The following is a 144179-nucleotide window of genomic DNA, read 5'->3' as shown; positions in this document are numbered from 1 at the left end:
TGTAGTAAGGACTTGGTCAATCCTACGCATGTGCTGATAAGGCTTTTCATGGTCTAACCCATGAAAAATGGGTAACAAATTAAATATATTTGGGGGGATTTGGAAATTCCCTACTGGGTCTGATAGAACGATGCAAGATCTAGGGCTATCGTTCAAGACTTTGTAAAAGTCAGAGAGAGGAGACTCTCTTTCTTCAGCCATTACTTTAGGTGGTGTGTGTATTATATTAGTTAGAGGTGTAATGAGTGGTATACTAGAAAGGCGTGTTTGTTGACGTTGCCAGTTGATTACGTTAGGCATTTTTCTTCGGCCTAACCTTAATCTCATGCAAGGCTAAGCCAATCTTAATGAACACAACAACACTCCAAACAATCCTGATATGCTAGTATGAACCTCTAACAGGAGATGCGAGGTGTGGAAGAAAAGAGTACCTGAATGCCTCCTTGTTTCGCTTATAAATAGCATTTTGTTTACGCGTTCTCAGTGTGTATAACAACTTAAAACACTGAAAACTATGAAGAAATGGAAATTTGAAACAAACCTGTGGAAATCGGGGAGTTTCAGCAGAAGGCGTAGGTTGCGCTCAGAATAGGCCTAAGTAGGGCGCAGGTAGCGCTTAGGTTCGAGCTAGAGTTTTAGGCTCTTGGGCGCAGGTCGCGCTCCAATTTAGCCTTGGTGGGCCGCAGGTAGCGCTCAAGGAAAACCTCGAGGTCCATGCACTTCAGCGCGGGGGGCGCTCGTGTTTTGCCTTGGCAAGGCGCGGGTCGCACTCAGCCAAAAAGTGGAGTTCCAGGCGCGCTCCAATTATGCCTACCCAGGGTGTGGGTCGCACTCCGTGTATTTTTTTGAGGAAAATTTTCAGTGCTGAAACGGACAACCACAGTGAGAATCAAACAAGGGTGGGTGGGTTTTGGCACTTTGGAAAATTAACAATTCTAAAGAAAACAATGCTAAAGGCAACTAAGATGGCAGCGGCGCCATTTGATAAATGTAAAATTGATAGTTTTACTAATGAATAAAGCGATGAAACTCTGAACGCAAGTAAAACTAAAAGCTGAACTTGTACTAGATTTATCAAAGATTTCTACTCTCGATACTATTGAAGTAGAGTTGGAATAGAAGATTCGTTCCACTCCTAGTTCTTTATCACTCAAGCTCCCTATGACTATCAATCCTACCAAAGTCAATGAGAGAATTATGAATTATACTACGAAATGCTACGGAATACTAAGGTTTGAATCTAGAATAAGAATTAGGGGGGAGTTGAATCCACCTTGAATCCAACTTAATAAACTAGCATAGATTGTTGTAATCCAATTCTTACGTTCTTACGGTAAGAATTGGTCGTTCTAATCCCTAATTATACATGGCATCTCTACCAATTCATAACTAGCTTGTGAGGAAGTCCACCCATTCTCATGGCTAATCAACAACATTCTAGAGTTGAATAGACTCTTACAACGATTCTACACTACACAATCAAGTTTTCATCAAGGTTTCATCAAACCCCTCTAATGGAGGTTTAGCCTTTATTCATCAAACTATCATTTCCAATTGAATTAAAACTAGACATCATATAAAGATTCTAACTTTACTAAATTCAACTAAACAATAATTGAAATCTAAATTAACAACTAAGAATTCATTGAATAACAAGAATTGAAATTAGATCTAAACAATTTTAAATAACAAAATCGAATTTAACAAGAACTAACTATTTTATTTTTCTAATCAATGATAAACAATGATTCAAATACTTAATCTAAAATAAGGAATGAAACTAATTAATGGAATGGAAACTAATTAATTAACTAATTCAAAACTCAAAAACTAGATCTAGAACTAAGCTTTAATGGCTACTCTAATGGCTACCTTCTAACCTAAGCTAATTTATTAAGAGCTAAGTCTTGTATGTGGAAATGGAGGAGACCAGATCCACATTTTCGTGCATGGGCTGAGGGTCCATGTTTTGGGCTGGAAAATCGAACCCAAAGCCTAATTTCTTCAGTCGACAGGCCCCTTTCCAGTTAGCTTTGAGTTCAACAGGCTTTTTGTATACTTATACTACTCTGATTGGATCAAGGTTTAGACCATTGGAAAGCTCTTTCCGAGACGGTCATTTTGACATAAGGTACGCCCAATTTTGAGGCCTGAGTCCAAAGATACGATCTTTGGAAGTTCTGCTGACTTTTGTGTGTTGTTTCTGCCCGTCTTGTCCTTTAAACCCAAAACTTCTAGCAACCAACCCTTTGCTCCTTTATATCGCCAAAGTGGCACATTTATACACATAATTAATTTCAATGCTTGAAATACTTAAAAGTACGTAATTAGCATTAACTCTTATTTATTACTCGCATAATTGGTATAAAAGTATTATTGTTAAGGGGTTAAAACTACAGTTTTGGGCTATTATCAGTGCTCCAATTCAACGAGCAAATGACAAGGTTCCCCAAATACAAGTCTAAAGGGAGACATACCTATAAGAGTTTTGAAAGCAATCCTATATGCCCATAAGGTATCAGATAGACGCTTTGATCAGTCTTTCCTATCAGGATTTACAGTTATTTCTAATATCTTTTTGATTTCCCTATTAGAAACTTCTACTTGTCCGCTATTTTGTGGATGATATGGAGTTGATATACAATTGTTTCTAATACCTTTTTCAATAGTTATATAATTCCTTTGAGCATCATTTAGAGTTTTACTAGCATAATAAATAACAGTGGATTTATAATCAAGTTTATGTCCCAAGACAGCACCAACTGCATAATCACTAGCATCATACATGAGTTCGAAAGTTTTAGACCAATCGGGAGGCTGTATAATGGGTGCAGAAGTTAAGGTGGCTTTTAAAGTTTCAAAAGCCTATTTACAGTTAAAATTAAAATCAAAGATGGCATCCTTTAAAAGCAGATTAGTTAACGGCCTAGCTATTTTCTAAAAATCTTTGATAAAGCGCCTATAAAAACCTGCATGGCCTAGAAAGGCTCTAATATCACAGATAATCCATAGTATAGGTAGAGTCGCTATCTTATCTAGTATGGCCTTATCTACTTCGATGCCATCACTAGATACTATGAGACCTAGTATTATGCCTTTTTTCACCATGAAATGACATTTTTCCCAATTTAAAACCAGACTCTTCTCTTCACACCGTGTCAAAACCTTAGACAGGCAGTCAGTGAAAAAGTCTCCATAGATAGAAAAATCATCCATGAATGATTCCATGAAACACTCTACCATGTCACTAAATATATGAAGCATACACCGCTTGAAGGTATCAGGAGTATTATAAAGGCCAAAAGGCATTCGTTTATAGGCGTATGTTCCAAAAGGACATGTGAAGGTAGTCTTTTCTTGGTCATCTATATCAATAATAATTTGGAAATAGCCAGAGTAGCCATCCAAAAAGCAATAAAAGCATGACCAGCTAGACGTCCAAGCATCTGATCTATAAAGGGTAAAGGAAAATGATCCTTTCGTGTCATAGCATTTAAACGTCTGTAATCAATACAGATCCTCCATTTCATAGGACCATGCGTGGCAACATATTCACCCTTGGCATTACGTACCATGGTAATCCCTAATTTCTTAGGAACTACATGAATGGGACTTATCCATTCGCTATCAAAGATTGGGTATATGATACCTGCATCGAGTAACCGTAAGACCTCTTCCCTGACCACCTCTTTCATGGTAGAGTTCAAGCGACGTTGAGGTTCGCGAGAAGTCTTTGCATTATCCTCCAAATGGACACGATGAGTGCATACATTAGAGTCAATTCCCTTAATGTCGGCTAGGGACCAACCAATCGCAGAACGATGTTCCCTAATCACCCGGGTCAACCGTGTCTCTTTCTCCTTAGATAATAGAGAAGATATAATTACCGGGTGACTATCGTTCGGATCAAGTTGAATATACTTTAATTCAGGAGGAAGAGGTTTAAGCACCGGGGTGGAAGATATATCGATAAATGCTTCTAGAGGGTCCTTATCTTGAGTAATGAATACTTGCTTAGGCAGCAGGTCTTCAAACTCTGTATATGGAGCAACCAAAGGGTCTACGAATTGTGTAGACTCAAAGATGGTGTTGACTTCCTCTACGTAGGAGTCATTGACAAAATCTGAACTTCAAAAAGAAAAGAATTTATGCATATGGTTTTCTGGAAATGTGTTATTAAAGTAATCTTGAGCTAAGCTCTCGATCATGCTAACCTCTCCATCTATAGACGAATCTGGTAATTGTTTCATTATTTTGAAAACATTTACCTCAACCGAAATATGGCCAAAAGACAAGGACATCGAACCATCGCGGCAGTTTATAAGCGCGTTGGCAGTCGCCAAGAAGGGACGCCCTAAGATGATCGGAACAGAGTCGTTAGCGACTTTTGTATCGAGGATAACAAAATCAGCAGGAAAGTAGAAATCCTGGACCTTAACAACCACATTTTCAACCACACCCTTAGGGTACTTAATATATCGATCCGCTAATTGCAACGTCATTTTAGTAGGTTGCATCTCTTGTAGACCTATTTGTTTGTATAGATAATACGGGAGTAAGTTAACACTCGCCCCCAGGTCTAGTAAAGCCGTCATTGTGTGGGAATCTCCTAAGGTACATTGTACAGTGGGACGACCATGGTCCTTGTACTTAACGATTCCATTGTGTTCCGTTAAAGTTGGAAACTGTTCAGTTAAAAAAGTTTCTTTAGGAATATTTGTCTTACGCCTTTTAGTGCACAACGCTTTGAGAAACTTAGCATGGTCAAGTAATTTTTTAATTGCATCCAGAAAAGGTAACTTTATCGTTAGATTTTTAAAAACTTCCCTAATCTCGTCAAAGTTTGTATCCCTGTTTAACATAGCTAATTTCTAGGGAAACGGTGGTTTCTCTCTATATTTTGCGTATGGATCAACTGGATGTCTAACCTTTGCTTTCTGTTTCTTAGGTTGTGGTTTAACTGGTACCTCTACAGGGGTAGGCTCTTCAGTTTCTATTACGGTATCTAGTTCAATCTCCGGTGTAGGGACAACTGGTGGGGTAACTATAAGCATAGTTACTTTGTTATCAACCACTCTCCCAGAATGGAGAGTGGTGATGGCATTTAGCTTACCTACGTTTGTATTTTCCATACTAGTATTACCATTCACCTCAAAGGTTGTGTCTGTTGTTTTAGGATTAGCTATCGCTTGACCTGAAAACACACCTTTGGGTTGTACTTTCTCTTGAGCTAACTGTTGTAAGGAAAGTTGGATGGCTTGTAAAATCTGTTGTTGAGATTGCATAAAGGTATCAAAATGATCCGGTTGTGGAGTAGTATTTGCTACTGGTTGTGTCACAGGAACTATGTCACGTTGATTATTAATTGGTGGATTTTGATAGTTATTATTATTAACCTGAATGATACCTCTATTAGCAATATAATTATTATTGTTATAATTATTATAATTACCCTGACCTTGTCCTTGTCGTGGTTGAGCTTGGTTGTTATAATTATAATTACCCTGACCTTGTCGTGGTGGGCCTTGGTTATAATTGTTTGTTGGCCTAACATTTTGATTATTAAACCCTGGAGGTGTTACTTGTTGATTATTTCTCCAACTGAAGTTGGGAAGTTATCTCCAAGGGGCGTTAGGAATAGGATAGCTATTAATCGAGTAAACATTATCTTGTTCTGATTGTTGTTGTTCATAGGCGAGAGGACAATAAGAGTCGGGATACTCTGGACTCAAATAGAAATTACATGGATTGGAGTTGACATTCATGATGGGGATAGGCGTTTGTTGAACAGAAATAGCCTCTACCTTTTTAGTTAGAGATTCGATTAAATTTTTAAGTTCTGGATCAGGTTTCATCTCTGACATACCGACGACTTTAAATGTTGTAAAAGAACTAGCGGAACGGGAGAAATTGTCACTACCCCCCCCCCCCCCAGTTATTATTACGCTTAGTTTGATCTTCTAAAAATATATAAGCCTGTGAGGCTCCCTTAGTTAGAAAACTACCCCCATTCATTATGTCAAGGACTTCTTTATGGTGGTGTAGAAGTCCTTAGAAAAAGGCACGAACTAGCGTGTCTTTCGCGAGGTTATGGTGTGGACACTCTATAAGAAGATCGGTGAAACGATTCCAAGCCTCTGAGAATGATTCATGAGGATTCTGTCGAAAGAAATGAATCTTGGAAAGCATTTCATCGGTCTTCAGTGGTGGGTAAAAATGTTCCATAAATAGTTGAACAAGTTTAGCCCACGAGTCCACAAAATTAGGCGTTTGGGCAGTTAACCAAGACGCCGCCTTATCGGCTAAAGTGAAAGGAAATACCCTTAGTTTAATTTGTTCAGCACCAACCGTAGGATGGTGGAATGTAGTAAGGACTTGGTCAATCCTACACATGTGCTGATAAGGCTTTTCATGGTCTAACTCATGGAAAATGGGTAACAAATTAAATATATTTGGGGGGATTCGAAAATCCCCCACTGGGTCTGATAGAACGATGCAAGATTTAGGGCTATCGTTCAAGGTTTTGTAAAAGTTAGAGAGAGGAGACTCTCTTTCTTCAGCCATTATTTCAGGTGGTGTGTGTGGTATATTAGCTAGAGGTGTAGTGAGTGGAATACTAGAAAGGCGTGTTTGTTGACATTGCCGGTTGATTACGTTAGGCATTTTTCTTTGGCCTGACCTTAATCTCATGCAAGGCTAAGACAATCTTAATGAAACACAACAACACTCCAAATAATCCTGATATGCTAGTATGAACCTCTAACAGTAGATGCAAGGTGTGGAAGAAAAGAGTACCTGAATGCCTCCTTGCTTCGCTTATGAATAGCATCTTGTTTACGTGTACTCAGTGTATATAACAAGTTAGAACACTGAAAACTATGAAGAAATGGAAATTTGAAACAAACCTGTGGAAATCGGGCAGCTTCAGCAGAGGGCGTAGGTCGCACTCAGAATAGGCCTTAGAAGGGCGCAGGTCGCGCTTAGGTCAAGTTGGAGTTCCAGGAGTTTGGACGCGGGTCGCGCTCAGGAAAAAACTCAAGGTTCAGGCGCTTCAGCGCATGGGGCGCTCGTGTTTTGCTTTGGCATGGTGCAGGTCGCGCTCAGCCAAAAAGTGGAGTTCCAGGCGTTTGGGCGCAGGTGGCACTCCAATTTAGCTTGCCCTGGTGCGTGGTCGCGGTTGTAATTCTCTGCGAAAAATTTTTCAGTCTTTGAAATGGACAACCACAGTGAGAATCAAACAAGGGTGGTGGGTTATGGGACTTTGGGAAACTAACAATTCTAAAGAAAACAATATTAAAGGGAACTAAGACGACAGCGACGCCATTTGATAAACGATAAAATTTGAATAGTTCTACTCACGAATAAATGTTGAAATTCAAACGCAAATAAAACTAAAACTTTTACGAATACTATATTTATCAAAGATTTCTACTCTCGAATCTATCAAAATAATGTTGGAATAGAAGATTCGTTCCACTCCTAGTTCTTTAGCATTCAAAGTTTTCTACGACTATCAATCCTACCAAAGTCAATGAGAGTTTTACGAAAGGATTATACTACGATGTGAATTCTAAGAACAAGATACTAACTATGATGATTCAACTACGAAATGCTACAGAATACTAAGGTTTGAATCTAGAATAAGAATTAGGGGGGAATTGAATCCACCTTGAATCCAACTTAATAAACTAGCATAGATTGTTGTAATCCAATTCTTACGTTCTTATGGTAAGAATTGGTCGTTCTAATCCCTAATTATACATGGCATCTCTACCAATTCATAACTAGCATGCGAGAAAGTACAACCCATTCTCATGGCGAATCAACGACCTTCTAGAGTGGAATAGACTCTTACAACGATTCTACACTACACAATCAAATTTTCATCAAGGTTTCATCAAACCCCTCTAATGAAGGTTTAGCCTTGATTCATCAAACTATCATTTCCAATTGAATTAAAACTAGACATCATACAAAGATTCTAACTTTACTAATTTAACTAATCAATAGATTCAAATCTAAATTAACAACTAAGAAATGAAATTGATAACTAAATAATTAAAACTAGAGTATGATTAACTAATTAGCAATTGAAGACAACTAATTTATGAATTTAACAATACTAAAACTAAACAAGAATTGAATCAATAAACTAAATCAGAATTAAAGATGAATACTTTATTATAAAACTAAATGTGATTCTAAATTAATCATTTACTTGTTCTAACTAATCTATTGCAAAGCAAAAAGTAGATCTAAAACAATAATTGAAAACTAATTATTTGAATAAAACTTAAAACTAGATCTAGATTATTCTCTAATGGCTATCTTCTATCCTAAGCTAATTGAGGTTTTTTGTCCAGCTCTACCCCTCTGATTGGGTCAAGGGTTAGACCATTATAAAGCCCTTTCCGAAACGGTCGTTTTGACATAAGGTACGCCCAATTCTGAGATATGAGTCCAAAGATACGGTTTTCGGAAATTCTACTGACTTTTGTGTGTTGTTTCTACCTGCATTAACTCTAACTTTTCAGCTTCTAACCTGGCTTTACAAAGGCTTTTTCTCCTTGAATCTTGGCCTTTAATCACAGAACTTCTTAGCAACCAACCCTTGCTCCTTTATATCGCCAAAGTGGCACATTTCTGCACATAATTGACTTCAATGCCTGAAATACATAAAAGCACGTAATTAGCATTAACTCTTATTTATTACTTGCATAATTGGTCTAAAAGTATTATTGTTAAGGGGTTAAAACTACAGTTTTGGGCTCTTATCACATATTATCATGTTTTTTACAAGGCACACACTTCTCAGACAGACGTTTAACATCATGTTGCATTGCATGTATGGCCACCAATACCATTGGGTCATTACTCTGTGAGCTCTCTTACGTCCGGGAGTGGTGCTCACATAGTCCTGAATGAATTTCTTCGAGGCCTAGTAAATCGTTCGTTCTGCTCAAACAATGAAAGAGATGATTGAGACTTGTGCCTTTGTGATAGAGCAGTGAAAAACCATCCTTAGTAGATAAGATAATATTTCCAAGCATCACGTTTGACAAAATCACAAACTTTTTGGTCATCTGGAATTCTGGAGCATTGTCAGTTTCATGATCGTCATTGGTAGCTATGGTAGATACCGAGACATTATCAGTGCCAAGCTCGTTAGGATCATCTGACATCATAAGTTGTTGATCCAGTGTTGTCTTGGTAGTGACGACTTGATTTCCTCGGATAAGTATGCGATAGAATCAGGATGCCTTACATTATAATGTGGATACTGCACAATACTGATAGATGCAAAAATTTTATGCAATTTGTTGAATTAAGTCAAGATAAACAACCACTCTATCATCGAGAGCCGCATATTATCATTCAAAGTGGCTAGCAACTAACTTAGAATAATTAATCGTAACTTAGTCGCCCCCAGCTAAAGAGTTGTGCACATACCGCAAATGATAGTTTCGTACTCGGCCATATTATTTGAAGCATCAAAACCCAAACATAGAGAACTCTCAATTATGTCTTCATTCAACTTCAAGATGACAAAACCAAGACCGGAGCTAGACTTATTATGCAAACCATCGAAGTAAATCTAGCAATCAGTTGATATATCCAATAAGTATTTCAAGTCATCGCCCCCGAGAGGTAATGACAATTAGGGATCGATGTTGTCCTCAGCGAGTAATGCGTTCGACATAGGAATATCATCAATAAGAAAATCACCAATGCACCAGGATCTAGTAATACCAGCCAGGGTGAGGTGAATGCCATCACCACCCTTCGTTCTGGTCGAACTGTCGACAATCACATACGTATGCCAGACATTCAACCGACAGAAGCCACAGCTAACGTCATTCCAACTCCTACCTTGCAACCTATTTCGGATGAAGTTGTTCCTTCCAAATTTACAACCATGCACCTAGGGAAAGACGCCACTGATCCATATGCGTGATTCTGCACAAAAGCTCTGTAACCTACCCGTTTGGTAAAGAACAAACCTGAAGAGCATTTTGATGAGATCCGAGAAACCTTCTAAAATTTAACCATAAACCTACCTTTTCTCGATGCACTTAAGCATTTGCCCAAGCATGCCAAGTTTTTGAAGGACATGTGCACCACCAAACGACCAACGAATGTTCCTCAACAAGCATTCCTCACTGAGCAGTTTCCCTCAATTACTGCTACCAATGGTGTTGTTAAATACAAAGACCCAGGTCAACCAACTGTGCCATGCACGTTGGGCGACAAGTATACCGCTACTGCTCTTTTAAACCTAGGAGCGAGTGTTAACTTACTTTCCTACTACTTATTCGAGCAGTTAGGTTTTCATGAATTAAAACCTATTAGCATGACCCTGCAACTCCCGGATCACTCCATCATGTACCCAAAGGGCATAAAAGAAAACGTCCTAGTCAAGGTCCAAGATTTTTACTACCCGGTTGATTTTATTATTCTAGATATCGAAGTTGCCTGTTACTCCATTCCTATCATTTTAGGCCGTCCATTTCTTGCAACTACTAACACTCTCATCAATTGTCAAGATGGTTCAATGACAATGTTTTTCGAGAACCGTTCTGTAGAAGTCAATGTGTTCAACTTAATGAAACAACTTCCTGATCCTGACATTGAGGGTGAGATTAGCATGGTTGATAGTCTGGCACAAGAATATTTTACAAACTCTTTCCCCGCAGACGAGGTGCACCAATTTCTTGCTTTTGATAATCCTGAGTTTGACTTTGATTCGTACATTAAAGATGTCCACGCATTATTAGAGTCAGCACCACTATTCGACCCTTCTACTGCATTACCAATCGATTCAAAAGAACCTAACGCGTTCTTTTTCGTAAATGAGGCAGTTCTTCATGAATCCTTGATCCCCACTCCTCTAACTCTGGATTCAAAGCCTCTACTCTCTTATTTGAAGTATGTGCATCTCGATCCCGATGGTAGTCACCCTATAATAATTTCTTCCCACTTGACTACCGATAAAGAAGCGCATTTGATTCATGTCATTCGTGCATACTGCTCCGCTATCGGGTGGTCCTTAGATGATATCAAAGGAATAGACTCTAGTGTATGCACGCATCACGTACATCTAGATGATGACACAAAGACATCATGGGAACTGCAACGTTGCCTTAACCCCACCATGAAAGAGGTGGTGAGGGAGGAAGTTTTACTCTTACTTGATGCAGGTATCATATACCATATCTCTAATAATGTTTGGGTTAGTCATGCCCACATTGTTCTAAAGAAGTCCGGCATTACAGTTGTGTGAAATGAAAATGATGAATGCATCTCCACTCGCATTCCAATGAAATGGAGAATTTACGTTGAGTATCGCAAACTTAATATCGTACACGTAAAGATCACTACCCTCTTCCATTCGTTGACCAGATGCTGGAACATTTTGCCGGTCATTCTTACTACTATTTTCTTGATGGCTATTCCAGTTACTTCCAAATTGTCATCGATCGAGCTGATCAAGAAATGACAACTTTCACATGTCCCTTTGGCACCTTTGCATACAAACGAATGTCTTTCGGTCTTTGCAATGCCCCAGGTACTTTCCAACGCTGCATGCTTTACATTTTAGTGATATGGTGGAACGCTATATGAAGTCTTCTTGGATGACTTTTCCATTTATGGAAACTCCTTTGACAACTGCCTATCCAACCTTTCTAAAGTGTTAACGCGTTGTGAAGAGAAAAATATGGTACTTAATTATGAGAAGTGTCATTCCAAGGTTACCAAAGGAATTGGTCTAGGTCATGTTGTTTTGAAAGACGGGATAGAGGTTGATAAAGCTAAAATTTAAAATTGCTTCCCTACCTATCCCCCAAACAGTTCGTGATATCTGTGCCTTTTTAGGCCACGCCAGGTTTTTCAGGCTATTCATTCAGGATTTTTTGATGTGGTCTTCGACTTCAATTTCACTTGAAAACAACCTTTTGAAACTATAAAAATCACCCTGACTACTGCTCCTATCATTCAACCCCCTGATTGGTCTCAACCATTCGAACTGATGTGTGACGCTAGCGACTTTGCTATTGGCGCCGTACTAGGCCAACGACATGATGACAAACCCGTTGTCCTTTACTATGCTAGTAAAACTCTTAATGATGCTCAACGTAATTACACGACAACTAAGAAAGAGTTCCTAGCTGTTGTCTATGCTTTGGATAAGTTTTGCCCTTACCTAGTCGAATCTTCAACGATCATATATACTGACCATGCCGCACTTCGGTACTTACTCGCGAAAAAGGATGCGAAACAGAGATTGTTCGGCTAGATCCTTCTCTTGCAAGAATTAACCCTGAAAATTAAAGACAAGAAAGGAACCGAAAATGTCATGGCTGACTATTTATCAAGACTGGTTGGTGACATTGATAGTGATCCTAATGCCATCTGTGATTCCTTTCTAAATAATCATTTATACTCCATTTTCTCCTCTCCATGGTACGCGGATATCGTTAGCTACCTAGTTACTGAGGAAGTCCCTTCCTCTTGGTCATGCCCTGATCGTAAAATGTTCTTATCCACTATAAACTATTATTTCTGGGATGACCCTTACCTCTTTTAGTATTGTTCCAACGAACTCATTCATCGCTGCATTCCCGACTGGGAACACAACCACGTTTTATCTTTTTGCCATGAACAATCTTGTGGTGGTCATTTCAGTGGGAAGAAAACTGCGGCCAAGGTTTTACAATGTGGTTTTTACTGGCCAACCCTTTTTCGCGATGCGCACGAACATTGCAAAGCTTGCATTCGTTGTCAGCACCTGGGTCGTATTACCCAACACAATATGATTCCCCTAAATCCCATTTTAATTGTGGAAATTTTTTATGTTTGGGGCATTGATTTTATGGGACCCTTCCCTATTTCTCAAGGTTTTTTCTACATTCTAGTCGCTGTGGACTATGTGTCCAAATGGATTGAGGCACTCGCATGTCGCTCAAATGACCATAAGACTGTCGTGAAATTTGTAAAAGAAAACATTTTCACTCGTTTTGGTGTCCCCAAAGCTATCATCAGTGATTTTTAGTAATAAATATTTTGGGTTTTTAATGAAGAAATATGGAGTTACTCACAAAGTTGCTACTCCATATCACCTACAGACGAGTGGCCAAGTGGAAGTCTCCAACAAAGAGATAAAGTCCATTCTGGAGAAAATTGTCAATCCCTCAAAACTGAAGATATAGTGGACGAAAAGTCTACTAAAGTCAAAGCTAGCTGAAATGGGCTCTGTGGACTGAAGATATTAGGCTTTGGGCTTGATTTTTCGGCCCAAAACATGGCTCCTCAGCCCATGCATGAAATTGTGGATCTGGTCTCCTCCTTTACATAAAACAAGACTTAGCTCTTAAGTTAGATATAGTTAGATAATCTAGAATAGAAATTAGCCATTAAAATAGCTTATAAATCTAGATTTGAATTTCAATTAGTTAAATTAATTAGTTTCATACATTGTTTTAGATTAATTCTTTGAATCATAGTTCTTCATTGATTAGATAAATAAAATAATTATTTCTTGTTCATTTCAATTTTGTCATTTAAATTTGTTAGATCTAATTTCAATTATTGTTATTCAATTCTTAGTTATTAATTTAGATTTCAATTATTGTTTAGTTAAATTGAATAAAGTTATAATCTTTATATTACGTCTAGTTTTAATTTACATCGTAGTATAATTCCCAGCATTGCTCTCATTAGACTTTGGATTTACTAACCAATTGTAGAAAACTTGAATGCTAAAGAACTAGGAGTGGAACGAACTTTTTACTCCACTCTATTTTGATAGAATTGAGAGTATAAAAATCTTTCATAGCAACGCATAATTAAGTTTAGTTTCACTTGCGTTTTGAGTTTCATCGTTCATTTCGTAGATAAATTATTCAATTTTACGTTTATCAAATGGCGTCGCTGCCATCTTAGTACTCTTTAGTATTATTTTCTGTAGACTTGATAGTTTTTCAAAATCCCATAACCCACCCACCCTTGTTTGGATTCTCACTGTGGTTGTCTGTTTCAGCTTTGCAAGTTTCCACGAAAAATTACTCGGAGCGCACCTACGCCCTAGGCAAGCCAAAGTGGAGCGCACCCTGCGCCCACACTCTTGGAATCCCACCCTTTTGCATGAGCGCCACCTGCGCCCTACCAAGGCCAACTTGGAGCACCACCTGTGCCCACACGCCTGGAATCCTACCTTTTGCCTGAGCGCTACCTATGCCCTGCCTAGGCATATTCCGAGCGCACCTGCGCCCTCTGCTGAAACTGCCAGATTTCCACAGGTTTGTTTCGAACTTCCATTTCGTGTTCTAACTTGTTATATACGTTGAGAACACATAAACAAGACACTATTCATAAGCGAAGCAAAGAGGCTTTCAGGTACTCTTTTCTTCCACACCTCACATCTTCTGTTAGAAGTTCACACTAGCATATCAGGATTGTTTGAAGTGTTGTTGTGTTTCATTAATATTGGTCTTAGCCTTGCATGAGATTAAGGTCGGGCTGAAGAAAAAGACCTAACGTAATTAACCGATAACGGCAACAAACAAGTCTTTCTAGTATACCACTCACTACACCTCTAGCTAGCATACCACACACACCACCTGAAGTAATGGCTGAAGAAAGAGAGTCTCCTCTCTCTGACTTTTACAAAGCCTTGAACGATAGCCCTAAATCTTGCATCGTTCTATCAGACCCAGTGGGGGATTTTCGAATCCCCCCAAATATATTTAATTTGTTACCCGTTTTTCATGGGTTAGACCATGAAAATCCCTATCAGCACATGCGTAGGATTGACCAAGTCCTTACTACATTCCATCATCCTACGGTAGGTGCTGAACAAATTAAACTAAGGGTATTTCCCTTCACCTTAGCCGATAAGGTGGCGTCTTTGTTAATTGCCCAAGCGCCTAATTCTGTGGACTCGTAGACTAAACTTGTTCAACTATTCATGGAACATTTTTACCCACCATTGAAGACCGATGAAATGCTTTCCAAGATTCATTTCTTTCGACAGAATCCTCATGAATCATTTTCAGAGGCTTGGAATCGTTTCACCGATCTACTTATAGAGTGTCCACACCATAACTTCGCGAAAGACATGTTAGTTCGTGCCTTTTTCAAAGGACTTCTACACCACCATAAAGAATTCCTTGACATAATGAATAGGGGTAGTTTCTTAAGTAAAGGAGCCTCGGAGGCTTATAAATTTTTAGAAGATCAGACTAAGCAGAATAATAATTAGGGGGGGGGGGGGGTAGTGATGATATCTCCCGTTCCGCTAGTTCTTCTACAACAACTAAAGCCACCGGTATGTTTGAGATGAAACCCGATCCAGAACTTAAAAATTTAATTGAATCTCTAACTAAAAAGGTAGAGTCTATTTCTGTCCAACAAAAACTTATCCCCGTCATGAATGTGAACTCCTATCCATGTAATTTTCTGTTTGAGTCCAAAGCACCCCGACTCCTATTGTCATTTCGTTTACGAACAACAAACATTACAACAAGATAATGTTTGCTCAATTAATAGTTATCCTATTCCTAACGCCCCTTGGAGATAACACCCCAACTTCAGTTGGAGGAATAATCAACAAGTAACAACTCCAGGATTTAATAATCAAAATGTTAGGCAAGCAAAAAATTATAAACAGCCTTCACCACGAGAAGGACAAGGTCAGGGTAATCATAATAATTATAACAATAATAATTATAATGCAAATCGAGGTATCGTTCTAGTTAATAATAATAACTATCACAACCCACCCATAAATAATCAACGTGACATAGTTCCTATCACACAACCTATAGCTAACACTCTTCCACAACCGGATCGTTTCGATACCTTTATGCAATCTCAACAACAGATTTTACAAGCCATCCAACTTTCCTTACAGCAGCTAGCTCAAGAGAAAGTACAACCCAAAGGTGTATTTCCAGGACAAGCGATACCTAATCCTAAAACACCAAACACAGCCTTTGAGGTGAATGGTAATACTAGTACAGAAAATGTAAACGTAGGTGAGCTAAATGCCATCACCACTCTCCATACTGGTAGAATCGTTGACAACAATGTAACTATGCCTATAGTTACCCCACAAGTAGTCCCTACACAGGAGATTGAACTAGATACAGAAATGGAAACTAAAGAGCCTACCCCTGTAGAGGTACCAGTTAAACCACAACCTAAGAAACAAAAAACAAAGATTAGACATCCAGTTGAACCATACGCTAAGCATAAAGAGACACCACCGTTTCCCCAGAAATTAGCTATGTTAAATAGAGATACAAATTTTGACGAGACTAGGGAAGTATTCAAGAATCTAACGATTAACCTACCCTTTCTCGAAGCAATTAAAAAATTACCTCACCACACTAAGTTTCTTAAGGAGTTGTGCACTACTAGGCGTAGGACAAATATTCCTAAAGACGCCTTTCTAATTGAACAATTTCCAACTTTAACAGAACATAATGGATTTGTGAAGTACAAGGACCTTGGTCGTCCTACTGTACAATGACCTTAGGAGATTCTCACACGACCACTACTTTATTAGACCTGGGGGCAAGTGTCAACTTACTCTCGTATTATTTATACAAACAAATAGGTCTACAAGAGATGCAACCTACTCAAATGACGTTGCAATTAGCGGATAGGTCTATTAAGTATCCTAAGGGTGTGGTTGAAAATGTGCTAGTTAAGGTCCAGGATTTCTACTATCCTGCTGATTTTGTTATCCTCGATACAGAAGTCATTAATGACTCTGTTCCGATCATCTTAGGGCGTCCATTTTTGGCAACTGCCAACGCGCTTATAAACTGCCGAAATGGTTCGATGTCCTTGTCTTTTGGCCATCTTTCGGTTGAGGTAAATGTTTTTAAAATGATGAAACAATTACTAGATTCATCTATAGATGGAGAGATTAGCATGATCGAGAGCTTAGCGCAAGATTACTTTAGTAACACATTTCCAAAAAACCATATGCATAAATTCCTTTCTTTTGGAAGTTCAGATTTTGTCAATGACTCCTACGTACAAGAAGTCAACACCATCTTCGAGTCTACACAAATCGTAGAACCTGCTGTCTAAGCAAGTATTCATATACAGAGTTTGAAGACCTGCTGTCTAAGCAAGTTGAGGACACCTCAGAAGCTTTTAACGACATACCAACCACCCCGGTATTTAAACCTCTTCCTCCTGAGTTAAAATATATTCAACTCGATCCGGATGGTAGCCATCCAGTAATTATATCTTCTCTATTATCTAAGGAGGAAGAGACATGTTTAATCAAGGTGATTAAGGAACATTGTTCTGTGATTGTTTATTCCCTAGCCGATATTAAGGGAATTGACCCTAATGTGTGCACTCACCATATCCATTTGGAGGATAACGCAAAGACTTCTCGCGAACCTCAGCGTCGTTTGAACCCGGCCATGAAAGAAGTGGTCAGGGAAGAAGTCTTACGGTTACTTGATGCGGGTATCATATATCCAATCTTTGATAGCGAATGGGTCAGTCCCATTCATGTAGTTCCAAAAAAATCAGGGATTAGAATGGTACATAATGCCAAGGGTGAATATGTTGAAACACATGGTCCTATGAAATAGAGGATTTGTATTGATTACAGATGTTTAAATGCCATGACACGAAAGGATCATTTTCCATTACCCTTTATAGATCAGATGCTAGGACGTCTAGCTGGTCATGTTTTTTACTATTTTTTGGATGGCTACTCTGGCTATTTCCAAATTATTATTGATATTGATGACCAAGAAAAGACTACCTTTACATGTCCTTTTGGAACATACGCCTATAAATAAATGCCTTTTGGCCTTTGTAATGCTCCTGGTACCTTCTAGCAGTGTATGCTTCATATATTTAGTGACATGGTAGAGAGTTTCATGGAAGTATTCATGGATGATTTTTCTATCTATGGAGACTCTTTCACTGACTGCCTGTCTAACCTATCTAAGGTTTTGACATGGTGTGAAGAGAAGAGTCTAGTTTTAAATTGGGAAAAATGTCATTTCATGGTAAAAAAAGGGCATAGTACTAGGTCACATTGTATCTATTGATGGCATAGAAGTTGATAAGGCCAAACTAGATAAGATAGCAACTCTACCTATACCACGGACTGTCCGTGATATTAGAGCCTTTCTAGGCCATGCAGGTTTTTATAGGCGCTTTATCAAAGATTTTTTGAAAATAGCTAAGCCGCTAACTAATCTGCTTTTAAAGGATGCCATCTTTGATTTTAATTGTAACTATAAACAGGCTTTTGAAACTTTAAAAGCCTCCTTAACTTCTGCACCCATTATACAGCCTCCCGATTGGTCTAAACCTTTCGAACTCATGTATGATGCTAGTGATTATGCAGTTGGTGCTGTCTTGGGAAAGAAACTTGATAATAAATCCACTGTTATTTATTATGCTAGTAAAACTCTAAACAATGCTCAAAGGAATTATACAATTACTGAAAAAGAATTGTTAGCTGTCGTTTATGCTTTAGATAAGTTTCGTCCTTATTTGGTTGGTTCTAGGACCTTAGTTTACACTGACCATGCGGCCCTTAGGTACCTTCTCGCAAAGAAGGATGCTAAGCAGAGATTAATCTGATGGATTCTCCTCCTGCAAGAGTTCACCTTAGAAGTAAAGGACAAAAGAGGGGTCAAAAACGTAGTTGTCGACCACTTATCTAGACTGACAAACGACGATGATAGTGATTCGGAGTCCATACCCGACTCTTTTCCTGATGAGTATTTGTATGCTATTTTTTCTACACCATGGTATCCTGACATCGGGAATTATTTACTGGCTGATGATATTCCTTATGATTGGTCAAGAAATGAACATAAGAAGTTCTTGGCCTGAGTTAAGTGATAAACGAAAAAATAATAGTTTTACCTACGAAATAAAGCGATTAAACTTACAAACGCAAGTAAAACTAAAACTTATTTACGTGTCTATATTTATCAAAGTTTCTACTCTCAATTCTATCGAAATAGAGTGGAGTAACAAATTCGTTCCACTCCTAGTTCTCTAGCATGGAATGTTTTCTAGTCTAATTAATCGGTCTTAAGTCTAATGAGAGGTTTACGAGGGGGAATTATACTACGATGCAACTACCCACAAGATACAAACTATAATTGATTCAACTACGGAAATACTACGTTGATTCTATAATAAGGAATTAGGGGGGATTGATTCCACCTTAACTCAACTTAACTCACAAACGGCCATTTAATCGTCAAATCCCGAATTGAATCTCTACCACGAGAACAATTGGTTCTTCCTAATTCCTAATTACACATGATATTTCTACCAATTCATAACTAGCATGTGAACGATTAAACCCATTCTCATGGCGAATTAATCATTTCTAGAGTGGAATAGAAATTACGACGACTCTACGATAATTGGAATCAAGCTTTCATCAAGGCTTCTCAACCCCCTCTAATGGAGGTTTAGCCGAGAATCATTCCGGAATCATTTCCATATGAATCTAAACTAAACATAATATCAAGATTCGAAATTTGCTAATCTAAATTAAACAATAATTAAATTCTGATTAACAACTAAGAAATGGTAATCAACAATAATTAAAACTAGATCTAATAGATTGAAATAACAAAAATCGAAATGACAAGAATAATAACTATTTTATTTATCTAATGAATGATATTCAATGATTCAAGAAATTAATCTAAAACAAGAATTGAAATTCTGAAATTAAGTTCTAAAACTCATTAATGGAGGCTAACTAATCTAAATCTAATCTAGGTCTAACTATCTACCATTAACAAAGAGCTAAGCTTTTGTTTTTATACTTTCAGATCCAAAAATCGTGCATGGGCTTGGAGCCATGTTTTGGGCCAGAGAATCAGGCCCAAAACCCAATACTTTCAGTCCAAAAAGGCCTCTTCAGCTGCAGTTGACTTCGACAGACTTTTCGTCCACTTTTACTCCTCTGATTGGGTCAAGGCTTGGACCATTGAAAAGATCTTTCCGAGCCGGTCGTTTTGACATAAGGTAGGCCCAATTCCGAGGTCTGAGTCCAAAGATATGGTCTTCGGAAGTTCTGTTGACTTTGTACACTGTTTCTGCCCGGGTGGACTTTGACTTTCCATCTTTTTACCGGGCTTTACAGAGGCTTTGTCTTCTTAAAAATTGGTCTTTAATCACAGAACTCCTTAGCAACCGACCTTTGCTCCTTTATCTCGCTAAAGTGGCACATTTCTGCACATAATGGACTTTGAAGCCTGAAATGCATAAAAACACGTAATCAGTATTAACTCTTACTTATTATTCACATAATTGGTCTAAAAGTACGATTGTTAAGGGGTTAAAACTACAGTTTTGGGCTCTTATCAAACCACCCCCAAACAGCATTTTGCTTGTCCTCAAGCAAATATGAGAAATTAGAATAAGTGACCAAAAAATGGAGTTCTAACTACTCTCTTTTCGTTGAGTGCGATTGCATTGACCATATGCAACAAGGCCTTAAACCACTAGGAATTCCCTAGTGGACGAGTTATAGCCTCGTGAGAGTTTTCCAGTGAAGGTACTCACAAACTTCATCTATACTACAACGACTAAGAAAGAAAACTATTGTTTCCTTATTCATGCTCCAAATTATCTATACATCTCACTAGCTATGAACAAGAATAACCAAGTCAAAAACCTAAACTAATATATGCATAATAATCAATCATTTACAATAAACATATATACAATGAGTAATACTATGAAATGTAATAGCAGGTCCGTTTCTGAAACTCGGAATAGCGTCCTTAAGTAGGTTCTCACAATAATAGTCAAGACACAACACTCTGATTTTTCCACTCAAGTTTTGCTACTCTAGTGCGCAGTGGGCACACTTTACCTTACAATCTCAATGACACACAAGGAAGCCAGAGTCGATCAAACACATCTGCCACTTACTATCACACTAACTTATTCCTAATTGAGCTAGAGGTCTTTATTAGGTGTTGCGGGGATTAGGAGATGGTTTAAGAAGGAAGAAAATGGATATTCAAAAAGACAAGTCTGAGATAATAGAGTCTTCATATTATGTAACTTAGAGAAAACCTTGTTATTTTCTTTTGCTTCTATACTTTGTTTCCATCCTTAGCCATATTTTTTTTTCCTTTTTCTTTGGCTTTTGACTCCTTTTATTCTATTTTTTTGGAGTTTTTATTTTATTTCTATTTTTATTTTTCTTTTCTTTGGATGGAAACTTCTATTCTTTATTTTCTGAAGCAACTAACTAATTTTTGTTTACACGTGTTTTTCTCTCTTCTTCTTCCCTCATTCTATTCTCGACTTATTCTAAATTGGATAGGTTGATTTTTTTTATTTTGTTTTGTTTTTGTAACAGGGTAAAGGATTTGTGATTTATGAAAGGCTAAAGAAAGGCTCAGAGGGGCGACTAGCGGAAAATAATTCATAGGTTTGAATTTCTGGCTATATCGATCCAAAGAGAGCCTAAATTCTCGCTTAGGATATGGCATAGTGATCAAGCAAGTAGACGTGTGATTTCTCTATCCGGATTTTACTTCTCCCTTGTGTCATTTCTCAATTGTTTCGGCTCATATTAGGCTTTAGGCTATATTCTCACAGATTTGTAGAATAAGTACTCTAGCCTAGATTTCAGAAACTTACTGCTAACAATCATAGATACTCATGTAATATATTTATAGATAGATGCAAAGATTATTACCTACATATTAACCTAAGTTTCTAACAAGTATTCTGATGCAAAAGCTACGTGAGACTTCTAGATTGTTAAGAGCATAGAGAAAGAAAACAATACCAGTATTTCTAAGTGCATAGCATAAACTTATTTATTTATATTTTTGAAATTTTTAACTTGAAAACAAATGTATATTATACATATCTATATCCTAACAGATGCCTTAATTACACGTGTTTCTATGCCCCCCCCCCCCCCCCAAACAAAAAAGCATGCTTTGTCCTCAAAGCATTTAAATAAATAGGGTAGAAAAATACCATGGAAATGCGTGAAATTCTGGAACATCTGCAAAACAAGGTTAGAACATACTAATATTGGAAATAAAAAAAAATGACGCAACTCTATAAGAGTTCCATCTATTATGGGGTTAACAGAATTAAATTGCTTTGGATAGAAGCCTCATGCAAAAAGTCATAAGTGTAGACATGCATATTATCTACCCAATAGCATCATGGGTCTTGTATTTCAGGGGGCATGGCAAATCCAAGAACAAATGCTAGCAAGAACCATAAGCGGTTCCCAAAACTTCACGTGTGATCACCTCAAAACCAAGCACCATAAGTAGTGCTTTGAAACAAATCTTCGAAAGACTGTTCTGGTATTATTGTAGGAGATGTCATCTTAAAACTACGCTCTGGAACAACTGCAAATCACCCGGGAACAACCCGCAGAAAACTGGAATTTTTCGTGTTCACAGAAGGCAGGGCGCGGGTGCGCTCCACTTGGGCGCGGGTTGATAAAAGTGGAATGAATAGTCTACCTACGAAATGAACTATGGTTCCACAACGTAAGTAAACTATACTTTTCCTTTTACGTGGTTGATTATCAAAGAATTCTACTCTCAATCCTATGAGATATAGTGGAGTAGATAAGTTCGTTCCACTCCTAGTGCTCTAGCATGGATGTTTTCTAATCTAACTAGTCGTTTTTAAGTCTATGAGAGTTTTACGAAGGGAATTATACTACGATGCAACTACCCACAAGATGCAACTAGTCGGTTATCGGAATACTAAGGGAATGCTACGTTGATTCTATGATAAGGAGTTAGAGGGGGATTGATTCCACCTTAACTCAACTTAATCCACTAACGACGAATCGTCAGTAATCCGAATTGAATCGCCCATGCAGAACAATTGGTTATTCCTAATCTCTAATTATACATGGCATTTCTACCAATCATAACTAGCATGTGAACAATTAAACCCATTCTCATGGTGAACTAATCATTTCTAGAGTGGAATAGAAAATACTGATTTAACTTCTACGATAATCGAATCAAGCTTTCATCAAGGCTTCACAACCCCCTCTAATGGAGGTTTAGCCTTGAATCATTCCGCAATCATTTCCATTTATATTAAAACTAAACATAATATAAAGCATTGAAATTTATTTAATTGAACAATAATGAAATCTAATTTAATGACTAAATTGAACTAAGGACATGAATTGAAATTAGATCTAGAATTGGAATTGACAAAATCGAAATGGATAAAGAATACTACTTTATTTATCTAATCAATCAAGAACAATGATTCAGAGATTTAATCTAAAACAAGAATTTAAATGGAACTAAAACTTAATTTAATTAATAAAACTAGATCTATAATTCTATATCTTAATTTAGGTCTAACTAGCTACCATTAATGAAGAGCTAAGCTTTTGTTTTTATACATCCAGATCCAAAATTCGTGCATGGGCTTGGAGCCATGGGTTGGGCCAGAGAATCAGGCCCAAAACCCAATTCTTTCAGTCCAAAAAGGCCTCTTCAGCTGCAGTTGACTTCCACAGACTTTTCGTCCACTTCTGCTCCTCTGATTGGGTCAAGGCTTGGACCATTACAAAGCTCTTTCCGAGCCGGTCGTTTTGACATAAGGTATGCCCAATTCCGAGGTCTGAGTCCAAAGATACGGCTTTCGAAGTTCTCACTGACTTTTGCTCCTCAGATCTCGCTAAAGTGGTACATTTCTCGCACATAATGGACTTTGAAGCCCGAAATGCATAAAAACGCCGTGTCGTGTTAACTCTTACTTATTATTCACATAATTGGTCTAACAAGATGATTATTAAGGGGTTAAAACTACAGTTTTGGGCTCTTATCAAACCACCCCCCAAACAAAAGATTTTGCTTGTCCTCAAGCAAATATGAGAAATTAGAATAAGTGACCAAAAATGGAGTTCTAACTACTCGTTTATTTGAGTCGCGATTGCATTGACCATATGCAACAAGGCCTTAAACCACTAGGAATTCCCTAGTGGACGAAGTTATAGCCTCGTGAGAGTTTTCCAAAGAAGGTACTCACAAACTTCATCTATACTACAAATCCACTAAGAAAATAAAACTATTGTTTCCTTATTCATGCTCAACTATCTATACATCTCTCTAGCAATTACATCAGAATAACCACCAAAACCCTAAGTTAATATATGCATAATAATCAATCATCTACAATACACATATATACAATGAGTAGTACTATCAAATGTTTAGCGGGTTGTTTCGAGAACTTCGAATATCGCCCTTAAGTAGGTTCTCACAATAATAGTCAAGAAACAACACTCGATTTTTCACTCAAGTTTCGTTACTCCGATTAATGCAGTGGGCACACTTTACCTTACAATCTCCATGACAACAAGGAAGCCGGGTCAATCAAACACATCCGCCACTTACTATCACACTAACCTATTCCTAATTGAGCTAGAGGTCTTTATTAGGTGTTACGGGATTAGGAGATGGTTTAAGAAGGAAGGAAATGGATATTCAAAAGGACAAGTCCGAGATAATAGAGTCTTCAGATTATGTAACTTAGAGAAAACCTTGTTATTTTCTTTTGCTTCTATACTTTGTTTCCATCCTTAGCCATATTTTTTTCTTTTTCTTTTCTTTGGCTTTTGACTCCCTTTTTATTCTATTTTTTTTTTGGAGTTTTTATTTTATTTCTATTTTTCTTTTCTTTGGATGGAAACTTCTTTTCTTTATTTTCTTTAAAGCCACTAACAATTTTTTGTTTTTACACGTGTTTTTCTCTTCTTCTTTCTTCACTCATTCTATTCTCGGACTTATTCTAAATTGGGTAGGTTTTATTCTTTATTCTTTTTTTTTTTTTGTTTTTGTTTTTGTAACAGGTAAAGGAATTGTGGTTTTATGGAAGGGCTAATGAAAGGCTCAGAGTGGCGACTAGCGGAAAATAATTCATAGGTTTGAATTTCTGGCTATATCGATCCAAAGAGCGCCTAAATTCTCACTTAGGATATGGTTTAGTGATCAAGCAAGTGGACGTGTGATTTCTCTATCCGATTTTACTTCTCCCTTGTGTCATTTCTCAAATGTTTCGCTCATATAAGGCTTTAGGCTATATTCTCACAGGATTTGTAGAATAAGTACTCTAGCCTAGATTTCAGAAACTTACTGCTAACAATCATAGATACTCATGTAATATATTTATAGATAGATGCAAAGATTATTACCTACGTATTAACCTAAGTTTCTAACAATTATTCTGATGCAACAGCTATGTGAGACTTCTAGATTGTTAAAAGCATGGAGAAAGAAACAATACCAATATTCCTAAGTGTATAGCATGACTTATTTATTTATAATTTTAAATTTTTGAAATTTTAACTAGAAAACAAATGCATATTATGTCTATCTATATCTTAACAGATGTCTTAATTACACGTGTTTCTATGCCCCCCAAACAAAAAGCATGCTTTGTCCTCAAAGCATTTAAATAAAGAGGGTAGGAAAAATACCATTGAAACGCGTGAATTTCAGGAACATCTGCAAAACAAAGTTAGAACGTACTAATATAGGAAATAAAACCTACACAACTCTATAAGAGTTCTACCCATTATGGGGTTAACCTAATTAAATTGCTTGGGACATAAGCGCACACTCAACGTAAACTAAAACTTACCTCCACTCCCGTTGTTGTTATTCGTCATCTTCGCCATCCTCTACTTCTATAAAGAAGTGAGGTTCCTTCGGCCCTGCCATGCTATGATAATTTGCCGGGCTTCACGCCATTTATCATCTATGGTTGCTAACCTATTAAAAGCCACTTGGTCCGATGGGGTGTAGGGTGCAACCTGGTGAGGTTGTATCCGCCACCCATGCCAAGTCATTGCACGGAAAGATCGAATAATACTATTGGTAGGTCGCGACCGTGTCTACCTTAATCCAATCCGTGAAAACGTGTACAAAAAACAGGAAAGAAACATAGCATAATACGTGAATTAAAACAGGCATAAGAAGGTACTTATGCCTCATGGTATAGGCTCGTGCTAAACTAGACATCAAAGTTCGAATGTCATAGAATCGGGCCCATTGGCTAAAGCAAGGAAAAACGCTGCAAGTGGCGCCATTCACAGAAGAAAAACGCCATTCCCCTAAATGTTTAGCATAATCCAAAACATAACAGTTCCTATGTTCATGGACAGGCTACCAAGGGCAACGTTATAGTCCCCTTGGTCCTCAATACGGAAAATGCCTGCCCCATAAGCCTCGTGCAAAGACTCATAAGTGTAGACATGCATATTATCGACCCAATAGCACCATGGGTCTTGTATCTCAGCGGGCATAGCAAGTCCAAGAACAAATGCTAGCAAGAACCTGGTAATCTCCATTGGTTCATCGTCAATGTTGATGGAGAACACTTGTTCTCCGTCCGGTCTCTCAAAGAAAATGCAGTTATTATAAAAATAAGATGCAAGTGCTGGAGAATAAAGTTCAGCCGGTCTTACCATAAGAGGTTCCCAGCCAACATATGTGATCACCTCGCGAAACCAAGCACCGTAAGTAGTGCTTTGGAACAAATCTTCGAAAGACTGTTCCGGTATCAATATTGGAGATGTCATCTCAAAATTACGCTTTGGAATAGCTGCGAATGATCCGGATACTACGCGCAAAACTGGAAAATTTCTGGTCCAGAGAAGTCGTATGCATGCCATTAACTTAGTATGCTGGCGCCGCTTTGTATTTTTGATTTCCAAGAACTTAGCTGGTCGCTTTGACTTGAGCGCTGGCGCCTCGACCAAATTTTTCTCGACAGAATTGTAGGGCTGAAGCAACTACAACTAGCTAGGGGCCCGAAGTTGAAGTTGCAGTTTTGTGAAAATGGAGACGAAACGTGGGAATCGCGGGTGTGAAGGGTGAGTGATGGAGTTTAGGTGTAGTGTGAGTTGTGAGGATAGATTGTATCAAGTTTATATAGGTTTAAAGTTGCTAGAATGGATCGGAAAGTTGCCAAAACTAATTACGGCAGTTTCCGGAAATCCTAAAATTTCCAAACTCGAAAACGGAAACAACTCATCTCCTGGATTCTAATTCAAACCCAGTATCTCTTATTTGGATTTTATGACTGAATGTACCTATTTAATCTAGATTTCATCCTACAATGATTCTCAATCACAGATATGCCTAAACTACCATATTTTCACCTTACTCCGCAGTAAATTCTAACAGTAGGGTTTTTTATTAAGAATACAGCTTGAAATAATCAAACCACCCCCAAACAAGTTGGGAAGGTGGGGTCAATATGAAACAAGCACACAAAATGAAAATAAACCCTTATATTATAATTTCATTCGGAGTATCACTACAAGATTCGCATTACTGAAATAAAAGTTACATTACAATAAAGATAACAAAAGTAAATAAAACAACAACTTATAAAACACAAATAACTACCACTATCACTCCTCATCCTCTCTAAACACCTCGCCACTGGTGGCGGAGGGCACAGACTCGAGTGGTGGCTCCCCTGGCTCCGTAAGGTCCAAAGCCAGCAGTCGTCCTTCGTCGACGACGCTCATGCCTAGTAGCTGTGTCCTCAGAGGCAGAGTCTGTCTGAGGTGGGAAGCGTGCTAGCATATCCACTCTAAACTGGCGCTGGGCTTCCATCTCAGCCCTCGCCGCCCCATCTCTCATCCTCCCCTCGGGTGCGGATCTCGGTTGTGGTGAATGGTCGCCTGTCGAGTCCGGAGGTCTGCACGAGAGAGGTTGAGTGAACGCATGCCCCTATGTAGCATAGTCATGCGCCAAAGATCGTAACCAACACCTCCTCGAAGGCATCCGTGATCAAAGCAAGTGCCATCCTCCTCATCCTCCTCCGAATCATCCTGGCTGTCCCCCAAATCTCCTCTTCATTCCCAGCTCCACCATCCTCTTCATCTCTATCCTCAGCCCTCAACCGGACTTGTTGGACACACTCCCCTATAGATACGCTGGTTCTTGTGCGGTAATGTAAATCCTCTCGGTTTCCGAGTTGCCTTCATCTTCGAAGATGATCTTAGTAATAAGCACAGGGAGAGGTGCCAAAGACCTTCCGACCCCCCGATCATGCTCAGCAAAAACTCCGTGATACAAAAATCGTGATTTCCTCGCTCCCCGAGTACCCATAACACGCGGGAGGCAGGTCGGACCGATGTCACCGACCTTGACCTTCCCTAGGACATTCCGACCAATCCACTGGGTCAGAGCCACCGGTTGGTCCTCGTGGATGCTCGGCGCACAATGGGAGTTTGGATTGTAACTCCCATTGATGACAAGAAACGCCCATCAACGGCTCTACCCGTCAAACCGGGCTCCCCGTAGAGTGGCCTCGGATGGATTCTAGGCGGAATCCTAGAATCTCAGCCAACAAGTCCGTAGTCAACTCCCTTCTCTTCTTCCTTACCATCACAAAAATCCTACTCTCCTCCAACTCCCTGGTGTTGTAGAACCGTCGGACCAAGTCTTCGTGGTAGAAGTCTTCGGTCGAGTACCACAGACTACTCCAGTCTCTACTAGCCATTTCGTCACCGTAAAACGGCGAAAATGGTCCGGAGGAAAACCCGCCTCCTGTATGATTCGCTGAGCCATTTAGAGTTTGATTACGGTTTGGGGTTTGTAGAGGGTGGTAGTTGTGGTTTAACTTGACCGACCTAAAGAAAAGTGGTGGTGGTGGAGTGGTGGCGCAGCAAACAAATTTTGAAATTTTGGTCGCTTTTGTTGGGTTAAATTGGTGGAGTTTGTTTTGATTGGTGTTTGAAGTCGATTTGGGGTTGGGATTTGATTTTTGGCGGGTTTATTATGGTATTTCTTTTTAATTTTGATTTTTCTAGGTTTGGAGGTTGTTAATGGCGGTGGAAGATGGAAAAGATGAACTGTTGCGTGAGAATGTAAGAGCGCGAGCGCGCTCTCCATGGGCGCGGGTGGGCGCGAGTTGGGCCCAAGCCCAAAATCGAAATTTTCGATTTTTTTCGCGAATTTCAAATCAAAATTCCCGCTTCGTTACATGTCCGATTTTTGCGAATGAGATATGGAAATGATCAGGAGAGAATTTCCTATCCAATGATCCATAAAACACTCTATTCCGACTTCGGATGACATACGAGATAGTGGAAAACGCCTCGAAGTGCGTGCATGACGTAAGTTATGCGAACGAATGAAATCTAAATGAATAGATCATGTCAATCCGAATCGTAATACAATAAAACGGCCTAAGCAACTCTAATGGGACATAAAACATTTTAGTACAGAAACACAAACACCCCACCCCCAAACAAATTTTTTACAACGAAGCTTAGAAAATTTGTTTTTAGCAGTGGGTCTTTTAAAGTCAGATTCCCGAGACTTCATAGATTACTATGTTTATTTTATTTTTTTATTTTTTTATTTTAGTTTTAGAAGGAAAAACAATAAGCAATAAAGACATAATTCACACCATAGAGAAACATGACTCAAAAATCCGAGAAAAACATGCAAGAGTGGAAAACTTGAACTATGTGAACCGTGGACTTAGGATCCAGTACTTACAGCCACACACTCCATAGGGAGGGCCCGGTTACCTTAATGGTGCACTCACCAATATATTAAAGTGAAAGGAATTGCACCAAACACAGAAGTTGAGTCGTTTATAGTCAGATACTCGAGACTTTATCTAAAACATATGTATGAACATGCAGTTGATCATATATCAACAACCGAAATAGTTGTGGATCATTCCATAAATAAATATCAGAGGAAACATATCCAAACACAATGAAACACCAAGATTTCCTACGACACAGCCTAGTGGAATCCAAACGAAGTTGGATAACCCTATTGTGTAACCTATCATGCACCTTATTTTTCATTTTTGAATGAGTGGGTGTTCTAGTAAATAAGTGTGGAAAAGTGAATGGTTGTGGAGAATATGGTAGATATGGATAAGTTTTAGAAAGACAGCTTGTACACAATGAGGATGTGGTTTTAGCATCGAACTCATTCATTGTGTGTGTAGGGACTGTCTCAATTCTGAAAATGAAGGTGTCAAATAGGTTGTCCTTCTGAAGTATCCGTTTGCTAGGAGGATTTAAAAAATTATGAAGCACAGGAGAAACAAGAGGCTCGAGTGCAAACTCGAGGTTCCTTTGAAAGGGTGGAAGGAGGGGAATCGATGTGGATGTTGTGCAAGTTAGTTCTTGATAGGGTGAATTGTCACCTACTCGAAGAAACTCATCAAATTCCTCATCAAGATTGGTCATATCCACATTACTATGGTAGTCCTCTACATCTTTGAGAAAGTTATCTATCCCGGCCCTCATCAATAATATGTGTATCGACTAGTGTAGGAATGAAAATGTTGAGTCCGACTTTCCAAAGGAAAGAATTTTCGCATATGACTATTAGGGAACGTGTTGTTGAAATAATCTCGAGCAAAGCTCTCGATCATGCTAACCTCTCCATCCATGAGACGAATCGGGTAACGTGTCCTTGTTTTAAAAACATTGACTTCAACAAAGAAGATGGCCAAAAGACATGGACATTGAACCATCACGGCAATTAATGAGCGATTGGCGGTTGCCAAGAAAGGACGCCCTAAAATGATCGACAGAGTCGTTAGCGAATTTCAGATCGAGGACTACAAAATCAGCCGGATAGTAGAAATCATGCACTTTTACAAGCACATTTTCGACTACACCCTTAGGGTACTTAATAGACCGATCGACTAATTGCAACGCCATTTTAGTGGGTTGCATTTTGTCTAGACCTATTTGTCTATACAAATAAAATGGGAGTACGTTAACACTAGCCCCCGTGTCTAATAACGCGGTGGTCGATAGGAATCTCCTAAGGTGCATTGTCTGCAAGAGGGCTACCGAGTCCTTGTACTTAACAATTCCATTATGTTCAGATAAGGTTGGGAATTGTTCGCTAAAAGGCGCTTTTTTGGTATATTTGTCTTACGCCTAGTAGTACACAATTCCTTAAGAAACTTAGCATGGTGTGGTAGCTTTTTATAGCTTCGAGGAAAGGAAGGTTTATAGTTAGATTCTTGAAAACGCCCCTAATCTCCTTGTAAGTTGTATCTCTAGTTAACATGGCTAATTTTTGTGGAAACGGTGGTTTCGTCTATATTTAGCAATGGTATCACCGGATGTTTAACCGTGGCTTTATGTTTCTTAGGTTGTGTTTGTAACCGGTACCTCTACGCTGGTAGGCTCTTCAGTTTCCATTTCGGTATCTTGTAAAAGAGCAGTGTAGGGTTATCGCGGGGTAACTATAGGCATAGTTACCTTGTTATCAACCACTCTGCCGTAACGGAGAGTGGTGATGGCATTTATCTCACCTACATTTTCATATTCATTACTAGTATTATCGGTGACCTCAAAGGCCGTGTTTGTTGTTTTAGGATTAGGTATTGCGTTACACTGAAAACACACCTTTGGGTTGGGCTTTATCTTGAGCCAACCGTTGGGTTAAATTATTAACGGATTGTAGAAGCTTTGGTTTAGATTGAGCCATGGTTTGGAAAAGTTTTGGCTCACTTGTATGAAGGTGTCAAGACGATCCGGTTGGGTAGGTGTAGTGTTCACGGGTGTTATTCGAACTATTTCCGTGAATTATTTATTGGTGGATTTTGATAGTTATTATTTACCTAACGATACCTCTATTAGCATTATAATTATTATAATTACCTTGACCTTGTGCTTGACCTTGTCGAGGTTGCACTTGGTTGTTATAATTATTAAAATTACCCCGACCACGCCCCTTGTCTTGGTGGGGCTTGGTTAAAGCTTTGTAGGCCTAACATATTGATTATTGTACCCTCGAGGTGTGACTTGTTGGTTATTTCTCCAACCGGTTGGGATTTTGTCTCCAAGGGCGCTTAGGTTCACTATTAATGGAACAAGCCCGTTCATAGGCTATAGGACGATGGGAATCGGGATGCTCGGACTCCAAATGAAACTACATGGATTTGAATTTACATTCATAACGGGATTGGCTTTTGTTGTACGAAATGGCATCTACCTTTTTAGTGAGGGATTCAATTAGAGTTTTAAGCTCGGGATCTGATTTAACCTCAAACATATCGGGTAGCCTTAATCGTAGAAGAAGAACTAGCTGAGCGGGGATATCATCACTACCCCCAGTTGTTATTTCGCTTTAGTTTGATCCTCTAAAAAATTTATAAGCCTCCGAGGCTCCTTTACTTAAGAAACTACCCCCATTCATTATGTCAAGGACTTCTTTATGGTGATGTTGAAGTCCTTTGAAAAAGGCACGAACTAACGGTGTCTTTTGCTAAGTTATGGTGTGGACACTCTATAAGCAGATCGGTGAAACGATTCCAAGCCTCAAAATGATTCATGAGGATTTTGTCGAAAGAAATGAATCTTGGAAAGCATCTCATCCGTCTTTAGGGGTGGGTAAAATGTTCCATAAACAAATGAACAAGTTTAGCCCACGAAGTCCACGAATTAGGCTTTGGGCGCTTAACCAAGACGCCGCCTTTATCGGCTAAGGTGAAAAGGGAATACCTTTAATTTAATTTGTTCCGAACCAACCGTAGGATGGTGGAATGTTGTTAGGACTTGTTCAATCCTACGATGTCTTTGGTAAGGTTTTTCATGGTCTAAAACCATGAAACACGGGTAACAAATTAAAAATATTTGGAGGGATTCTCAAATCCCGGTGGTCTCCGCTAGAACGATGCAAGATTTGGGGCTATCGCCAAGGCTTTGTAGAAGTCCGAGAGAGGAGTCTCTTTTTTCTTCCCCATTATATCGGTGGTGTGTGTGATATAGTAGCTAGAGGTGTAGTTTGTGGTATACTAGATAGACTTGTTTGTTGATGTTGTTGTGTATTTACGTTAGGGTTTTTGTTCGGCCGACCTTAATCTCATGCAAGGCTAAGTCGAGCTTAACTAAACATGCAACACTCCAAAAAATTCTGATGTACTAGTATAAACCTCTAACGTGAGATCACGAGGTGTGGAAGAAAGGAATACCGACAAGGCCCTTGCTTCGCTTTATGAATAGCGTCTTGTGTACGCGCGTGTTCGGTGTATATAAGAGAATAAAACACTGAAAACTTGACAACTCGAAGTTCAAGCAAACCGTGGAAATCCGAAATTTAAGCTAAAGAGGCTGCTGCGCTCTATCTTGGCGCTGGCCGTGAGTAAATTCGAAAGTCCAAAACTTAGCGGGTCGCGCTCTCTTTGCGCTGGCGCTTCGGTGTATTGATCAAATTCCAAGAACATAGCGGTGGTCGCTCTTTTTAAGCGTGGCGGCCTTCGGTATTTTCTCGCGGAATTTTTCCAAAACTGAAACGGTAACCACAGTATGAATCAAACAAGGGTGGGTGGGTGAAATGGGACTTAAAAATTACTAATTCTATTATGAAAACAATGCTAAAGTGCAACTAAGATGGCAGCGGCGCCATTTGGTAAGAGTGAAATGAATAGTCTACCTACTTAAAATGAACTATGGTTCCACAACGTAAGTAAACTATACTTTTCCTTTTACGTGGTTGATTATCAAAGAATTCTACTCTCAATCCTATGAGATATAGTGGAGTAGATAAGTTCGTTCCACTCCTAGTGCTCTAGCATGGATGTTTTCTAATCTAACTAGTCGCTTTTAAGTCTATGAGAGTTTTTTACGAAGGGAATTATACTACGATGCAACTACCCACAAGATGCAACTAGTCGGTTATCGAATACTAAGGGGAATGCTACGTTGATTCTATGATAAGGAGTTAGAGGGGATTGATTCCACCTTAACTCAACTTAATCCACTAACGACGAATCGTCAGAATCCGAATTGAATCGCCGCGAGAACAATTGGTTATTCCTAATCTCTAATTATACATGGCATTTCTACCAATCATAACTAGCATGTGAACAATTAAACCCATTCTCATGGTGAACTAATCATTTCTAGAGTGGAATAGAAAATACGACTCTTTCACGATAATCGAATCAAGCTTTCATCAAGGCTTCACAACCCCTCTAATGGAGGTTTAGCCTTGACTCATTCAAATCATTTCCATTTATATTAAAACTAAACATAATATAAAGCATTGAAATTTATTTAATTGAACAATAATGAAATCTAATTTAATGACTAAATTGAACTAAGGACATGAATTGAAATTAGATCTAGAATTGGAATTGACAAAATCGAAATGGATAAAGAATACTACTTTATTTATCTAATCAATCAAGAACAATGATTCAGAGATTTAATCTAAAACAAGAATTTAAATGGAACTAAAACTTAATTTAATTAATAAAACTAGATCTATAATTCTATATCTTAATTTAGGTCTAACTAGCTACCATTAATGAAGAGCTAAGCTTTTGTTTTATACATCCAGATCCAAAATTCGTGCATGGGCTTGGAGCCATGGGTTGGGCGGAGAATCGGCCCAAAACCCAATTCTTTCAAATCCAAAAGGCCTCTTCAGCTGCAGTTGACTTCCACAGACTTTTCGTCCACTTCTGCTCCTCTGATTGGGTCAAGGCTTGGACCATTACAAAAGCTCTTTCCGAGCCGGTCGTTTTGACATAAGGTATGCCCAATTCGAGGTCCGAGTCCAAAGATACGGCTTTCGAAGTTCTCACGACTTTGCTCCTCAGATCTCGCTAAAGTGGTACATTTCTGCACATAATGGACTTTGAAGCCCGAAATGCATAAAAACGCGTAATCGGTGTTAACTCTTACTTATTATTCACATAATTGGTCTAACAAAGATGATTATTAAGGGGTTAAAACTACAGTTTTGGGCTCTTATCACGGTCGCTCTCTCGTGGTTTTGAATTCCAGAGTTTGGCCCGAAGTCGCCTCACCTTGCCTTGAAAAGCGCCTGCATAAAAAATTCGACAAATGTGTAGGAGAGCGTTAAGCCCTATGAATGAGGTGCGCTCCGAGGTGCTGCAGATCGAAAAATGAGACGAACAACGGGAAACGTGGGAGTGAAAGGTGAGTGATGGAAGTTAGGTGTAGTGTGGGTTGTGAGTGTAGAATGAATGAAGTTTATATAGGTTTTAAGTTGCTAAAACGAATCGGGAAGTTGCCAAAATGCTTTTCCGACAATTTCCGGAAATACTAAAATTTCCGAACCCGAAAATGAAAACAACTCATATTCTTGATTCTAAAACAACCCTAATATCTTTTAGGTTGAATTTAGGATAGAACCTACCTATTTTATCGAGATTTCATCCTACCATGATATTTATTCATAGATATGCCTATTCGGCAATATTCTCACCCTGGCTCCGTAATAACTTCTAAAGCGAAGGTCATATAAAATCATGCTGGAATAGATAACACCACCCCCAAACAATTTGGGAAGGTGGGATCAACATTAAACAACCACGAACAATGAAAATAGCGACATTATATTAATATTGTCATTCAAACCACATTTCACTACAAAAGTCAAAATTAACTACGGAATTTAACAACGTAACATCCTATCTACTAAATATAATAAAAAAAAAACAACATCAAAACAGAAAACAAGAAGAAATCTAGCTACTCTTCAAGAGAGCGAGGTGGGGGTAAGAATAGGAATTTGAGTGATCAAGAATGGAAAAACCAACACCCCACCCCCAAACAAATTTTTGAAAACAGGTTTGTAAAAATTTGTTTTAAAACGTCAGGTCTTTTAAAAGTCGATTCCCCGACTTGCTAGATTACTATTTTTATAGCTTTAAACTTTTTACTTTTTATGAATTAGGTTTTAATATAAAGGAAAACAATAAGCAAGAAAGACATAATTCACACCATAGAAAACATGACTCAAAACCAAGAAAACATGCAAGAGTGGAAAACGTGAATTATGTGAAACGTGGACTTAGGATCCGTACTTACAGCCACACACTCCATAGGGAGGGCCCGGTTACCTGAATGGTGCATTCACCAATATATGGAAATGAAAGGAAATGCACCAAACACAAAAATTGAGTCGTTTATAGTCAGATACTCGAGACTTATCTAAACATATGTATGAATATGTAGTTTATCATATATCAACAACCGAAATAGTTGTGGATCGTTCCATAAATAAATATCACAGAAAACATATCCAAACACAATCAAGCACCAAGATTTCCTACGACGCAGCCTAGTGGAATGAAAGCGAAGTCGGATAAACCTATAACATAACCGAGCATGCACTTTATGTTTCATCTTTGAACGAGAGGGTGTTCTAGTGAATAAGTGTGGAAAAGTGAATGGTTGTGGAAGACATGGTGGATTGGGATAAGTTTTAGAAGGAAAGCATAGAAAAAATGAGGATGTGGGTTTAGCACAAAACTCATTCATGGTGTAGTTAGGGACTGTCTCAAGTCTGAAAATGAAGGTGTCAAGTGGTTTATCCTTGGGAAGTATTTGTTTACTAGGTGGATTTAAAAAATCATGAAGCACAGGAGAAACTAAAGGATTGAGTGCAAACTCGAGGTTCCTTTGAAAAGGTGGAGGGTGGGGAATATTGGTGATGGAAGGTGAATGATTCTCAGCTAGAGCTCTCAAGTCCATATCATTAGAAATCTTGATATATGCAAGACATTCCTCAATAGGTGGGTCAAAAGGATCACTGGGATAGAGATTGAAAAATTCATCTTCCGTCATTGCATCAAGGGATGAATGGTTGTTGGCAAGGGGGGACTCGTGAAGTGGTAAAGAAGTAGTGCAAAAGAGTTGCAGGAATTCTTCTTCAATTTCATCTACTACCAGGGAGTCATTGTTAAAGTCGGAATTTCCGAAGGAAAGGAATTTGTTAATCTGTTTCTCCGGAAACATGTTTTTGAAGTAATCTTGAGCTAAGATCTCGATCATGCTAACCTCTCCATTTGTAGATGAATCGGGATACTGTGTCCTCATTTTGAAAACATTTACCTCAACAGAAAGATGGCCAAAGGACAAGGACATCGAACCATCGCGGCAGTTTATAAGCGCGTTGGCAGTAGCCAAGAAAGGACGCCCTAAAATGATAGGTACAGAGTCGTTAGTGACTTACGTATTCGAGGATAACGGTCGGCCGGTAGTAAAAATTTTGGACTTTAACCAAAGACGCTTTTCACCACACCCTTAGGATACTTAATAGACCGATCAGCTAATTACAATGTCATTTTAGTAGGTTGCATCTCCTCTAGACCTATTTGTTTATACAAATAAAAATGGGAGTAAGTTAACACTAGCCCCCAGGTATAGTAGCGCGGTCGTCGTGTGAGAATCTCCTAAGGTGCATTGTACAGTAGGACGACCAGGGTCCTTGTACTTAACAATTCCATTATTTTCGGATATAGTTGGGAATTGTTCAGTTAGAAAGGCGTCTTTAGGTATGTTGGTCTTACGCCTAGTAGTGCACAACTCCTTAAGAAACTTAGCGTGGTTAGGTAACTTTTTTATAGCTTCGAGAAAAGGAAGGTTTATCGTTAGATTTTTGAAAACGTTCCTAATCTCCTCAAAGTTAGTATACCTGGTTAGCATGGCTAATTTCTGGGGGAACAGTGGTTTCGCTCTATATTTAGCGTATGGCTCGACTTGATGTGTAACCTTGGCTTTCTGTTTCTTAGGTTGTGGTTTAACCGGTACCTCTACGCAGTAGGTTCTTCGTGTCTATTTCGCATCTAGTTTGATATCCGGTGTAGGGAGTACTGATGGGGTAACTATAGGCATAGTTACTTTGTTATCAACCACTCTTCCAGAATGGAGAGTGGTGATTGCATTTAGATCACCTATGATTGTAGTTTCCGTACTAGTATTACCGTTTACCTCAAAGGCTGTGTTTGATGTTCTAGGGTTGGGTATCGCTTGGCCTGGAAACACGCCTTTTGGTTGGGCTTTCTCTTGGGCTAACTGTTGGTTTAAATTATTAACGGATTGTAGAATGTGTTGGTTAGATTGAGCCATGGTTTGGAAAAGTTGTTGGCTCACTTTTATGAAGGTGTCAAGATGATCCGGTTGTGTGGGTGTAGTAGTCACGGGTGGTGTGACTGGAACTATCTCGCGTTGATTATTTATGGGCGGATTGTGATAGTTATTATTTACCAGAACGATACCTCTATTAGCATTATAATTATTATAACTACATTGACCTTGTGCTTGACCTTGTCGAGGTTGCGCTTGGTTGTTATAATTATTATAATTACCCTGATCCTGTCCTTGTTGTGGTGGAGCTTGGTTATAACTGTGTGTTGGCCTAACATATTGATTATTGTACCCTGAAGGTGTGACTTGTTGGTTATTTCTCCAACCGAAGTTGGGATTTTGTCTCCAAGGGGTGTTAGGTTCACTATTAATGGAACAAGAATGTTCATAGGCTATAGGACAGTGGGAGTCGGGATGCTCAGGACTCCAACAGAAACTACATGGATTTGAATTTACATTCATGACGGGGATAGGCTTTTGTTGTACAGAAATGGCCTCTACCTTTTTTGTGAGGGATTCAATTAGAGTTTTAAGCTCAGGATCTGATTTAACCTCAAACATACTGGTAGCCTTTACTGTTAAAGAAGAACTAGCGGCGCGGGGGATATCATCACTACCCCCCCCCTCCCCAATTGTTATTACGTTTAGTTTGATCTTCTAAAAATTTGTAAGCCTCCGAGGCTCCTTTACTTAGGAAACTACCCCCAGTCATTATGTCAAGGACTTCTTTATGGTGATGTTGAAGTCCTTTGAAAAAGGCACGAACTAACGTGTCTTTTGCTAGGTTATGGTGTGGACACTCAATAAGCAGATCGGTGAAATGATTCCAAGCCTCAGAAAATGATTCATGAGGATTTTGTCGGAAAAAATGAATCTTGGAAAGCATCTCATCCGTCTTTAGGGGTGGGTAAAAATGTTCCATAAACAAACAACAAGTTTAGCCCACGAGTCCACAGAGTTAGGCGCCAGGCGCTTAACCAAGACGCTGCCTTATCGGCTAAGGTGAAGGGAAATACCCTCAGTTTAATCTGTTTCGTACCAACCGTAGGATGATGGAATGTTGTAAGGACTTGTTCAATCCTACGCATGTGTTGGTAAGGTTTTTCATGGTCTAAACCATGGAAAACGGGTAACAGATTAAATATGTTTGGAGGAATTTGAAAATCCTCCACTGGGTCTGCTAGAACGATGCAAGATTTAGGGCTATCGCTCAATGCTTTATAAAAGTCAGAGAGAGGAGTCTCTCTTTCTTCAGCTATAATATCAGGTGGTGTGTGTGAAATAGTAGCTAGAAGTGTAGTGGGTGGGAAACTAGATAGACTTGTTTGTTGACGTTGCCGTGCAATTACGTTAGTTGTTTTTCTTCGACCAGACCTTAATCTCATGCAAGACTAAGTCGAACTTAACTAAACATGCAACATTCCAAACAATTCTGATATACTAGTAGAAACCTCTAACTGGAGATGCGAGGTGTGGAAGAAAGGAATACCTGATTGCATCCTTGCTTCGCTTATGAATAGCGTCTTGTTTACGCGTGTTCAGTGTATATAACAAGTTAAAACACTGAAAAACTTGAAAAATCAAAATTTGAAACAAACCTGTTGAAATCCGGGATTTTTGCTTAGCATGCCAGGCCGCGATAGAAGCCTTGATCAGCTCCTTGTTCGATGACTTAGCTGGTCGCTACGGGTCCAAGAAAAAATCAGGGTGGGTCGTGCTCGTGTTCCGGACTATAGGCTTGTGTGCTCGCCTTATAAGCGTCGATCCTTCGGTGTAATTTTGTCGCGGAATTTTTTCGACGCTGAAACGGATAACCACAGTATGAATCAAACAAGGGTGGGTGGGTTTAATGGGACTTAAAAATGACTAATTCTACTATGAAAACAATGCTAAAGTGCAACTAAGATGGCAGCGGCGCCATTTGATAAACGAAAAAATAATAGTTTTACCTACGAAATAAAGCGATTAAACTTACAAACGCAAGTAAAACTAAAACTTATTTACGTGTCTATATTTATCAAAGTTTCTACTCTCAATTCTATCGAAATAGAGTGGAGTAACAAATTCGTTCCACTCCTAGTTCTCTAGCATGGAATGTTTTCTAGTCTAATTAATCGGTCTTAAGTCTAATGAGAGCTTTACGAGGGGGAATTATACTACGATGCAACTACCCACAAGATACAAACTATAATTGATTCAACTACGGAAATACTACGTTGATTCTATAATAAGGAATTAGGGGAGATTGATTCAACCTTAACTCAACTTAACTCACAAACGACGAATCGTCGTAATCCGAATTGAACTGCTACACAGAACAATTGGTTCTTCCTAATCCCTAATTATACATGATATGTCTACCAATTCATAACTAGCATGTGAACGATTAAACCTATTCTCATGGCGAATTAATCGTTTCTAGAGTGGAATAGAAATTACGACGACTCTACGATAATTGGAACCAAGCTTTCATCAAGGCTTCTCAACCCCCTCTAATGGAGGTTTAGCCGAGAATCATTCCGGAATCATTTCCATATGAATCTAAACTAAACATAATATCAAGATTCGAAATTTACTAATCTAAATTAAACAATAATTAAATTCTGATTAACAACTAAGAAATGGTAACCAACAATAATTAAAACTAGATCTAATAGATTGAAATAACAAAAATCGAAATGACAAGAATAATAACTATTTTATTTATCTAATGAATGATATTCAATGATTCAAGAAATTAATCTAAAACAAGAATTGAAATTCTAAAACTAAGTTCTAAAACTCATTAATGGAGGCTAACTAATCTAAATCTAATCTAGGTCTAACTATCTACCATTAACAAAGAGCTAATCTTTTGTTTTTATACTTTCAGATTCAAAAATCGTGCATGGGCTTGGAGCCATGTTTTGGGCCAGAGAATCAGGCCCAAAACCCAATACTTTCAGTCCAAAAAGGCCTTTTCAGCTGCAGTTGACTTAGATAGACTTTTCGTTCACTTTTGCTCCTCTGATTGGGTTAAGGCTTTAACCATTGGAAAGCTCTTTCCGAGCCGGTCGTTTTGACATAAGGTAGGCCCAATTCCGAGGTCTGAGTCCAAAGATATGGTCTTCGGAAGTCCTGTTGACTTTGTACACTATTTCTGCCCGCGTGGACTTTGACTTTCCATCTTTTGACTGGGCTTTACAGAGGCTTTGTCTTCTTGAAAATTGGTCTTTAATCACAGAACTCCTTAGCAACCGACCTTTGCTCCTTTATCTCGCTAAAGTGGCACATTTCTGCACATAATGGACTTTGAAGCCTGAAATGCATAAAAACATGTAATCAGTATTAACTCTTACTTATTATTCACATAATTGGTCTAAAAGTACGATTGTTAAGGGGTTAAAACTACAGTTTTGGGCTCTTATCATTAAGCTATACTACTGGGATGAGCCCTACCTTTTTAAGTATTATACGGATCAGATTATTCGTCGTTGTATTCCCCATTGGGAATATAATGAGGTTCTCTCATTCTGCCATGAAAAAGAGTGTGGTGGTCATTTCAGTGGTATGAAAACAGCTGCTAAAATTCTACAATGTGGGTTTTATTGGCCTACTCTCTTTAAAGATGCCCAAGTGTATTGCAAGCAGCGTGCATTAGCTTACCAACAACAACTTGGGGCGAATCACGAAGTATAATATGATGCCATTGAATCCAATCATGGTGGTAGAAATTTTTGACGTATGGGGCATTGATTTCATGGGTCCCTTTCCAGTTTCCCATGGCTTCATCTGTATTCTAGTTGCCGTGGACTACGTGTCTAAATGGATAGAGGCCATGGCTTGCCGTAGCAATGACCATAAGACAGTTGTGTTTTTTGTTAAAGAGCAGATTTTCTGTCGATTTGGCATTCCCAAGGCCATCATTAGTTATGGTGGAACACATTTTTGCAATAGAGTTGTTGCATCTCTTATGAAGAAATATGGAGTTACACATAAGGTAGCAACTCCGTATCATCCACAAACTAGCGGACAAGTAGAAGTTTCTAATAGGGAAATCAAAAAGATCTTAGAAATAACTGTAAATCCTGATAGGAAAGACTGGTCAAAGCGTCTATCTGATGCCTTATGGGAATATATGACTGCTTTCAAAACTCCTATAGGTATGTCTCCCTTTAGACTTGTATTTGGGAAACTGATAACTGTAAAATGATTAGTTTACCTATGAAATGAACGATGAATTCAATCCGTAAGTAAACTAAAACTGATCTTACGAGTCTCAATTATCAAATCTTCTACTCTCGATGCGAATTGCACTAAGTGGAGTAGGAAGTTCGTTCCACTCCTAGTTCCCTAGCATGGATTGTTTTCTAAGTCTAAGAAATCAGTCTTAAGTCTAATGAAAGCTTTACGAAATGTTATGCTAACAAGACGCGTTAATTTAAATAACGAGATATACTAAATAACAAGATAAAATATAAACTAAAGTTAATCTACGAAAGCTACGGAAATACGATTGTTTGAATCTAGATAAAGAAATTAGAGGGGAATTGAATCCACCTCGAATCCAACTTAACGACCTAGCGTAGAATGTTGTATCTCAATTCTCACGTTTTTACTGCTAACAATCATAGATACTCATGTAATAAATTTATAGATAGATGCAAAGATTATTACCTACATATTAACCTAAGTTTCTAACATTTATTCTGATGCAAAAGCTATGTGAGACTTCTAAATTGTTAAGAGCATAGAGAAAGAAAACAATACCAATATTCCTAAGTGTATAGCATACTTTTTTATTTATATTTTTGAAATTTTAACTAGAAAACAAGTGCATATTATACATATCTATATCCTAACAGATGTCTTAATTACACGTGTTTCTATGCCCCCCCCCCCCAAACAAGAAGCATGCTTTGTCCTCAAAGCATTTAAATAAAGATGGTAGGAAAAATACCATTGAGCCATTGAAATTCAGGAACATCTGCAAAAAACAAGGTTAAAACATACAAATATAGTAATATAAAAAAAAGCGCGAACTCTATAAAGAGTTCCACCCATTATGGGGTTAACGAATGAAATTGCTTGGGACATAAGCGGACACTAACTTAACTAAAAACTTACCCGCACCCCAAAGATTTACTCGTCATCCTCCTCTTCTATATGAGGTTCTTTTCGCGATCCCCGCCATGCCATAACAACTTGCCACTTTCGCCATGTATCATCAACTAGTGCTAACCTCTCTAGTGTTACTTGGTCCGATGGGGTGTAAGGGCAACCAAATGTGGTTGCACCTGCCATCCCGCCAAGTCATGGCTCGAATGATCTTACCACCACGATTGGTGGGTCTCATGGTTTCGACCCTTTCCCAATCTGTATAATCGTATACGCAATATGGGTAGGCAAGCGCATAATCGCGCAAACCAAGACAGGGCATAAGAAGGTACTTATGCCTCAAGGTATGGCCTCGCCGAGTAGCAACTAAAACTTCGGGAATGTCATACCGACGACGTCCCTCGGCTAAAGCAAGGAAAACGCCACCAGCGGTATTATTGGCGAAAACTGCCGTTCCCTAGAATGTTCATCATGATGAACAACATGGTTGGCCTACATTCAGCGATAGGCTACTTTCGTATGCGATGTTATATTGGTCTTGGTCCATGATATTTAAACACCCTCCCCCATAATACTCATGGAAATAGGCATATTCATATAGGTATGAGTTATCCGTCATATATCCCCACGGTGCATAGGGTCGTAATGGCAACCCGAAACCAAAGCTATCAATTGCTTACCAATTCCATAGTCGTGCCATCAATAGCAAGGGAAAATTTTTGTTCTCCTTCTTGGGTACAAAAAAAGTAATATTATTATAGAAGAATTCAGTTAGCTTAGGTGAAAAAGAATCGTCATCACTCACCGAAGATGCCGCCATCCTAATCGCACGATCCGGCCATGAAGGATGCTCCATAGGTATCGGTTCCCATCAAGTCTTCAAATGACCGCTCAGAATCACTATAGGAGGTGTCATCTCAAAACTACTCAGAGAACAGCTGCTGAAAACCTGGAAGAAACCTCGGAAAAAATCGAATTTCCCATTGGCTTACGGGAGGAGAGCGCTGGCGCTTCGCCAGATAGGCGCGAAGTCGCTCGTAGGTTTTGGAATTACGGTGTTTGGCGCTGGTCGCTCGCTGCTTGCTTGTATGGCTTTCGGAGATTTTTCGATTTACAGTGTTGTAGGGCTTAGTCGCTGCTTGCTTGAAGCGCTCGACAAAAAAATTTATGGCAGTATAGGGCGCAGCGCTTTCACCGAAGCGCTGGCGCCAGCGTGCGTAAAAAAAAGTTTACTTTACTAGAAAAACAAGCAGAAAAAAAGCTTGGAGTGAAAGGTGAGAGATGATTGTGGGGTGTAGTATGGGTTGTGAGTGTAGATTGATGGAAGTTTAAATAGGTTCTGGGGTTTCCAAAATGAATCGGCAAGTTGCCAAATTGTTTTAAGGCAATTTCGGAAATAGAAAAACTGCCAAACCCCGAAACGAAACTAACCATAGTTTTGATTTCCTAACAACCCTGGTATCTTTTAAACTTGGTTTAGAATAGTAACTTCTAAACTCTACTACATATCATGCTACCACTACAAAAAAATCATAGATATGCCGATATCGGCCTAATTTTCAACTTTGACTCCAAGACAACCTTACGAAAGATGATCAAAATAAATTATATTAAAATAATATGAAATCCAAGCAATCGAAAACAAACAACTTAATATTCAAATCTAACTACTGAAATAAAATTCCACTAACAAAACAATAAAAAAAAACAATGAAATAACAGGACACAACTGATGGTGAACACCTAGGTGTGTGAAGAAGATGGTCCCTGAGATGGAAACTAGTTCTGTGGTGAAGAATGGCTTGAGCCATCTGGCCAGCGGCGACGACGCTCATGCCTCTCAGACTCAGCTGAGACAGACTCATCCACGAGTGGCATGCGTCGTAGCATCTCTATCCTGAACAAGCAAAGCTCCATCTCGGTCTTGAGTCTTCGCGATAATCGGGCTTGGTGATTCCGGTGGATAATATCCAAGTTAGACAAGATATCTTCGACCCCTTTCGAAAGCATTTCAACTCTCGTCACGAAGGTTCGCTTTGCTTATTTCGGTACAATTTGTCTATGTCGGATATCTTCACAGATACGATAACCGCGATCGCAAAACCAGGTTTTGCGATTATCATTCGCTCTAAATTAGAAGTATGACTATCGAAATTATCCTCAACCAACCATGTCATATCTTCCCCTTCATTATCCGACTCAACTTCATTCTCTGCAGACAACGGTCAAGTCTCTTGGATGCATTCCTTATAAATACTTGCATTAGAATGCAATTTGATCTTAATAGGAGCAGATTTAGCGACAGCTCTAAATGAGAGCATAATCTTAGTGATCAATACGGGAAGAGGCGCCATGCTCTTTCCCACTCCTCTAATCACATTCAAAATTAAATCGAGGATGCAGAAATTACACTCATTCGCTTGCAAAATCCATAGAACGTCAGGAATACATCGAAGTCCGATGTCGCCGACTTTGTCTTTCCCGAGGGCGTTCCTACCAATCCACCGAAGCTACGCCAGTTGATTGGTTCTCGTGGTCGTCCGCTTAACGAAATGAGATATCGATTGTATTCACCCTCTATGACCGTATCTTTCATCAAAGCAGAACTCCAAAGATACCGATTCCTGAATGGTCGATCTAGGTTGGTTACAAAAGTGATTCCTAATAGTTCACCAACAACCGCCTCCTCGTTACCTCCTCGCTCCTCGCTATCCTATCCTGAAAAATCCTATTTTCCTCCAATTCTCGTTTCTTATAAAACTGTTTCTACCAAATCATAGTGATAGAACTCATCCGTCGAATACCACAGTCTGTTCCAATCCCTCTTAATCATATTGGCGTCGTAAAATAGTGCGAAATGGTCGGCCTCAAACACGTGCTCCGGCAACATTCTTCGTCGTAGTACCATTGAAGTTTGAACTGATTTGGGGTTTGTAGATGGTGGTGGATGCAAGTTTGATGAAAACCAACTAAACACAACGGTGGTGGTTATGGTAGGTATGGTGGCAGGTTTGAAGACTTGAATTGGTGGGTGTTTTCTTGGTGGAAACGGTTGGAGATTGTGTTGGTGTTTCACAAAGGGCGTGGGTGGTCTTTCTATTTTGATGTATTCTATTTTTATTTTTATTTTTATTTTTTTTTATTTTTGGTTGCTAGGGTTTAATTTAAATTAGTGAAGGGCGGTTTGAGAAGATGAAGTCGTGATACTGTTTTGGAGGATGGGCGCGGGCGCGTTGTAGGTGAGCGCGAGTTGGGCCCAAGCCCAATTCGATTTTTCGACTTTCGTCGATTTTTAGCGCAACTTCAACCTAAATTTCCCGCTTCGTTATCGGTCCGATTTTTGTGAATGAGATATGGAAATGATCAGGAGAGAATTTCCAATCCAATGATCCATAAACTACTGTATTCCGACTGTGGGTGACATATAAGATAGTGGAAAACGCCTCGAAGTGCGTGCATGACGTAAGTTATGCGAACGAATGAACACTAAATTAGATGACGTCAACCCCAATGAACTATACTAATGGACCTAAGCAACACAAATAGAAAGTTCGAGCAATCCGGATGGAAAGACTGATTTCCCACCCCCAAACAAATTTTTAAACACAAAATTTGTTTTAACCTGGGTCGTTTAAAGTCAGATTCCCAAGACTTGTTGGATTGCTAGTTCTCTGGGTTTAGATATATATCTATACCTAAAAATGAAAACAATTATTATTATTATTATTATTATTTTTTTATTTTTTTTTTGACAAAACAATAAGCAAATAAAGACATAATTCACACCATAGAGAAACATGACTCAAAAATCCGAGAAAACATGCAAGAGTGGAAAACGTGAACTATGTGAACTGTGGACTTAGGATCCGGTACTTACAGCCACACACTCCATAGGGAGGGCCCGGTTACCTTAATGGTGCACTTACCATTAAATGGAAGTGAAAGGAAGTACACCAATGACAAGGGTCATTCCTCATATATAGGGTCCTGTAAAAGGACTTCCTCTATATCGGGACGTAAGTTCGTGAAAATGTTTTAATCGTTGACCGTTAACTTGAAAGGTACTTGTTGTCCTTGGGATTTACCAAGGTAATTGCCCATGAAGGGGTGACTTCAAGAACTTAAAAGGACCGCACCAACGGGTTTTTAGTTTCCACAGGAAAATATGTAGACGGGAGTTGTAAAGCAAAACCTTTGTCCGACCACAAACTCTTTGCGCAAGATATGCTTATCATGAATACGTTTCATGTTTGCTTTATAATCCTTCGCGAGATCGTAAGAATCGCTACGGATTTCTTCAAGCTCATTTAATTGTAACTTGCGTTTCACACCTGCCTCATCAATATTGTAGTTAAGGCTTTTTATAGCCCACAGAGCACGGTGCTCTACTTCAACGGGCAAATGACATGGTTTCCCAAATACAAGTCTAAAGGGAGACATACCTATAGGAGTTTTGAAAGCAGTTCTATATGCCCATAAGGCATCCGATAGACGCTTCGACCAGTCTTTCCTATCAGGGTTTACTGTTGTTTCTTAAATCTTTTTGATTTCCCTATTAGAAACTTCTACTTGTCCGCTAGTTTGTGGATGATTAGGAGTTGCTACTTTGTGTCTAACTCCATACTTTTTCACTAGGGATGCAACAACTCTGTTGCAAAATGTGTTCCACCATCACTAATGATGGCTTTAGGAATGCCAAACCGACAGAAAATATATTCTTTAATAAAAATACAACGGTCTTATGGTCATTGCTACGCAAGCTAGGGCCTCTATCCATTTAGACACGTAGTCCACAAACTAGAATATAAATATAACCATGGGAAACAGGAAAAGGGCCCATGAAATCAATACCCCAAACATCAAAAATTTCTACTATCAAGATTGGATTTAATGGCATCATATTACGCCATGGATTCGCCCCAAGTTGTTGGCAACGAATACACGCCTTGCAATGCACTTGGGCATCCTTAAAAGGGTAGGCCAATAAAATCCACATTGAAGAACTTTAGCGGCTGTTTTCATTCCACTAAAGTGGCCACCACACTCTTTGTCATGGCAGAACGATAGAACTTCATTATATTCCCACCGGGAATGCAACAATTTAATAATCTGATCCGCACAATACTTAAAAAGGTAGGGCTCATCCCAAAGAGTATAACTTGACTCGCCAAGAACTTCTTACGCTCATTTCTTGACCAATTATAAGGCATAACATCAGCCGCTAAATAATTTCACGATGTCCGCATACCATGGTGATGAAAAAATAGCATACGATGCTGCTCATCGGGGAAAAGAGTCCGGTATGGACTCGAGAATCACTACTATCGCCATTTGTAAGTCTAGATAAGTGGTCGGCAACTACGCTGACCCTTCTTTTTGTCCTTTATTTCTAATGTGAACTCTTGCGGAGAAGAATCCATCGGATTAATCTCGCTTAGCATCCTTCTTTGCAAGAAGGTACCTAAGGCTGCATGGTCCGTGTAAACTAAAGTTTTAGAATCAACCAAATAAGGACGAAAACTTATCTAAAGCATAAATGACAGCTAAGAATTCTTTTTTCAGTAGTTTGTATAATTCCGTTGAGCGTCGTTTAATGTTTTACTAGCATAATAAATAACAAATGGACTTATTATCTAGTTTCTGTCCCCAAAGACAAAGACCAACCGTGCATAGTCACTAGCATCACACATGAGTTCGAAAGGTTTAGACCAATCGAGGTCAGTATAATAGGTGCGAGTGGTTAGGGCGCTTTTAAGGTTTCAAAAGCCCTGTTTACGCTTAAAATTAAAATCAAAGATTGCATCCTTCAAAAGCAGGTTAGTTAAAGGCCTAGCTATTTTCAAAAATCTTTAATGAAACGCCTATAAAACCCCTGCATGGCCTAGAAAGGCTCTAATCTCACCGGACGATCCGTGGGTTTAGGTAGGTCGCTATCTTATCTAGTTTGGCTTTATCTACTTCGATGCCATCACTAAATACAATATGACCTAGTACTATGCCCTTTTTGACCATGAAATGACACTTCTCCCAATTTAAAAACGAGGCTCTTTTCTTCACACCGTCAAGACCTTAGATAGGTTAGACAAGCATTCTCGTAAAGGAGTCTCCATAGATAGAAAAATCATCCATGAACACTTCCATAAAGCTCTACCATGTCACTAAATATATGAAGCATACATCATTTGAAGGTACCGGGGCATTACAAAGGCCAAAAGGCATTCGATTATAGGCATATGTTCCGGGGACATGTGAAGGTTGTCTTTTCTTGGTTATCAATATCAATAATAATCTGAAAATAGCCGGAGTAGCCATCCGTAAAACAATAAAAGGCATGACCAGCTAGGCGTTCTAGCATCCGATCTATAAATGGAAAGGGAAAGTGATCCTTTAGTGTGTCATAGCATTTAAACGTCAGTAATCAATACTGATTCTCCATTTCATAGGACCTTGAGTGACAACATAGTCACCCTTCCCGCTACGCACCATGGTAACTCCCCGATTTCTTAGGAACTACATGAATGGGACTTACCCATTCGCTATCGGAGATTGGGTATATAATACCCGCATCGAGTAATCGCAAGACTTCTTCCCTAACCACCTCTTTCATGGCAGGGTTCAAGCGATGCTAAGGTTCGCGAGAAGTCTTCGCGTTATCCTCCAAATGGATACGATGAGTGCAAACATTAGGGTCAATTCCCTTAATGTCGGCTAGGGACCAACCAATCGCAGACCGATGTTCCCTAATCACCCTTATTAGACATGTCTCTTCATCCTTAGTTAACAGAGAAGATATAATTATCGGGTGACTACCATCCGGATCAAGTTGAATATATTTTAACTCCGGGGGAAGAGGTTTAAGCACTGGTGTGGACGGAATGTCCGTTGATGTTTCATAAGTGTCCTTATCTTGCGTAATGAAGACTTGCTTAGGTAGCAAGTCTTCATTACGCAAAATTGGACGGTAGCAAGTCTTCGTACTCAGTATATGGAGCAACCGACGGGTCTACAATTGGTGTGGACTCCAGGATGGTGTTGACTTCCTCAAAGTAGGAGTCATTTACAAAATCTGAAGTTCCAAAAGAAAGGAATTTGTACATATCGTTTTCAGGAAACGTGTTGTTAAAATAATCTTGAGCTAAACTCTCGATCATGCTAACCTCCCCATCTACGTAGATCTAATCACGTAATCTGTTTCATCATTTTAAAACATTTACCTCAACAGAAAAGATGGCCAAAAGATAAGGACATCTTTCCATCGCGACAATTTATAAGCACATTGGCGGTTGCCAAGAAGGGGCGCCCTAAGATGATCGGTCTGAGTCATTAGCGACCAGATCGAGGATAACAAAATCAGCGGGATAGTAGAAATCCCGAACCTTAACAAGCACGCTTTTCCACTACACCTTTAGGATACTTAATTGACTTTGTCCGCTAATTGCAACGCGTTATTTTTGTAGGTTGCATTTCACTGTAGACCTATTTGTTTATACAAGTAATACGGGGAGTAAGTTAACACTTTCGCCCCGGGTCTAATAAAGGCGATGCCGTCGTGTGGGAATCTCCTAAGGTGCATTTTACAAGATGGGGCGACCGGGTCCTTGTACTTAACAATTCCATTATTTTCGGATAAAGTTGGGACTGCTCAGTTAAAAGCGTCTTTAGGTATGTTGGTCTTCGCCTAGTAGTGCACAACTCTTTAAGAAACTTAGCGTGGTTAGGCAGCTTTTTTAATAGCTTCGAGAAAAAGGAAGGTTTATCGTTAGATTCTTGAAAACGCGTTCCTAATTTCCTCAAAGTTTGTATCCCCGGTTAGCATGGCTAATTTTTGAGGGAACGGTGGTTTAATTTCTATATTTATATATGGCTCTACTTTGTCGTGTAACCTTGGCTTTCGGTTTCTTTGGTTGTGATTTAACCGGTACTCTACCGTGGTAGGCTCCTCGATTTCTATTTCGGTATCTAGTTCGATATGTGGTGTAGGAGTAATGATGGGGTAACTATAGGCGTAGTTACTTTGTTATCAACCACTCTTCCGCAACGCAGAGTGGTGATGGCATTTAGGTCACCTACGATTGTAGTTTCCGTACTAGAATTACCGTTTACCTCAAAGGTCGTGTTTTGCTGTTTTAGGGTTTGGTATCGCTTTGTCCCGGAAACACGCCTTTTGGTTGGGCTTTAAGCTTGGGCTAACCGTTGTATGCCCCGATTTATGGATTGTAAACTCTGTTGGTTTGATTGAGTCATTGTGCCGAAAAGTTGTTGGGTAACTTGTATAAAGGCGTCGATACGATCCGGTTGTGTAGGTGTAGTTAGTCACGGGTGGTGCGACGGAACTATCTCTCATTGATTATTTATGGGTGGGTTGTGATAGTTATTATTATTAACCGGAACGATACCTCTATTGGTATTCTAATTATTATAATTATTCTGACCTTGTGCTTGACCTTGTCGTGGTTGCGCTTGGTTGTTATAATTATTATAATTCCCTTGACCTTGTCCTTGTCCTTGTCCTTGCCTAGGTGGAGCTTGGTTATAATTGTTTGCTTGCCTAACGTTTTGATTATTGTACCACGGAGGTGTTACTTGTTGATTATTTCTCCAACCTGAAGTTGGGATGTTGTCTCAAGGGGGCGTTAGGAATAGGATAGTTATTAATAGAGTAAACATTATCTTGTTACGGTGGTTGTTGTTCATAAGCTAGAGGACAATAATCGTCGTGGTGCTCTGGACTCAAACAGAAATTACATGGGTTGGAGTTTACATTCATGACGGGGATAGGCTTTTGTTGAAAGCGAGAAATAGCCTCTACTTTTTAGTTAGAGATTCGAGTAAATTTTTAAGTTCTCGGATCGGTTTTCTTCTCAAACATACCGCTGGCGACCTTATTTGAAAGAGAAGAACTAGGCTGAAGCCGGGGATATCATCACTACCCCCAATTATTATTCCGTTTAGTTTGGTCTTCTAAAAATTTGTAAGCCTCCTCGAGGCTCCTTTACTTAGAAACTACCCCATTCATTATGTCAAGGACTTCTTTATGGTGGTGTAGAAGACCTTTGAAAAGGCACGAACTAACGTGTCTTTTGCTAAGTTATGATGTGGACACTCTATAAGGAGATCGGTGAAACGATTCCAACCCTTAGAAAATGATTCATGAGGATTACGTAGGAAAAATGAATCTTGGAAAGCATCTCATCCGTCTTTAGGGGTGGGTAAAATGTTCCATAAACAAATTGAACAAGTTTAGCCCACGAGTCCACGAAATTAGGCCAGGCGTTAACCAAGACGCCTTATCGGCTAATGTGAAAGGGAATACCCTCCGGTTTAATTTGTTACGCACCTACCGTAGGATGATGGAATGTTGTTAGGACTTGTTCAATCCTACGCGTAATGGCGATAAGGTTTTTCATGGTCTAACCCATGAAAAGCGGGTAACAAATTAAATATGTTTGGGGATTCAAAATCCCCACTGGTCCGCTAGAGCGATGCACGATTTAGGGCTATCGCTCAAGGCTTTGTAAAAGTCGGAGAGAGGAGTCTCTCTTTCTTCCCCCATTATGTCAGGTGGTGTGTGTGAAATAGTAGCTAGAGGTGTAGTGTGTGGTATACTAGATAGACTTGTTTGTTGCCGTGTAATTACGTTTGTTGTTTTTGTTCGACCAGACCTTAATCTCATGCAAGACTAAGTTGAGCTTAACTAAACATGCAACACTCCAAACAATTCTGATATACTAGTAGAAAACCTCTAACTGGAAATGCGAGGTATGGAAGAAAGGAATACCTGATAGCGTCCTTGCTTCGCTTATGAATAGCGTCTTGTGTACGCGTGTTCAGTGTATATAAGAGATTAGAACACTGAAAAACTTGACAACTCGAAGTTCGAATCAAACCTGTGGAAATCCGGAAATTTCAGCTAAGGGCGCGGGTCGCGCTCAGTGTAAAGTCGAGTTCCAGTGTTTTAGCACGGTCGCTGTTGGTATTGGTATGGTATGCGCGATTAGATGTAGATGAAATTCCAGTAACTTTAGCTGGTTAGCTCTCCTTCCTGGGCACGGGCGCTATTGTATTTTCTCGCGGAATTTGTCAAAGCTGAAATGGGCAACCACAGTATGAAACAAACAAGGGTGGGTGGGTTTAATGGGACTTAAAAATGACTACTTCTACTATGAAAACAATGCTAAAGTGCAACTAAGACGGCAGCGGCGCCATTTGATAACTGTAAAATGATTAGTTTACCTATGAAATGAACGATGAATTCAATCCGTAAGTAAACTAAAACTGATCTTACGAGTCTCAATTATCAAATCTTCTACTCTCGATGCGAATTGCACTAAGTGGAGTAGGAAGTTCGTTCCACTCCTAGTTCCCTAGCATGGATTGTTTTCTAAGTCTAAGAAATCAGTCTTAAGTCTAATGAGAGCTTTACGAAAATGTTATGCTAACAAGGCCAGCGTTAATTTAAATAACGAGATATACTAAATAACAAGATAAAATATAAACTAAAGTTAATCTACGAAAAGCTACGAAATCTGATTGTTTGAATCTAGATAAAGAAATTAGAGGGGAATTGAATCCACCTCGAATCCAACTTAACGACCTAGCGTAGAATGTTGTATCTCAATTCTCCGTTCTTTCTGGCGAGAATTTCGAGTTCTAATCCCTAGTGTTCATGGCATTCCTACGGATACTAACTAGCATGTGAGGTCGTCCACCCATTCTCATGGCGAAACACCGACCTTCTAGAGTGGAATAGATTCTACAACCAATTCTATACTAACCACTAAGTTTTCATCAAGGCTTCATCAACCCCTCTAATGGAGGTTTTAGCCTTGATTCATCAAAACATCATTTCCATATTATTATAACTAAACATAATATCAAGATTCAAATTTACTTAATCTAACAATAATGAATCTAATTTAATGGCTGGAATGAAATAAGAACAAGAATTGAAATTAGATCTAGAATGGAAATAACCAAATTCGAAATTGACAAACTAACTATTTTATTTATCTAATCAATCAAGAACAATGATTCAAGAATTTAATCTAGAACAGGAATTGAAATGGAACTAACACTTAATTAATCAATAAAACTAGATCTAGAATTCTATATATTAATTTAGGTCTAACTAGCTACCATTAACAAAGAGCTAAGCTTTTGTTTTATACATCCAGATCCAAAATCGTGCATGGGCTTGGAGCCATGTTTTGGGCCCGAGAATCGTGCCCAAAACCCAATTCTTCGATCCAAAAGGCCTCTTGTTTGTAGTTCGCTTCAACAGACTTTTCGTCCACTTCTGCTCCTCTGATTGGGTCAAAGCTTAGACCATTGGAAAGCTCTTTCCGAGCCGGTCGTTTTGACATAAGGTAGGCCCAATTCCAAGGTCTGAGTCCAAAGATATGGTCTTCGGAAGTTCTGCTGTCTTTGTGCACTGTTTCTGCCTGCGTGGACTTTGACTTTTCATCTTTTGACTAGGCTTTATGATAAGAGCCCAAAACTGTAGTTTTAACCCCTTAATAATCATACTGTTAGACCAATTATGTGAATAATAAGTAAGAGTTAATACTGATTACGTGTTTTTATGCATTTCAGGCTTCAAAGTCCATTATGTGCAGAAATGTGCCACTTTAGCGAGATAAAGGAGCAAAAGTCAGCAGAACTTCCGAATGCCATATCTTTGGACTCAGACCTCGGAATTGGGCCTACCTTATGTCAAAACGACCGGCCCGAAATGAGCTTTGCAATGGTCCAAGCCTTGACCCAATCAGAGGAGCAAAAGTGGACGAAAAGTCTGTTGAAGCTGAATCTAGCTGAAGAGGCCTTTTTGGACTGAAAGAATTGGGTTTTGGGCCTGATTCTCTGGCCCAAAACATGGCTCCAAGCCCATGCACGATTTTTGGATCTGGATGTATAAAAACAAAAGCTTGACTCTTTGTTAATGGCAGTTAGGTTAGGAAGCTCATTGTTAATGGTAGATTATTTAGTAGAGAATTAGGGTAGATAGCTTATATAGAAAGTAGCCATTAGAATAGCTTCTAGATCTAGATTTAATTGTTTTAATTAAGTTTAGTTCCATTTAAATTATTGTATTAGATTAAACCTTTGAATCTTGCTCTTCAATTTGATTAGATCAATAAAGTAGTATTCTTAATCAATTTCGATTTTGTCATTTCCAATTCTAGATCTAATTTCAATTCCTGTCCTTATTTCATTTTAGTCATTAAATTAGATTTCATTATTGTTTAAATTAAGTAAATTTCTTTAATCTTGATAGTATGTTTAGTTATAATAATATGGGAAATGATGTTTTGATGACTCAAGGCTAAAACCTCCATTAGAGGGGTTGATAAAGCCTTGATGAAGACTTAGTTGTTTAGTATAGAATTGGTTGTAGAATCTATTCCACTCTAGAAGGTCGTGTTTCGCCATGAGAATGGGTGGACGACCTCACATGCTAGTTAGTATCCGGTAGGAATGCCATGAACACTAGGGATTAGAACTCGAAATTCTCGCCGTAAGAACGTGAGAATTGAGATACAATATTCTACGCTAGGTTGTTAAGTTGGATTCGAGGTGGATTCAATTCCCTCTAATCCTTTATCTAGATTCAAAACAATCGTATTTCCATAGCATTAAATAGTTTAAATTCAAATAATCAATTTCATATTGCATCGTGGCATAACATTTAAGAAAGCTCTCATTGACTTAAGACTGATTTCTTAGACTTAGAAAACAATCCATGCTAGGGAACTAGGAGTGGAACGAACTTCCTACTCCACTTAGTGCAATTCGCATCGAGAGTAGAAGCTTTGATAATTGAGACTCGTAAAAGTCCAGTTTTAGTTTACTTACGGATTGAATTCTTCGTTCATTTCGTAGGTAAACTATTCATTTTACTTTTTATCAAATGGCGCCGCTGCCATCTTAGTTACACTTTAGCATTGTTTTCCTTGTAGAAGTAGTCATTTTTAAGTCCCATTAAACCCACCCACCCTTGTTTGTTTCATACTGTGGTTGCCCATTTCAGCGTGACAAATTCCGCGAGAAAATACACGGAGCGCGCCCGCGCCCAAGGAGAGCGCGACCCGCGCTAAGTTACTGGAATTTCGTCTACCACTGAGCGCGCCCGCGCCCATACCAAGCGCGACCCACGCTAAGTTACTGGAATTTGACTTTACACTGAGCGCGACCAGCCCCCATGTGGAGCGCGACCCGCGCTAAAAACACTGTAATTTGAAAATTACTTTCGAGCGCGACGCTTCTATGCGAGCACGAACGCCACCGTTTAAATTTTTCGGATTTCGACAGTTTTGATTCGAACTTTGATCTTTCATATTTTTCAGTGTTCTAACCTGCTCTATACACTGAACAAGTGTAAACAAGACGCTATTCATAAGGCGAAGCAAGGGACGAATCGGTATTCCTTTCTTCCACACCTCGCATCTCCAGTTAGAGGTTTCTACTAGTATATCAGAATTGTTTGGAGTGTTGCATGTTTAGTTAAGTTCGACTTAGTCTTGCATGAGATTAAGGTCCGGCCGAACAAAAACACCGAACGTAAATACACAACAACATCAACAATCAAATCTATCTAGTATACCACCCACTACACCTCTAACTACTATTTCACACACACCACCTAATATAATGGGGGAAGAAAGAGAGACTCCTCTCTCGGACTTCTACAAAGCCTTGAGCGATAGCCCCAAATCTTGCATCGTTCTAGCGGACCCAGTGGGGATTTGAAATCCCCCTCCAAATATTTTTAATTTGTTACCCGTTTTCATGGTTTAGACCATGAAAAACCTTATCAGCACATGCGTAGGATTGAACAAGTCCTAACAACATTCCACCATCCTACGGTTGGTACGGAACAAATTAAATTAAGGGTATTCCCTTTCACCTTAGTTTATAAGGGCGTCTTGGTTAACCGCCCAAGCGCTAATTACGTGGACTTCGTGGGCTAAACTTGTTCACCTGTTTATGGAACATTTTTACCCACCCCTAAAGACGGATGAGATGCTTTCCAAGATTCATTTCTTTTCGACAAAATTCTCATGAATCATTTTCAGAGGCTTGGAATCGTTTCACCGATCTCCTTATATAGAGTGTCCACATCATAACTTAGCGAAAGACACGTTAGTTCGTGCCTTTTCAAAGGACTTCTACACCACCATAAAGAAGTCCTTGACATAATGAATGGGGGTAGTTTCTTAAGTAAAGGAGCCTCGAGGCTTATAAACTTTTAGAGGACCAAACTAAAGCGAAATAATAATTGGGGGTAGTGACGATTACTCCCGCTCCGCTAGTTCTTCTTCAACGATTAAGGCCGCGGTATGTTTGAAATTAAACACGATTCGAGCTTAAAACTCTAATCGAATCACTCACTAAAAAGGTAGAGGCCATTTCGTACAACAAAAGCCTATCCCCGTCATGAATGTAAATTCAAACCCATGTAGTTTCTGTTGAGTCCCGAGCATCCCGACTCCCATCGTCCTATAGCCTATGAACAGGCTTGTTCCATTAATAGTGAACCTAACGCCCTTGGAGACAAAATCCCAACTCGGTTGGAGAAATAACCAACAAGTCACACCTCAAGGGTACAATAATCAATATGTTAGGCCCACGCCGGCTTTAACCAAGCTCCACCACGACAAGGGCGGATCGGGGGTAATTTTAATAATTATAACAACCAAGTGCAACCTCGACAAGGTCAAGCACAAGGTCAAGGTAATTATAATAATTATAATGCTAATAGAGGTATCGTTCGGTCAATAATAATTATCAAAATCCACCTATAAATAATTCACGTGAAATAGTTCCAAATACACCACCCGTGACTACTACACCCACACAACCGGATCGCCTTGACACCTTCATACAAGTGAGCCAAAAACTTTTCCAAACCATGGCTCAATCTAACCAACAGCTTCTACACTCAGTTAATAATTTAACCCAACAGTTGGCTCAAGATAAAGCCCAAACCAAAGGTGTGTTGCCAGTCACGCAATACCTAATCCTAAAACAACAAACACAAACCTTTGAGGTAACCGATAATACTAGTAATGAATATGAAAATGTAGGTGAGATAAATGCCATCACCACTCTCCGTTCTGGCAGAGTGGTTGATAATAAGGTAACTATGCCTATAGTTACCCCACCAGTAGCCCCTACACCTACTATTTTACTAGATACCAAAATAGAAACCTGAAAAGCCTACCACCGTAGAGGTACCGATTTAACACAACCTAACCTAAAACGTAAAGCCACGGTTAAACATCTAGGTGATACCATTGCTAAATATAGACGAAACCACCGTTTCCACAAAAATTAGCCATGTTAACTAGGGATACAAATTACAAGGAGATTAGGGGCGTTTTCAAGAATCTAACTATAAACCTTCCCTTCCTCGAAGCTATTAAAAAGCTACCACATCATGCTAAGTTTCTTAAGGAATTGTGTACTACTAGGCGTAAGACAAATATACCAAAAGCGCCTTTTTAACGTAACAATTCCCAACCTTATCTGAACATAATGGAATTGTTAAGTACAAGGACCCCGGTCGCCCCTATCAGCATACAATGCACCTTAGGAGATTCCTATATACGACCCATCGTTATTAGACACGGGGGCTAGTGTTAACTTACTCCCATTTTATTTGTATAGACAAATAGGTCTAGACAAGATGCAACCCACTAAAATGACGTTGCAATTAGGCGATCGTCTATTAAGTATCCTAAGGGTGTAGTCGAAAATGTGTTTGGTAAAAGTTCAAGATTTCTACTATCCGGCTGATTTTGTAGTCCTCGATCTACGAAGTCGCTAACAACTCTGTCCGATCATTTTAGGGCGCCCTTTCCCGGCAACCGCCAATCCGGCTCATTAATTGCCGTGATGGTTCAATGTCCATGTCTTTTGGCCATCTTGCTGTTGAAGTCAATGTCTTTAAAACAAGGACACAGTTACCCGATTCGTTTATGGATGGAGAGGTTAGCATGATCGAGAGCTTCGCTCGAGATTATTTCAACAACACGTTCCCTGATAATCATATTCCCAAAATTCTTTCCTTTGGAAAGTCAGACTCCAACATTTTCATCCCTACACTAGTCGATACACATATTATTGATGAGGACGGGATAGATGACTTTCTCAAAGATATAGAGGACTACCATAGTAATGTGGATATGACCAATCTAGATGAGGAATTCGATGAGTTTCTTCGAGTAGGTGACAATTCACCCTATCAAGAACTAACTTGCACAACATCCACCTCGACTCCCTCCTTCCACCCTTTCAAAGGAATCTCGAGTTTGCACTCGATCCTTTTGTTTCTCCCAGGCTTCATAATTTTTAAATCCTCCTAGCAAAACGGATACTTCGAAGGACAAACTATTTGACACCTTCATTTTCAGAATTGAGGCGATCCCTACACACACAATGAATGAGTTCGGTGCTAAAACCACATCCTCATTGTACAGGTGCAGCTTTCTACAACTTATCCATATCCACCATATTCTCCACAACCATTCACTTTTCCACACTTATTTACTAAAACACCCACACATTCAAAAATTAAAAAGAAGGTGCATGATAGGTTACACAATAGGGTTATCCGACTTCGTTTGGATTCCACTAGGTCAAGGTAGGGAAATCTTGGTGCTTGATTGTGTTTGGATATGTTTTCTGTGATATTTATTTATGGAATGATCCACAACTATTTCGGTTGTTGATATATGATCAACTGCATGTTCATACATATATTTTAGATAAAGTCTCGAAAGTATCCGACTATAAATCGACTCAATTTACGTGTTTGGTGCACTTCCTTTCACTTTAATATATTGGTGAGTGCACCATTAAGGTAACCGGGCCCTCCCTATGGAGTGTGTGGCTGTAAGTACCGGATCCTAAGTCCACGGTTCACATAGTTCACGTTTTCCACTCTTGCATGTTTTTCTCGGATTTTTGAGTCATGTTTCTCTATGGTGTGAATTATGTCTTTATTGCTTATTGTTTTTCCTTCTAAAAAAAAAAAAAAATATATATATATATATATATATATATATATATATATATATATAAAGAAATAAATAAATAAATAAAAATAAACATAGTAATCTAGGAAGTCTCGGGAATCTGACTTTAAAAGACCAACCATCGCTAAAACAAATTTTCTAAGCTTCGTTGTAAAAATTTGTTTGGGGGTGGGGTGTTCGTGTTTCCGTACTAAAAGGTTTTATGTCCCATTAGAGTTGCTTAGGCCGTTTTATTGTATTACGATTCGGATTGACATAATCTATTAATTTAGAGTTCATTCGTTAAGATAACTTACGCCATGCACGCGCCGAGGCATTTTCCACTATCTCGTATGTCATCTGAAGTCGGAATAGAGTGTTTTATGGATCATTGGATAGGAAATTCTCTCCTGATCATTTCCATATCTCATTCGCAAAAATCGGACCGGTAACGAAGCGGCAATTTTGATTTGAAGTTCGCGAAAAAAATCGAAAAAATAATCAAAATTTCGATTTTGGGCTTCATACCAACCCGCCAACCGACCGCGACGACCGCCCTTTACCTCCACGAACAGTTCATCGTTCTTCCTCCATTCCGCCATTAACGCCAAGCTTTAACCAAAACCTAAAACAAAATAAAAATTAAAAAGAAAATACAATAAACCCACGCCCAAAAATCAAATCCTAACCCCAAATCTTCTCCAAACTCCACCCACCACAAACACCACCAATTCAAACCACCAAAACCACCGAAAAAATCAAAATTTGGTCTTTACCGCCACTACATCGCCACCACCATCGTTTTTATCAAGTAAGGTCTTTCCTCATTACTCCTACACCTTCTACAAACCCCAAACCGTATTCAAACTTCAAATGGCTCAACAATGCCGAATTTTACCGAGCAAGTTTTCATCGCCGACCACTTCGCTACCGCTTTTACGGTGACGAAATGGCTAGTAGGGACTGGAGTAGTTTATGGTACTCGACCGAAGCCTTCTACCACGAAGACTTGGTCCGACGGTTCTACAACACCAGGGAGTTGGAGGGGAGTAGGATTTTTGTGTTGGTAAGGAAGAAGAGGAAGGAGTTGACTACGGGACTGTTGGCTGAGATTCTAGGCATTCCGCCTAGAATCCATCTGGATGCCACTTTACAGGAGCCCCAGTTTGACGGGGTAGAGCCTTTGATGGGCGTGACTGTCATCAATGGGAGCTACAATACAAACTCCCATTGTGTACGCCAGGGCATCCTCAGGGACCAACCAGTGGCTGGCTCGATGGATTGGTCGAATGTCCTAGGGAAGGACAAGGTCGGTGACATCGGTGCCCCCTCCTCCACATCTTATGGGTACTCCAGGGAGCGAAGTATGATTTCTGTATCTTGGAGTTTTTGCTGAGCATGATTAGGGCGGAAAGTCTTTGGCACCTCTTCCTGTGTTAATTACCAAGATCATGCTGAAGATGAAAGCAGTTCCGGCGTCTGATAGGATTTACATTACCCTGCACCGTAACCCGCGTATCTATAGGGAGTGTGTCCAACAACGCTGGATATTGCCCGCGGATAGGGAACAGAATGAGACAGAGGAGGAGGATGAGGATGATTTGGAGGAGGATGAGGAGGACGTGACTTGCTTTGATACGGATGCCTTCCAGAGGTGTTGGTCTGATGCAGAACGCATGGCTATGCTTCATAGGGGCATGCGTTCACTAAACACTATCTGTGCAGACCTCCGGACTCGACAGGCGACTATTCATCACAACTTCGAGATCCGCACCCAGAGAGAGGATGAGAGATGGGAACAGGCGAGGGCTAAGATGGAAGCCCAGCGCCAGTTTAGAGTGGATATGCTTGCACGCCTCCCACCTCATCTGATCTCGCTTCGAGGACACAACCATTTAGGGCATGAGCGTCGTCGACGAAGGACGACTGCTGCTGGACCTTCGGGAGCCCAGGAGCCACCACTAGAGAGTGTGCCCTCCGCCACCAGTGGCGAGGTGTTTAGAGAGTCTGAGGATTGATAGTGGTTGTTGTTTTAGTTATTTTTGTTGTTTTTATTGTAATGTAACTTTTATTTTCGTAATTTGAATTTTGTAGTGAAAGGTACTCCAAATGAAAATTTTAATATAAGGGGTTATTTTCAGTATGTGTGGTTCTTTCATATTGATCCCACCTTCCCAACTTGTTTGGGGGTGGTTTTATCAATTCAAGCTTTATTTTTATATAACCCTAGTGTTAGAATTTATTGCGGAGTAAGGTGAAAATATGGCCGTTTAGGCATATCTATGAGTGAGAATCATTGTAGGATGAAATCTAGATTAAATAGGTACATTCAATCATAAAATCAACCTAAAAGATACTGGGTTTGAATTAGAATCAAGAAAATGAGTTGTTTCCGTTTTCGGGTTTGGAAATTTTAGGATTTCCGGAAACTGCCGTAAATACTTTTTGGCAACTTCCCGATCCGTTTTAGCAACTTAAAACCTATATAAACTTCATACATTCTACACTCACAACTCACACTACATCTAACTTCCATCACGCACCCTTCACACCCGCGATTCCCACGTTTCGTCTCCATTTTCGCAAATCTGCAACTCGGAGCGCGCCCGCGCCCCAGAGGAGCGCGCTCGCGCCCTACACTTCTGACAGAAAATTTTGCTCGAGCGCGCCCATGCGCTCAAACACTGGAATTCCAAAATACAAAGAGCGCGACTCGCGCCCTGACTTCCTTGGACCAGAAAAATTCCAGTTTTCCGCGAGTTGTGCCCGGTTGTTTTGCAGCTGTTCCAGAGCGTAGTTTTGAGATGACATCTCCTATAATAATACCGGAAGAGTCTTTCGAAGATTTGTTCCAAAGCACTATTTACGGTGCTTGGTTTCGCGAGGTGATCACATACGTTGGCTGGGAACCTCTTATGGTAAGACCGGCTGAACTTTATTCTCCAGCACTTGCATCTTATTTTTATAATAACTGCATTTTCTTTGAGAGACCGGACGGAGAACAAGTGTTCTCCATCAACATTGACGATGAACCAATGGAAATTACCAGGTTCTTGCTAGCATTTGTTCTTGGACTTGCTATGCCCGCTGAGATACAAGACCCATGGTGCTATTGGGTCGATAATATGCATGTCTACACTTATGAGTCTTTGCACGAGGCTTATGAGGCAGGCATTTTCCGTATTGAGGACCAAGGGGACTATAACGCTGCCCTTTGGTAGCCTGTCCATGGAACATAGGAACTGTTATGTTTTGGATTATGCTAAACATTTTAGGGGAATGGCGTTTTTCTTCTGTGAATGACGCCACTTGCAGCGTTTTCCTTGCTTTAGCCACGGGACGCCGGTTCTATGACCTTCCCAGAACTTTGATGTCTAGTTTAGCACGAGCCCATACCATGAGGCATAAGTACCTTCTTATGCCTATTCTAATTTCAATGTATTATGCTATGTTTCTTTCCTGTTTTTGTACACGTTTCCACGGATTGGATTAGGGTAGACACGGTCGCGACCCACCAATAGTATTATTCGATCTTTCCGTGCGGCATGACTTGGCAAGGGTGGCGGATACAACCTCACCAAGGTTGCACCCTACACCCCATCGACCAAGTGGCACTTAATAGGTTAGCAACCATAGATGATAAATGGCGTGAAGCCCGGCAAATTATCATAGCATGGTAGGACGCGAAGGAGCCTCACTTCTTTATAGAAGTAAAGGATGACGGTGGCGAATTTAATAACAAATGGAGTGGAGGTAAGTTATAGTTTACAAGAGTGTCCTTATGTCCCAAAGCAATTTAATTGTTAACCCCATAATGAGTGGAACTCTTATAGAGTTCGTCGGTTTTATTTCCTATATTAGTACGCGTTCTAACCTTGTTTTGCAGATGTTTCTGAATTTCACGCGCGTTTCAATGGTATTTTTCCTACCCTCTTTATTTAAATGCTTTGAGGACAAAGCATGCTTCTTGTTTTGGGGGGCATAGAAACAGGTGTAATTAAGACATCCGCTAGGATATAAATATGTATAATATGCATTTGTTTTCTAGTTAAAATTTCAAAAAAATTCAAAAATATAAATAAATAAGTTATGCTATACACTTAGGAATATTGGTATTGTTTCTTTCTCCATGCTCTTAACAATCTAGAAGTCTCACGTAGGCATTTTTGCATCGGAATAATTGTTAGAAACTTAGGTTAATATATAGGTAATAATCTTTACATCTATCTATAAATATATTACATGAGTATCTATGATTGTTAGCGATAAAGTTTCTCAAATCTAGGCTAGAGTACGATTCTACAAATCCTGTGAGAATATAGCCTAAAGCCTTATATGAGCGAAACATTTGAGAAATGACACAAGGGAGAAGTAAAATCCGGATAGAGATATCATACGTCCACTTGCTTGATCACTAAACCATATCCTAAGCGAGAATCTAGGCCCTTTTTGGATCGATATAGCTAGAAATTCTGACCTAAGTATATTTTTTAAGCTAGTAGTCCCATCGAGCCTTTCATTAGCCCTTCCATAAACCACAATTCCTTTACCCTGTTACAAAAACAAAACAAAATAAAAAAATAAATCAACCTACCCAATTTAGAATAAGTCTGAGAATAGAATGATGAAGAAAGAAGAAGAGAAAAAACACGTGGTAAACAAAAATTAGTTAGTTGCTTAAAAATAAAGAAAAGAAGTTTCCATCCAAAGAAAAGAAAAATAAAAATAGAAATAAAATAAAAACTCCAAAAATAGAATAAAAGGGAGTCAAAAGCCAAACAAAAGAAAAAGAAAAATATGGCTAAGGATGGAAACAAAGTGTAGAAGCAAAAGTAAATAACAAGGTTTTCTCTTACGTAATAATGAAGACTCTATTATCTCAGACTTGTCCTTTTGAATATCTATTTCCTTCCTTCTTAAACCATCTCCTAATCCCGTAACACCTAATAAAGACCTCTAGCTCAATTTAGGAATAGGTTAGTGTGATAGTAAGTGGCGATGTGTTTGATCGACTCCGGCTTCCTGTGTGTCGTTGAGATTGTAAGGTAAAGTGTGCCCACTATACACTGGAGTAGCGAAACTTGAGTGGAAAAATCAGAGTGTTGTTTCTTGACTATTATTGTGAGAACCTACTTAAGGACACTATTCCGAGTTCTTAGAAACAAACCTGCTAAACATTTTATAGTACTACTCATTGTGTATATGTTTATGGTAGATGATAGATTATTATGCATATATTAACTTAGGTTTCTGACTTGGTTATTCTTATTCAATTGCTAGAGAGATGTATAGATAGTTGAGCATGAATAAGGAAACAATAGTTTTATTTTCTTAGTCGTTGTAGTATAGATGAAGTTTGTGAGTACCTTCATCGAAAAACTCTCACGAGGCTATAACTCGTCCCACTAGGGAATTCCTAGTGGTTTAAGGCCTTGTTGCATATGGTCAATGCAATCGCACTCAAATAAAACGAGAGTAGTTAGAATTCCATTTTTTGGTCACTTATTCTAATTTCTCATCTTTGCTTGAGGACAAGCAAAAAATCTTTGTTTGGGGTGGTTTTGATAAGAGCCCAAAACTGTAGTTTTAACCCCTTAATAATCATACTGTTAGACCAATTATGTGAATAATAAGTAAGACTTAATACTGATTACGTGTTTTTATGCATTTCAGGCTTCAAAGTCCATTATGTGCAGAAATGTGCCACTTTAGCGAGATAAAGGAGCAAAAGTCAGCAGAACTTCCGAATACCATATCTTTGGACTCAGACCTCGGAATTGGGCCTACCTTATGTCAAAACGACCGGCTCGAAAAGAGCTTTGCAATGGTCCAAGCCTTGACCCAATCAGAGGAGCAGAAGTGGACGAAAAGTCTGTTGAAGCCGAATCTAGCTGAAGAGGCCTTTTTGGACTGAAAGAATTGGGTTTTGGGCCTGATTCTCTGGCCCAAAACATGGCTCCAAGCCCATGCACGATTTTTGGATCTGGATGTATAAAAATAAAAGCTTGACTCTTTGTTAATGGCAGTTAGGTTAGGAAGCTCATTGTTAATGGTAGATTATTTAGTAGAGAATTAGGGTAGATAGCTTATATAGAAAGTAGCCATTAGAATAGCTTCTAGATCTAGATTTAATTGTTTTAATTAAGTTTAGTTCCATTTAAATTATTGTATTAGATTAAACCTTTGAATCTTGCTCTTCAATTTGATTAGATCAATAAAGTAGTATTCTTAATCAATTTCGATTTTGTCATTTCCAATTCTAGATCTAATTTCAATTCCTGTCCTTATTTCATTTTAGTCATTAAATTAGATTTCATTATTGTTTAAATTAAGTAAATTTCGGATCTTGATAGTTTGTTTAGTTATAATAATATGGGAAATGATGTTTTGATGACTCAAGGCTAAAACCTCCATTAGAGGGGTTGATGAAGCCTTGATGAAGACTTAGTTGTTTAGTATAGAATTGGTTGTAGAATCTATTCCACTCTAGAAGGTCGTGTTTCGCCATGAGAATGGGTGGACGACCTCACATGCTAGTTAGTATCCGTAGGAATGCCATGAACACTAGGGATTAGAACTTCGAAATTCTCGCCGTAAGAACGGAGAGAATTGAGATACAACATTCTACGCTAGGTTGTTAAGTTGGATTCGAGGTGGATTCAATTCCCTCTAATCCTTTATCTAGATTCAAAACAATCGTATTTCCATAGCATTCGTAGTTTAAATTCAAATAATCAATTTCATATTGCATCGTAGCATAACATTTCGTAAAGCTCTCATTGACTTAAGACTGATTTCTTAGACTTAGAAAACAATCCATGCTAGGGAACTAGGAGTGGAACGAACTTCCTACTCCACTTAGTGCAATTCGCATCGAGAGTAGAAGCTTTGATAATTGAGACTCGTAAAAGTCCAGTTTTAGTTTACTTACGGATTGAATTCTTCGTTCATTTCATAGGTAAACTATTCATTTTACTTTTTATCACTTTACAAAGGCTTCGTCTTCTTGAATCTTGGCCTTTAATCACCGAACTCCTTAGTAACCAACCATTGCTCCTTTATCTCATCAAAGTGGCACATTCCTGCACATAATTGACTTTGAAGCCTGAAATACATAAAAACACGTAATCAGTATTAACTCTTACTTATTACTCACATAATTGGTCTAAAAGTATGACTGCTAAGGGGTTAAAACTACAGTTTTGGGCTCTTATCAGAAACTTTGTCATTTGCCCGTTGAATTGGAGCATCGTGTTATGTTGGCTATAAAAAGCCTTAACTTTAATTTTGATGAGGCAGATGTCAAGCGCAAGTTGCAATTGAATGAGCTTGAAGAAATCCGTAGCGATTCTTATGACCTCGCAAAGGATTAAAAAGCTAACATGAAACGTGTTCATGATAAGCAAATTTTGCGCAAAGAGTTTGTGGTAGGTCAAAAGGTCTTACTTTATAATTCATGTCTATATATTTTTCCAGGGAAATTAAAAACCTGTTGGACTGGTCCTTTTCTGGTTACTGAAGTCACCTCTTACGGGGCAATCACCTTGGTAAATCCCAAGGACAACAGTACCTTTCAAGTAAATGGCCAACGGTTGAAACATTTTCACGAGCTATTGTCCCCAGATATAGAGGAAGTCCTTTTACAGGATCCTGTCTATGAGGACTTACCTTTTTCATTAGTGTACTTCCTTTCATTTCCATTTATTGGTAAGTGCACCATTCAGGTAACCGGGCCCTCCCTATAGAGTGTGTGGATGTAAGTACCGGATCCTAAGTCCACGTTTAACATAATTCACGTTTTCCACTCTTGCATGTTTTCTCGGTTTTGGAGTCATGTCCCTCTATGGTGTGAATTATGCATTTAATGCTTTCTTGTTTTCTTATATTAAATCTTATTCATAAAAAATAAAAATAAAAATATATTTTAAAATCACACACATAGTAAGTTAAGAAGTCTCGGGAATCTGACTTTAAAAGACCCACGTTTTAAAACTAATTTTCTCAACTCTGTGGCTAAAATTTGTTTGGGGGTGGGGTGTTCGTTCCATCCTGGATTATTCAACTCTCTAGTTGTGTTAGTTAGACCATTTAATTTTATTACCATTCGGGTTGATATTATCTATGAAATTAGATTTCATTCGTTCGCATAACTTACGTCATGCATGCACTTTGAGGCATTTTCAATCTTCTTACATGTCACCAATGGTTAGACTAGAGTGTTTTATGGATCATTAGACTGGAAATTGTCTCCTGATCATTTCCATACTTCATTCGTAAAAATCGGCCCTGTAACGAAGCGGCAAATTAAGTTTGAAGTTGCGCGAAATATCGAAAAATCAAAATCCAAAAATCAAGTGGGCTTGCGCCCAACTTCGCACGCACGTGCAGCGCACATGCGTCTCTTTTCTTCACACCAACAGTCGTGATTCCATTCTTCAAACCGCCACTACCAATTTCAAAGCTTCAAAAACCTAAAAAATAAAAAATAAAAAAATAAGAAATCTAAATACACCCATGCCTAAAGTTAAAATCCACACCAAATCTTCTCATAACTACAATCACCACCACCTCCACCAACTTAAACAACCAAACACCACCAAAAATTCAAAAAATTTGACTGCCACCACCACCACCATGCCTCCTACAATTATTTTCAGCTACGGTGTTTCAAAACAAGTCCCCTACCTTATTCAAACCCACACATCTTATAAAAACTCCAATGGCTCAAAGACGTCGGATATTGCCGGAGCACGCTTTTACTGCCGACTACTTCGCGCCGTTTTATGGTGAAGAGATGGTTAGGAGAGACTGGAGTGGTTTGTGGTACTCGACAGACGATTTTTACCACGAAGATTTGGTCTGAGAGTTTTATAGGACGAGGGAGTTGAATGGGGATCGAATTTTTGTTAAGGTGGCTGGGAGGAGAAGAAAGGTTACTACGTGGTTGTTGGCTGAGATTTTAGGCATTCCACCTAGACACCATCTCGATTCCACATTATAGGATTCCCAATTTACTGGTGTAGAACCTTTGATGAACGCTGTTGCGGAAGGGAACTACAATGCGCGCTCGCATTGTGTTCGCCGATCGTCTCTCGAACCAACCAACCGGTCAGAGCTCGATGGATTGTTAGGAATGTCATAGGGAAGGAGAAAGTCGATGATATCGCCTAAACTGCCTTCACGCTTCTATGGATACTCCGAGAGCGTAGTATGAGTTCTCTTTTAGAGTTTTTGCGTAACATGATTATGGGAGTTGGAAAGAGTATTGCACCTCTCCCTATTTTAATAACGAAGATCATGATAACGTTGAGAGCGACTCCGAGGTCTGATAGGATTTACCTAAAGGAGCACCGAAATCATCATATTTATACGGAGTGTATCCAGAGAATTTGGAGGTTGCCTAAAGAGAGGGTAGTCGAGGAGAGTGACTCGGAGGATGAGGATAACACGACATGTTTTGATGGTGATGCCTTGGAGAGGTGTAGGTCGGATGCAGAACGCATGGCTGTGATTCACCATGGCATGCATTCTCTCAATACTATTTGTGAAGACCTCCGAACTCGGCAGGCTACCATACATCATAACTTCGAGACTCGTGCCCGACGTGAAGATGAGCGGTGGGAATAGACGAAGGCTGAGATGGATGCTCAGTGCCAATTTCGAGATGACATGCTTGCACGCTTTCCACCCCAAGGTGGTTCTTCTTTGGAGGAGCAGTCTGTGAGGCACGAGCGTCGTCGCCGCAAGACGGATGGCTCTGGCCCATCGGAAGCCCAAGGGCCATCTGCTTATGGAGCGCATTCCACTACTAGCAGCGAGTGGTTTAGGGATCTAATAAGTTGATTTGTTTTATTGTATTTGTTTTTATTTAGTACGGATGTAAAAAGATTAGTTCAGTAATTAAATTTGAATTTGGCTGTCGTATGTTATTTGGAATTCAATTTTAATATAAGTTGGTTAATTTCGAAGTATGCGTTGTTCTTATCATTAATCCCACCATCCCGAATTGTTTGGAGGTGGTATTATTTAGCCTAAAATAATTCGTTATATGATCATCTATTTTCAGAAGTTGTTTTGGAGTGAGGGTTGAGAATATTGCCGATATGGGCATCGCTATAAATAGATATTATGTTAGGATGAAATCTCGATAAATTAGGCAGTATCTAACCTAAATTCAACCTAAATGATATTAGGTTTGTTTTGGAATAGAGAATATGGGTTGTTTCCATTTTCAGTTTTGGAAATTTTATTATTTCCGGCAATTACCTTAAAACTTTTTGGGTAACTTCCCGATTCGTTTCAGCAACTTAAATCCTATAAAAACTGCATTCATTCTACACTCACAACCCCAACTGCATTCCACATTTATCTCTCACGTTTCATTCCCACTTTACCTTATTTTTCCTTCCTTCGCCTCGGCCTCACTCCCCGCCCTCCTGCGCTTGATGGAAGCCACCGCTCAAAGATTTGTCGGAGGAATTCTACCCTGAGCGCGACCTGCGCCCTCTCCAGCACAAACTTGAGTGCCACCTGCACCCAAGTACCTGGAATTCGAAACTCAATAGAGCGCACTTGTGCCCATCCCAGGCATACATTGAGCGCACCTGCTCCCTGACCCCTGTGGGCACCAAAAATTTCAAGTTTTACGAGGGTTGTTCCAGGATAGTTGCAGCTGTTCTAGAGAGTAGTTTTGTGATGACTTCTCCTATAGTAATACCGGAGTAGTCTTTCGAACACTTGTTGGGGAGTGAGTCTTATGGACATTGGTTCCGCGAGAGGATCACGCAGTTCGGATGGAGGCATCTTCTGGTAAGTGAAGATGACTCGTATTCACCTAAGCTTACTGAATTTTTCTACAATAATGTTAAGTTCTATTGTAACCAGGATGGAGAACAAGAATTCTCTATCACGGTTGATGACACAACCCTAGAATTCAATAAGTATGTGGTAGCATTAGTTTCGGGAATACCAATACCTGATCCTATTCACACGTGGGGATATATGACCGATAATTCATACCTTTATGACTATACATATTTCCATGAGTATTATGGGGGAGGGGTATTTCGTATAATGGACCAAGGGCGTTACAACATAGCCCTTGGTAGCCTGTCCCTAAATGTAGGCACCACCATGTTATTCATCCTCATGAATATTCTAGGGGAGTTTCAGTTTACTTCTGCAAATAGTACCGCTAGTGACGTTTTCTTTGCTTTAGCTGAGGGACGTCACCGATATGACATTCCCCGAGTATTAGTGGCTAGTCTTAAGAGAGCCCAAAGCATGCGCCATAAGTATCTTCTTATGCCTGTTTGGGTTTGCCGCATCCTGTGCAGTTGTCTACCAGAATTATGTACCCAGTTCACGGATTGGAAAAGGGTTGAAGTCATGAGACCCACCAATTGGGTGGTTCACTCATTTCAAGTAATGACTTGGCCAGGATGGCAGGTGCAACCTCATTTGCTTGCTCCTTACACCCCATCAGACATAGTAACACTAGAAAGGTTAGCACAAGTTGACAACACACAGCGTCGAGCTTGGCAAGTTATCATGGCATGGCAGGATGCGAAAGAAGCTCATCTGTTTAAAGAGGGAAATGAGGAGGACAATGTTTAAACGGGAGTGCAAGTAAGTTTTAATTTCAGTTAGTGTCTGCTTATGTCCCAAGCAATCTATTTCTCATTAACCCCATAACGGATGGAACTCTTATAGAGTTACGTCAATTTTTTTTTTATATTAGTATGTTATAACCTTGCTTTGCAGATGTTCCAGAATTTTACGTGTTTCAATGGTATTTTTCTACCTTCTTTATTTAAAATACTTTGAGGACAAAGCATGCTTCTTATTTGTGGGGGCCATAGAAACACTAGTAATTAAGATATCTGTTAGGATAGAGATATATATAATATGCACTTGTTTTCTAGCTAAAAAATTCAAAAATTTTAAAAATATAAATAAAAAGTATGATATACACTTAGGAACATTGGTATTGTTTTCTTTTTTTATGCTCTCAATAATCTAGAAGTCTCACATAGCTTTTGCATTAGAATAGTTTTTAAAAACTTAGGCTAATATGTAGGTAATAATCCTTGCATCTATCTATAAATATGTTACATGAGTATCTATGATTGTTGGCAGTAAGTTTCTGAAAACTAGGCTAGAATACTTATTCTACAAATCTTGTGAGAATATAGCCTAAACCCTTATATGAGTGACACATTTGAGAAATGACACAAGAGAGAAGTAAAATCCGGATAGAGAAATCACACGTCCACTTGCTAGATCACTATACCATATCCTAAGCGAGAATTTATACCCTCTTTGGATCGATATAGCCAGAAATTCCAACCTATGAATTATTTTCCGCTAGTCGCCCCTCTGAGCCTTTCTTTAGCCTTTCATAAACCACAAATCCTTTACCCTGTTACAAAACAAAACAAAATAAAAAATCAACCTACCCAATTCTTTGAATAAGTTTGAGAATAGAGATGAAGAATAGAAAAGATAATAACCTTTGAAATCAAGAACTCGTTAGTCGCTTCAGAAGAGAAAAGTAAGTTTCCATCCAAATAAAAAAAAAAAAAATAAAGAGTTAGAACTCCAAAAAGAGAATCAAGGAGTCAAAAGTCATAGAAAAAAAAAATGGCTAAGGATAGAAACAGAGTGTAGAAGCAAAAGTAAAGAATAAGGTTTTCTCTAGTTACATAATATGAAGACTCTATTATCTCAAACTTGTTCTCTTTGAATATCCATTTCCTTCCTTCTTATACTATCTCCGAATCCCCGCAACACCTAATAAAGACCTCTAGCTCAATTAGGAATAGGATAGTGTGATAGTAAGTGGCAGATGTGTTTGATTGACTCTGGCTTCCTTGTGTGTCATTGAGTTTGTAAGGTAAAGTGTGCCCACTGCACACTGGAATAGCAAAACTTGAGCAGAAAAATCATAGTGGTTTTTGTCTTTGACATTTATGTGAGAACCTACTTAAGGACGTTATTTCGAGTTTTCAGAAACGGACCTGCTAGTTCATCTCATAGTATTACTCATTGTAAATATGTTTATTCATAGATGATAGATTATTATGCATACATTAGCTTAGGTTCCGACTTGAATATTCTGTATTCATTACTAGTGAGATATATAGATAATTGAGACATAGATAAGGAAACAATAGTTTTATTTCTGAGTCGTCGTAGTATAGATGAAGTTTGTGAGTACCTTCACTGGAAAACTTTCAGGAGGCTATAACTCATCCACTAGGGAATTCCTAGTGGTTTAAGGCCTTGTTGCATATGGTCAATGCAATCGCACTCGGTGAAACGAGATTAGTTAGAACTCCATTTTAGGTCACTTATGCTAATTTCTCATATTTGCTTGAGGACGAGCAAAGTGCTGTTTGGGGGTGGTTTGATAAGAGCCCAAAACTGTAGTTTTAACCCCTTAATAATACTACTTTTAGACCAATCATGCAAGTAATAAATAATAGTTAATGCTAATTACGTGATTTTATGTATTTCAGGCATGGAACTCAATTATGTGTAGAAATGTGCCACTTTGGCGATATAAAGGAGCAAAGGGTTGGTTGCTAAGAAGTTATGTGATAAAGGCCAAGGTTCAAGGAGACAAAGCCTCTATAAAGCCCAGTTAAAAGCTGAAAAGTCAACACAGGCAGAAACAGTGCACAAGTCAACAGAACTTCCGAAGACCATATCTTTGGACTCAAGCCTCGGATTTGGGCTTACCTTATGTCAAAACGACCGGCTCAAAAAGAGCTTTCCAATGGTCCAAGCCTTGACCCAAGAAGAGGAGAAAAAATAGACGAAAAGTCTACTAAAGTCAAAGCTAGCTGAAACAGGCTCTGTGGACTGAAGATATTGGGCTTTAGGCTTGATTTTCCGGCCCAAAACATGGCTCCTCAGCCCATGCACGAAATTGTGGATCTGGTCTCCTCCTTTACATAAAACAAGACTTAGCTCTTAAGTTAGATATAGTTAGATAATCTAGAATAGAAAGTAGCCATTAAAATAGCTTGTAGATCTAGATTTGAATTTCAATTAGTTAAATTAATTACTTTCATACATTGTTTTAGATTAATTCTTTGAATCATAGTTCTTCATTGATTAGATAAATAAAATAGTTATTTCTTGTTCATTTTGATTTTCTCATTTAAATTTGTTAGATCTAATTTCAATTATTGTTATTCAATTCTTATTTATTAATTTAGATTTCAATTATTATTTAGTTTAATTGAATAAAGTTATCATCTTTATATTACGTCTAGTTTTAATTCACATCGTAGTATAATTCCCACCATTGCTCTCATTAGACTTTGGATTTACTAGTCAATTGTAGAAAACTTGAATGCTAAAGAACTAGGAGTGGAACGAACTTTTTACTCCACTCTATTTCGATAGAATTGAGAGTATAGAAATCTTTGATAGCAACGCATAATTAAGTTTAGTTTCACTTACGTTTTGAGTTTCATCGTTCATTTCGTAGGTAAATTATTCAATTTTACGTTTATCAGCAACCTTTTGATCTTCTATTGTATTCCTATCCTTAGAATGGACATTGCATGGGCAACGATCTACCAGCCCCTTCTTTCTCTCTTTGCCTTTTTCAATCACAAGGTCAGAACCGATTTTGGAACTAACCTTTCTTGAGAAAACCTTGAGTTTTTCTTAGTGTAAAAAAAGGGCCAAAAAGAAGGGTTTCTTTTTATAGGCTATAACAGGGACCATGAGGAGAAATTAGGGTTGGGCCTCCTGACAGGCTTGGGCTTCCCATGTTCGCCCAAAACACATGGCCCAAGTCCGTCAACAAATGGCTTATTCCACTAAAGGCCATTGTTGCACTACCGCCCTAATCCCAAATTACGTGTATTACGTTTATGGGCTCCATATTATATGCTCGTTGATCTCCCCGTGTTTAAGATATCGAATCCCCGTTGATTAAGTCAAGTTACTGATAACTACATCAATCAACTTCTTTTGTCCTTGAGTAGTACCACTCAACCTCATTGTCATGTCGGAATAAATCCACCTGCAAGGTTTACATGACAATCCTTATGAGCTCCTCAAAGGGACATCATCAACCCGACTTCCTGCGGGTCACGGATTTCTTCTATAATCAACAGCACACCTTACATACAATGTCATTACCCAATCCATCGAGTTTGTTGATTCACAAATGAATCTCACTCATTGATGATTTAAAGCAATGTACAATGCACGTAAGTGCCCATTATTATATCCGGATTAAGAGGACAAGCATCCGTAATAACAGAGGTGTTTGTTCTCTTATATAGTCAGTATAAAGAAAAACAACCTCACTTGGTCATGTTCAATACACACGAAGTGTACTAGTGTAATACTATAGTTAAGATAGACTAATACCAGATTATACTACAACCGTACCAATGGTTTGTCCAAATCCATCTAGGTTGTGAACGTTTACTTATACTTTATAAGGTACTGATGATATAATCTTCTGTGTGTCACCACACACCATATTATATACAACATAAAATATTAGACGCATGCATATAACTAATAACATATATGCATAACATTTGCCCATATGATTATCATTCAAAATATAAAGAATTAGAGTTAATACAAAAGTAAAGCTTTTAGTATATAACCCTATCAATCTCCTACTTATACTCAAAGCATTGCTTTTTAGTATACTACTAACAAATCTCCCACTTATACTTAAAGCTATGCTGCCAAGCATCTGATTCCCATCCCCTCAACAAGCATGTCAAAAGACTTAGCCGTTAAGCTCTTTGTAAAGGGATCAGCTAGGTTATCTTCTGATGCTATCTTAGTAACAGTAACATCTCCTCTTTTTACGATTGATCGTATCAGGTGGTACTTGTGCTCAATGTGTTTACTTGCTTGCAAGAAGTTCCAGAGCCAAACTGACTCTTTGGCTGCCTCAGTGGCTGCCACATATTCAGCTTCCATAGTGGAGTCAGACACGCATTTCTGTTTGACACTCCTCCGAACTATGGCTCCACCTCACAAGGTAAGCACACAACCTAAGGTAGACTTACTCTTGTCCCTATCTGACTGAAAATCAAAATATGTATACCCTAAGGGAATCAAACTATCTGCATGGTATACTAACATATAATCTTTAGTCCTTTTCAGGTACTTCAGAATATGTTTTACCACAGTCTAGTGCCCTTGCCCTGGGTTCTTCTGATATCTGCTAACCATGCCAATGGCAAAGCATATGTTTGGCCTCGTGCATAGCATGGCGTACATTAAGCTTACTACAACCGAAGCGTAAGGAACCGCTTTCATGTCCTCTATCTCTTTTGGTGTCTTGGGACACATATCCTTTGATAGAGGAACTCCATGCCTGAAAGGCAAGAAACCTTTCTTGGAGTTTTGCATGCTAAAGCAAGTCAACACAGTATCAATATAGGTAGCCTGAGATAAGCACAACATCATTTTCTTGCGATCTCTTATAATTTTGATCCCAAGAACGTGACCCGCTTCTCCCAAGTCCTTCATATCAAGTTGCTTTGATAACCATACCCTTATGTTTGACAACACTTTCACATTATTTCCAATGAGTAAGATGTCATCTACATAAAGCACAAGAAATACCACTACGTTTCCATCAAATTTCTTGTACACACAAGATTCGTCTGGGCTGTGATCGAATCCATTAGATTGGATTACCTCATCAAAATGAATGTTCCAAGATCTAGAAGCTTGTTTAAGTCTATAAATGAACCGTTTAAGCTTACAAACAAGATGTTCTTGATCCTTTTCAATGAATCCTTCTGGTTGCTATGGTTTCCTTAAGACTTCCATTAAGGAAAACTATCTTGATATCCATTTGCCAAATTTCATAATCGAAATGAGCTGCGATAGATAAAAGAATCTGGATAGACTTAAGCATGGCTACTGGTGAAAAGGTCTCCCTCTGAGTAAAGCCCTTTGCCACCAACCTTGCTTTAAAGGTTTCAACCTTACCGTCTGCCCCTCTTTTTTTTTGTAGACCCACTTGCATCCAATGGTTTTTTACACCATTGGGTGGCTCTACAAGCTCCTAAACCTTATTAGAATCCATAGATTCTATCTTAGAAATCATTGCCTTTTGCCAAGATTCTACATCTTTATCTTAGAGTGCTTCATTGTAAGTCCAGGGATCAGGATCTTGGTTATCAGTGGTTATGTCTGAAGACATTCCCAAGCCAATCCATCTATCAGGTTGTCTGACAACCCTCCCACTACGACGAAGCACCTCTTGTTCTTGTATGTCATTAGTGACACATTGTGGTTCATGTTCTTGTACTATTGGTACTAAAGTAGTGGGTGTCTCTCCTCTTAATTCTTCTAGAATAATACTACTTGGGGTCTTGTGGTTCATCACATAGTCTTCTTCTAAGAATCGAGCATTGGTGCTAACAATAATCTTCTGATCCTTAGGACTATAAAATAAACCATCATTCGTTCCTCTAGGATAGCCTATAAACAAGAGTACTTCCGTACGAGATCCCAACTTATCAGCATCTCCCAACACATGTGCTGAGATACCCCAAATCTGAATGTGTTTCATACTAGGGTCACGCCAGTCCACAATTCTGTTGGAGTCTTAGGTACTGATTTAGAAGGTACCAGGTTCAGAATGTAAGCTATCGTTTCCAAGGCATATCCCCAAAACAAAATTGGTAAATCCGAATAACTTGATAAGAGTCCAAAATTGTAGTTTTAACCCCTTAATAATTATATTTTTAGACCAATTATGCGAGTAATAAATAAGAGTTAATGCTGATTACGTGTTTTTATGTATTTCAGGCATTGAAGTCAATTATGTGAAGAAATGTGCCACTTTGGCGAGATAAAGGACTAAGGGTTGGTTGTTAAGAAGTTCTGTGATTAAAGGCCAAGATTCAAGGAGACAAAGCCTTTGTAAAGCCTGGTCAAAAGCTGAAAAGTCAACGCGGGCAGAAATAGTGCACAAGTCAGCAAAACTTCCGAAGACCATATCTTTGGACTCAAACCTCATAATTGGGCCTACCTTATGTCAAAACGACCGGCTAGGAAAGAGCTTTCCAATGGTCCATGCCTTGACCCAATAAAAGGAGGAGAAGTGGACGAAAAGTCTTCTGAAGTCAAAGTCAGTTGAAACGGGCTCTGTGGACTGAAGAAATTGGGCTTTGAGCTCGATTTTCCGGCCCAAAATATGACTCCTCAGCCCATGCACGAAAATGTGGATCTGGTCTCCTCCTTTACAAAAGAGAAGACGTAACTCTTAAGTCATGGTTAGTTATGTTAGAAGGTAGCCATTAGAGATAGTTTTTTTAAATCTAGATCTAGTTTTTACATTCAATTAGTTAGTTTAGAATCATATTTAGTTTTTAGAATAAAGTATTAGTTCTTCATTTCAATTTAGATTATTGATTCAATTCTTAGTTATATTTAGTTGTTTTAAATTCAATTTGTATTCATTTTGAATCATTGTTCTTATTGTTCATTAGATTAATAAGTAGTTGTTATTCATTCTATAATGACATGTTCTTATTGTTCTTGTGTTGGGAATGGTAGTATAGAAAATTCACATCATTATATTGTTAGTTAATTTAGTATAAATTCGTAGTATCATCATAATAAGTTAATTTCTTATTCAAATCATTACTCTCACCATTGTTCTTTGTGTTTGTTCAATTGAATTTGTTTAAGTCTTGAGAGTTAAGAGTGGAACAAATCCGTACTCTTATATATATTGCATGAATCTATTTGAGAGAGTAAGAAAATATAATTGACAGCATAAAAATGGTAATATTATGTATTAGTGTTGTTAACATTAATATTAGTATTTAACTGTTTTTATGGTTATCAAATGGCGCCGCTGCCATCTTAATCTCGTTCAAGACAAGAATTCAATTTCTTGAATTCAAGGGGCAATCCCCCATTCTCTACCCACCCACCCTTTTAATTTTTCATTCTTATTTCGTGAATTTTCGGAACTGTTCACTATTTTAGGCATATGGGCAGCGGATGCACAGAGGAAACCACTGCATTAAAGGTATTTTTAAATTTTTGAAAATTCTGAAAATTTTTAGGTATAAAATTTAAGGTGTTATTGATTTATTAGAATATTTTCAGAATTTTCCTAATTGTTTTACCTTGTGAACAAATATGATCTTCACAGTGCTGCATTTTAGTTTTCAAACCGTAAGTTCTTAAAAAACAGATGAGTAAGGTTACTTAGGCAGTTCCAAAAAATTTAAAATTTTTACAGGAGTATCTATCCTAAGTCAAGAGTTTTCAGTAAAAAATTAACAAGTTTTTTATTTGTTTTGACCTCCTAAATAGTGGAGTGTTTCCAGTGTGTTTCTGCAGTATTACAAACACTTAATTTCTGGAACAACAGCTGATAAGGAGGGTTTGTAGAACTCGAATTGCTCTTAACTTTTTATAGGAATACTCATGATCTGTCAGGAGTCTCCAGTAATATTTTTCCGATTTTTTTCTCTGTTTTGATTGGTTAACCATTCGGTTACTTATATTGTGTCCGAAAACTGTTTCACAAACTTTGGAGGGTAGTAGACAGACTTTCATTGCTCTGATTGATCTAAAATTTTGCAGGCCACTTGATAGACGTCCAAGCAATCTACTGTAAAAATTTCATATTTTTTCGAGCGTGTGACCTGCACCCTTACAAGGCCAAACCTGAGCGCGACCTGCGCCCAAAACACTGGAATTCCAAATTCCACCTGAGCGCGACCCGCACCTAAACGCCTGGAAATCCACTTTTTGGCTGAGCACGACCCGTGCCCTACCAAGGCTAACTGCAAGCGCGACCCGCGCCCAAACGGCTGGAACTCCAGCTTGACCTGAGCGCGGACCTACCTAGGCCTATTATCGAAGCGACCACCATTCGCCCTCTTGAGAGCGTTCCGATTTTCACAGGTCAATCCAAATTTTCATTTCTTCAAGTTATTTAGTGTTTCTAACATCATACAAACACTGAGATCGCGTATACAAGACGCTATTCAAACGCGTAGCAAGGCGGCATTCAGGTACTCCTTCTTCCACTCCTCGCCTCTTTTATCAGAGGAGTTTTAATTCTAGTATAATCAGGCTTATTTTTTATAGAAATAAATACAACACACCTATCTAGAATTTCACACACTACACCTGCATCAATGGCTAAAGAACAAGAGACTCCTCTCTCTGATTTTTATAAAGCCCTAAATGATGGCCCTAAGTCATTGATCGTTCTTGCAGACCTAGTGGGGGATTTTCGAATCCCCCCTAATATATTTAACTTGTTACCAGTTTTTCATGGTTTAGACCACAAGAAGCCTTACCAGCACATGCGTAGGATAGACCAAGTTCTCACTACATTCCATCATCCTAGCGTAAGTCCGGATCAAGTTAAGCTTAGGGTGTTTCCTTTCACCCTAGCCGACAAGGCGGCGTCTTGGTTAACTGCCCAAACGCCAAACTCTGTGGACTCATGGGCTAATCTTTTTCAATTATTCATGGAACAGTTTTACCCACCACTAAAGACAGATGAAAAGCTTCAAAAGATTCATTTCTTTTTCCAGAATCCTCATGAATCCTTTCAGAGGCCTGGAATCGTTTCACTGATCTTCTCATTGAATGCCCGCATCATAATCTTGCGAAGGATATGCTTGTTCGTGCCTTCTTCAAGGGGCTTTCACATCATCATAAGGAGGTTCTAGATATCATAACTGGGGGTAGTTTTCTTAGTAAAGGAGCCTTGGAGGCTTATACATTCTTAGAAGATCAATCTAAGAGGAACAACAATTGGGGAGGTAACGACTCTTCCCGCTCCACTCCTTCTTTTTTTGAGGTTAAACCTGATTCCGAGCTTAAAACTCTTATCGATGCCCTCGCTAAAAAGGTAGATGCCATCTCTGTTAAACAACAACCTACTCATGTCATGAACATTAACTCTACTCGTTGTAATGTATGTTTTAGTCTTGAGCATTCTGACTTCTATTGTCCTCTTGTCTATGCACAACCACCACCACAACCATCACACTTCAACCAGTTAACTTAACATCAAGGACAAGGGAACTTAGGCGACTAGAATAGAGGTTTAGTACCCATGACCCAGAACTATCAACATCAAGACATGAACGCTTAACAAGCTTTAATTCCAGTCCAACCATCTACAGACAAAGTAGTAGAGACCTTGTTGGAAAAACAAAATCAAATTATGCAACAAAACTCTAACTTGATGAAAGATCAACATGATCAAAACTCTAATATGATGAAACAAACGATGCAAATGATGCAGTCTCTGTGCCAAAAGGTTATTGACATGTCTCCTAACCAAAATAATAACCAAACAGGCATGTTTCCAGGTCAAGCAGTACCTAATCCTAAGTCAACAAACACCGCCTTTGAAATAAATAGTATTCACTGTAATGGTAATATAAACCAAGGGGACCTATAGGCAGTCACTACCCTTCGTTTAGGGAAAGTAGTTGAGAATAAAGTAACTATGCCTGAAGACCACCCGCAAACAGAAGCTGAAAATGAAACCATACCAAATACTATAATAGAAACTGAAGACCCTACAACTGTAGAAATACCAGTTAAACCACAACCAAAAGGGAAAACCTTACAAGACCCAATAATAGAAATTGAAGACCCTACACCTGTAGAAGTTCCAATATGGACACCTAGATGGAAAATGGATAGAGATAAAGCAAAGACTAATAATATGGCTAAAAATAGCGATAAAGCACTATATCCCCAGAGACTAGTTGTGTTTAAAAAGGACGAGAATTTTGATGAGATTAGGGAAGTGTTTAAAAATTTGACTATAAACCTACCTTTTCTAGATGCTATAAAAAGTCTACCTGGACACGCTAAGTTTCTAAAAGAGTTGTGCACCAAGAAGATGAAAACCAACATACCCCACCTAAACATTCTTAATCAACAATATCCCTCTTTATCCTAACATAACAGAATTGTTAAGTACAAGGACCCCCGGGTCGTCCTATCAGACAATGCACCTTACGTGATACCTTCATAACAACTGCTTTATTAGACCTGGGAGCGAGTGTTAACTTACTCCCTTTTTATTTATATAAACAGCTAGGTCTAACAAAACTTCAACTAACCAAAATGACTTTACAGTTAGCCGATCGTTCTATTAAGTATCCTAAGGGTGTAGTTGAAAATATTCTCGTTAAAGTTCAGGATTTTTACTATCCAGCCGACTTTGTTATTCTCGACACAGAAGTTTCTCATGATTCCATTCCCATCATTTTAGGGCGTCCTTTCTTGGCAACTGCCAATGCCCAAATTAATTGTCGGGATGGCTCAATGACTCTTTCTTTTGGGAATCTTTCTGTGGAAGTTCATATGTTTAGACAAAAGCAGAGTCAACTAGGTTTTTCTGTAGAAGGTGAAGTTAAGTCTATTGAGAGTTTTGTATATCACATTAGTGCTTCCGACGATCTCGTCCCTATACTAGTAGATACCCCTCTTATGGAAGAAGACAAAGATCACAATTTTGACTCCTTGAACATAACTGAACTAGAGAAAAAAATTTCCACCCTGCCTTCTGACCCTACAAGAGATGGAGTAACCCTCACGATAGACGAGATAGATGAATTCCTCAAAGATGGAGATGAATACCATAATTATATTGATGCGAACAACCTAGATGAGGAATTTGACAAGTTTCTAAGAGCCTGTAATGATCCACCCTCTCAAGAACTACCTAAAGAGCCACCTGATACCTTCATTTTCAGATGTGTGATAATACCAACCCATGCCACCAATAAGTTTTATGCTAAAACCACGCACTCATTTTTTCCATTCCTTCAATCTAAAACTAATCCATACCCTACATATCTTCCACAACCATCCATTTTCTCACGATCATTCACTTGGACACCTTTTCGTTCAAAGAAAAAGAAGAAACTGTATGCTCGATTAGGTTCTAGATCTATCAGGCTTCGCTCTCATTCCACTAAGCCACGTCATAGGAAATCTTGGTGCTTAATTATGTTTGATGGTGCATTCCGTGTTAACTATTTATGGAAAGATCCACAATTATTTAGATTATTGATATATGGGAAATTGCATGTTAATACATATATATCACATTAAGTCTAGGGAATCTGACTTTTAATGACCCAAGTTTTCGTACAATACCAACTTTCTGGAGTATAGGCCAAACAAAAATTTTCAAACTTAAAAAGAGTTTTCCAATTTTGTTTGGGGGTGGCGTATTTTGGTATTTCATTTCAAATCTTGTTGTCACCCTTTGCCTGTCATGTTTACTCAAGTAGAGTTTGTGTTAGTCAGTACGTAACAATTTAATTGTGCTTCATGTTATTATATCATCTTTACAATATTTCTGTTACAGGTACTGCCAATTTTTGCCACGTTTCTATGGTAAATTCTTTCCTTATCTCTTTACACTTTGAGGACAAACCGTTCGATTGTTTGGGGGTGGGATAGAAACATTTGCAAAAGTTAGACACTTTTAGGATGTAAATTACACACTTTTATTTATAAAATGTTAAAAATCATAAAAATTAGTTAGTTACATAATTTAATTATGATATTGAATTGTTTCATGAACCCCCTTCTCCCAAATTGTTTAGGGATGGTATAGAAACACGATGTAAATGTTTAAGAACATATTAGGTTGTATATTACGTATTATTTGTCTTATAAAAATTAGAGAATTCAAAAATATAAATAAAAAGTTTATGTTATACACTTAGGAATATTTGTATTGTTTCTTTCTCTCTGCTCTTAACAATCTAAAAGTTTCACGTTAGATTTGCATTAGAATGATTTTTGAAACTTAAATTAATATATAGGTAATAGTCATTGCATCTTTTCACGAACATCTTGCATGAGCATCTTTGATTGTACTAGGCAGTATTTTTCTAAGACCTAGGTTAGAGTATTTAATACATATCCTGTGAGCATCTAGCCTAAAAGCCTCATAAGAGTGAAATATTTGAGTGATAACACAAGGGAGAAGTAAATTCTGAGTAGAGAAATCACACATCCACTTGCTTGATCACCATAACATATCCTAAGCGAGAATTTAGGCCCTCTTTGGATCGATATAGCCAGAAATTCACACCTATATGAAATTTATTATCCGCTAGTCGCCCCACTGAGCTTTTCATTAGCCTTTTCACAAACCAAAAATTCTTTACCCAATAAAAAAAAAAAAAAAAAAAATATATATATATATATATATATATATATATATATATATATATATATATATAAAAAATCAGCCTACCTATCTGGATAAGTCTGAGAAATAGGATGAGTGAAGAAAAGAGAAGAGAAAAACCTGTGTACACAAAAATTAGTTAGTTGCTTCAGAAAAGAAAAAGAAATCCATCCAAAGAAAAGAAAAGAAAAATAAAATAAAATAAAAACTCAAAAAAAACAGAATAAAAGGAATCAAAAAGCCAAAATATAAAGGCTAAAGATGGAAACAAAGTGTAGAAGCAAAAGAGCAAGGTTTTCTCTAGTTACATAATATGAAGACCCTATTTTCTCAGACTTGTCTTTTTGAATATCCATTTCCTTCCTTTTTTAACCAACACCTACGCCCCGTATCACCTAATAAATACATCTAGCTTAATTAGGAATAGATTGGTGTGATAGTAAGTGGTAGATGTGTTTGATTAACCTCGTCTTCCTTGGATTGTCATTGAGATTGTAAGGAAACATGTGCCCACTGCACACTGGAGTTAGCAAACTTGAGTGGAAAAATCAGAGTGTTATGTGTTTTGACACATTCCTTGTGAGAACCTACTTAGGCACGCTACCCAAAAGTTTCATAAACGGACCTACCATTGCATTTCATATCATAGTTCATTGTATAGTTGTTTATTTTAAGATGATTTGATTATTATGCATGTATTAGTTTAAGTTTTAGAATGATCATTCTTGTTTAAATACTAGTGAGATGTATAGATCATTGAGACATAAATAAGGAAAGAATAGTGTTATTTCTTTGTCGTTGTAGTATAGATGAAGTTTGTGAGTACCTTCTCTAGAGTGCAAAGTACTCACTTATTTTTAAAGCCTTGCATGTCCAGACCAGACTGTTTTCTTTCACACTTCATTGAACAATATCTAGTCCTTAAAGAACAGCTCTAAAAAAAATCCAAACTCAAGCAAACAGATAGATATCTACATTCCCACACTAAACATTGATACAACATCGTCTGGTCATTATCCTCTTGATGAAATCCCCTACCATTATATGAGTTACCAAACAAAGAATGGACATAAGTCAATTTCGTAAAAGCCAATACACTCAACTCAATATATATATGCATTACGCAATAAAAAAACATATCCAAATCTACTATGATCAAAACAACTAATTTATTCCCATAAAGTTAACTTTGTATCTCTGTAAACTGTATATACCCAATAATATAATACAACCAAGTTCTACTGAGTTCAAGTCCTAGAATGCAAGCAAATCATTTTGCTTACTTTTAATATTAAAAATTAGGGAAAGAGATACGCATTACCACCGGCCAATCAATGAAGAAAGCTATTACCAACTTTTGTAGTACATTTTACTTCATCGTAACTTACCAAACACACGCATGTTGAATTTACAGAGTAAAAATGAATACCCAGTGATATACTAATAATATCCCTATTTGTTTTCGCTCAAAACAACGCAGTAGGTGTCTCATTTTGCCTACACCAAAATAAATTACTAACAACAAAACAAACCCACATGTACTCAGATACACAAATAGAGAACCAAATTAAAGTAGAAAGAAAAAAAGGAATAAGAAATTCTCAAACTGGAAAAGAAAACTCTGTATATATTTCAAAAGACAGAAATTTACTAACCTTATCGACTGCATGAATTTACATAACCCACAGTTGGGCCTATTTCGGGTATTACATATTCCCAAACAACAAGTCAAAGCTTCAAGGCAAAGCAAAAGAAATGTTACCATACCCGGGCGAAGGAAGGCTGGTGAATAGTGCTCTGAGGAGATCTGATTCCGGACAACTCATATTCGACTTCTTCATGAGCTAGCCCGGTGCCATAAGCCAGCTGTTGTCAAGATGGCCAGTGGGAGGAGAATGTAGTAAATGAATGTTCCAAAGCCCTTAAAGAGCAGCTCTAAAAAAAAATCCAAACTCAAGCAAACAGATAGATATCTACATTCCCACACTAAACACTGATACAACATCATCTAGTCATTATCCTCTTGATGAAATCCCCTACCATTATATGAGTTACCAAACAAAGAATGGACATAAGTCAATTTCGTAAAAGCCAATACACTCAACTCAATATATATATGCATTACGCAATAAAAAAAACATATCCAAATCTACTATGATCAAAACAACTAATTTATTCCCATAAAGTTAACTTTGTATCTCTGTAAACTGTATATAACCAATAATATAATACAACCAAGTTCTACTGAGTTCAAGTCCTAGAATGCAAGCAAATCATTTTGCTTACTTTTAATATTAAAAATTAGGGAAAGAGATACGCATTACCACCGGCCAATCAATGAAAAAAGCTATTACCAACTTTTGTAGTACATTTTACTTCATCGTAACTTACCAAACACACGCATGTTGAATTTACAGAGTAAAAATGAATACCCAGTGATATACTAATAATATCCCTATTTGTTTTCGCCAAAAACAACGCTAGAGGGTGTCTCATTTTGCCTACACCAAAATAAATTACTAACAACAAAACAAACCCACATGTACTCAGATACACAAATGGAGAACGAAATTAAAGTAGAAAGAAAAAAAGGAATAAGAAATTCTTAAACTGTAAAAGAAAACTCTGTATATATTTCAAAAGACAGAAATTTACTAACCTTATCGACTGCATGAATTTACATAACCCACAAATTGGGCCTATTTCGGTATTACATATTCCCAAACAACAATTCAAAGCTTCTCAAGGCAGGCAAAGAATCGTTACCATACCCGGCTAAGGAAGGTCGGTGAATAGTGCTCGAGGAGATCCGATTCGACAACTCAGATTCGACTTCTTCATGAGCTAGCCTGGTGCCATAAGCCAGCTGTTGTCAAGATGGCCAGTGGGAGGAGAATGTAGTAAATGAATGTTCCAAAGCCATTAAAGAACAGCTCTAAAAAAAAATCCAAACTCAAGTAAACTGATAGATATCTACATTCCCACACTAAACACTGATACAACATCATCTGGTCATTATCCTCTTGATGAAATCCCCTACCATTATATGAGTTACCAAACAAAGAATGGACATAAGTCAATTTCGTAAAAGCCAATACACTCAACTCAATATATATATGCATTACGCAATAAAAAAAAACATATCCAAATCTACTATGATCAAAACAACTAATTTATTCCCATAAAGTTAACTTTGTATCTCTGTAAACTGTATATAGCCAATAATATAATACAACCAAGTTCTACTGAGTTCAAGTCCTAGAATGCAAGCAAATCATTTTGCTTACTTTTAATATTAAAAATTAGGGAAAGAGATACGCATTACCACCAGCCAATCAATGAAGAAAGCTATTACCAACTTTTGTAGTACATTTTACTTCATCGTAACTTACCAAACACACGCATGTTGAATTTACAGAGTAAAAATGAATACCCAGTGATATACTAATAATATCCCTATTTGTTTTCGCTCAAAACAACGCAGTAGGTGTCTCATTTTGCCTACACCAAAATAAATTACTAACAACAAAACAAACCCACATGTACTCAGATACACAAATGGAGAACCAAATTAAAGTAGAAAGAAAAAAAGGAATATATAAGAAATTCTCAAACTGTAAAAGAAAACTCTGTATATATTTCAAAAGACAGAAATTTACTAACCTTATCGACTGCATGAATTTACATAACCCACAGTTGGGCCTATTTCGGGTATTACATATTCCCAAACAACAATTCAAAGCTTTGCAAGGCAGGCAGCAACTGTTACCATACCCGGGCGAAAGAAGGCTGGTGAATAGTGCTCTGAGGAGATTTGATTTCGGACAACTCAGATTCGACTTCTTCATGAGCTAGCCCGGTGCCATAAGCCAGCTGTTGTCAAGATGGCCAGTGGGAGGAGAATGTAGTAAATGAATGTTCCAAAGCCCAAAGAGGCTGAAAAGTAATAGGCAAATCAATCCACCGGGGAATGAATCTCTTTCATGGGCATCCGTAGTAGATCAAGTAGACGAAGAAAGCCTTTCTCCTTGGCTAGGGGATGTGAAAAAGTTCCACAAGGCTCTCAGTCCTTATATATATAGGGGCAATTATACTCGGTTCCAATGGCTTTTCCTAAAGAGCATTTTCTAGAGCGAAACTTCAATCTTGGAGGAAGTGTAGTTTGACACCTGTTGCATAAAAGCGGATGGGGCAACCGTCAACATAAAACTGGATAAGCAAAGGGAGAGGGAAGGGCACATTGTGACAACTTAAGCTAGTCACGCTAATCAAGCCATAAGTAAAGCATTTTGGGGTGTCCATATTTTCAGCATAAGCAGGTTTCCACGTTAGGGATAGCCGGCATGCATAATTTAACGTGAACAAATAATTCTATTATTATAGTATTATCACATTGGAAGATACTGGCTCCTGCTACATAGATTGGATAGTAGAATTGTTTTTGTAACTCGAGTTATGTTTGAGGCAAAATAAAACATCAACTTATCCATACATGCTTCCAAATAAAACAATGTAGGCAAAATCTTGTTGATCCTGGCAAATCATAACCTTCCTCTATAGCCATAAGCCATAACAGCACTTACGAAGTCGGCTTTTCATTTTTTGTAACATTTTTTTATTCTCACTTGCACCTGACATTGGAGCAATGTAGAAGATCTAGTAGAAAAAGTGTATAAATCCATGTAAACTGCCTATATAGTCATTTGCTTGCCAATACCTACAGCATCCGCATATTAAATAAATATCGGAAATATCACTATTTTACTTCTCAACCAATTAAACGATGGCCAAATCTTATAAATGATTAAACATTTCTGTTCACCACAAACTCAAATTTAACTTGTGAAGTTGAACTCACCATTTTTTTCTGCTCTGAGAGCTCCGAGGGACGCTCTTGATCGAAGCATTCTGTTATACAAGCTCCAAACAGATCAACTGGGAAATCTTCATATACAACTGAATATACTTAAAAGTTGCAGGCCATGATTATTGTCCCACATATCTAAAATAAAATGAATGAAACAGAATCATCAGAAACACAGATTCTGTTGCGAACAAACTATCGCTGTATTACTAACCTATCCACAGGTTTATACTCGGTTGACTTTTCTCAAATCAATCTTATGCTCCTCGGCATCAATATAACCACCTTCCATATACCTTCAAGTATACAACTACAGGAATACAATTTATTTTTCACTTTTAGCTCCCGTCCTCTTCTCTTCAATTTGTTATCCATGTCAATATTTCTTTAGCAGGCTTTTGATAGAGACAAACCACCAGGTCTTTAACAATGTTTTATATTTTCTCCATCCTGAGAAATGCTTCCCTATTAATGCTTTATAACTGGGCCTTTGCTTGACCAACAGCCAGTACTCAGCAATTTTGGGTCTACTTACAATGTAGTCAACTTCCAGACCCAAGAGTTCTATGAGTGCCAGCAGTGGAATTAACATGACATCTGCCATACTGAACTCGTCTCCTACCAGATAGTAAGTTTCATTTAGTTGCACCTCCACTTTGCCAAGAAGTTGGACCAACTGTTCCTCACTTTCCTTCAGAGCATCCGGGTCTTTCAACTTGTCTGCTGTATCATATGCGTCTTTCAGCTTTAAATGATAGACACTTGCTAAATCTGGTGACTCGGCCATCCGAGCAATCACCACCCGTCTTAGGAATTTAGAAAAAAATACACGGTACTTTTCGAGGATGTGGGAGAGAGTGAATATCTTGGAATTCCATCCCTATATCTTGTGCATCCATTTTTCTACTTCTCTGTTACTATCCATGTCACTTTCAAAACCTGAAGAGAGTATCCTAATTCTCTCTATGTACCTGTAAATATATGTCACTGTCAGAACTTATCCTCTTCCATTAGAAAAGAACAAAGCAAGGTAATTTTATAAGTAACTTACTGGATTATATCAATAGATTCAATGTTGACCCAACAAATTGATTGGAGTAGCCTCCCTATGCTAAAGGCATTCTAGTTGATTTTGTTTCTGGAACCGGCGAAAAAGAAAAGAAGACTTTTCCAGGTCTTCACAGAGGAATATGTCAAAGTCGGGATGGAAGGCATGCGCAAGGAAGGATTAAGCCATCAAGTTTGCAGGGCATGGAAAGAAGGATGGCGTGCTGGGATACCAGACCAAAGCAACTGATCCGAGGCTCGATGGGAATAGGAAGAGAGATAAAACAGCGAGAAGAAAGTTGGGATAGATTGAAGCACTGATGGGATAAGAGTGATTCGACTCCAAAGGATGGAGCATGAGTAAATTCATTATGAAGGCCTCTTACAGGTTATTCATAGGGCAATACCGATATTAGACACATAAAGTTAATTTATTTTAATGTATATCATACCTTCTTTGCTTGTTTCTTAGAGCTCCCCAGCAAGAATGAACTCGTTCAAAATGAGATAAACCTTTACAGATTAAATAAAAATGGGGAGGCGTAAAGTGGAGAGTTGAGAGAGAGAGGTAAGTTTGGGGAAAATAGAAACGAAGGGTTTTTTTTTTGTTTAATGTGGTTGAATAATTAAGACGGCTAATTAATTAAGTTTCTAACCTCTCTCATACTGTGGCGCATTGGGACCCTCGATTTATACCCTCTTAAAACGAATCCCGGCCGTTGGTCATAAAACTTCTCTCCCTTGTTATATTAGATGGAGGGTATGAATCATAATAATCAATTTCTATTACTAGCTAGATTGAATTGTTTGCAAAAGAGGTTAAGTACGTATTAATTACATATTTACATGTAGTGATTTACGTGTAAGCGGAAATGCTCGCCTAACTAAATGAGCGGATCATTTTTTTTTCTAATTACAATGAAAACAAAATGTCACTTTCATATTATTTTATTTTTTTGGCTAAAGGTATATTATGTAGGTCACAACCAAGGACTATTAGATATTGTAATTGTTTCTTTCCTTCGCTCAATTGATTTCGTATTTAACTGATTTTAATACTTAACTTTTTTTGGCATTTGATTGAGACTACGTGATTTATCTAGATTGGAACTATATTAACAAGGATTTATTTTTCTTAGAACCCTACTATCTAACTGTATATGCAGATATGGTTTTCAAAATTGCAAGTACACTATCCAAGAGTACAATTGAAAGCAATTGGCATGCCAAAATTCTCCACTGTGTGGGTATTGAACTAATATTACCAGATAGCTTACCGTTTAAATGGCTGTCACCATTGGTATTTTACAAAAATGAATGAATGTTGAAGGTGTCGCAAAAGGTAACCCAAGACCCGCAGGTAGTGGAGTTGTGTACAGGAACAAATGCAGGTCAAGTTTTAGGGGTCGTGAGCATGTGATTAGTTGATGGGAGCTAGCAGAATGGGCAGTCATTCGTGGGTGGCTGGAGTTTTGGATTGAGCAAGCCAAAATTCTCAACTGTAGCAGTCCAACCCTTTGCCAATGACATGATACGACTGTTGCACCATGTTCTAGGAGGTTTGAACAATGTAGCTATCTTCTCAACTGAGATGGGAGTAAATTTTGCTAAGCTATCGACATATCCACTTGGTGTTGATGTCATTCAAACTTTTGTTGGTAGGCCTCCACTCCCTTATAAGGAGGACCCCTCTTAGAGAATGTGACAATTTCAAAGTCAAATTCACCTTTCCTCTCTACTTTTGTTAATTATCTGTACTTTTTACTCAATAAAAATTAGAATTGCCTTACCAAGGGAGAAAAAATGGTCTATTGTCAAATAGCAATTATTACCAATCATCTATGTGTTGCATAATTAATCTCGATGTGAAATTAAAGAGCACCATAATCTAAGGTTCAACTAGAGAATTTCGGATATATGAGTTCGTGTTGGTTGCTTTGAAAATGGCGGGGAGTACAATTTTGAGTTGTTAAGATAATCTTGAGGGAGACTCCACGTTTTAGGTCCAAGTATAACACTATTTTGTAATGATCATCCCATCATCTTTTTGGACTGTCCATGTAAATACTTTTTCTTTGGAACACTTTCATTAGAAAATCTTATTTTGAAATTAAATGGGTTATTTAAAAAATTGTTGACTTTAATACTACCTTTTCTTTTTTACCTTAGAAATCCATAAAATTCAAGAACTAAACAATCGTGCCTTATCAACTTAACAAAACAGCTCGCTTTCCTGACTCGCGGCTGTGATTCAATCTAAGGGTGGATAAATCGACGGCCATCGTTCTGCCACTTCGATTAGAAATAATTAGAAAACCCTTCGGAGTGCGAACCAGTTGGTTCTCACTTTCGCCTAAGAGAAACCGAACAAAGAGAAAGCTCTATCTCTCGAAGCAGGCAACGCCTCATCTCCTTAACTGACCTAAACTCTCTTCCCATCTGTTCGTGCTCTCTCACAACCCAAGTTCAAGTGGACTCTCCCTCTCATCTCTCTCTCTCACGCAGCTCTCAAATCCGAAATCGTTGTTCTATCTCTCGAAGCAGGCAACGCCTCATCTCCTTAACTGACCTAAACTCTCTTCCCATCTGTTCGTGCTCTCTCACAACCCAAGTTCAAGTGGACTCTCCCTCTCATCTCTCTCTCTCACGCAGCTCTCAAATCCGAAATCGTTGACTGTAAGTGTTAAAAGTTATTCTCTCGGTCATGAATTTATCGATGACATAATTTTTTTCCATCTTTTGGGGTTGGAAAAATTGATTATTGAATTATTGGTTGTTGTTTTTTTTCCATCTTTTGGGGTCGGAAGAATTGATTATTGAATTATTGATTCCGATATTTGTTTGTTGTTGTTTATGCGTTCCGATCAAAGTCTGGCTTAGGTGCCATTACACTGTAAAAGTTTGGCCTGCCAGGTTTCAATAGATAGGGATGCTTCTATATGCAAACAAACCGTTGGTCCATTACATTGTAAAAGTTTCGGCTGCCAGGTTGCAATATCTGCTTCTGCTTCTGTTGCAACCTAGATGTGTTAGTGGAACCTAATCTGTCATTGTAATTTAGTATTTTGTGTTAGTCTTTTGTTGTTCATTGTCACTCACTACGCCAGAATATGTCTAATCGGCGTTTGACCTGGGGTGGGTGATCTTTTTGTTGCATGGTTTGAGGTTTGAACAATTTGGTTGTAGATTAGAGCTGGTGGCATTGAAGCTTTACATGCTTCTTTGTAATGTTAAAACCCGTAACTCAACTTTCTAGCAGATAGGCAGATAGACACACTGACCAAATAGTTGAAGTAAACAAACCTCAATGCTATAAGTTGAGTCAAATTTAACACTACCAAATTTTATTTTGACTTTGTTTCTTTGTTTCTTTTTTTCTTCATTGATTTTGTTTTATTATGGGAAGGTATAAGTTGAGCCAAATTTTATAAGTTGAGTCAAGGAGGGTCTTCTATGATAGATGGCTCCTTTTGGATTATGGACCAGTTTTATTAAATTCATGTACAATTATACTCTCTGCTCACCAAAGACATGCTTTTGATAGGTCTAAAATTTGGGGATGCTGGACTGTTCTTTCTCGCTGAGAGCTTAGGCTACAACCAGGTTACTTCTTCTATGTCCTCAAAGAATCTACTCATCTGATTCTCTTCGTGATTGTTTCCCCATTTTCTTATTGCTATGTCAGAGGTTTGTCAATGTTCTTTTTCTAATTATTACCTTTTTCTTTTTTGAACTGCTTCAGATTGCAGAAGAAGTGGATTTTTCTGCTAATGATATAACTGCAGCTGGATTAAAATCCTTTGATGGTTTTCTTCAATCAAATATTGTCCAAGAGCAATCAAATATTGAATGGTGAAGGGAAGCGAGACAAATTTCAAAAGCAAGTTGACACAAATAAAAAATAGCACTGGAAAGCGAACGTTTTACGTCAAAATTGGTAAGCCTCAATAGCTTAAACTTTAATTTATGATTGCTTTTTCTTAGGATTGCTTTTTCTTAGGAACCTTATTAGTCCTGGGATGCTTTGAACTTTGGGAGGGGGTAACGTGGCGTTTGGGAGGGGGTAACGTGGCGTTTGAACTTTGGTCTAATTTCTTTGTTGATTCCATTTTTCAATTGTGTATTAAAAATTCTTTAATAGTTGTTCGGAAGGAGAGAATGGTTCTCGATATTTATTCGATTCAAAAGGGTATGTTCTTTCAGGTCCTTTAAAGCCTGTTATGTCATAACGTGGCGTTTGAACTTTGGTCTAATTTCTTTGTTGATTCCATTTTTCAATTGTGTATTAAAAATTCTTTAATAGTTGTTCGGAAGGAGAGAATGGTTCTCGATATTTATTCGATTCAAAAGGGTATGTTCTTTCAGGTCCTTTAAAGCCTGTTATGTCATAAACCATATAGCTCTTCAATTTAGTGATTGGGCTCCCATTTTTCTTTAAGGTACATACCTATTATAGACAAATGCCATTTAAACAAAATGCATCGTTTTTATTTAATTTGTTTGATGTTGAGTCTGTGATTTGGTTGGGTCATATAGTATTCAGTCAAAACTGCATAATAAAAAGGTTTTGTATTATATTAAATTTAAAATTGCAACTTATTTAGAACTTTTAATTTATGATTGCTTTTTCTTAGGAACCTTATTAGTCCTGGGATGCTTTGACCTTTGGGAGGGGGTAACGTGGCGTTTGAACTTTGGTCTAATTTCTTTGTTGATTCCATTTTTCAAATGTGTATTAAAAATTCTTTAATAGTTGTTCGGAAGGAGAGAATGGTTCTCGATATTTATTCGATTCAAAAGGGTCTGTTCTTTCAGGTCCTTTAAAGCCTGTTATTTGAACTTTGGGAGGGGGTAACGTGGCGTTTGAACTTTGGTCTAATTTCTTTGTTGATTCCATTTTTCAATTGTGTATTAAAAATTCTTTAATAGTTGTTCGGAAGGAGAGAATGGTTCTCGATATTTATTCGATTCAAAAGGGTCTGTTCTTTCAGGTCCTTTAAAGCCTGTTATGTCATAAACCATATAGCTCTTCAATTTAGTGATTGGGCTCCCATTTTTCTTTAAGGTACATACCTATTATAGACAAATGCCATTTAAACAAAATGCATCGTTTTTATTTAATTTGTTTGATGTTGAGTCTGCGATTTGGTTGGGTCATATAGTATTCAGTCAAAACTGCATAATAAAAAGGTTTTGTATTATATTAAATTTAAAATTGCAACTTATTTAGAACTTTTACTTTATGATTGCTTTTTCTTAGGAACCTTATTAGTCCTGGGATGCTTTGAACTTTGGGAGGGGGTAACGTGGCGTTTGAACTTTGGTCTAATTTCTTTGTTGATTCCATTTTTCAATTTTGTATTAAAAATTCTTTAATAGTTGTTCGGAAGGAGAGAATGGTTCTCGATATTTATTCGATTCAAAAGGGTATGTTCTTTCAGGTCCTTTAAAGCCTGTTATGTCATAAACCATTTAGCTCTTCAATTTAGTGATTGGGCTCCCATTTTTCTTTAAGGTACATACCTATTATAGACAAATGCCATTTAAACAAAATGCATCGTTTTTATTTAATTTGTTTGATGTTGAGTCTGTGATTTGGTTGGGTCATATAGTATTCAATCAAAACTGCATAATAAAAAGGTTTTGTATTATATTAAATTTAAAATTGCAATTTATTTATAACTTTTAATTTATGATTGCTTTTTCTTAGGAACCTTATTAGTCCTGGGATGCTTTGAACTTTGGGAGGGGGTAACGTGGCGTTTGAACTTTGGTCTAATTTCTTTGTTGATTCCATTTTTCAATTGTGTATTAAAAATTCTTTAATAGTTGTTCGGAAGGAGAGAATGGTTCTCGATATTTATTCGATTCAAAAGGGTCTGTTCTTTCAGGTCCTTTAAAGCCTGTTATTTGAACTTTGGGAGGGGGTAACGTGGCGTTTGAACTTTGGTCTCATTTCTTTGTTGATTCCATTTTTCAATTGTGTATTAAAATTTCTTTAATAGTTGTTCGGAATGAGAGAATGGTTCTCGATATTTATTCGATTCAAAAGGGTCTGTTCTTTCAGGTCCTTTAAAGCCTGTTATGTCATAAACCATATAGCTCTTCAATTTAGTGATTGGGCTCCCATTTTTCTTTAAGGTACATACCTATTATAGACAAATGCCATTTAAACAAAATGCATCGTTTTTATTTAATTTGTTTGATGTTGAGTCTGTGATTTGGTTGAGTCATATAGTATTCAGTCAAAACTGCATAATAAAAAGGTTTTGTATTATATTAAATTTAGAATTGGAACTTATTTAGAACTTAGGATTAATATGTAGGGAAGTTGACTATGATAATAACATAACTCCATTTTACAAACTATTTTTGCACCAAGCTAAGAGGTAAAATCAACAAAAGAGGAAAAAAAACACGTAAAATTAAACCACCAAGTGCTACACCTCTTCTAGCATTGCAAAGAAGCACCCCTTTGCCAACAATTAGTTTTGTCAAAAAGGTCTCTTTCCCCACCCCCTCCCTCGCCTGCAATTCATTTTGTTTTGTCTTTATTTTTCCCAATTCATTTTACATTTGCTTAAGGGTGGCGGCATGGGAACCTTAAACAGTTGACATCTATCGTTATATCATGGTGCTGTTGTGATAGTACATCTCCTCTTTCTTATTGGTTATAGTTTATCCATTCTAAGTTGTTGTCCTCTTGACGCCTAGGTGCAGCGCTGGTTGGCAGAATTGTTGTTGTTACTTATTGTCGTTGCACTCGCTGCAAATCCAACTTATTCTTCAGGAGCGTGTCCATCAAAAAACGTAAGCTGTTTTGCATACTCAAGTTGTGCCACAACTCAGAGTTTTTTATTAAAATGAAGGTCTTCTAGATGCTTGGTCGTTTAGCGGCATCGTGCGTGTTTATTTGTGGAAAATGTGTAGGAAAGTTTACTGTTATAATAACATAACTCCATTTTACAAATTGCTTTTGCAGCAAACCAAAAGGTCAAATCAACCAAAAAGAAAAAAAAAGAAAGGATAAATTAAACCACCAAGACCTACACCTCTTTGTCATTCGCAGATTGGCATTGCAAAAAAGCACCCCTTTGCCAACAGTTAGTTTTATTAAAAAATAAAAAAAAACCACCCCCTCCCTCAATTGCAAGGAGAGTGTCTTTCTCTTAATTAATAAGAACCTCACTAATTTTGTCTTGCTATTTCTCAATTCAGTTTACATCTGATTCAGGGTTGCGGCATAGGCACCTGAAACAGTTTACATCTATCATTATATCATGGCGCTGTTGTGATAGAACATCTACTTTTTCTTATTGGTTATAGTTTATCCATCCTAAGTTGTTGTTCTCTTGAAACTACATTTAATGCGTTTGTGCAGCGCCGGTGGGCAACAAATTGGTGGTGCTATTTATTGTCAGCGCACTCGGTGCAAATCCATCTTATTCCTCGGGAACGGTTCAACAAAAAATGTAAGTTGTTCTGCATACTCATGTTGTTCCACAACTTAGAGTTTTTTTTATTAACATTAAGGTTTTTCTGCATATGTAGTTTGATCTTGGTATTTGCATCGGCTATTGTTTTAGCCTGTTATACCACATCATGCAAAAAAGCAACTGTGCTTTTCCTAACCGCATCTTCTTAGATATACTTTTCATTCAATGACTGATCTACTTAAGGGCTTTGGTTAAATTTAATTTCTTTCTTCCTTCGTTCTTATTTTTTCCTCTTATCACTTTTTGTTTCCTTGGCGTTCATCCTTATTTTGTTGCTCTTCATAACTGTACTCTTGATCGATTGGAAGGGCACACGGTCATAAGAGTCTTGGTGTCCCTTTGAGGGTGTTTTTTCACCCTGGGTTTGCTGTTTTGCATGCTCAAGTTGCTTATTTTAATTTGGTCATCCATGTTAAAAGTGGCTACTAAACCTATTATGTAGATGATAAAAAGAATCTAGGGATTAATGGTACCTAATTCGCCCATTGTATTCACTTTTTCATTAGAGCCCTCTCCTCGAGTCATTTCAGTTTGCCAAATTTGTTGTTATTAGTTTGATTACGCTGTTTTTTATCCCATTGCTTGATGTAGCTGAAGCTACCCAATAATTGAATTAACAACCAAATGAACAGCCAGGAAGCTTCCGAGGAATTCTTCCATTGCTCAATGTAAGGAATGAGGGTGATATAATGAAAACAGATTCCACATGATTAACCTAATTGGACCACACCAAGGCCGCTTTCAATTCATAATGGTTAACCTCAAGTGCTTTTAACATTACAAATCAACTTAGAGTTTTTTATTAAAATTTGGGTCTTTTTGCAAAATGTAGTCTGGTCTTGATATGTGCATCGGCTGTTGTTTGAGGCCGCCGTGCCACACCATGCATAAAACACCAGTACCCTCCTTTAACTAGGCAACAAGAAAAATATTATACGGTTTGATTTTTGTCTCTGTTCTTTTTCTAACCGCATCTTCTTAGATGTTCTTTTCATCAAAGTCCTTATCTACTTAACGGCTTTGGCCATATTTTATTTCTTTATTTCTTCCTTCGTTCTTATTTTTTCCTCTTATCACTTTCTGTTTCCTTGACATTCATTCTTTTTTTGTTATTCTTCATAAATATATGCTTTGTCAAGTGGAAGCGCACAAGGTCACTTTCTGCCTCTCCCTTTGAATGTGTTGGCCCCCAAAAAGGGCAAATTAAACCACCAAGAGCTACACCTCCTCTTTGTCATTCGTAGACTGCCAAAGGCAAAGAAGCACCACGTTTTCCTATTTGTTTTTACCACATTTCTAACTTTCTTAGCGAATTCCTTTACATTACGTTTCGATCTTATTAAGGCACCTTTGGTTTCTTTCTCCTCACCTTTTTATTTAGGTTTTTTACTTCTTGGTTAGTTGTGGTTAGATTAACTTTTGCTTTTGTGACTTCTCAGAAAAAGATGGCAGACCCGGCTGGAGGGCACCAGTTTCCTGGAATTGAGGTATCCCGTATACGGAGCAATTTTTTCCCATGCCTTTCTTATTAGTGACGCTTTGCAATTTTATCCACCTTATTATAAATACTTTTTATGTGTTTTTGAGGTTGACATTGCATTTTCACTGTTAAGGGGAGTGTGGAGATCTACCGGGCGACAATACGTAACAAAATCCGAACTCAAATTGTCAAAGAAGTTGAGGTATGTATATAATTCTTATCTCCGCCTTCCCAAGTGTTGTTCGATGCTAGGGTATCTTATCCCAGTTCCTAACTCAACCGAAAAACTGCCTACTTTCTTTTTTTACCTATAGTCGGTCTTACATGTTCATCGATCAAGGCCGAGGGAGCAACTTCCATCTGAAGCGGTTAACGACGTTAGCGTACGTTTGTATTTTTTTTCATCATATATTTTGTTCGTTGTTTATTCCCCGCACATGTTTTTATTTTGTTTTGTTACCCACTATACCCTTTCTGCCTTAAACTATTAATGAACCCATTGTGCGTGTGTCTTCTTCCCCGGTTTCTAAACACACAAAAAATTATTGGATTATTGTGTTGTTGTTAACACAATGTCTTATTACGACCATACCATGTTGTTTTCGATGCTACCAACTCTTATTCCGGTTATAGCGTTTCGTTTAAACTATGCTGACAATAATTAATTGCTATTCAAAGAATCGTGCAAACTCAAACAAAGCGGCACGAGTGCAGCTCCAACGCCAGCTGGCTCCAAGACCTGCTCCTATGCTTTCTCGACGCACCATTGCACAACGTGCTCGAAGAGAAAGAGAGCGTCTTTCGTCTTCATCCACATCTCATGGCATGCAACTATCATCTCAAGATATTCGCATCCATTTGACCCCAACCGTGACACCCAACCGAAAAACCCCTTTGCACGCCCGTGCCCGGCTTAGGGGAGAACATGGCCCGCCTTCCTAGGTCAACTTTAATTACGTGCGCCTGTGTGCCACCAAACGCTCATCGGGACGCTTGCTACGCACCAATCGTTGGCGGTTCTGCATCAGATCAGAATGAAAATCATAATAACGGGAAGAACAAAGTTTTCTGTTCCGCTCCGAAACCACGGCATTACACAATCACGTATTTGGTTGGGTCATCATCTACAGGGGACTACACACGAGAGAATGAAGTTCTTTTCCGAGAAAAAATTAAGGATGTTGGCACCTTTGATCAACCCCTGTGTGTTAGTCAAAGAAGACCATCCTCCTTAAAATTCTTCAAGTACGTATTTTCTCTACTGTTCGGATTACCCGCTCAAAGCTTGGGTACTATTTTGGAGAAAACTCATATACTAAATACTTTTTCATGTACGATTATCTCCGGTCGAAATGATGCTATGAAAGCGCCAATTGTCCGGCTACAAATGCGTATGGGGAAGAAATGTGGAATCCATTTGATTCAGACTGCATTAGCGAAGGCGCTACAACAAATCTCCTAGCGAAACCATTGACTGATTTGCCAGAAGGACGTCATTTTCTAGGACGGATGGATGTTTGTTGCCCACATTGTTCAGCTCTTCATTGGATGGCTGAGAAATTGAAACAATCATCCAAAAAAAACCCTAAATTTGGTATGTGTTGTCTACAAGGGAAAGTCCGGCTACCATCGCTCTCGCCGTTACCACCTGCTCTCCACTCACTATATGTAGGAAATGATGGGCGCGCAACCTCATTCCGTGAGCACATTCGTGCATATAATGCATGTAATGCTTTTACAAGCCTTGGTGTGGATCCGGACAAACGCGTATTGAGTGGACGTGGTCCACAATCATTTGTCATCCATGGAGAACTCTACCATAGCGTCGGGTCCCTCCTGGCAGCTCCAGGCAGGGCTCCCGTCTATTCACAACTTTACTTCTATGATGGAAACGAGGCTTTGAATCACCGTCTTCGTAGAAACCCTCAACTATCAAAGGACGTTTTGTGCATCATTCAGGACACTCTTATCCAAAACAACCACTTTTACAGGTTGTATATGAATGCTTTTGAGATTTTAAATGCAACTGATTCTGCAAATAACAACATCCCAGCCCGCCTACATTATAGCTCCGGGAGTGACCGCCGTCGCTACAACCTTCCGTCTACAACAGAAATAGCTGTGATTTTGCCAGGCGAGGGGAGTGCGTTTGATAGCATGCGAGATATTGTTCTTCGCTTGCGAGACGGTGGGTTAGAAAGGATCAGCGAGTGTAACCCTGCATATTCGCCCCTCCATTATGTTCTTCTCTTTCCGCGAGGGGATCTCGGTTGGTCCCCTGACTTGCGTCAGTGGAACGTCGTTAACAATTGTCCCACCAATGTGCGCTTGACACAAGCGCAATACTATGCTTATTGTATGTTTGATCGCCCATCAGAGTATTCCCCTATTTTGAACGCGGGCGCCCTAGGCCAACAATTTTTAGTTGATGCTTGGGCTGCAACAGACCAGAACCGCGTGCGTTTTCTCAGAGCTCGCCAAGCTGAGATTCGTGCAGAGTTGTACCAGGGATTAACAGATATTGCAGCACAGGGGTTGCATCCAGGTCAAGTTGGCCAACGTGTTATCCTTCCATCGTCTTATACAGGCAGCCCAAGGCATATGTATGAGATTTACCAGGATTCAATGGCCATCACACGGTACAATAAACATCCGGATGTTTTCCTTACGGCAACCGCGAATCCGAATTGGCCAGAAGTTCTAATGGAGCTTATGAGCCATCAAAAATCAACTGATAAACCCACGTTAGTTGCGCGTGTGTTTGAGATGAAGCGTAGAGCAATCATGGAAGAAATCACCAAGAAACACATTTTCGGGATGCGGTCGTCGCATGTTTACACCATTGAATTCCAAAAGCGTGGTCTTCCACACATGCACGCTCTCATATTCCTCCAGCACGAAGACAAGATTCGTACCACTGAACAAGTCGATCGAATTGTTTCTGCTGAGATTCCCAATCCTGACACACAGCCGGCTCTCTTTCAAACAGTTATGAAATGTATGATTCATGGTCCGTGTGGTTCTGAAAATCCAAAAGCGCCTTGCATGCAAGATGGTCATTGCAGGTTCCAATACCCGCGGGAATTTGCAGAGAAGACAACAATGGATCAAGAAGGATACCCGCTTTATATGCGTCGCAACACCGGTAGAGTGTACAAGCGAAAGAAACATACAGTTACCAACCGCAATGTTGCTCCATATAATCCGTACCTATCTGAGTTGTTTGATTGCCACATTAATGTTGAGGTGTGTGCATCAGTTAGGGCAGTCAAATATATCCATAAATACATTTACAAGGGTTTTGACAAAACAACCATGGTGTTAACTGGAGCAAATGATGAGATACAACAATACATCGACGCGAGGTATATCGGCCCACAAGAAGCTGTATGGCAGCTTCTAGAGTTTAACATGCACCAAGAGGTGCCCAACGTTGTTCGCTTAGCAATACATTTGCCAGGGATGCATCGGGTTCTGTACAACCCAACCGAACCAATGGATGAAATTCTCACTCGAGCTGAACATCAACAATCAACTCTAACCGCATTCTTCAAATGTTGTGCTGAAAATCCAAAAGCCCGCGAGTTAACTTATCCAGAAATGCCTGGAGCCTTCGTTTACAACAAAGGCTTCAAAAAATGGACCCCTAGGTGTCGAGACAGTTGTTTTGCTATCGGTCGAATGTTTTTTGAAAAACCTAATGCCGGGGAGCGTTTTTATCTGCGCATGCTGTTAACCGTTGTTAAAGGCCCCACATCATTCGAGTCGCTTAAATTGGTGGACGGTGTTCCGTTCGGTACCTTTAAGGCATCATGTATTGCACGAGGTCTATTGGAAGATGATGAAGAGTGGAACCAATGTTTGCAGGAGGCATCTTGCATGCGGACTGGGTATCAACTACGCCGATTGTTCAGCATTATCCTAACAGAGTGCTCTCCAACGCGTCCAGAAGTATTGTGGAACAAATTTGCAGTGAATATATGTGACGACCTTCCACACCGGATGAAAACTAAGTTTCTTATAGAGAATCCATCTGAGTCCCGAGTAACAGACTACGGTCTGTTTTTGTTGGAACAACTCCTTCAAGAAAGTGGGAAGGATCTATCAAATTTCCCGACATGCCCTCCCACAGAAAAATTGGAGCCGTGTAGTTGGAAACAGACTTATTTGGGGAGCAGCAGAACGGCTTCACCAAAGATGGCCTACAAGAAGCAACAGATGCTAATATTAGCCGTCTCAATGAAGACCAACGCAATGCTTTTAATGCAGCGATGTAATCCGTATTACACAATGGTCAAGGGAAGATTTTTTTTCTTGAATGGAGCCGCCGTCTGAAGAAGACATTTTTGTACAATACAATTGCAAGCGTCATGTCGTTGTATTGGTAATATCGTTATAATGGTAGCTTCCTCTGGAATTGCATCTTTGCTATTGTCTGGGGGTCGCACTGCTCACTCAACATTTAGCTTGCCCCTTAACGTCTTCAACGACACCATGTATGGATTTTCCAAAGATTCATTGCAGGCCGGCCTTTTTAGAGAGGCAAAACTTATAATTTGGGATGAAGTCCCAATGCAACATAGATACTGCGTTGAAGCCGTTGATCGGTCGCTTCAAGATATCTATGAAAACAAGAAAACTTTCGGTGGCATAACCGTTATCCTAGGAGGGGATTTCCGGCAAACGTTGCCTGTAATACCAAAAGGGTCCCGTGAAGATTTTGTTGCTGCATCTTTGCGTAGGTCTCAACTTTGGAGTCATGTGCACGTTTTGCATCTATTTCAAAACATGCGTCTGGACATGTCGGATCCAGATAACATAGACTTTGGAAGTTATCTTACGGAGGTAAATACTTATAACAGCATTGCCTTTGAAATGTTTTTGGCGTAAATGCTCAACGTTGAACTAAGCATTTAATTTTTAATTTATCGTGTAGATAGGAACAAATCCAGCTGAAACAGTTGAGCTGCCATCGGGTATACAAAGTTGTACAGATCTCAAAGACCTCATTTTCTCTGTATACCCTCGATTGGACGAGGACGACACAACCTCAGCAGAATTCCTCAGAGAACGTACTATTCTAGCTGCAAGAAACGACGATGTCAAGGATATTAATGATATGGCCTTGAGTTTGTTTCCTGGCGAAGTTATCGAATATTTGGCTGCAGATAAAGCTGTTGATAGTGATTGTAAATCCCAGCCCACAAAAAAAAGGAAAACAAACAACTCAACTCCAAATGTTGCCGACTCTCAGTCAAATAAAAGGCAGAACAGTGATAAGTCTCCTGCACCTGTTGGCGAATATCCAAGTGAGTTCCTCAACTCACTTGACCCATCCAGTTTACCTCCATTCAGACTCAAGTTGAAACTTGGGTGCCCAATTATGTTGCTTAGAAATATTAGACCCAGAGATGGCCTTTGCAATGGAACACGACTTACTATTCTTCAATGTGCCCCTAAAGTGATTGAAGCAGTGATTATAACCGGAGAACACGCAGGCGAGCTAGCCCTTTTACCAAGAATCTCTTTGACACCTTCATCTACAGAGATGGCCGTTCCAATGACACGCCGCCAATTCCCAGTTAGACTTGCGTACGGTATGACAATCAATAAATCCCAAGGACAATCAGTGAAATATGTTGGGATAGATTTGCGAACGCCTGTATTCAGCCATGGCCAGTTATACGTGGCACTCTCCAGATGCACATCTTCAAAGAGAATCAGTGTAGTCCTTCCACCAAACTCTTCTAGCTGTACCACAAATATCGTGTACCCAGAAGTTCTGTTATAATCAACTTATGTTGATGTGTCTTTGATTATTGTGGAAGTTTTGTAACTTTAAACATAGTTTGTGCCAAAGTTATTTTCTCAAAGACAAAACCATAAGAATTCTTTTTTATTATGATTATCGTTTCATCATTTGTTTCATATCTATTCTATATTAAGTATTGTTTCTTACACCGAGATGGTTTGTCGAGCTAGGTAATCTATAAATATATTTTTATGCTTCTTAAATAATCTATCTAAAGCATTCTAAATTTTTGTTAAAAAGGTAATGGGGTTCGAAAGATAGTTTTCTTTTTATTTGTTTGTTTCAAAATGTGGTTTTGTTAACATCTGTATTTCTGTGCAATCTATAGTAGCAAATCGTTGAAATCCCATTGAATGTGTAGTTTGTAGTTGGATTCTCATAGATTATGATTTATTAGGAATTTGTTTTAATAGTTTGCCCATTGCTTCATCTTTTTGCTAGCAAGTTGTTTGTGTAGAGTCCAATCATATGTACAAAGAGCCTACATCTTCCTAAAATCTATCCGAAATTTCATCAAACCAAGCTCTCGGTTTGAAGCATTCACTCTCATATGGCTATTCTAGCCTTTGATGGGTCAGGTTGTTACAGCACAACGTCCAAGAAACGATTGCAATAAGTCGTCTAAATTTGTCTGAAAAAAGCCCATGTGGTTCTTCAAATTGTATGTTTTCATTTGTTTGTTCCAAAATGTCATTTTGTTAACTTCTCTATCTCCGTGCAATCTTGAGTGCCAAATCGTATCAATCCCATACAATGTGTACTATGTAGTTCGATTCTCATAGATGCTAATTTTTTTGGAATTCGCTTTAATAGTTTTCCCGTTGCTTCCTCTTTTTTTCTAGCAAGTTGTTTGTGTAGAGTCCAATCTAATGAGTGAAGAGCCTACCTGTTTCTAAAATCTATCTGAGCTTTTATCAAACCAAGCTCTCGGTTTGAAGTCAGCATTGACTCTCATATGGCTATTCTAGCCTTTGATGGGTGAGGTTGTGACAGCTGAACGTCCAAGAAACAATTTAAAACATTGTATTTGATTATCACACATTGCATCCATTTGATTATTGCAATCATTATCATACTTCTTTGTTTAGCTCCTATAGTTGTGACGCTTTATGGATGATGTTATGATGGTCGCGTACAACGACATTGTTTGAAGGGAAGGGTCAAAGTTGCTCATGTTAAGACACATTTCACCGTAACATGAGTAGCTTCCACTGGGATGGTATCACACAGTCTTAACTTTGTACCCTGCACATGAAATGCATCATATGTTGTTAATCTAAACTACACCATACTGTTATTTAATTTGATGCATGGATATAAATTTGATCCTATTACATTAAGTTCTCTGATTTTATTTTCCCCTTTTCTAGATGGTGTTTGTTCTTAAAACCAGTTAAACCAGCAAGCATTCAGCTAATTGGACACTCAATGGAGCCATTTAAAGTATGGAAGATTGCTATCTCTTTAAATTGGTAAGCTTTTTCTCCTGTTTTATTACTTCATTAAGCTTGGATTTTTCTATGGTTTCCACATTGTATTGGGACTTGGGGATATTTTCTCTACCAATATCTACCTATAAAATGGGAATTTTTAAAGCATTGATAAAATGCTAACTGTTTCAAATAAGCTTTTGGAATCGCTTGCTTTAATTAGAAGTTCGTTTTCATGGTTATTCATATGCATGTGGGCAAATTTTCGCTGCCATATTAGGGAATGCCACCATATTAGGCACTCCATTTCAATTTATTTGATGCTTCATTACATTTTAAACTTTGAGGGACTCCGCTTTATGCTTAGTCGTCTCTTTTTAATCAAGCATTTGTCACATTCATTTTTGAGAGACTTAGAGTTGGTGGAGATGTATTCATATTATACATCAACAACAAACGTTGTGTTGGTCAGAGTTACCTACAGTTTGGCCCACTTTGTTAAATGAAGAGGTACGTTCTCTTGCCACTGCATTTGATTAGGCCCTTTAGTTGTTTTAGTTCTTAATTTGGGTGTTACCCTGTATGAAGCCAAAACTACCAACGCCATACCCAACCACCGTTACGTAACATAGTTGATTACATTATTAGTGAAATAAGTCATTCGAGGGGTAAAAGGGGCCTTTGTCTGCGAAGGTGGGTGGGGACTGTCTTCTTTTAGTGGAAAATGGAAGCATTTGAGGCAGCATTATAGCTTTAACAACAACCTCTTGCCCAAATGTTTGGGCCTGTTAAGGGTTTTGTGCCGATATACCATCTGTTGAACAATGTAGAGATCAGAAGAAATCATCCAATGTAATTCCCTCACAGTATTCTGAAGTTTGTTGAATTAATCCAAAAACTTCAACAAAAAAGGAACAGGGCATGCTTGATTGTATCAAGTTCATTGCTGCTATATTGGGTTTCAAGTTCAATGGCAATTCACTGTGAAAAACTAAAAATTACCTCAACCTTTGTTGTCGTTCTATTTCTCTTCAGTTTTTGCATTACTTACTTCTTCTTCCAAATTTCCTTGCCACTCTGGGTTTCAAATGTCAAGTGACAGCTCAGATAAGACTGCCGAGCCATAAACTATTTGTGATTTGTGTCTATTTTTGAAGATTGTTAAGCCTCAAGTCCTCAGTTGAATCATGCATATAGACAAGTTAAAAGAAATGAAATATAAGTGCTTACATTTATAGTGCGAGCAATATCTTAAGTAAACATCGGTACTCTTTTGCACGCTCCATTCAAGTAATTAGATTTTGGTAACAGTAGGTGATTTGGTGGAACAAAGTTGTTAGTTGTTGCTAAAAAACTTTTTATATGGTCTATTGATGATTTAACTGATCAAATTTTCATTGCTCTGTGTTTTATAAAGGACGAAAGAAAAGAATGACTTATTGAATCTCTTCTAGGTAATATCGGCAATTGCGGTATGTGCTAAAGCCATATTTAAATCAATCTTTGATCTTTAAATATCTCAATAAAGGAGCAAGCCATGTTGATGCTTGATGTTGATAAATGACCATTTCGATCATTGTGTAATCCATACTAAATGTGCTTCAAAGATTCTATCCAAAAGAAATGTTTTTGTCGCTTTGGTTGGAATTTGTTTCTATTATTACACAGGATCAACTTTGAATGGCATCTTTTGTGTTCTTAGTTTGAATTCACTTTCTCTTTATCCCTTTGAACAAACCCATTTCTCTCAAGTAAAGCAGTAATGAGTTTCTCTCACCATTGAATTTGGTTCCAAACCGTACCATATTGCTTATTCCATGCTTTCTCAAGTATCTCAATTAGGCTGAAAAAAATTCTCACATTTTGTCTTCACTGCTTGAATCTATATATCAAAACTATTATGTTTTTACTTTGTGAGGCTTTGTAACTGAATTTAAGAAAATTGGTGCTAATTTAGGTGAAGTTATTTAATTACAGTTTGGCATAGTTGTTTAATACATTGTCTACCCCATATGTTTTCGTTTGCTAGATAATGAAAGAAGACCTGGGCAAGGCTTTGTGAAGCATGTCGATTGCGCACATTGAAGGTACAAAGACATTTTTTTGCACTGCTTCTCCTTTTTAGATCCGATGTGTTGTCTCAACAAGTCCAAAGGTTTTTCCTGATAACAACACTCATCTGCTGATCTGTGTAACCAAGGTTGCATAGGAACTCAACATAATCTTTGGATCTAATATCATAGATGAGGCTAGGGTTCATAGCTTATATGGGGGTTTACATGGCCAGCCCCGAAGTTTAGAGTTGTAGCAGACAATCCAGTCCATGAATCTCTTATTGTTCAGTGTGTGTTATCAGTAGCATATGCGGTGGTCATGATTGCTGAACGAATTGCTGCAGGGCTCCAATCCCTGTAAATGGATTTTAGAAGTGCGGCTACTCCAGCCACATGAGGTTCCGCCATAGATGTACCTAAGTTTAGTACATAATCTATCACCAAAGAATAGATGTCAACTTCCATGCACGGCTTATTTAGGGCTACAGCAGCCAGCACACCCTGTCTTGGAGCTAAGATATCCAATTTCAGAACACTGGCCTGAGCTAATACAATGAAAGAGTATAGCATCTACCTAAAGTTTGTCAGCTACTTCCGCGTCTTTTTTTGCTAAGGACGCTTCTTATTCCGATTATATCATTGCATGTACACTGTCCTGTATTTTTTAGGACCAAACAGTTGGATTCCCACATTGATAGAGTACATCGATCATCTGTTTAAACTTTGTTAGCTACAGTCAACACCTAAACGTGTGAGGCCAAACAGACGACAGTCTACAATTATCATTTGTCTTTTTGCACGTAGCAGCAAATCGGACGGCCGGATGCGTTGCAACTACAAAACAAATAATATGAATCACAAATTTCAATCAAACTGTAATACACACAAAGAAGACGGTTAAGCAGAGAACCAATAGTTTTAAGACAGGAGGGGCAAAAAGGATACTATGCTTGAGTGTACATTAGAAGTTATCATGAAACACTATTTTTCTTGCATATTTCAAATTTCCGTAAACCCTTAACAAATAGAAATTATATATAATTCATAAACACAGTAACTGGAAATATCATTTCCTCCTTGCAATAGTTGTTTTGGCAGTTTCACACAATTACCATATCCCAAGGTTACAAGGACAGATAACAAGGTTGACCAAGCGCTCAAGCCCGGCTATTCATGAATTATGGACATTTGTTGGGCGCTGAGGGTGAACGAACCTGCCTTCTTTTGATGATGGTGCCTACAATGTAAGTTCTAAACCTTATTGTGGATCAACTGTACATATTAACTAGATAAGCTCATCATGGAACAGCTACTCAAAACAATAAAGTATCAAGCAGTGTGCAGGTGGCATCCTCCATCACAAAACTTGGTTGAAGTGAATTGTGATGGAGCTACCGCTAAAGGTCGACTCCTAATCTTCACATTGTTCAATTGTAGGTGCCATTCAAGAAATATAGTATACCACATGTCGGGCAATTGTCTCATATGAGAGTGGCAAGATACATAATTTCTGTTTTCACTTTAAGCTCATTTAGATTAGGCAAGATATATGCATCCGCTTTTACTCATCACCTCTTATGGGCCGACCGCTATACCACGAAGTTATGGCAATGGGCTAGCATGGTCTTCAGCTTCACCAAATACTTTAATGACTTCCAAGGACAGATAACAAGGGCTTCAAGCACTCAAGCCCGGCTATTAATGAATTATGGACGATTCTTTGCGCTAAGGGTGAACGAACCCCTTTATTTTGATGATGCTTTTACAATGTCACCAAATGTAAGTTTTAAAACTGATTGTGTATCAACTGTGCATATAAACTAGATTAGGTCATCATGGACCAGATGCTAAAACAAAAACTACCAAGCGATTAATGCGGGGTGGCATCCTCCATCACAAGACTTTGTTAAAGTGAATTGTCTTTGAGCTTACTAAAGGCAAAATACCAAGACTTTTTCCGTGCCGGGATGTCTTAAGAGATTACAAAGATGTAGTCATTGGTACTATGTGAATAGACCTAGACCACACTACCAATGAACTAGCTGAATCTTGAGTGTCATTGAAGGTGTTCGTTGGGGGCTGTCACACAAAGTTGGACTAGATTGTTGGTCAAATCTGACTCGGTGGCTGCACGACAAGGACTTTGAACAAATCTTGCGAAAGATCGTAATTGTCAATAAGAGGTACATTGCGTTCTGGGAAGTGTTATTAGATTATACCATGTTGGCGTTTTATGGGATTTGTTTAGAATGGAGTTGTCCCTCCCTTATAGGCCTCTAAACCCATACCAATTACAGACAAATTCATGGAACAAGAAAATGTGGTTATCATTGCAACTTCGCTCATTACAACTATGTGATCATGTATGTATTATGTATGGTAACAATGCAAAAACTGTGGCAATTTGTTTTTTTAGGAAACCATCTTCCTCTCCTCACTTAGTGCAGCGAAGCTCTACATCAATTTGGCAAACAATGAAGTCAATAATTTCAGAACTCGGTAAGTTTTTTTTAGTCTTTTTAGACAAGTTAGTTAATGCATTGATCCAGAGTTCCATTCTCAGTCATGAATGTGTGGTTACAAATAATTCATGCTATGTATCTTTGCACTTACCAGCCGTTAACAAATCGACTATATTCTATGATACAACGCCTGTTGTTGTTCATAGTTCGAATTACTTAACAACTATTCGTGCCATGTTATTAATGGATGGAACTTGACAAGGTATTTCTCCTACGCATCTCTAATTGCTGCTGTCTTCAATCACCTAGGTGGTCGGTCCAGTAAGTGCTTCCTGTGCCAGCTTTTCCAGGTCGTACGCTGAGAATGGTTCTACTTTCAGCCTTGCCTCAGCATCCCTTGGCTGATTGGCTTAAGAGAACATATATTACAAAAAATTCGAAGAAGGATACTGAAAGAAATGCTGCCTTCAATAAGGCCTCTGACTTTGGGATATTAGCTCATAGTGCTCCAGTGTGGACCCTGACTGCGGTGATAAAGCATACGGTTTCCCATGTACTTTGTTATGTGTCAAAAATCATTGCCTTGGAGCAATGTCGCAGTGTCTGTTTTAACTTGCTAAATTCTCATGTACATGGTTTGTTCTTAACTTCTCAGAATGTCTTCGAGAATGTGTTAAACCTTTTGTATCTCCGGCTATTGTAATCGTATTTTCATTCTTATAAAACACCTGCTTTTACCATGGTTGGGCTGCCTTCCTTTGGTTAATTCCCTATGCACCAAAATCTTTCTTATTAATTGGTTTTGAACTGCAGCTTTGGTTCGCTTACGAAATCTGTCTTACACAGCCCATTTTTTGTTGGCTGGCCAATGCGGACCGCACCTTCAACAAGCTTTTCATGTCTTCATACTATTTCGCATGTTTCCAGTACCTACTGACCTACACTATGTCTGGAAGTTCTTCTCAAACTAACGCACACCCGATAACAACCATTACCTCAGCTGTGCTTATAACATAATGCGCATGCATTTGTTCGTCAATCCACATTTGTTTGCTTCTGCCTTTGCAACGTCGGCTTCCCATGTTACAGAACCACAAGATTTGTTAATTAGCTTGCCATGTTTACCCCCTTTTAGTTTTACAGCCTGATCGAAATCTACATTTGTAGTTGGCGAAACACTTTGTTTTAGATAGTGTACTAAAAAACTAAGACGGTCATTCTTTTGATATCATACCGAGACATCATGTTCGTTAGGGTTGTGTTTCACCTTTTTGTCAGATATCATGTTCCGACTTTTGAGTGGTTCCTATATTAATACACATATCTTAACTTCTTAACGCTTGCACTGCATTACTTCGCCCCCTCCCCTCCAAAATAATCGTTCATTTCCTCTTCCTCTCATTAAATTTTGTTAGCAACTCCTAAAACAGTTTTTAATGGCTTTCGGCCCATGACTTCCCAACTATGTATTGTTACTCCAAGGTCTCCTCACTTACTATAAATACATGGGAGGACTTAGTTCATTACCAGCAAGTTGTTCAGAATTCTATCATCTCTTCTGCGAGGTTCGTTTCTTTTTCCACATACAATGGCAAACGGAAGCACTATTGCAATTTCTTTCAAACTTTTGCTAAATGACATTACCCATCAGGTGGGTTTACCACTACCAATCTATGATGCAGTCTTCAGTTTGGGCCGTTACGAGTCTTGGGTCGATATACAAACTCTCACATTCATCGCTACTAAGAAAAGATGTTTCGGAGATCCATCTATTAGCCAAAATGGATCTGATGAGGTTGCCGCCCGGCGAGCGATCGAATACCTTCGTTCTATCTACCATTTTGATCTTATTGACTTCAACTCAAGGGAACTACGCCAAATGCGACTTCATAATCAACAGCTCCAAGCCGAAACTCAACAACTACAAAACGATAACGTGACCCTCCTTCAACAAATTGCAACTCTCCAAGCACAAAATGACATTCCTAATGTTATCGTCATTAGTGATGATGAGGGAAGCGTTGCTGACGACTCTAACTACGTGCCATCATCGATCGACATGGGGGCATCAAGCGACGCTTGAAGCAAAAAACGTCAATTAATTTCTTCCTACCTATCACTTATTTTGTTTCCCTTTGCTTCCTCACAACTACTTTTGCAACTTGCTTTATCTTATCATGCTTTGTTGATGTTTCGTACATTAGGGAGCGCCATTTATATATCCCATGTTTGAACGAACCTTTGTCATTATCGAATTTAGTTTCTGTTTACGCCATTTTTTACCATTCATTTACTTTGTCATTATTATCTAAGCATCATCAACCAATATATACCTTATACTTACTTAATTACTGCTTGCTGTTTCTATTAAACTACCGGCTATACTTTAGGCAAGATCGACAAAGCCTTTTACCAGTACCAAGCCATAAGTCAGGTTTACAACTAACCATTGCTATTACAATCTAGCCAATTCATTTTTTATTTATTTGTCCTTCAGCTCATAAGTCCAACAAGCATAGCAAATAGTAAATGGTATTTTCATTCAGTTGGAATTGTGGTAGCACACGGTTGAGCAATGTAACCAAGCATCTAAGCAAATCAGTTATCGACTAAAAAATCCCAACTTATCGCCGCTCTCCGATTGCTCTTGAGCGCCAGCAATGTGTGGCACTTGAAATTGGAACCATTGCTAGATTCAATTTAAACGCTGGTTTGCATTGCTACACACAAACGCATGTGTCGAGACAAATCAATCATTATCATTAGCAGGCCGTTAAGGCTGATTAAATTAGGTGTCCTGGGTATCACTACTCACATTATATTCAATTACAATTCTTTTCAAGCAAAAAAAAAAAACTGCTTTGTACATAATCTATAATACATAGTTAGTATTAAAACTTCCGCAATTATGACATTCAAAACATTTTCCATTATTCTTATTTTGACTCGCTTAAGCCTATAGGTATATGTAACTCCCATACTCATCAATTCTCCAACCTTCTACATTTACTTACTTCCTTCCCCTATAAAAAATTACCCTAATTTCCCTTCCAGACCCAAAACTTGGTGTCTATTTCTCATTGCCTCGCCATATAAGTACGACTTCTCTTACCAAAAAAACAGCCCACAGGTTCGGTTTCACTTGCTCTTCAGTTTCCATCATCTAATTTGTATATTGTCATCTATTTTATGTGCCTAATCTTTGGTCATTTCTCATTTATATCTTGCAGCCAAATGGCCAACTTACCTAACAAAGGTCCAGATACAAGCAAGCCACTAACAACATCCTACGAAGCCAACTTTCCAATTTATAAGCCCCAAACCCCACCAGGAATGGCTGGTCTTGACGCAATGATGTATGTTACTGATCGTCTGACCGCGTCACACCTAAATTACCTTAAACTAAAACTTAAGGTTGAAGAGACACCTGCCAAAAACAACAAGATGCCTATCAAAACCTCCTATTATCACGAGTTTTATCCCACTTCCATGGACGACATAGATTAGGTTGTAATACATAACGAGTTCAACTCAATCCTAACTTGCCACCGTTCCCCTTCAATAATAAATATTTTGTCTGTTTAGTTTAACAATTACTGATGATTTCCCCATTCGGAACATTAAATGCATTTAATGTAATTGACCTATTTCCCAGTGCTATCTATCAAATACTGCATGAATTTTAAGTTTTAACCTAATCTACATGACTCCATCCGTATTTTGCTTTCTTCAACATCAACTGATCATCCATGTAACTATATGCCTAACTGCTTTTTTATAATGGGTTGCCACTTATTTTGAACGGTGTGCTATGCCACTTTTTGCCGCAGAAACTGTTGGAAAGAGCCCCCCTTCTATATCAGTTATCCCTTCAAGTTATGCCGTCGTTAGGGTTCACACATACATTGCAATTTTCATACGCAATAATAGGCATGCCTTATATACTTTTACCAGCCATGTTGCAGATGTGATGTGCCCTTAGTTTTACGTTCGATCAACACATTCCCAAACATGCAACAAAAAATAAAAATTATCATGAACTATTAACCTAATACAATAACACAAGATCTAATCATAGTACGGGGCTGCCACCCATTATCTCCAATGTACTCGGCATAGGATTATACAGGACTGCCACCAATATCTCCAACGTACTCGCAAAAGGATTAAAAACAATATTGGCTGCATTGCAAATTAACAAACTTTAAGAAAAAACAACCTTGGAGTCACAATGTCGCAAAAAAAACATTGCTCTCTGAGGCCCTTCACGAGTACATTTTCCGATTAGTACGAAATTCCGAGAAATTTCAGCAAACTTGAATGTGAGGCTGTTGGGGTCACTTTTCTTGCATATCGATTAATTTCTTTTGTCCTTAACAGTTCCCAGCCCTCTTAACATCCCTTAATAATAACCTTCTCGCACTCCCCTTTTTTCTCTACCTCCTCCACAATTCAATTAAACCCCTGCGTCTTCAGTAACCACATCCTCATCAGCGCTGTAACGGATGGGCTCTTCTCCTACTCCCTCATTACGACTTCTCCCAAAGCCTATAAATTTGTTTCGGGTTTTCATATCCACCACATTTGTTCTACTTCTTCATATCAATCAAGTTACAATTCGTGTTGTTACATCAAGAATCGAGGTTTTGTTCTTATTATTAGATATTCCTCACAAATGCCCCATGCTTTATATGTGGATGCGAATGCGGTCTTCTGATACATGGATTATGCAATCTCTTTTTTGTCTAATTCCTTACTGCATGCAAGGCTACTCCCTACTAAATTTATCCTTTCTATTACTAATCCATGTGTTATGCCTTCTCAGTCTACTAATTAAAAGTAGTACTTAACATGATTGCCTTGCTCATCGCTTAATTTAGTTACATACCTTTCCCTATTGGGTTGTTTGTGTTGTTTAAGCTTCCCGTATATTATTCCATAAGTGATGCTACCCATCCAAACCCAGCTGTAAGCCCAGCGAATGGTTCTTTTTAGATGGTTTGGGTTAATAGTTGTAGCATCGCCCTTCCCTGTCGTTTAATCGACACACTTTTTTACACACTGCGCTTTGTTGCTGTTTTGGCTATAATTTATCTTTCTTTTCACCTACGTTCTTTGTTTTTTGGTTATACTATACTGTTTAATTTGGGACTTTACCTACCCTTGACAGCTACAGCTCCCGATGTCGATGCAAAACTATCAAGACCTAGACAAACTTCGTAACGGATCAAACCGCTATAAAGTAAGGGGCCGCATTACAAGGCTGTGGGAATCAGTCCATTTGAAATATCATAACACACTCAGTTTGGAGTTTCTTCTTTTAGATGCAAAGGTAATTACAATACTATGTGTACCATCTATTTGCCACAGCCATAACATAATGGATCGGCGACTTTCTTTGTTTTCACCCCATCATAAAATGTGGTGCTCACATCCATGTCGTTTTATTGAAGAAATATTTTGATGCTTTTCACGCTTTGCTTAAGGATGATGTGTTAAAAGAAGGCAATATCTACACTATGGAGAAATTCGACGTGTGGGCTTCAAAAGATTACCGGCCAGTTGTTAATGATCACAAGATTTTTATTAATCCTGGAACAGTTATCACACCAATTGATGGCGATGGTATCCACATTGCAAGGCATAAATTCAGCTTCTCCCAATTCGACACCCTTTCCGGTGGAATTCACGACAAGACTCACCTTATAGGTAATAGTTTGCTACATGTTTCGATTTCACCTCTTAATAAACTCTTAGGGATTGTATTCTAACATTTATGTCAAAAAAACAATGAAGATGTTATTGGTCTACTTAAGCGAATCGGTGAGATCACAAACAAAAATGGAACTGTTTTTCAAGAGATTGTGCTTATGGATAAAAGGTAACTTGCCGACGTTCATCTCTAATAAGCACTATATATTTCTTTTCTAACATAACTGATCCTATATTCAGTGCCACAGAGTTGACAATTGCTTTATGGGGTGCTTTAACCGAAAAGTTTCCAAATGATCTTTTGACACAAGAAAATGTGATTGTCATTGCCACTTCTCTTAATCCAAAAGTTTTCCAAGGTACATATTTATTCCACCATTGTGTAATCCGTCCATTTTTTTGGGCTTTCCTAAGGGAAATAATGCATATTTCGTGTCTTAATGCTATGTTATAGGCAACTTTTCTCTTTCCTCGCTTAGTAGCACAAAGGTCTACATAGATTTAGACACCCAGGATGTTATCGACTATAAGAACAGGTCAGTGGTCATCTTATTATTCGTCTTTACCATATCACCTACTAATCATGTCATGCGCTACAAAATTTGTCATTCTTAATTATATAGTTTCGGGGATATCAAAGTGCAAATAGCAAAGCAGGATTCATCTACAAAAGAGGGCTTTTCTGAGGATGAACTACTTAGAAACCGTAGGGTTTCACTCGACACTTTAAAGGAGCTGGGACTAGATGAATCCAATAAGGTAACATTCAATCCATTAAACACAACTGTCTTCCATTGCCCAACATTCTATTAAAGGTTATTATGATCATTAAACAGGGAGCAACATACACTTGCAAAGCAACCATAGGATATGTCTTCGACACGAACTGGTATTATACTTCATGTAGCAACAAGAACTGCAACAAGAAGGTTGTTGATCGTGTTTGTCCGGAATGTCACCTTGAAACCATAAACCGCAATGAGAGGTCAATCATTAATCCCTTATCAAATTTTAACTTCTGCCGGAAAAACTTTTTAAAACTTTTATTTGGGGTGTACAGGTACATGCTAAGGATGGATGTGGAAGATTCGTCAGGGGTTACTCAATTTGTTGCATTTGATCGAGAAGCTGAATACCTAATTGAAAAGCCCGTTAAAGAATTGGTGGACTCCTACAAGAAGGCAACGCCCTATAACTTTTCATATCTCCATTTTCGCTTTTTTACACTCAAAAACAGCATTCTCACTAATTTAAATTAAATTATGCTTAAAAATTCAGAAAAATGGCCCACAGATCGTTAAGGATGCATTGCAACAAGTTGCCGGAAGAGAGTACATCTTCCAAGTGAAAATAAATTATTTTAGTCGAAATACCAAGGAAACCCAATCTTTTGTTATCTACAAAATTTTCCCAGCTGCTATGGATGTTGATGCCACACTTACAAAAGAAGTGCTTGATAAGGTATACTTCTGTTCACTTAATTTAAAAAACATTTATGTTTCACCTTCATTAAACTTATTATGGTTAAATACAGGACAAAAAAAATGGAAGCACCAATTTAGAAGATGTGGTTACTGGAAAAGAGGTTTCAAGCCAACATATGGAATCTGAACTCCACCAAGCAAAAAAATCAAGGGTTCAGTAGTGGGTCAGCACTTATTAAACCCTTTGGTCCATTCCATTACATTTTTTTTTTAGTTATTCATTTAGAAACGAATCATCATCAAATCACATTAGTGTGTTCTCCCTTATGCAGGACGTGTCCTAGGCAACTACCCAATGCTATCAATTTCTTCCTGCTTCATAGTTTGGCCTTTTGTGCTTCGGAGTTGGAGCACATTTTGCTTTAGTCATTTGCTTTTCAGTTTACTATTTGCTCGCAACGTCTACATTTACAGTTTTCTTTCTGTTTAGAACGTTCAGTTTTATGCGTGTTTTCAAACTTTCTGTTTTGAATGTCGTGTTGGCTTTATTCATTTAACTTTAACACGATAATGAATTATGATTGGTTAAATTTTTCTAGCAAAGGGTACCTTTTCCTGTGTATATTTTACTTTGATGTGCATATGGGTTCTGCTCATTGATGTTTCTACGCTTCCATACCCCCCCCCCCCACCACAGTCACATTGATTGAATTGAAGTGGATTTGAAGTGGTGGAGATCTTCTACTTTGATGTACTTGACGTAGGATTCAATTGAAGGCAACACCCTACGTTTCTTCTACTTTGATGTGCTTGAATTAAAGTGGCTTTTGAGGTGGTGGCACTAATTTTTCACTGTAAGTTAATTTTTTCCCTTTGATAGTAAAATCGTGTTAATTTGAGCCGATTTTGATAACCTTTGGCTTCATAACTATAGATTTCGGTTGTGTTTGTAATATATTGAAATGCCATGGAAGTTAAACTGAAGGTCTCACGAAGATGGTGTTTTATTGTTCGGTGTGTGTGAATGTGCTGGTGGTGTTGTGTGTTTGTCTTTGCCGGGTATGTAACTGTGGTGTTGCGTGTGTGCTGCAGGTGGCAGGTGGTGGTAGTGTGGTCGTGCTGGCCGGTAGTAGTAGTGTGGTGAGTGTGTGTTGGTTGGTTTTTGTGTGTGTGGTGGTCATGTGCGGTGGGAGGTCGTGTAGTGCTGCTGGTGTCTACTACTTGGTGTAGGTGGTGCTGGTGAGTGGTGATGTGTCTACTACGAAGTGGTGTAGGTGCTGCTGGTGCAATCGTGTTGGTAGCAGGTGGTTTAGTGGTGTAGTGTTTGGTGTGTGTGGATTGATGTCTGCTGCTGCTGCCTCATGCATGCTACCTCCTGCTGATGCTGATGTTGATGATGATGATCGATCGATGTCGATGTCGCCATACTGATGCAGATGTCTTGATCACGGATCTTTCTTCGCATTAATTCGGAAATTTATTTGCATATAATGCATCTTATATGCATATAATCTTAAATACCTTGAATATTTGTTTCTTGGCCTCTACTCTTATCCTTATTTGCATTTCGTGTACAAGCTGATGGAGTCATAGTCGCTACACCCACCGAGAGTACAAACTTACTCTACGTACCAGGAGGTTCTATGGTCACCTTTTCGTTCTCCTTCACCTTAGTTGAAAGTGTTTTTTTCTTCTTCTTTTTCCTGATTTAAGTTACTTTACTTTGTAATGTTCTCGACTTTTAAAATCGAAAAATCCCAAAGTGTTTCTCTAAATAGCGGGTGAATATTTTGCAAGAGATGTAAGTGCATGCTCTTTTCATCATGTCAATGTGAATTGGGAATGACCGTTTTCTCATAAAACTAAGCTGTTTTTTTCCCTTTGTCCTTAGTTAGGAAAGACGCGTCTTTTCTTATAACTTCATGATTTGATAAATCACTTATGTTAACCGATAGTTAACTATTTTGATATTCCCGCTCCATGTAGACTTGGATTTTGTCTTTTATTATGTTATTTCTGCAAGTAAAATGGATATAGTTGCATTCATATCCCTAATGAACATAAATTTAATGTCTATCAATGTAAATATATTCTTCGAATGAATGACGTGTTTTGGAGATCTACTTGGTTAACTTTGCAAATAACAATGTTAAACATAAAGAAAATAACTATATTCTTTTGCTTTGATTTTCCAAACCTGATGACTTCGGTCTCATAGGCTTCCCCATTACTTTCATTTGCTATTTTTACTTGGTATCATTTTAAGACGAGATGATTTGTTGCGGGTTCCATCTATAGACCATAGTTTACTTTGATTATGTGCCTTTTTTGCGTATGGATTTAGATTTCGCCTACTTGATAGATGTGACGTATCTAATCACACTTATTTTTAAATTCAGGTGCATCCAAATGTTCCGTGTATCTTTGTTTTACACCAATCTGCCCACACTCTTTATCATTTAGACTGTTATACTTCCTCGATTCTGCCCAAATTGAACTAAAGCTGAATTTGATCTTTATGTGACTCATGAAAAGAAAAAGTACAAAAGTTTCATTACATGATCCAGTAATGAAGTGATATTACTGAAGTCTTTCTTTAATATTGAGAGTTGAGATGATGTTCTTACGCTTGACCAAGTATAATGTTATTGTTAGAGAAAACCTTTTTACTTTCGACTCTTACATCTAAAGCTCTAGCCTTCTAACCCTTAAGGTAATTGTTGTGCATTCTCTGATTTTCATGAACTTTATAAGTTGAATTTTCAACAAAGGACATTCTATCTAAAACAGGTAGACTTCGAGTGCATATTGTTCTTTTGCCAATTGTATAAACTGTACACTTACTTGCCATGAACTATAGTTGCATGATTCAAATTTAAAACGTCTAAAGAGTGGTTGAGCATAAAGGAGTTTAACCAAACTTTGGTTTTTCCTGTAGGCAATAAAGCCTAGAGAGGAAGGATCATCGCCCAATTGTCTAAGCTATGTTTCGAGACTTCATCCAATTGCCGCACCACTGCTGAAATTGTGCAATTTTCAAAGGTATATTGAGATTATGTAATTGTTGGGTTATCGTCTTCATCCTTTTGCATCAAATAGAATAATGAATTGTGAACAATCATTAGGCAACAATTAGGCACTTCATTTCTTTTACTAAATAAGTGAATATTGTCCTTCGTCAGGTTATTGGCTCTCGCTATGTTGCTCATAATTCGTTGTAGTTTGGCCTACTTTTTCAAATAAGATATTATTCCCTTTACAAATAATTCTTTCTCATTTATTCCTCTCACCATATTGCATTTTTCCTTCTCCTAAGTCCAATCTCTTCATTTTTTATTTTTTATTTATTGTATTAATTCAATGGTGACCGTGTTTGAATTGATTTCTTATCTCATTATTCGCTTGGTTTTTGCTGACTTTGCCTTTTCTGATTGACCGATCATTTCTAAAATTAACTTTTTTTAATCTTCGTTGCACGTCCTAATTTTTTTTAAAAATATATGGTTTATTATTTTGGCAAGATATATGTAGGAAGTGTCAGTGGCTTTATACGTGTTGTTAATATACAATAATTTCTAAGAGGTAATGAATGGCTTTATATTAGTTTTGAGCTCACGACAAACTTTCCTTGGATGAAAGAGTGTCATTTCCCGATGAGCAAAAAATAAGTGTCATTCAATGTTTTAAGTATATAGAAAACACAACTTTATCTGTGTAAGCAATGGTTGGACACTTTTTAAAATGTAAAGTAGGTAGATGATGGCCTTATTTGGGTGCACATCACTCATATGTGAAGCAAGAAATCATTTTTACTTTGACTAAAACTTTTTGTAAAGAAGAGGTAATAATGATTCAAATTTATCATTGATCTATCTGTAGGAATGACAGTAGCTTTTGAATGTTTTCCAATTGATCCTTGAACTGATCGTTTACTATAATACATGTCGTTTTGTAGAGACCACTTCGCTTGGATTATTAGTTCCCCGTATGTATTCAACATCACAACGCGTTTATATCCTTTGATCATCTGCTAATTGTGTTCAACATCTAATATCTTTGCAAGTGATTATTTCTTCAACGATTTGTTACTGAATTTATATCACTTTTAGGTAAGACCTAAGCCAATTTAGTCTCCCGTATATTAAGACCATTATCTTGCCTACTTTGTGTTAAATTATTCTGCCTGAACTAATTAAGCCATAATATTATGTGTATATCCCAATCACTAGAGGCATTCATTTTTAGATTGGATGGGTCTTATGGCTGAGATTAACAGTTCAAGTATTTGATGCAACATATTGTCGTTGTAACATTTGCATGATAGGATTTATTAGGGATTTTCAATATGGGTGTTAAGGGGTGTGGCCTGCAATTGTTGTCACGTTGGGAAACCCTTCTTCTCCATATCTGACTTAATCATTTAATTGGACAGCTAGGAAAGCTAGAATGTATCGGGTGTGATCATCTTTTTCCTTCTTATTATACATTTTTCTAATATGAAATTATGCATTTGCATGCATAGTTCTTCTTTACTAGCTCTAATTAATTTTGTTGAGGATACATATGTATTTGTAGGTTTATGAGTCTTGGATTTGGATCTTTGGATTAATTTTGCAAATAATTATTGGGTAAGCGGAATTGTAGACAAGTCATTCACTCTCACGTCTCTGCTCCTCTTTGCACAATGAGTTGAACTTGACTAATTGGTAAGATTATCAACAAAGTTATGATGTGCACCACTGAAATAATACTTGAATATTATTTGGTCCATGATTTATTCTTCGAATTTTATTGAAATGTACAAGTAACTAATTAATTCTATGTTTTGTGTCGAGTTTCATCCTGGGTCGAGGTCTTTAAAACTACTCCTCAAAAATGTCATGCCTATCTTCAACTTGAGATCTCACAAGTCCGTGAAAGGATGTGGCAGCAATGGATCCTTTACATCATACATTGGAGAAGCTTAAATAGTCATTATTTTTGAATATATGTCGTTTTAATGACTTAGGTTCCCCTAGAAAAGGGGTTAATATTTTTGTCCAAGGGATTTCTGGAGTTATCCTTGCATTCCCAGAGGATCAGATCACTATAATGATATGTATACGTAAAAATTAATACGCATGGGTCTATTGAGTTCAAGTCATCAAACGCTTATGCAGAAAAGGAAGAAGCAAGGCTACAAGCCCTTGCTGAAAAGAAAGTCTTTAATTAATCCCACCATTGATAAGTGCATCAAGACATTGGAAGTGCTCTAATAAGACCTAACTAACAATTGAGCAGCTGCGAGATTAAATTAACCACCCACCTAAAGAGACCCATATCCATCCCCATGTATCCCAAATTCCAACTACTAACAAATCCAAGAATTTCCACACAAGCCACAATTCCTCTCAAATGTTTTCGACAACCGTCATAAAAATATCACTAAGACACCTATCTCAACGGTAACAAAGCCGTCAAGATTGATAAAAAACAAGCGTCATAATATGTTTTAGTAGTGGAAAATCTTAAGTTCCCCCTAGAAAAAGGGGTTAATATTTTTGTACAAGGGATTTCTAGAGTTATTTATGGCTCCTGTTATGGTAAAAAACGCCCAAAGTTTTCCACCAAAAAGATCTCTTATAACACATAATCCCTGTTGTGTATGTACATTATCAGGGCATACTGAATATGTATCTCTTATAACACATAAGCCCTCCAACTCCACCAACACTAATGCAAATGCCAATGCCTCCAGCTCCACAACACCAATGTCAATTCCAACAACACCAATGCCCATGCCTCCAAATCCAACAACACCAATGCCAATGCCAACGCCTCTAACTCCAACAACACCAATGGCAACGCCAACGCCAACGCCTCCAACTCCACCAACACCAATGCCAACTCCAATGCCACCAGCCCTACTCCCTCACCTCCCACGGGTTGCCCAAGAGATACTCTAAAGCTAGGTGTTTGTGCCAACTTGCTTGGTGGATTGGTTGTTGTTGTAATAGGTACTCCTGCTAACAGCCCTTGCTGCTCTCTCATCCAAGGGCTTGCTGACCTTGATGTGGCTCTGTGCCATCAAAATTTTACACATGATACTGGAGAACTACTGATCAAGTTATTATATTAACGTCACTATAGGGGAATTTTTTATTCTTCGACGCTCCTATTTTCATCGAGCTGCCTACTTATCAATTTTTATTTTTCGGCTCTATAGGAGAATTTCCTATTCTTCGACACTCCTATTTTCATCAAGCTATCCACTTATCGATTTTTTTTCTCATCACAATAAATAGTAAATGCATGTAGAATTTTAAATCACATTATCTATGATGTTTCTTTATGGAATCCGTGCCGAAGGCACGGGCATTAACTAGTACATCAACATGGTACGTCATCAATTTTTACTTATAATTTCAACTTAATGACACATTTTCATTAATAATTTTGGCTTAAGGACAAATTGGGCTGATGTCATCATAGAAATTCAAATTTACATATGAAAATTTAAATTTACACAATTTTCTTTATCTTTATGTAAATTTACATTTTCATATAGTATTTTACATATGCAAATTTTAAATTTGTATATGAAAAATTAAATTTGTATATGTAAATTTAAATTTGAATTGTTGTCGTCATCCCGTGTTTTTGGACTTAGGGAGAAATTAAAATTCAAGTGGACTTGTGGCAAAAAAAAATAGAAAAAGGTAAAAACAATTTCGGCATGGGTTATACCTAGTCTCTACACTATACTAGCCATTTGGCCCAGCCTATGGCCGGACTTGCTACATAGATAGCTAATGACTCAAAAGCCTAAAGTCCACTTAAATAAATAATATATATATATATATATATATATATATATATATATATATATATATATATATATTTGATAGCTAATGATTCATTGCATACTTTGTTTGAAGAGTTTATGTTTTTCTTTTCTTTTTTAAGAGATTGCAAGCTCTCAAACCATGATCTAGTACGTGTAATGCATACATTTTTTATGGCTGATGCATCAACAGTAGTGAAAGACAAATCGATGTTAATTTCAAATCTAGATAAATATCATGATATAGGTGACAATGAATGTTTGTTTGTACACTATATTGCACTATTTGCATTATTGAAGTATTGAGACAAATAATAATTATCACAACAAAAATGTAATTTATTTAGATTTCCAAGTCAATCTGATCATTCAGGTTACCTGCTTTGGAGATTGACATTTGCTTCATCAATTCCTTGTACTTAGGACTACTTCAGGAAACTATTATACATGATAGCTAAATTCTATAGTATTTCGAAGTAGATACAACTTTAAGAGCTTGTCTTTGAGGCAGTTATTTTCGGGACCGGGTTGGGCTAAGATAAGTCACATTTGCACCACACAAATATTTGCCATCTGAATATAATTGTAGTTGTGATATTATTCTCTAGTCACTTGGAAGGGTATGTTGTTATGAATACCGTCTCATTTATCTATAGGCATGTCAGAAAATTAGAGTCAGAGGCCGTTTGGTTTTTTAGCCTCTGAATGCAATGTGCTTCTCATTTATTTGTGGGCGTGTCTGAAATTTAGAGTTAATGACCAGTTTGGTTTTTTTTAGCTTTTGAATGCTGAAATCTGAATGTGCCCTCTCCTACCTCCGAAAGCCTCTGAATGCAAAGCTCTCAATGTTGTAAACATGTTTGTTTTGTTTATGAAAAAAAATGGTCGGGCAAATGGTGATTATTTGAAGTGTAAATTTTCACAAGTTGTGAACTTGTGATGCGTTTGGCATATTTCCAATGTTTCTGAAATCTTTATATCAACAGCCTATTGTATATCAATCATCTTTATGGGTTTTGAGCGCGGGTAATTTAGGAAAATGTATAACATCTTTGCATCCTCAAAACATGTACATCGTCAGGTCTCATTAAACTAAAGCATATTGACTTAACAATATAGGGAGCTTCAATAATTCTCAATCAATATGAGGAGGCCTACTGCCTGCAAGTCTGCAACCCTTTGTCATCGATATAATAACGAATCCACTTCTTCTGCCACATAATTTCTCAGAACGAAGACCATTAGTTTCCGAGTAATGAACTCTAATCCTCACTTAAATGCATGTTACGTAATACTTGTGTCATTATGTATCTGCTTTTATCTGAACTCTGAAGTGAAACACATTAAGCTATTGAGAATAACATATCCGACAGTCTCTGGTGCTTGCATCACCTTGTTATGGCATATAATTAAGTCTTAATCCATAGTTGAACTTAAGTACCAAACAACCTTTATCATGAGTTGTTCCGTCTAGAAACACGCATGAGTACATGCAGTCAAAATTCCTAGATGGAAAAGAAAGTACTATCTACTATCTTATAGAATACCCTAATCGCTGCTAATCAACGCGACTTAAGGGTCATGGTAGTGCATCAGTAAACAAATCAAGGTTGCTCATATGAAATATAAAAACAGAAACATGTATCAACTTTAGTGACTTCACAGCACTAATATCCGATCAAATTCAATGAAAAAGACCATCTTATGGTACATCTCTACCATGGGATGTGCTGCAAAGGTGTGAGTGTGACAGGCAGGCCAAAAAATGGGTAAAACTACAGGTTTTCTTATTACAACTATATTGAGCATATCCCTATTAATACGTGAAAAAAATCTAGAAGACAAACCAAAATTGTACGTGTAGGTAGGAAGTTGAAGACATCGATGGAATTCAATGTGATATTGACTGCATTTGCATGTATGTGATGAAAGATTGAAATCAAGGAGAGACCCTTTCTTAACGATGACAACTCCGAATCTTGTTCATCGTTCTCCATCGGTTTCTGCTTGTCGAAGATGTTGTTTGTTGGGAGCCCAAAGCAAATACCGTAATTTGGAACCCCATATTTCTGGCTACATGCTTGAATCTTCCCCATTCTTTTTCTTTGCCATACTCTGATCCCTTTCAAACTGATATCCTCCACTTTTGTATGTTTCTGAACAGGCAAGTTACAAATTAGAATTGATCCCATTGAAAATAAATAGTTACCTAAGAATTGAGATACTTTTTAAGTTTTTAACTTATAAGAAGTGGCAATACTTGCAAATACATATACATACATATTCACCTATAAATATACTTTTGTCAGAATAAAGATAATGTTAATGAAGTCAAAGGAATAACCATCTCCATCTTTTTGTAGTGTATCATTTGTCACATAATACCTATAACTATTAACATAGATATTCTTCTTCACATTTCAGGAACATAAGAACCACTCTAAATCATTGCCTCCTAGATAAAAGGTATAATCATGCCTCCTATCTTCTTTGAAGAACAAAATATAGAGACTTAATTACCCCACACTAAGTAACATCTAGTACTCTGGTTTAAAGACAACGCTGGAAATGGTTTCAATAACTGAGCCTAAAGGCTACAACTAAAGTATCATTACTGATTTTTCACTTACCAAATGTGTATCAGCAATCAGCAAGCATGTATCTCCAATCAAAACAGATTGAACATACCTCACCACCAACAGCAAATGCAGAACCATCAGTGCTAAAAGTCATTGCTAACTGTTGTCCAACATCTTCCAACTGGGTCAACATCTTCTCAGAAGACTTTAGGTCCACTTGATGTTTTTCAGAGGACTCTGGGACGTCCCACTCAAACCATCTATATGAAAATCACATAATAAAAGTGTTGAAAACCTTGGTCAAAGTAAAGAATCATTGTATGAAAAAAAATCCTTCACCTCATTCATTGATGGACACCATAATGAGGATTGCCTTATACAGTATGAAGTTGTTAGGACCAGTCTACGCATCTCATCCACGTCGTAGTTACTTTCAAGTTTTGAATCTGCTAGCGCCTCAATGTTTACAGACTCAATAAGAGGTTTTTCCTAAATAAACATTGTATACTTCAAGTTTAGTTACTAATGAAGTTAGCTGAAACATATTTAAGAGTTAGTTGTTGGCGTGTTCATACCCAAAACATAAGACTTTGCTTAGACATGTCTATAGGCCTTCTCCCAGTTATTATCTCTAGTAGAAGAACACCAAACGCGAAAACATCTGTTTTCTCATCCACAATACCATGCATGAAATACTCCGGTGCCAAGTAACCAAATGTACCCTCAATAGGAATTACATAGTGGTGAGTCCATTGCTTGGGAAGCCATTTTGCAAGTCCAAAATCTGTAATTTGCACAGGGCATAACAGCGTAAAGATGAAGTAGTTTATAATAGATGATCGCATTTTCCATGAAGCAGTTTCTTTTCAGCTATTTCACCTGTGGTTCGAAATCTGGCCCAAGAAGCACATTGGACGCCTTTATATCCCAATGAATTATCCTGCGTTTGCAACATTTATAACGATAATGCCACTCCAGCAATCTTGTATCTAACTGGCCACTCCAGCATATTGCAGTCTTTGCCTAAAAGGGGCCAAATAAGGATCAATATTACAAAACAGAGGAAGATCTTAAATTAAGGGAAAAATAGTCGAGAGATCCTCACCATATAATGCTGATGACAAGTTTCCATTTGGAGAAAATTCGAAAATCAAATGAAGCCCATTCTCAAAGCAGCAGCCAATTAAGCATGTTGTATTAGGATTGCAAACATGGCCTAATACACCCAGTTCCATTAGAAATTCTTTCTGCTTATTTTCATCAGTGTTGTCCTTTGCCAGTCTCTTAACCGCTATTGTTCTCCCATCACATAAATCACCTCTCAGATACCATTGATATCCTCCTCGTCCCACGATATTATCTGCAAAAAGCAATTCTTTGGACATAAGAATGAAGAAGAACTTAAATAAGAGTTGTGTCTTTGACATATCTCTCTCTCACTAAGAATCATATATTGTTCATGATAACTGGTACCAATAGAAATATAGAAAAATAATTATCATTATTTGGATAAACCCATAGTAGTGGTGAAATTTTGAAAGCTTTAGACTGGTTAAGACCAAAAAAGCAAAATTTGCACGATGATTGTTCACCTTGGTGAAAGTGATTTGTAGCATTTGAGATCTCCTCATAGCTGGAAGCAAATCCAAGAAGGTTGCCTGTTTTCTTTGTTAGAGAAACTCGACTTCGTCCCCTTACTCTTCCATCAAATGTGGAACGGAAAGGAAATAAAAGCCTCATTGGTGAAAAAATGCTTCCATATATTGGAGCGACCTTGTTCTTTTTTACTGCATCTTAGGGATTCTCGCAATGCTAGATTCTTCATGACTTAAGTAGCCTTCCTCTATGTCGTGGGTCCATCTAGAACAACTCTAGGTGAAGGCTTGTCATTGCTGCTCTGGGTAGGAAACGTTGTTGATTCTTCTTCTTCTGAATGATTGCTCCTCCCTTATATTTGAACCAAAGAACTTGTACAGTGGTATATCGTTTCCAACCCGGCATCCTTGTTCGGCCAGATTGAACTTATTTGACAAGATGATGCTTGTCATGAAGGTTAAACGTTAATAAGCAGCTAAAATATCATAAGAATTTCTCAAAACAATATTAATTAGTCTAACCTTCTAAGGGTGAACATTCCGAGTCCAAATGTTGTTGGGATTGCCTACTAATTCCAACTGTAACCACTGAACAATAATCTGGTGCATGCTCAAAGCAATACTTCATGATTCCAAGTGAACTTCTATTTCAAAATATAATATAGATAATGTTATCTCAGAAAATATAATATAGATAATATGGGTGTTTTAATATAACTAAAAAAAGGAGACAGTTGTAAATCTGGAATAAATAGAGGAAAAAATTGTTATCTTTGAATCACTTGTTGGTTTTTTGGTGGTGGTGTCGTCCTTTTCTGTAGCATAATCAGGTGGAGAGTAAATAAGTGCAGCTGCCATAGCCGCTAGAAGAAAAACGAACCTTGATAATATTGAAAGCGTTGTTACTAATAATTCTCCTCTCATAAATTTTACTTCCAAACTATATTGCACAGAAGAATATGGGAAAGAGAATTGGAATCGAATTGAGCTAGCAAGAGCAAATTTGGAATTCCACTTCGACCTTCTCCACCACCCCCACAGAAAACTAACCACGAACTACTCAACTTCGAATCTTGTTCATCATTCTTCATCGGTTTCTGCTTGTCGAAGATTTTGTTTAATTTTGGAAGAAGAGAAGAATAAGAAAGAGGGTTTAGAGTGTTTTGTAGAATTGAAAAAAGAGCGTGTAAGGAGGTTTTTATCTATTTTGGGTTACGAACAATTGAAATTGGCAAAAAAAAGGCGTACAATTCATTTTTTTTATAAAAAAATGTGATGTGTCAGTCTAAGAGAAAAAAAGGGGGCTGACGTGGGTCACTGGGAGCATTCTCAACTACTCAGTATTAATGGTCTTTGATGATAGCCGGATCTTTAGGAGGAAAATTTCTCAACCAAATTGTGTATTTGTAATCTCTCTATTTTATGCTTTTAGAACCACCTCCCTTAATTATTCTAATCAGCTCCCTCATTTTTAAATAATTTACCAAAAACTCTCTCACTTTATTGAAATTAGAATTAGCTTCATATTATTTAAAATAATTTAGAAAACCTCATTCACGTCACTCAAATTATATTTAACCCCTCCTAATGTTTTTATATTATTTTTTAGATTATAACTAGAATTCAAAAAATCATGCTATCATAGAGATGTTAGAGCGACATGTTTAAAGATTTGAAAAACCACCGATGCATAGCACGGTTCGCATACTCGTATATATCAACTTAACAAAACTGAGCGACTTAACAAAACAGCTCAGTTTCCTGACTCGCGGTAGGATTGAATTTCAAGGGGGTATAAATCGAGAGTTAAGACTCAAGACACCTCGACCATGCCCGCCGAACTTCCTGCCAATTGAACCCGTCTAAACTTTTCGTTCTCCATCTCCCTCTTTCTGCCCCTCCATTTACCCTTGCTCAAGTGGATTTCAATTTAACGCTGGGATTGAGTGTAAGGTGGATAAATCAAGGGTTAGAATGGGATGTAACTCAATACAGTGTGTAGTGGGATTAAAATTTAATTGGGACTTAAATAGCCTGAAATCTTTTGGTTCTCCAGCCGTTCTCTCTCCAAACTCATTCTCAGTATCTAATTTCCATTCGAGTTCTACATTGAAGCACAATAAAACTCTCCACCTTCTTACATAATTTTCAATCTCTCTCTCTCTTCTATCTCACTCCCTTTTCACCTTCTAAAATTAACCCACATAGCACCAGTCACCAAGCACACTCCCTCTCTAATTTTATGTTCTTCTTCTTAGGTATGCCGCTTTATTTTGATCATTTTCTTTTGTTGTATTTTTTTTACATTTTCCCATCTACATCCTTGATTATTTTTTAAATTGGGTGGTTCTGTGTAATTAAATCATTTTTGTTGTTTTTTATGACATTCTATTGCAATATGTTCAAACAGCAAGTAGTTTCAATTTTAATACTTTGTCAAACAGAAAGTTGATGCTTTCTCTTTGTTCTTCGTATCGTTAAATTTTTCTTCCTTTTTACTCAGGAAAATGTCAGTTTAGGAAAAACAGCATTTGTGGTATTACATCGGAAACTTTGGTAAGTCTACGTTTCAATTTTGGATTTTTTTCCCCCGTAATTCTCCCGAAATTTATTTCTGTTTACCGTTTTGAAAAACTGCTTTATGGTTATTTGTGGATTTTACGGTAGTACTAATCATACGATACTTAAACATTGAAACTTTTGCCTGTGTAATCATGCTTGATGCAATGATGTTGTGTGGATATAACTCTCTGTATCACTTCTAGATTGAATATATTTCATAGTTTACTTTTAGACTGATTTCTTGAGTTTAATGTCAAGGCCCCTTTCCTTGCAATACCATTTGTCTTTGGTTTTTGGATAGTTGTTTATAATCTGGTTTTTCGTCACCTATTCCACTTTTTAGCTTCGAGAGCTTAATAAATTTTTAGAGGTGCCTACAACCAAATATTATATTCTATTTGTTTGAATGTGTTCTTCTACTGTTTGAACTTTGAATGGTCTTCTTCACTTTTTGTTTTCTTGATATGCTATCATCCTTTGGTTGCAATATGTAACTCTCTTACGCAATACTTAATATTTTCATCCAAGTACCATGGGAATATATGGACCAGACAAAGTTTAGTCGAAGTTGCGCATTTTCATTTTTGAGCTTTGGATTATTAACGTTCATGTAACCAGGTAGGCTGGGGAGCAGTGGAATCGGGCCGCGGAACCCTAGGGGCAGATGTGGCCGAGGTACGACTAACAGGAGGCTGTCAGATGAACGGATAGATGGATGGCCCAAATAAAGGGTGGAGAGGTATAAAAAGAAGAGAGAAAGACAAGTGAAGGGGGCCGCACTAGAAAGAAAGAAGATAGAAAAAAGGAAGAAGGAAAGAAAGAGAGAGAGAGAGAGAGAGAGAGAGAGAGAGAGAGTTGAGAGTTACTGCGGTGTTGTATTTGAGAGCCTTTAGTGCTTTATTCCATTGGAGGTTTTTGGTTCTTACATTTGGCGCCATCTGTAGGGAGCGAGAAGAAAGAAAGAGATGGCACCTAAGAAACAGGTAGGGAGACCAAAGAAGGTGGCTGCACAGTAACCGATGCCCGAGGTAGTGGTTGGTGAAGAAGGAGACAGAAAAGAGGAATAGGAAGCGGAAGAGACGCGGCTCATGAGAGAAGAGATAGGGAGGCTAAGAGAGGAGAATGACGAATTAAGAAGGGAAATGGAAAGGGAAGAAGAAGATGGATAAAGAGGCAAGCGAGGATGCGGAAGAGGAAGAGAATAATGAGCCGAATCTCGTGGAAAATCCAGTAACCGGTTTGAAGGTTAAGCAGGTGCAAGAAATGATAAATAACGATAGGGAAGCTAACCGGCAGCAGACGAAGAGTCGCGGGGGAGCAGCTAGTCAGGTGATGGCTGGGCTGAGTCACAACCCATTGGCAGATGGCATTTGGGCTTCGGAAGTCCCAAAGCGTTTCAACCAGCGTAGATTCGAAAGGTACGATGGGAAAGGCGATCCAGCAGACCACATCCTCCATTTTCGGCAGCAAATGCCACTCTGGCAAGAGTCTAGATATGACGGATTGCGATGTATAATGTTCCCAGCTAGCCTGAAAGGGGGGGCATCGGATTGGTATTATTGAGTACCAGCTGGGAGTATAAGAAGCTTTCAAGAATTGGAACAGGCGTTTATAGATCACTTCATTCATCAAAAAAAGCGGGTGGTGGATATCGCGACATTATTCAACGTTCAACAAAGATCCACAGAGTCAGTGAGGGAATACCTGTGTCGGTTCAAAGCTGAGACATTGAAGGTCGAAAACCTGGATGAAAGGACCGCAGTGATTGCATTTGAAAAGGGAATGCGGCCAGGGACAGGAGTACACCAGTCGGTGGCGAAGAATGAGATTGCAACATTGCATGAATTGTATCCACGGGTAGAGAAGTATATCCGATATGAGGATAGTATGTAGAAGGAGTCCAAGAGATCCGGGAAGGCGGTGCTATCCTTGTAGAAAGACAGGGAACCAAGGAAAGCGGATGCGACCGGGAAAGAAAGGAGTGGGGTGGATACCGCGGATACACACCACGGGCCGAAAGAAGCCGAGAAGGGATTAGAAGGGAGAACAGAGAGAGAAAACCATACCGCAAGGTAGAAGCTACACCACTGAATAGATCCTTGAGCGAAATACTACCGCTGATAAAGAACATGCAGGGATATGAAAGGCCGCAGAACACACCCAGAGAATTGCCTGGTAAACCTTTCTGCGCTTATCATCAGATACAGAATCATGAGACCGACGACTGCTATGCACTAAAGTGGATGGTTCAATCGTTTGGTGGAAAAAGGAAGGATTAGAGAGTTTATAAGGGGAGGACAAACGAGGAGGTTATACCGCCACAAGATCGTATCTTAGGAACCATTAACGTGATCTTCAGTGGAGAAGTATTAAGCCATAACGCTCATAGAGACAGAGTGCGAAGAACTGCGAGCATCCAGCAGGTTAATGAAGGGACTGATAGATCGCGAGCAAAAGTGGGGAAAGCGGAGGACAGGGATAGGATCGTCTTTAGCAGCGCGGATTTGCGGGCGGTAGATTCTCCCCATGAAGACGCATTGGTCATCACGGTGGCAATGGGCAATTATATAGTGAAAAGGGTATTGGTGGATTGCGGCAGTGCTGTGGACTTGTTGTTTAAAGGGGCGCTGGAAGAAATGGGGAGTGATCATAGACAGTTGAGGTTGCCGCGGACTAACTTATATGGATTCACTGGGAGCATGACTGAGCCAATAGGAGAGCTCTTAATACCAGTAACCACATGTCCCGTGACTGTGTTTGCGCGGTTCATGGTGGTGGACTCATCTTCCCAGTACAATGCAATTCTAGGGAGGCGGTGGATTCATGAGATGAAGGTCGTCCCGTCAACTTACTATCAAGTGATACGGTTTCCCACTCCCACTGGTATGTATGAAGTTTGGGGAGACCAAGTGACGGCCAAGAACAGTCATAGGGGTACAATTAAACGGTTGATCCGAGGGCCGAACAAGGAAAACTCAAATCCGAGAAGAGGCATGCATAGCAATTACAGTGTGCCTCGGTGGAGGAGAAGGGGGACGCGACAACAGGTCCAAAGACGCTGGACGAGATTGAAGTGGTAAATATTGGAGGGGAGGAGAAGAGGTTTACCGCGATAGGGTCCAGCTTGACAAATGAATGGAAGAGAGAATTGATTCAGTTCTTGTTAGAAAACTAAGACGTGTTTGCATGGACCATTGAGGAGATTACGGGGTTGGACTTGGAGTTCGCCTGTCATCAGTTACACATGAGAAAGGAGGCAAAGCTGGTAAGGCAAAAGATGCGGAGTATTAGACCGAAATATGTAGCGGGCATTTGCGAGGAAGTAGCGCGGTTAAAAGGAGCTGGAATAATACGAGAAGTAGAGTTCACGGATTGGTTATCTAATGTGGTGGTGGTACCAAAAAAGAATGGCAAGATACAGATGTGCGTGGATTTCACATATGTGCATGCCGAGTGCCCGAAAGACAGTTAGCCTATGCCGCGAGTGGATGAGTTGGTGGATAGGACAGCAGGATTCAAAATATTTTCGTTCATGGATGCGTCGATGGGGTACAATCAGGTCACAATGTACGGGCCAGATCAGGAGAAGACAGCATTTGTGGTAGAAAGCGGCACATATTACTACATGAAGATGCCTTTTGGGTTAAAAAATGCCGGAGCTACGTTTCAGCGGTTGGGGGAGAAAATGTTTGAAAGCAACATTAGGAAGGGGATGGAAATATACAAAGACGACATGGTGGAAAAGAGCATGTCGGAGAGGGAGCATTTAGATGGATTGAGGGAAACGTTTGGGATCTTGTGGAAATACAATCTGAAGTTGAATCTAGAGAAATGCATGTTTGGGGTGACCACCGGGAAGTTCTTGGGCTACATCGTTACTCATAGGGGAATAGAAGCTAATCCAAAATAGATAAGAGCGTTGGTAGAGATGTCGTCACCATAGAACGTCACAGAGGTGCAGCGTCTCGCTGGAAGAGTCGCGGCATTGAATAGATTCATTTCCAAGTCATCGGACAAGTCTCGACCGTTGTATCGGTTGTTGAGAAGTACTCCGGACTTCGTGTGGACGCCGGAATGTGAGGAGGCATTTCAAGAGCTGAAGAGGTATTTGGGCAAAGCTCCATTGCTGTCGCGGCTGGAGCAGGGGGAGAAATTGTACCTGTATATCAGGGCCACCGAGTATGCGGTCAGTTCTGTTTTTGTCAGGCTAGCGGACAGAGTGGAGAGGGCGGTGTATTTCCAAAGCAAGACATTGTTGGACGTTGAGACGCGGTATAGCAGAATGGAGAAATATGCCCTGGCCTTGATCTTTTCCACCATGAAGTTGAAACCGTACTTTGAGTCACACTCGATAGTGGTGGTGACCAACCTACCGCTTAAACAAGCGTTAAGGGCTAAGAAGTCAGGCTGAATATTGAAATGGGCAGTGATGCTTAGCTCCTACAAGATACAGTATCAGATAAGAACAACGGAGAAAGCGCAGGCCGTTGCGGAGTTCTTGGCAGAATTCCCAACAGAGGACCCGACGTGGGGAGAGGAGATGATCATGGAGTCAGACAAGGATGGGGTGCCCGATCAACTAGATCCTTGGGATAAGTAGAATGAGTAGAGAGTGTTTGCGAATGGGTCAGCTACGGACGCATGCAGCGGCATAGGAGTGGTGTTGGTTACTCCGGATAATAACAGGATAGAGTTGACCATGAAACTGGGTTTCACGGCATCCAGTAATGAAGCAGAGTACGAGGCAGTTATAGCAGGACTAAGACTGGCGAAAGACTTGGGAGTGAAAGACTTGATCGTATATTCAGATTCTAATCTGGTGGTATGTCAGGCAAATGGGGGTTTCGCGGCCCGATGTCCAAGAATGGCCAAATACTTACAGGTGGTGCACCAAAGAGCTAGCAAGTTTACAAAGCTTCAATTTGTACACCTAGGGCGTGGGGAGAATATGCATGCAGACGCTCTGGCATATGTGGTCGCCGCCATGTCGAGGTCTGAGGAAAGAACTATAAAGGTGGGAAGACTGGAGAGGCCAAGCACAGAGGAAGTAATGGAGGTGTGCCATGTTGTAGAAGAAGAAGGGGGGTGGATGGATCCCATCAAGCGCTTTCTAGAAGGAGGGCAGGTGACAGATAGGAACGAGAAAAGGAGGTTGGAGCAGGCATCTCAGAGATATGTGTTGATGGAAGGGGAACTATATAGGAAGAACTTCAATGGACCGCTGCTGAAATGTTTAGGGCCACGATTATCATCTGAGGTATTGGCAGAATTGCACGAAGGGAACTGTGGGAGCCACTCCGCAGGGAGGACTATGGCACATCGGTTACTGACGCAAGGCTATTTCTGGCCTCATATGGAAAGGGATGCAGTCGAATTTGCCAAAAGGTGTGACAAGTGTCAGAGATTTGCACAACGGATATTTGCACCTGCAGAGCCCCTGCATAGCGTCTCCAACCCTTGGCCCTTTGCCATGTGGGCGTTGGATATCGTTGGGCCATTACCCATGGCTAGTGGCAAAAGAAGGTATATGTTGGCAGCCACGGACTACTTCACAAAATGGATAGAAGCCGTCCCGTTACAGCAGATAAAAGAGGCACAGGTGATTAAGTTTCTATGGGAGAACATCATATGTCAGTTTGGGCTGCCATATGCCATCATTGTAGACAATGGGACATAGTTCACAGGAGCTAAGGTGGCGGTGTTCCTCGAAGCCTACAAAGTGAAACAAGGGTTTTCGGCCCCCTACAACCCATAAATCTTCCAACAAAACGATACTAAACAATCTGAAAAGAAATTGGAAGATAGGAAGGGCGCGTGGGCCAACGAGTTAAATCATGTTCTTTGGGTTTATAGAACCACCCCGCGGACCACCACCAAAGAGACCTCGTTCGCCTTAGCGTACGGCATTGAGGCCGTGATTCCCGCAAAACTGGTGGCGACTACTAGGATAACCAAGGCAGTGGAAGACGGATCAAATTGGCACATTTTGGCTGGAGATTTGAATTTGGCAGAAGAGAGAAGAGATTCAGCCCGCATCCGTCTAGAAGAGTATCATCGGAGGTTATAGAGGCAATACAACAAGCGGGTCAGACCACGAAAATTTAAGATAGGGGAATTGGTGCTCCGCCATGTGACGCCAAGCTTTTAGGAGGAAAAGGATGGGGGGTTAGGAACCTATAAGCTGGGAAGGGGTACACCGTGATAGAGGAAGGGTCAGGAACCTATAAGCTTCGAACAATAGAAGGAAAGCTAATAGCGAGGCCTTGGAACGTAAGAATGTTAAAAAAAATTTACAAGTGAATGTACTGAAGTTCAGAGCAATGTAAAGAGGGTCCCAAGGAGAGGACTAAAGTTGTTTGTAAATATATAAAACCACAACACTTTTGTGAAAAGAAATATGTTTATTATGCGAAATTTCTAAATGGGAACGCGAACACAAAAGACACCAGGGGCAATGGGGAGTTCCCATCAGGTTTCTATGCTTGTCGGGAGGTGGAGCAGCGGAGGGGATGAGCCCTTTTGCTGACATTAGCTTTGGAAAAGGCCCTGAGCAAGATGAGTTATTCTAACAGGTCACGAAAGATCGAGCCCGCGGAGCGGGATGAGCCCTCTACGAACCATAGATGTAAAAGACACATGGGGCAATGAGTGACCCCATCTGGCTCCTAGAGAGAGAGAAGCAGCGGAGGGGATGAGCCCTTCGCTGACATTAGCTTTGGAAAGGGCCCTGAGTAAGACGAGTTGTTCCAGCAGGTCCCGGAAAGATCGAGCCCGCGGAGCGGGATGAGCCCTCTGTGGACCATAGAGGTAAAAGACACATAGGGCAATGAGAGTGACCCCTTTGGCTCCTAGAGAGAGAGAAGCAGCGGAGGGGATGAGCCCTTCGCTGACATTAGCTTTGGAAAAGGCCCTGAGCAAGATGAGTTGTTCCAGTAGGTCCCGAAAGGATCGAGCCCGCAGAGCGGGATGAGCTGATAACTGTAAAATGAATAGTCTACCTACGAAATGAACAAATTCAATCCGTAAGTAAACTAAAACTAATCTTTTACTATCTCAATTATCAAAGCTTCTACTCTCGATGCGAATTGCACTAAGTGGAGTAGGAAGTTCGTTCCACTCCTAGTTCCCTAGCATGGATTGTTTTCTAAGTCTGAGAAATCAGTCTTAAGTCAATGAGAGCTTTACTTAAATGTTATGCTAACAAGACGCTTAATTTAAATAACAAGATATAATATAAACTAAAGTTAATCTATGAAAGCTACGGAAATACGATTGTTTGACTCTAGATAAAGAAATAGAGGGGAATTAAATCCACCTCGAATCCAACTTAATAACCTAGTATAGATTGTCGTATCTCGATTCTTACGTTTTCACGGCAAGAATTTCGAGTCTAATCCCTAGTGTTCATGGCATTCCTACCGGATACTAACTAGCATGTGAGGTCGTCCACCCATTCTCATGGCGAAACACGACCTTCTAGAGTGGAATAGATTCTACAACCAATTCTATACTAACCACTAAGTTTTCATCAAGGCTTCATCAACCCCTCTAATGGAGGTTTTAGCCTTGAGTCATCAAACTAACATTTTCCATTGAATCTAAACTAAACATAATGTAAGAAATTGAGATTTACTTAATTAAACAATAATGAATCTAATTTAATGGCTGGAATGGAATAAGAACAAGAATTTAAATTAAATCTAGAATGGAAATGACAAGAACGAAATTGAATAATAACTATTTTATTTATCTAATCAATCAAGAACAATCATTCAAGAATTTAATCTAAAACAAGAATTGTAATGGAACTAAAACTTAATTAATTAATTAAAACAGATCTAGAATTCTATATATTAATTTAGGTCTAACTAGCTACCATTAACAAAGAGTGAAGCTTTTGTTTTTATACATCCAGATCCAAAAATCGTGCATGGGCTTGGAGCCATGTTTTGGGCCAGAGAATCAGGCCCAAACCCCAATTCTTTCGGTCCAAAAAGGCCTCTTCAGCTGCAGTTCGCTTCAACAGACTTTTTGTCCACTTCTGCTCCTCTGATTGGGTCAAGGCTTGGACCATTGGAAAGCTCTTTCCGAGCCGGTCGTTTTGACATAAGGTAGGCCCAATTCTGAGGTATGAGTCTAAAGATATGGTCTTCGGAAGTTCTATTGACTTTGTGCACTGTTTCTGCTTGCGTGGACTTTGACTTTTCATCTTTTGACCAGGCTTTACAAAGGCTTCGTCTTCTTGAATCTTGGCCTTTAATCACCGAACTCCTTAGTAACCAACCATTGCTCCTTTATCTCATCAAAGTGGCACATTCCTCGCACATAATTGACTTTGAAGCCCGAAATACATAAAACACGTGTCGGTATTAACTCTTACTTATTACTCACATAATTGGTCTAAAAGTATGATCGCTAATGGGTTAAAACTACAGTTTTGGGCTCTTATCAAACCACCCCCAAACAGCATTTTGCTTGTCCTCAAGCAAAGTTGAGAAATTAGAATAAGTGACCAAAATGGAGTTCTAACTACTCCGTTTACTGAGTCGCGATTGCATTGACCATATCTGACAAGGCCTTAAACCACTAGGAATTCCCTCGGTGGACGAGTTATAGCCTCGTGAGAGTTTTCCAGATGAAGGTACTCACAAACTTCATCTATACTACAAATCGACTAAGAAATAAAACTATTGTTTTCTCGCTCATGTCTCAACTATCTATACATCTCACTAGCAAATACATAAGAATAACCCAAATAACCCTAAGCTAATATATGCATAATAATCAATCATCTAAAATAAACATATAACAATGAGTAATACTATGAAATGTAATAGCAGGTCCGTTTCTCAAAAACTTCGGAATAAGCGTCCTTAAGTAGGTCCTCACATAAATGTCAAGACAAAAAACCACTCGATTTTTCCACTCAAGTTCGCTTTGCTCCATTAATGCGATGGGGCACACTTTACCTTACAATCTCAATGACAACAAAGAAGCCGGAGTCGATCAAACACATCTGCCACTTACTATCACACTAACCTATTCCTAATTGAGCTAGAGGTCTTTATTAGGTGTCATGGGATTAGGAGATGGTTTAAGAAGGAAGGAAATAGATATTCAAAAAGGACAAGTCCGAGATAATAGAGTCTTCATATTATGTAACTAGAGAAACCTTGTTATTTACTTTTGCTTCTACACTTTGTTTCCATCCTTAGCCATATTTTTTTTTTTCTTTTCTTTGGCTTTTGACTCCCTTTTATTCTATTTTTGGAGTTTTGATTTATTTCTATTTTTTCTTTTTCTTTGGATGTAAACTTCTTTTTTTATTTCTCAAGCAACTAACTAATTTTTGTTTACACGGTTTTTCTTTTTCTTTCTTCCTCATTCTATTCTCGGACTTATTCTAAAATGGGTAGGTTGATTTATTTTTTTTTTATTTTTATTTTTTATTTTTTATTTTTTATTTTTGTTTTTTTTTTTGTTTTTTTTTGTAATGTGGTAAAGGAATTGTGGTTTATGGAAGGCTAAAGAAAGGCTCAGAGGGGCTTACTAGCGGAAAATAATTCATAGGTTTGAATTTACGGCTATATCGATCCAAAGAGGGCCTAAATTCTCGCTTAGGATCCGCATAGCATAGTGATCAAGCAAGTGGGCGTGTGATTTCTCTATCCGGATTTTACTTCTCCCTTGTGTCATTTCTCAAATGTTTCGGCTCATATAAGGTTTTAGGCTATATTCTCACAGATTTGTAGAATAAGTACTCTAGCCTAGATTTCAGAAACTTATCAAGCTAACAATCATAGATACTCATGTAATATATTTATAGATAGATGCAAAGATTATTACCTACATATTAACCTAAGTTTCTAACAATTATTCTGATGCAAAAGCTACGTGAGACTTCTAGATTGTTAAGAGCATAGAGAAAGAAAACAATACCAATATTCCTAAGTGTATAGCATAAACTTATTTATTTATATTTTTGAAATTTTTAACTTGAAAACAATATGCATATTATACATATCTATATCCTAACAGATGCCTTAATTACACGTGTTTCTATGCCCCCCCCAAACAAGAAGCATGCTTTGTCCTCAAAGCATTTAAATAAAGAGGGTAGGAAAAATACCATTGAAGCGCGTGAAATTCAGGAACATCTGCAAAACAAGGTTAAAACATACAAATATAGTAATATAAAAAGACGCGTAACTCTATAAAGAGTTCCACCCATTATGGGGTTAATGTAATGAAATTGCTTGGGACTTAAGCGGACACTAACTTAACTAAAAAACTTACCTGCACCCCAAAGATCTACTCGCCATCCTCCTCTTCTATATGAGGTTCTTTCACATCCCCGCCATGCCATAACAACTTGCCACGCCCCGCCGCCGTATCATCAACTAGTGCTAACCTCTCTAGTGTTATTTGGTCCGATGGGGTGTAAGGGGCAACCAAATGTGGTTGCACCTGCCATCCCGCCAAGTCATGGCTCGGAATGATCTTACCATCGCGATTGGTGGGTCTCATGGTTTTCGACCCTTTCCCAATATGTGTACCGCGGTACAGAATATGGGTAGGCAAGCCGCCAGATAATCGCGGCAAACCAAGACAGGCATAAGAAGGTACTTATGCCTCAAGGTATGGCCTCGCTTCAGAGTAGCAACTAAAACTTCGGGGAATGTCATACCGACGACGTCCCTCGGCTAAAGCAAGGAAAAAAGCGTCACCGGTATTATTGGCGTATAAACCGCCGTTCCCTAGAATGTTCATCATGATGAACAACATGGTTGTGCCTACATTCAGCGATAGGCTACTCGTATGATGATGTTATATTGGTCTTGGTCCATGATATTGAAACACCCTCCCCATAATACTCATGGAAATAGGCATATTCATATAGGTATGAGTTATCCGTCATATATCCCCGTGTGTGCATAGGGTCGTAATGGCAACCCCGAAACCAAAGCTATCAATTGCTTACCGAATTCCATAGTCGTGCCGGAATAGCAAGGGAAAATTTTGTTCTCCTTCTTGGGTACAAAAAAAAGTAATATTATTATAGAAGAATTCAGTTAGCTTAGGTGAAAAAGAATCGTCATCACTCACCGGAAGATGCCGCCATCCTAATCGCATCGATCCGGCCAGCTAAGGATGCTCCATAGGTATCGGTTCCCATCAAGTCTTCAAATGACTGTTCAGAATCACTATAGGAGGTGTCATCTCAAAACTACTCAGAGAACAGCTCGCGAAAACTGGAAGAAACCTCGGAAAATCGGAATTTCACATTTTACGGAGGAGGCGCTGGCGCCAGATAGATAGGCGCTGGTCGCTAGTAGGTTTTGGAATTACAAAGTTGTTTGAGCCTTGGTCACGCTTCTGCTTAAAAGCGGGCGCTCTTGAGTTTTTCGATTCTGAGTGTTTTAGGGCGAAGTCGCTCGCTTGCTGCTGGGCGGGCCTCAACAAAATTCGACAAAAGTGTAAAGCGGCCTTGCCTCTCAGAGTATGCGGCTAAAGAAGTTCGTAAACGAGTTTACAAGAAAAACAAGCTGAAAAAGCTTGGAGTGAAAGGTGAGAGATGATTGTGGGGTGTAGTGTGGGTTGTGAGTGTAGAATGATGGAAGTTTAAATAGGTTCGGGTTTCCAAAACGAATCGGCAAGTTGCCAAATTGTTTTAAGGCAATTTCCGAAATAGAAAACTGCCAAACCCGAAACGGAAACTAACCATAGTTTTGATTTCCTAACAACCCTGGTATCTTTTAAACTTGGTTTAGAATAGTAACTTCTAAACTCTCCTACATATCATGCTACCACTACAAAAAATCATAGATATGCCGATATCGACCTAATTTTCAACTTTGACTCCAAGACAACTTTACGAAAGATGATTAAAATAAATTATATTAAAATAATATGAAATCCAAGCAATCTAAAACAAACAACTTAATATTTAAATCTAACTACTGAAATAAAATTCCACTAACAAAACAATAAAAAAATAAAAACAATGAAATAACAGGACACAACTGATGGTGAACACCTAGGCGTGAAAGAAGATGGTCCCCGAGATGGAGATCGGTTACGTGGTGAAGGATGGCTTGAGCCATCCGCCTGCTCGGGCGGCGACGACTCATGCCTCTCGGACTCACCGGTGAGACGGACTTATCCACGAAAGTGGCATACGTCGTAGCATCTCTATCCCGAACAAGCTACTGTACTTCCATCTCATCTTGAGTATCGATAATCGGGCTTGGTGATTCCGGTGGATAATCTCCAAGTTAGACAAGATATCTTCCCTGACCCCTTTCGAGCATTTCAACTCTCGTCTGAAAGTTCGTTTTGCTTATTTCAATTACAATTTGTCTATGTCGGATATCTTCACGATACGATAACCGCATCGCAAAACCAGTTTTGCGATTATCATTCGCTCTAAATTAGAAGTTTGACTATCGAAATTATCCTCAACCAACCATGTCATGTCTTCCCCTTTATTATCCGAATCAACTTCATCCTCTACGCATAACGGCCAAGTCTTTTTGATGCATTCCTTATAAATACTTGCATTATA

At 38.6% G+C, this 144179-nt stretch overlaps 4 protein-coding genes, 2 long non-coding RNA genes, 1 other non-coding gene and 1 pseudogene across 10 annotated transcripts; 5 read left to right on the top strand and 3 right to left on the bottom strand.

Moving 5' to 3' along the window:
* Positions 1-80604: 80604 nt before the first annotated feature.
* On the bottom strand, positions 80605-80706 carry LOC147515842 (small nucleolar RNA R71). The gene has a single exon (XR_015214624.1). It is a non-coding gene; the product is annotated as a small nucleolar RNA R71 (small nucleolar RNA).
* An 8441-nt stretch (positions 80707-89147) lies between these two features.
* LOC147515841 (glutathione S-transferase TCHQD pseudogene) lies at positions 89148-92624 on the bottom strand (annotated as a pseudogene).
* LOC147515839 (uncharacterized) lies at positions 92571-109697 on the top strand. Of its 2 annotated transcripts, XR_015213527.1 has the most exons (12): positions 92571-92861; positions 93730-93788; positions 93928-94122; positions 96900-96995; positions 97567-97657; positions 99121-99168; positions 99295-99363; positions 99476-99544; positions 106344-106445; positions 107821-107875; positions 108433-108490; positions 109544-109697. XR_015213527.1 is itself a non-coding variant. In XM_086594513.1 (11 exons), the coding sequence occupies exons 3-10, from the start codon at positions 94035-94037 to the stop codon at positions 107855-107857; spliced, it is 600 nt and encodes a 199-aa protein (XP_086450639.1). In that variant the 5' UTR covers positions 92571-92861; positions 93730-93788; positions 93928-94034; the 3' UTR covers positions 107858-107875; positions 108433-109697. The 2 variants fall into 2 exon arrangements, 1 of the variants encoding a protein (XP_086450639.1); XM_086594513.1 differs by having other exon boundaries at positions 108433-109697.
* Positions 100566-103496, top strand: LOC147515840 (uncharacterized). Its single transcript, XM_086595002.1, has one exon. The coding sequence runs from the start codon at positions 100566-100568 to the stop codon at positions 103494-103496; it is 2931 nt and encodes a 976-aa protein (XP_086451128.1).
* Positions 109698-110431: 734 nt separating the features above from the next.
* LOC147515838 (uncharacterized) lies at positions 110432-111638 on the top strand. Its single transcript, XR_015213526.1, has 3 exons — positions 110432-110640; positions 110874-110956; positions 111229-111638. It is a non-coding gene; the product is annotated as an uncharacterized LOC147515838 (long non-coding RNA).
* Positions 111639-116348: 4710 nt separating this feature from the next.
* LOC147515837 (uncharacterized) lies at positions 116349-118749 on the top strand. The gene is made up of 10 exons (XM_086594511.1): positions 116349-116628; positions 116716-116800; positions 116872-116990; positions 117086-117167; positions 117255-117390; positions 117468-117616; positions 117692-117812; positions 117910-118092; positions 118166-118279; positions 118388-118749. Exons 1-9 carry the CDS (start codon positions 116439-116441, stop codon positions 118274-118276), a joined length of 1176 nt encoding a protein of 391 aa, XP_086450637.1. The 5' UTR covers positions 116349-116438; the 3' UTR covers positions 118277-118279; positions 118388-118749.
* A 1827-nt stretch (positions 118750-120576) lies between these two features.
* LOC147515836 (uncharacterized) lies at positions 120577-122856 on the top strand. Its single transcript, XR_015213525.1, has 3 exons — positions 120577-121097; positions 122011-122040; positions 122631-122856. It is a non-coding gene; the product is annotated as an uncharacterized LOC147515836 (long non-coding RNA).
* Positions 122857-126502: 3646 nt separating this feature from the next.
* On the bottom strand, positions 126503-128427 carry LOC147515835 (putative receptor-like serine/threonine-protein kinase At5g57670). Of its 3 annotated transcripts, none has more exons than XM_086588615.1 (5): positions 128337-128427; positions 128033-128241; positions 127797-127946; positions 127509-127717; positions 126503-127034 (listed from the first exon to the last, which is right to left on the bottom strand). In XM_086588615.1, exons 1-4 carry the CDS (start codon positions 128410-128412, stop codon positions 127709-127711), a joined length of 444 nt encoding a protein of 147 aa, XP_086444741.1. In that variant the 5' UTR covers positions 128413-128427; the 3' UTR covers positions 126503-127034; positions 127509-127708. The 3 variants fall into 3 exon arrangements, with proteins under 3 accessions (XP_086444741.1, XP_086444742.1, XP_086444740.1); XM_086588616.1 differs by having other exon boundaries at positions 127567-127717; XM_086588614.1 differs by having other exon boundaries at positions 127509-127946.
* Positions 128428-144179: the final 15752 nt, after the last annotated feature.

This window comes from Coptis chinensis, chromosome 2, assembly GCF_015680905.1.
Source record: "Coptis chinensis isolate HL-2020 chromosome 2, ASM1568090v1, whole genome shotgun sequence".
NCBI lineage: Eukaryota > Viridiplantae > Streptophyta > Magnoliopsida > Ranunculales > Ranunculaceae > Coptis > Coptis chinensis.
This window is presented reverse-complemented; position numbering and strand designations above follow the sequence as displayed.

Coding starts and splice junctions, on each gene's coding strand:
- LOC147515840 (XM_086595002.1), top strand. CDS start 100,566: ATGTGGAATCCATTTGATTCAGACTGCATTAGCGAAGGCGCTACAACA.
- LOC147515835 (XM_086588614.1), bottom strand. CDS start 128,412: ATGTTGCAAACGCAGGATAATTCATTGGGATATAAAGGCGTCCAATGT. Junction 128,242..128,336: donor GGCCAGATTTCGAACCACAG/GTGAAATAGCTG, acceptor TGCAAATTACAG/ATTTTGGACTTGCAAAATGG. Junction 127,947..128,032: donor AGCAAAGTCTTATGTTTTGG/GTATGAACACGC, acceptor ATGTTTATTTAG/GAAAAACCTCTTATTGAGTC.
- LOC147515839 (XM_086594513.1), top strand. CDS start 94,035: ATGGTGAAGGGAAGCGAGACAAATTTCAAAAGCAAGTTGACACAAATA. Junction 94,123..96,899: donor AACGTTTTACGTCAAAATTG/GTAAGCCTCAAT, acceptor CTTGACGCCTAG/GTGCAGCGCTGGTTGGCAGA. Junction 99,545..106,343: donor AAGCGGTTAACGACGTTAGC/GTACGTTTGTAT, acceptor CCCCTTTTCTAG/ATGGTGTTTGTTCTTAAAAC.
- LOC147515837 (XM_086594511.1), top strand. CDS start 116,439: ATGGAGAAATTCGACGTGTGGGCTTCAAAAGATTACCGGCCAGTTGTT. Junction 116,991..117,085: donor TAATCCAAAAGTTTTCCAAG/GTACATATTTAT, acceptor GCTATGTTATAG/GCAACTTTTCTCTTTCCTCG. Junction 117,168..117,254: donor GTTATCGACTATAAGAACAG/GTCAGTGGTCAT, acceptor TTAATTATATAG/TTTCGGGGATATCAAAGTGC.